The sequence below is a fragment of the Ornithorhynchus anatinus genome, chromosome 4 (genome assembly GCF_004115215.2).
Source record: "Ornithorhynchus anatinus isolate Pmale09 chromosome 4, mOrnAna1.pri.v4, whole genome shotgun sequence".
Classification (NCBI taxonomy): domain Eukaryota; kingdom Metazoa; phylum Chordata; class Mammalia; order Monotremata; family Ornithorhynchidae; genus Ornithorhynchus; species Ornithorhynchus anatinus.
In genome coordinates, this window is record NC_041731.1 from 13,416,777 (window position 1) to 13,528,299 (window position 111,523).

Consider the following 111,523-nt stretch of genomic DNA (forward strand, 5'->3'; position numbering starts at 1 on the left):
CTGTTCTAAGCACTGGGGTAGATACAGGGTAATCAGGTTGTCCTACATGAGGCTCACAGTTTTAATCCCCATTTACAGATGAGGTAACTGAGGCACAGAGAAGTTAAGTGACTTGCCCAGTCACACAGCTGCCAAGTGGCAGAGGCGGGATTTGAACCCATGACCTCTGACTCCCAAGCCCGTGCTCTTTCCTGAGCCACACTGCAGCCTGGCCTAGTGGATAGAGCACGTACCTGCAAGTCAGAAGGACTGGGTTCTAATCCAGGCTCTTCCATTTGTATGGTATGCTGTGTGACCTTAGGCAAGCCCCTTAGCTTCTCTGTTCCTAGGTGACCCCACCTGTAAAATAGCAATTAAGAATGTGATCCCCATGTGGGTCACAGAACCAGGGAAGGCCTCTTCGAGGCCTTATTCTGTTTCATTAGCCAAACATAATATCACTTTAGAGGAAAAAAAATAAGGGATGTCCTCTAGATCCAAGAGTGGGAGAGGGAACAGGTATTGAATCCCCATAAGGAACCTGAGGCACAGACAAGTGACTTGCCCACGAACACACAATTAGCAAATGGCAAGCAGAATTAAAATCCAGGACCTCTGACTCCTGGGCCTCGTTCCACTGGGCCAGGCTGCTTCTAGGTAGTTGCTGCATGATGCTCCTGCTCCCCTTCTAGACTAAAAGTGCATTTTGGGCAGAGTACATGTCTGCCAACTGTTATATTGTACTCTCTCAGGCGCTTAGCACAGTGCTCTGCCCACAATAAACACTCAATAAATACAATTGGTTGGCTGTTTAACTTCTATCTTCAAACTGCACAGAGCCAGAGAACAAGGCAGTAGTTTTCATGGACTTAGTACAATGTGTCGTACTGTAATAAGCAGGCTCTGTGAGATTTGGACTCACACATCAACGTATTTTGAGTGGGAAGAAATGACCCCACTCCACTCAAAACATTCAGAAGGAATAAGGGAGTTAAGGATTCTTGCCAGGATTTAAATTGGAACCCGGTGTAAGCCTTTTGGAAAACTACACAGCTATCAGTGAACATCTTGAGATAATTCTCAGGCATACTAATTGCAAGCAAGAATAATTTATTCTGAACATATTTACTTTCAGGGGGATTGGAATTCAAAAAGGAAAAAAACCCTAAAATTCAACCCACAAACCAGAAAGAAAAAAGCCACAAACCCTCCTTTCTCTGGCCTATCCCTTAACATCAGTAAAGAATTAACCAGTAGCTTACCATGTGGAAACAAAGGCCCGTTCCTAGGGTCAGCAGAGCAGCAGAGGTAAAACCCACTAGAGAACAGGAAACAAAAGAAAATTCCAAGTCTCCTGAAGCTCCTTTTAAAAGTTTAGCTCCACCCCCTAGAGGGTACTATAAACTCCACCCCCCAGCAGAAGTAGTAGAATTAGAATTTGAGGCAAACTCCTCACAGCCTAATGATCTGCTGGAAAATGTAGAAAATCAGTCCCTTCATCTAATGGAAAATGAAGTTTTCACGTTCCTCATCTGTCATTTCCCTGCCAGGCTCCAACAAGAGATGGGATATTTGGGGGAGCATAACACAACCTAACAGGCAGTCATTACTACCAGAATCCCTAGCTTAATGAGGCCAAATTATATCACCTGGCCCAGAGTACGACCCAAAAAAAGTATAACTGTGGCAGGTGGTGAAGGACAATCTAAGAATCAAGTAATCAATGGTATTTATTGAGTGCTTACTATGAGCAGAGCACTGTATTAAGTGCTTGGGAGAGTTAAATACAACGGAATTAGTGGTCTATAAATATGCCTGTAATAGATCCCCATGAAGAAAACCCAGACAGAAACTAGATTCCCCCACAAAAAGTAAGAACAGAATTAATTTCAGCAGTACAGGCATCAGCTGAAGGAGAGCAGGAGGGATGTTCCTATTTTAGCAATCAGTAAGCGGTCGGTCTGTACTACCAGCAGCCACAAAGGGGCCCATCCCCACGGACAGATGACCCTGTCTCGCAATAAAAGTCCATGGGCCTATCATCAATAATAATAACAATAATAATCATAATGATGGTACTAGTTAGCACTTACTATGTTCCAGGCACTATGCTAAGCACTAAGGTAGATACAAGAAAATGAAGTTGATACATTCAGGTATCGGGTTTGATACATTCAGCTATGAATGTATCAAAATCTTAACTTTTCTTTCTAATAGTCTCACTGTACCTTCCACCCAGCAAATTTATACCGAGAAGCAGCATGGCCTAGTGGAAAGATCACGGGGCTGGGAGTAAGAGGAACTGGGTTCTACTTCCGGCACTGTCGCTTGCGTACTGTGGGACCTTGGGGAAGTCACTTAACTTGTCTGTGCCTCGGTTATCTAATCTGTTAAATGGGATAAGACTCTGAACTCCACATTGGATGGGCCTGGATCCAACCGGATTATCTTATATCTACCCCCAGCTACATGCATCTAGGCCTGCTACATGCTAAGCACTTAAGAAATACCAAAAAAAAAAAAAAAAGCTGGCATCCCTACATAGGAGGAAAAAGTGATGAATTTCACATTCCCACCCATGTTTTCTTCCCCTGCAGCCTCCCGCTGATACTAAACACAATTAGAGAAGCAGCGTGGCTCAGTGGAAAGAGCACAGGCTTGGGAGTCAGAGGTCATGAGTTCAAATCCCAGATCTGCCACTTGTCAGCTGTGTGACTGTGGGCAAGTCACCTAACTTCTCTGTGCCTCAGTTACCTCATCTGTAAAATGGGGATTAAGACTGTGAGTCTCATGTGGGACAACCTGATTCCCCTGTGTCTACCCCAGCGCTTAGAACAGTGCTCTGCACATAGTAAGCGCTTAATAAATACCAACATTGTTATTACTCCAAATCTCGTGGCAGTTGAGAAGCAGCATGGCCTAGTGGCAAGAGTATGGACTTGGGAGTCAGAGGACGTGGGTTCTAATTCTGGCTCTGCCACTTGTTCTCTGTGTGACCTTGGGCAAGTCACTTAACTTCTCTGTGTTTCAGTTACCTCATCTGCAAAAAGAACTGTGAGAGCCATGTGGGGCAGGGACTGTGTCCAACCTGATTACCTTATATCTACCCCAGTGCTTAGTACAGTGCTTGGCACATAGTAGGCACTTAACAAATACCATAATTATTATTTAATATTATTAATTACCAGTGGTGGTGACAGAGACAGTCCCAGAAATAGTGGTTACTTCCTACCTCTGGAAGGGTGGGTGTGGCGGGATGACAATGATGGCAACCTTAGCCACTCTATGCCATGCTTGCCCTGCCCCAGAATTGGAGGGAATCCTGAGGGTTGCCAAGGTCATCCGCTGTACTTGCCACATTCCCAGCACAGTCATGCTGGCTTGGCGAGTAACTGAGGGCAAGAAGGAATTCCAGCTATTGAATTACAGTCTCCTATGACACGGAGCTTGTGTTCTTATAAAACCCCACTTTAAAGAAAGATGACACTGAGGTAGCTGTGGGCAGGAATGTGCCTGTTGTTATACTGTACTCTCCCAAACATGTAGTACAGTGCTTTGCACACAGTAAGTGCTCAATAAATACAATTGAATGAATGAATGAAAGAATTTCAGTACTCATCCCTTGACTGGCACTGCATGACTGCAATCGAACGATTCCCGCAACACTTACCTACATAGCCATAATTTATTTTAATGTGTCTCTCCCCATCTAGACCTTAAGATCCTTGTGGACTGGGAATGTATTTACCTACTCTGTGTATTGTACTCTGACAAGTGCTTAGGACAGTGCTCTGCATGCAGTAATAATAATAGTAAGAATAATAATTGTGGTATTTGTTAAGAATTTACTATGTGCCAAACACTGTTCCAAGAACTGGGGTAGATACCAGGTAATCAGGTCAGACATGGGCTCACCATCTTAATTTCCATTCTACAGATGAGATAACTGAGGCACAGAAAAGCTAAGTGACTTGCTGAAGTTCACACAGCAGATTAGAACCCATGTCCTCTGACTTCCAGACCCATGCTCTTTCCCCTAGTGCATCACCAAGCACTCAATAATAATAATAGTAAAGGTATTTGTTAAGCACTTACTATCACCAAGGGCTGTTCTAAGCGCTGATAAGTCAATCAATCACTAAGTCAATCAATAAATAGCATTGATTGACAGATTGATTGAATCAAAATGTATTGAGCATTTACTTGTACACTCCACTAAGCCTTTGGGTGCCCAAAGATCTCACAATCATCCCTCCCAACACCACGGCACACTGCAGCCAGACAGACCACAAGTGTCAGGAGGACACTGTAGACTGGCCAAAATGTAGAGTGAAAACATGTGGCAGGGAAGAGCTGACTGTATTTCATTTTTAGTTATGGATCTAGTCTTATGAGCCTTTGAAATGTCAGTCATGTCCAATAAATAATCCCTTTGAATTTAAACCACTTAACCATGTGGCATCTTGACTGAGTTTTTGGACTTGAAGTTTATGGGTGTGTTGCTGAAATCAAAGAACGCATCATACTGTTGGCACAAGAACCCTTTGGCTATCAAGTCCCAACTTGAACCTGGAACAAATTCTCAAAGCCCGTTCACTTAGCAGTTTCTAACTTCAGTAGGCCAAGTTTAATCATACTCTCCTGCTTTTCTTAGCAGTGACATTGTTCCTTCTGCAAAGAATTACCTTCTTAGTGTGTATTTCTCCTCACGTATTGTAGAAAATGAGCAGCTTAGCCTCAGAGGAAAATTATTTCAATCAATCCATAGTCTTTCTTGAGCTTTTACTGTTTGCAGACCACTGTACTAAATGCTGGGGAGAGTACCATTTACAGATTTGGTAGGTGTGTTCACCTCCCACAAGGCTTATAATCTAGAGGGGAGACAGACATTAAAATAAATTATGGATACATATATAAACATTGTGGGGCTGAAGTGAGGTGAATAAAGGGTACAAATACAAGTGCAAATGGAACAGAGAAGGGAAAGGGTGTAGGGGAAATGAGGGCTTAGTTGGGGAAGGCCTCTTAGAGGAGATGTGATTTTAATAAGGCTTGGAAGGGAGCGAGAGTGACGGTCTGTCGGATATGAAAGAGAAGGGATTTCCAGGCCAAAAGCAGGACAAGGGCAAGGAGTCAGTAGTGAGATAGTTGAAAATGAGGTACAGTAAGTGGGTTGGCATTAGAGGAGTGAAGTAAGCATGCTGTGTTGTTGAAAGAAATCAGGGAGATAAGGCAGGAGGAAGTATAGTAATTGAGTGTTTTAGAGCCAATGGTAAGGAATATCTGTTTTATGCAGAAGTGGCTGGACAACCACTGGAGATTCTATGCAGAAGTGGCTGGACAACCACTGGAGATTCTTCTGGAGTGGGGAAACGTGGATTGAACATGTTTGTAGAAAAATGATCTGGGCAGCCTAATGAAGTGTGGACTAGAGTGGGAGAAAAAGAAGGCCGGGAGGTCAGCAAGGAGGCTGATACAGTAGTCAAAGAGAAATAGGATAAATGTTTGGCTCAACATGGTAGCAGATTGGATCAAGAGGAGAGGATATATTTTAGCGATGTGGTTGAAGACAGAACTGACAGAATTTGGCATCAGATTAAATATGTGGGCTAAATGAGAGCGATGAGTCGAGTCAAATTCATTAATCTTTTCCCCTGTTTTTACTAACCGGTTTATACTCTGCTTGTTAAAACCATCTGATGACACTTATTTAACTTGAAACTGAACTGGGGAGCCTGCAAGTCTATTAAAAACAGAACAATAACCACCAGCAAGACTTCTGGGTAGTTCTTTTTTCTTTTTTTTTAATGGTATTTGTTAAGCACTTACTTTGTTCCAGGCGATGCACTAAGTGCTTTGTCAGATACAAGTTAATCAGTTTGGACACAGTCCCTGTCCCACATGGGGCTTACAGTGTTAATCTCCTTTTTGCAGCTGAGGGTACTGAGGTCCAGAGAAGTGAAATGACTTGTCCAAGGCCATACAGCAGATAAGTGACAGAGCTGGATTTAGAACCTAGGTCCTTAGGATTTCCAGGCCCATGCTCTATCCCCTAGACCACGCTGCTTCAGTGTGGATAGTTGGAACTGAAGTTGCTCACAGCTTCTTGTGATCTTGAGGCAACTCTGGTTTGAATCAAAAGTGCATTTCTGAGGACGGCCCAACCCCACCATATCAAAGGTGGTTAATGGGTGACTTTATTTCCTTCATCCTCTTCCCTTCCTGGACCATGGGAGACGTCTTCTGTATTAGTTTGCATTTATCCCATTACAGTGCCTGGTACACTGTAAGCACTTAACAAATACCATTTAGAAAAAAAGAAAGAAAGAAAGCTGGTCTACACCACAGCACAGAGGATGGAAAAGGTGCACACTACCAAAACATTGTCACTGGTGCAAAAACAGGAATAAACAATTACCTCCAGCCTTGGGTAAGAAGGAGTAACATACCCTTAGTTTGAAAGTTTATGTGCTGAAAAGAGACCTAGTGTCCATATTTTTCTCTCTCAATCAATCAGTGGTATTTATTGAGTTCTTAATGTGTGCAGAGTGCTATACTAAGTGCTTTGGAGAGAACAAGCGCTTGAAAAGCATCATGACCTAGTGGAAAAAGCACAGGCCAGGGAGTCAGAGGACATGAGTTCTGATACCAACTCCTCCACTTGTCTGCTGTGTGACCTTGGGCAAGTCACTTAACTTCCCTATGCCTCAGTTACCTCAACTGTAAAATGAGAATTAAGACTGTGACCCATGAGGAACTTGGATGGTGTTAGCTTGTATCTACCTCCGAATTTAAAACAGTGCTTGACATGTAGTAAATGCTTAACAAATACCTTTTAAATATATATATATATATATATATATATTAGAGTGGTAGATACTATCCCTGTCCACAAAGAGCTCTCCAGTTGAATCACAAATTTTATACACCCTTGGTCTCTGACAATAATATCTAAGGAGTGGAATTATATCTTGCTATCATACACAGGAAATGGGCAACATTCTTTGAAGCAATTTATATGTTTTATTATAATTTCCCAAGCGTGTCTAATGTGGGGCAATCTCTCCTGAAATTGTCCAATAAATTCTATGATCCAGTCGACAAAATTTTAGAATGCCTAGGGCGCTTACCTCTCCTGACTCATTTTACTTCAAACACAGAATATCATCGTATGTAGGAATGAAAGACAGAGGAAGCACAGACCCACCAAACACTGAGAGTTAAGGATCTCTGCTATAAACTTTTTTAGCTTCTTTTGCATTTTGTAATGTCTATTACATGGAAATTCTTGTCTCCAAAAGGAAAAGAACATCAAAGTTATACATTTTTCCAGATATACTTGGAATGATATCATTCAAATAGCACATACTTTTTTATGGGATTTGTTAAAGCACTCACTTACCTTCATGCCAGGCACTGTACTAAGCACTGGGGAAGATTCAACCTAATCAGATTGGACACAGTCCATGTCCCACATGGGGCTCATAGTCTTAATTCCCATTTTACAGATGAGGTAACTGAGGTAAGTGGCTTTCCCAAGGCCATGCAGCAGGCAAGTGGCAGAGCTGGGATCAGAAAGCAGGTCCTCTGACTCCCAGGCCCATACTCTATCCACTAGGCCATGCTGCTTCTTATGTTGCTGCTGATTTTTAAAAGACATCTGTAATAGCCACTGGGCAATTGTTGATGCCTTAAAAACCAAACTCATATATGCTAAATTAGTGAATATAAGGTTTAATTTTAGTGAGAGAATATAGGTTCACCCAAGAAGCTATGGTAGGCCAAGGGCACCATGGAAGAGATTGCAAGAGACAGCCAGATCCGGGAGGAGGGGGAACAGCCTATAGGTCACGGGTCTGGAACACTGTGGATACAAGATATCTGTAGTGGCAACTGATTACCATCATTCCCAAGACTTCTGGAAAAACTTCATCGGACTCAGGAACATCCTAGGAGTTGGAATTCCATTTGATCTGGCCCCCACAGACTTCCCCTGGAGAACAACCAACTCCCTGGTGATCTTGGAATACACCCAAGCTCTCCAGAACCTCTCAGACTAGAGTCAGGACAGACTTCCTGGGCCCACTCTCAGGCTGCTCTGCTTTGATGCCAAACCCTTGGGTTGGCCAAGGACTGGCTTGACCCCTGCGTACAAGGGTGTGGGACAAGCTGAGGAGAATATAGACAAACCCCTGGACTGACCAAGGACTCAATTCCAGGTTAGTTTCTCAGATAGATCAAATCAGAATAGGCCAAAGGAAGTGGCAGGTGCAGTTGCCACCCTAGATTAGATGCTCTGGGTGACTTTGAGGAAGACTGTGACTGGCTAAAATTGTTGCTGCACCAAGCATGTTCACTATATTCTCTTATTACTATAATTAAATTTGCTAACTGCTTACTATGTGTCAAGCACTGTTTTAAGTCTTGGTGTAGATACAGGTTAATCAGGTTGGACACAGTCCCTGACCCAGGTAGGGCTCGTAATCTAAATAGGAGGGAGAATAGGCATTGAATCCCCATGTCTTGATGAGGAATTGAGGTACAGAGAAATGAAGTGACTTGCCCAAGGTCACACAGCAGGCAACCGGCAGAGCTGGGATTAGAGCATTCTGATCACAGCTCCACCACTTGTGTGCTGTATGGCCTTGGGAAAGTCACTTACCTCAGTTACCGCATCTGTAAAATGGGAATTAAGACTGTGAGCCCCATGTGGCATATAGACTGCGTCCAATCTGATTAGCATGTACCTTCCACAGCGTTTAGTACACTGCCTGGCACATAGGTAAGTGTGAATACCATAAAAACCCAGGTCCTCTAATTCCCAAAAGCAAGCTCTTCCCACTAGACCAAGCTATTTCTCAGATAGCTATCAGAGGTCACACAGATACACTGTATACAGAACACACCCACGTTCGCAGAAAGCCACACTGTGGCTGAAAATGCTATGAAGCCACACAATGAAACAGAATTAGACTCAAAGAAAGATATAAAGACATGAAGAGAACGAGACTGAAAAATGAGAAAATGACATGAATTGTGTCAGTGACATAGGCACAGAGACAGAAGAACCTGGGTGCATAGTCACACAATTCATAAAGAGAAACAGAAATTACAAATCACAAATAATTAAAGACAGACGCATAGAGACAGGCGGAAATCAGCTAGACAGAAAAAGTGACAGACATGGGATAAGGGGAAGAGGTGAGAGATGAGACAACACAAGAGACAGAGAGATAGAGACAAAGAAAATGTATTGGCAAGAACTTGGGCCCAGTTCCTTTGAAGAAGCATTAATGATATCCATTACTTTGCAAGAATAATTTATTAGCCTCTCTGCCTGTTGATGATCCTGTTTCCTCATTCATCTACTACACTTCCCTCTATTATTGTCATTGTAATAATATCATGATTCTGGTAACAATTTAGACATGTCTCTCTCCCACAGTGGGCTCAAAAACTAAATGGGAAAGAAGAGACACATAAGAAATAGGAATAAATTGCTAACAAAAAGTTACAATGAATAAAAGCAAATTATAAAATTCAATAATCAGCAATTAACAACCTAAAATAAGTAGCTAATGGTGTTGGGGGTGGGATTTCAGGAGATTGCAATTCCTGGGTTAGGGTCTCATGATGTCACCGTGGGGTGGAGTTGGAGCTGGGGTAAGGATAGATCTCAGCAACTAGTCTACATTACTACCTGCATCATCCCCAGAGAAGAGGTGGTTATGCTGCAGGCAAGACCACTTTAATAGCTCATTATATACAATTGATTGATTGCCTGATTGATAAACATGGAGCAAAATGGGTAATTGGCACAGGTCCACTCACTACAAGGCATTAGAGACCCTCTTTATCAATCAATCAATCAATCATATTTATTGAGCATTTCCTGTGTGCAGAGAACTGAACTAAGCACTTGGCAACACAACAATACAACAGACACATTCCCTGCCCACAACGTTATCATTAGGGTGTCTCTCCCATCCCTCTTCCTGGTGCTATTTCAATCAATACCACTGATTAATCCATTGATTAGGGACTCCTGCTGCATGCAGCATAAGAGTTTCTGACCATCAACTGCATTTAGTGGTTCAACCAATCAATTATATTGAATTAATGCCGAGAAGGAACATGGCCTAGTGGAGAGACCCCCAGGCCTGGGAGTAAGATGGACTTGGGTTCTAATCCCAACTCTGCCACTTGTCTGCTGTGTGACCTTGGGCAATTCACTTCATTTCTCTGTGCCTCAATTATCTCAGAAGTGAAATGCGGATTAAGATTGTGAGTCTCATGTGGGACAGGGACTGCGTCCAACCTGATTAGCTCATATCTACTTCAGCGCTTAGTACAGGGCCTGGCAAATAATAAGTGTTTAGCAAATACCACAACAAAAGTGGAGAAGCCAGGGTTAGAACCCAGGTCCAGCCATGCTGCTTCCCTAAGAAACAGATCAGCTGAAAACTGGACTAGCCACTATAAAACCAGACAAAGAGTCCTCCCCTAACAAGTATCCTATTGGAATTATTGCTCTTTGGTTTCAAGTTAATTATAAATATATTAATTTTGCCATTATGGGGTTTAATTACATTCTATTCTCTATAAAACTTTGAAACTCATATGTTTTCATTCAGAAATCGAGATTCATTCTACACATATTACCCCAGGTAAAACAACAAAAACCAAAACCATAGAACATGCCCCAGAAAACCTTCTTTCCTTCTCTACCACTAATATGTGACTTATTTCATTCATCGGGGCTAGGTCCACAGGAGAATTTCTGCTGCATTACACACAGTTACAATCACTGACCTGGAACTCTTAGTATTGGAAAAGTTGTCACTTAGTTGAAAAGTACTACAGAAAGTCATAAATGACCTAGAAACTGAAAACAAACAACCCAAACCTGAAATAAATGAAATGTTTTTAATATCTGAAACACTTCAGTAGAGCTCACCAGTGATTTTTTTTTGCCAGATCACTCCAGAATTAATGACCTTCAACCCTTTTTTTTATCTAAAGAAAATCACCACAGACAAGGCCACTCTGCAGACTAAAGTTTAAACTTCTCTTCCAGGTCTTTGGAATCTTCCAAGATCCAATGCCATAATCCGCCCTGCTTTTGCCTAGATAGATGAACTGCTTTTGCTTAGATGACCAGGGAATGCACTGAATACAGAGTCCAGAATACACTAAATATGCAGCTACTCCCAATATGTGCACAGAGCAGGAAAGCAACACGTTACTCTGTGTCACTGCAGCCGCTCCGAAAGCAACACGTTACTCTGTGTCACTGCAGCCGCTCCGAGATGATTGTCAAGAGATACTGCAGCTTTAAATATCCTGCCCGGATGTTTTTATTTATACAGTACAATGTCATCTCTCTTGATTGATCCTTTTCAGCTCAGGTACTAGTATTCTCATCACTGCCACAAGGAATGGTATTTGTTAAGTGCTTACTATGTGCCAGGCACTGTACTAAGCGCTGGGATGGATACAAATAAATCGGTTGGATATAGCCTCGTCCCACATGGGGCTCACTGTCATGATCCCCATTTTACAGATGAGGAAACTGAGGCCCAGGGAAGTGAAGTGACTTGCTCAAGGGCACACAGCAGACAAGTAGCAGAGTCAGGATTAGAACCCCTGACTTTCTGACTCCCAGGCCCATGCTCTAACCATTATGGCATGCTGCTTCCCAATGTTACACTGTACTCTCCCAAGCGCTTAGTACAGTGCTTTGCCCAGGGTAAGCGCTCAGTAAATATGATTGAATGAATGAATGAATGCCATAACCCCAACTTTTCTCCCCTCTCTGCTCCATGCCTGCCTCCTCAATCCTCTCTCCAGCTCCAGTCCATCCTTTTCCCATTGCGGCTCAGGGGAAGCAGCATGGCTCAGTGGAAAGTGCCTGGGCTTCGGAGTCAGAGATCATGGGTTCGACTCCCGGCTCTGCCACTTGTCAGCTGTGTGACTGTGGGCAAGTCACTTAACTTCTCTGTGCCTCAGTTACCTCATCTGTAAAATGGGGATTAACTGTGAGCCTCACGTGGGACAGCCTGATTACCCTGTATCTCACCCAGCGCTTAGAACAGTGCTCTGCACATAGTAAGAGCTTAACAAATACCAACATTATTATAATTATCATCATCATTCTCCTCATCATCATTCCGACAAGCACAATTGTACACCAAATCAAAAAAGAGCTAGTTAAATCAGAGATGTTGATAGGCAGTGGCCAGCAAGGTGCAATGTATTTTAATTCATATTTTTCTTCACGATGATCACATTTTACTTCCCGATTATTCAGAGAAAAACTGCGAGTCAATCACCACAGCATAGCACACTGCAACACAGTAGGTAATGGATGTTCTAAGACAGAGAGGCTTCGTAAGGACTGTGAGGGGAGGAGACAAAAGCTCAAACAAAATTGGGTGCTACTAACAGGAAGCTTGACAGCACAATGAAGGACAAACAAGCAAAAACTCCTTACTATTGGCTTCAAAGCCCTCCATTCCCTTGCCCACTCCTCCCTCACCTCCCTTCTCTCCTTCTACAGCCCAGTCCGCACACTCCGTTCCTCTGGTGCTAACCTTTCTCGGTGTGCCTTGTTCTGGACGGTCCCACCATCGAACCCTGGCCCACATCCTACCTCTGGCCTGGAATGCCCTCCCTCCTCAAATCTGCCAAACTAGCACAGTTTCCCCCTCCAAAGCCCTACTGGAAGCTCACCTCCTCCAGAAGGCCTCCCCGGACTAAACTCCCTTTTCCTCTGCTCCCCTTCCCCTCCCCAAAGCCCCCACTCGCTCCCTCTGCTCAACCCCCTTCTCTGCCCCACAGCACTTCTGTGTCTATATGTACATATTTATAATTCTATTTATTTTATTAATGATGTGTATATATCTATAATTCTATTTATTCATATTGAAGCTGTTGATGCCTGTTTCCTTGTTTTGATATCTGTCTGCCCCCTTCTAGACTGTGAGACCATTGTGGGCAGGGATTGTCTCTATCTATTGCTGAATTGTACTTTCCAAGTGCTTAGTACGGTGTTCTGCACACAGTAAGCACTCAATAAATATGATTGAATGAATGAATGAACAAACTCTAGGTGTGAATAATGTGGATGTATTTCTGGGAGCCACATTGACCTTTTCAACAACACGTGCACCCAGGGAGGAATTTTACCATCAGCGGGGTCTTCTTCAAGCCCAGAGGACTTCTGAATAATAGAGATTGGGTATTACTTCAGCTTCGTAGTTCTACGGCTTGATTTGAAGCTTGATACTCTGTTGTCAACAAACTGCTTGTCAATCTCCCAAAGGACATACTGGCCCTTTTAATTCAGTTCATGTTTCCTTGCATCACTGGATAGTGCACACAAACACGATCTTTACATGGATAGTGTGGAATGAAATATCATTCATCCATAAATCCATTCAGTCAAACCTAAATGCATGGTAGGATATCAGTGTCAGTCAATACTTGCACCTCAAAAATAAAAAAGTTGCATAATAGAAACTTAGTTATAGTATTTATTAAGCACTAACTATGATGAGTGCTGTGCTGAGGACTGGTAAAGAAACAAACATAACAGATAAAATACAGTCCCTGTCCCACATGGGGCACATAACCAGGGGTGAGGAAGTAAACACAGATATAGACAAAGACAAAATGGATAGCACCCACAGAAAGCAACTGAATCAACAAAGCTAGAGACAATGTCAAGTAAAAAAATAAGGATTTTGGAGGGAGGGATTTCAGATTTCCCATTGCTTCAGGTAAACATCTCTTAGGTACAAACTATTTGCAGCCTCTCTTGTGGGCAGAGAACATGTCTACCAACTATCATCTACAATGATGATGATGGTGGTATTTGTTAAATGCTTACTATGTGCCAAGCACTGTCCCATGTATTTGGTACAGCCCTTTTCACCCAGTAAGCGCCCAATAAATATGATGGATTGATTGATTGATCCTGCAGGTTGTAAAGGAAAGCCAGAAGCAGCGTGGCTCAGTGGAAAGAGCACGGGCTTTGGAGTCAGGGCTCATGAGTTCGAATCCCAGCTCTGCCACTTGTCGGCTGTGTGACTGTGGGCAAGTCACTTAACTTCTCTGTGCCTCAGTTCCCTCATCTGTAAAATGGGGATTAAGACTGTGAGCCCCACGTGGGACAACCTGATTCCCCTATGTCTACCCCAGCGCTTAGAACAGTGCTCGGCACATAGTAAGCGCTTAACAAATACCAACATTATTATTATTATTAAATTCTCCCACTCATGGGCACAGCTGAGGAGAAACTAATCTGTGCTTCTTCCACAGAATTAAGGCCTTTAGGGACTCCGAGCCACACGTGGCAGTTTTTGCAGGGAATGGGACCTCATTGTGGAGAGGGAAGAGGTCTCCCAACTGCACTGCATTGTTCTAATAATTGTGGTATCTGTTGGTCGCTTCCTGTGTGCCAAGTACTGTTTAAGCCCTGGGGTAGATATGAGGTAATCAGATTGGACAGAGTCCCTGTCCCATGTAGGACTCACAGTCTTCATCCCCATTTTACAGATGAGGTAACCGAGGCCCAGAGAAGTGAAGTGGCTTGCCCAAGGTAGCACAGCAGGTATGGGGCAGAGTAGGGATTAGAACTCACCTCCTTTGACTCCCCGGCCTGTGCTCTTTCCTAGTAAAGCGCTCAGTTCAGAGTGAACACATAGCAAGCACACAGTAGGTTTATAATAATTACCATTTTTTTTAAATGGTATTTGTTAAGCACTTACTCTGTGCCAGACAGTGTATTAAGCACTGGGGTAAATATAAACTAATCAGGTTGGACAGGGTCTCTATCCCACAGGGAACTCACAGTCTTAATCTCCATTTTACAGATGGGGAAACTGAGGCATGGAGAAGTGAAGTGACTTTCCCAAGGTCACACAGCAGACAGGAGGTGGAGCCACTATCCACTAGGCCTTGCTACTTCTCTGCAGTGCCAGAGAAGGGGCTGGTGGGAGCCCAGACGATGTGGAGACGTGACAGCGTGAGGCAGAGGGCCTCAGGCCTCAATCAATTAGTAAATCGGTGGTATCTATTGAGTGCTTTCCATGTGCAGAGCACTGTCCTAAGGGCTTGGGAGAGTACAATAGAGTTGATAGTCACTATCCCTGCCCTCAGGGAACTTTCAGTGTTAAAGAGAGGCTCCAATGTTATAAGAGAGGCCCATCTGCATTACCTCTGGGTCTTCCTCTGCCTTGCTGGGGAGTACAAATAATACTTACGCTACTTTACCTAATCCCAGCTCTACCAGTTGCCTTTTTCATGAAAATTTGGGCTTCTCTATGCCTCAGCTTCCTCAATCATCACTGTTTGTTGTTGTATGGTACTTTCCGAGTGCTCAGTACAATACTCTGCACACAGTAACCGTTCAATAAATATGACTGAACGAATGAATGAAGGGGATTCAATATCTGTTCTCCCTCCTACTTAAACTGTAAACCTGGTGTGGGACAGGGACTGTACCCAATCTGATTAATTTATATCTACTCCAGTGCTCAGAACAGTGCTTGGCATGTAGTAAGTGCTTAACACATACCATTAAAAAAAAACCTTATAAATTAATTTGTATGTAAAACACTTCATCCTGTGAACAACTTTTTTCTTGTAACAGTTCCTGCATATTAGTTTCAATGTGAGAAAGTAGGTCACTAAAATGGTTTATGGAGTTTTAACCAAGACACAGAATATTACAGTGAATGGCATAGGAACAGTATTTCACAAACCACTTGAAACAATGTAAACCATAAAATAAATTTATTTTCACCTTGCAGAACTTCTCATCTGCACTATGTCAGTTCATCTAACACCACTAAGACTTCTGTAAAATTTTATAGCTCAAAATAAGTTTTATTTTATCCCCATTTTCTGACCAGTCCTATTAGTGTATCAGGAAATAGGATTGCCTTTACTCTGAAGGATTTTCCAATTGGCAAAGCAATGGTGTTCTCAGCCTCTTTTTAATTAGCTGATGTTTGCATGCTGTTGCCTGTTCTTCCTTTCTTAGTCTAAGACAGGTTTGAGTGTGTGTGTGCGTGTGTGTGTGTGTGTGTGTGTGTGTTTTCAAATGAGCATGATGAAGAGAAGAGGAAATGAAACAGAGGAAAAGCGAAGGCAGGATAGCTACCCAATTCCATTTTACAGAAAAGCTAATTTAGGAAAAATGTAAGGTCTGGCTTTTTAGAGAAGAAGTGTGGCTCAGTGGAAAGAGCATGGGCTTTGGAGTCAGAGGTCATGAGTTTGAATCCCGGCTCTGCCACTTGTCAGCTGTGTGACTGTGGGCAAGTCACTTACTTTCTCTGTGCCTCAGTTACCTCATCTGTAAAATGGGGATTCAGACTGTGAGCCCCATGTGGGACAACCTGATTCCCCTGTGTCTACCCCAGCACTTAGAACAGTGCTCTGCACATAGTAAGCGCTTAACAAAAACCAACATTATTATTATTATTATTATGTGTTAAAACAACCTTTTGCACAAAAATTCAAACTTAGTCATCAGTAATTTCATCTTTGTATGAAGGACAACTGTGTTTTATTTAGGAGTGTACATACATACATATAAAATAAACATTGAAAGACCAGTGTTTAGCTAGCCTGCTAAGCAAGCCTGCTAAGCTGCTATACTATTTTTTCTATACACTGAGTAGTGAAGGCATCCAAAAAATAAGGCTGATGAAATGTGTAAATCTCCCAACACATTGTCCAAACTGGATGAGAGCAAATCTATCTCTGAAATATAATTTTCATGCCAAAAGGGCTATTTTTCACTCATATCTGTAGAGGTAAATCTAATCTTTTGCACCAACCTTCAGTTAGGAGAGTTTATCTTTATAATGATAAAGATTTGGAGTCCATCGCCAGTACTGGGGGAAAAAAACATTCCCATTTTGAAATAACTCCTCATTTTCCCCCTCAGTCCACTCTAAACTGCAGAAGAGACGTGCTAGGTGAGATCACTGTGGACAGGGAATGTGCCTACCAACTCAGTTATATTGTGCTCAGCCAAAAGCTTAGTAGAGTGCCCTGCACACAGTAAGTACTCAGTAAATACCACTGATTAATGGAGTGACTGATCGCTGGGGAATCTGGACTAGAAGCAGCAGGGTATAGTGGATAGAGCATGTGACTGGGAGTCAGAAGGACCTGGGTTCCAAGCCTGGCTCCACCACTTGTCTGCTGTGTGACCTTAGGCAAGTCACTTCACTTCTCTTTGCCTAAGTTACCTCATCTATAAAATGGGGATTAAGAATGAGCCCCATGAAGGAAGTGGACCGTATCCAAACTGATTAGCTTGTATCTACCCCAGTGGTTAATACAGTGCCTGGCACATAGTAAGCACTTAACAAATACCATTTTTTTTAAAAAAGGGTCCCAGTCAGATGTATAAAGCAGGAGGGTTTTCCAACTGGGTTGCACGGCTAAGGGGAAAGGGTCACCTGACCAGGGGACAAACCTCAGCTGGATGTCAGAGACCAAAGGGCTACCCTAGCTGTATACTCTCTGTCTCCTCCCAGGCTAGGTCCTGTCTGCTTGGTTCTAAAGGACTTTGTATTTATTTATCATATTTATGAAGCACTTACTTTGTGCAAAACACTGTACTAAACCCTTGGGAGAGTAAAATATAACAATAAACAGACACATTCTCTGTCCACAATGAACTTACAGTCTAGGGGGACAAGCTGATTTGACACGGTGGAACCGAGTCAGCCTGGCACAGAAGGCAAACTCAAACAGGATCAGTCAGATTCACTCTACCACCCCTCCATTCTCCTGCCCCTGGAGAGAGGGAATTATGGCTGACTTATATGTTCCTTTTGTTGGGCTTCCATAAAATTGCATCTCCTGTCATTACTTGACAGATCGCTATAAAGTACCAGGAGCAAATTCATCTTTTTATGGAGCTGCAAACAAGATTGCTACCATTAGTATCATGAAGAAACATGTAGATTCTACAGAAGGAAGATCAAGGATATAACTCATAGCAGCTGAATAAATAATGGAATATATAACTGAATATACGTAGATAACTAAGTGCAGAGGCTGACAACTACTGTATCAGCCTCCTCGCTGACCTCCCTGCCTCCAGTCTTGACTTCACTCTGCTGTCCAGATCATTTTTCTAAAAAAACTGTTCAGTCCACATCTCCCCACTCCTCAAGAACCTCCAGTAATTGCCCATTCACCTCCTCATCAAACAGAAACTTCTTACCATTGGTTCTAAAACACTCAATTGATACAATTGATTGATTGATAAATACGATTGATGGGTGGTGAGACTGACGAGATTGAGGTACAGTGAGTAGTTTAACATTAGAGGCACAAAGAGTATGGGCTGGGTTGTAGTAGGAAATCAGCAGTCAGACAGGAGGGGGTGTCAGTCATATTTATTGAGTGTGTACTGTGTGCAGGGCACTGTACTAAGCACTTGGGAGAGTGTAATAGAACAGTAAACAGACATGCTCCCTGACTACAGTGAGCTGTTTGAATGCTTTAAAGCCGAGGGTAAGGAGTTTCTGTCGAGGCAAAAGTGGACAGGCTACCATTGGAGGTTTTTGAGGAGTGAGGAGATGTGAACTAAATATTTATTTTAGAAAAATTATTCAGGCAGCAGAGCGAAGTATCAACGGGAGTGAGGAGAGACAGGAGGCAAGGAGGTCAGAGAGGAAGCCGATACAGTAGTCAAGGAGAGATAGAATTGGTGTTTAGATCAGCATAGTAGCAGTTTGGTTGGAGAGGAAAAGGCAGATTTTAGTGATGTTGTGATGGAAAAACCAACTAGGTGGCAAATTGAATATGTCTCTCCCAGAGAGATTGAATGTGAACCAAGATGAGTGGTGGACTGGGACATTTTGCTTTATGAAGTCATGGCCATTTCTAAAAGTGTTACCCTATAAAATACATCATATAAATGCCCTCTTCACCTTCCCGAGCTTCGGAAAGCCCTACAGTATGCTCAGAAGCTGCAGAGGGTAAGAATAGAATAGAATAAAATATAATAAAAAATCCCTCCAGCCCTGCCCTATTCTTAGTTGGGATCCTTATAGAATCATTCACCAGGGTGAAGCTACCAGCATAGTTACAGTGCAATTTCGCAACCCACTTCTTTCTTGAGATGCTGGAAAAGAATGGAGAAGTTGTGGCCAGATTAAAGGAAGAACCATTGCATTTTCATGCCACTTGGCACTATGTTTTTGTTTGTTTTCCATCACCAGAAGGCAGCAGGGCTTTTCTGTGTTCTTCGCTGGGGGGTAGAGAGGGAAAATGCATGAAGTCCACAGAGCCATTTTTATTTGTCTTTATCACTAATTCTTTCTCTCCCTTCGCCCCTCTCCCCCCATGCCTCAGTATGAGATAGTGGGTTATAAAATATTTACTGGCAGAAATTTAGGGGGATCTGGAAAAGCACACTTCAGCATTCATGACTAAAATGTTCAACCATGTTTATGCCAATGAAAACTTGAAGCAATCCAAGACATACTTAGCAAATATTATATAAGCATAACCATGTAAGCATAGTAGCCAGATAGTGTAAAACATACTTTGGCATCAAGAGGGAAAAGGATTAAAGAGAAAGGGTCTTGTGGAGGTTAGGGCTGGAAATTAGGGAGAGGGAGAAGGAGAGGGTTAGGACGAGGGTGAGGATGAGAGAAAAGGAAGGTAAGAGAAAGAAGGTGATGGGGTGGGGGGCGCTGGGAGAATTATAGGAACAAGAAACACTAAATGGGGGAAGAAAGTGAGCATGAGAGGCAGAAATGAGGAGAGACTCCAGGAGGATGCCAAGGAAACAGAGAAAGGAATAGGAATGCAAGGACAGAGAGAAGGAAATATAGAGACAGATAGAGAGAAGGAACAGACAGACCAACAGAAGAGGAGAGGGACATGAGGAAAATGAGGAGAGAATTCCTAGAAAGGCATGGGTCTGAGAGTCAAGAGGATTTGGGTTCTAATCCCAGATTTGCCACTTGCTTCCTATGTGACTTTGGGCAAGTCCGTGGCTCAGTGGCAAGACCCCGGGCTTGGGAGTCAAAGGTCATGGGTTCAAATCCCCGCTCTGCCGCTTGCCAGCTGTGTGACTGTGGGCAAGTCACTTCACTTCTCTGGTTCTCAGTTCCCTCATTTGTAAAATGGGGATTAAGACTGTGAGCCCCACCTGGGACAACCTGATCACCTTGTATCCACCCAACACTTAGAACAGTGCTTTGCACATTGTAAGCACTTAACAAATACCACCATTATTATTATTATTATCTCTTTGCTTCAGTTTTTTTCATCCATAAAATGGGGATTCAATACCTGTTCTCCTTCCTCAGACTATGAACCCTATGTGGGACAGGGCCTCTGTTTGAATCAATTATACTGGATCTGCTCCAGGGTTTAGCACAGAGTAGGCACTTAGCAAATGCCATCATTATCTCAGGTTAACAGGGGAAGAGGGCTGGCCATCAATCCATCAGTTGCCTTGTCTTATGCTGTAGAGACATATCCGACCCATAGAAGCGGCGTGGCTCAGTGGAAAGAGCACGGGCTTTGGAGTCAGGGCTCATGAGTTTGAATCCCAGCTCTGCCACTTGTCGGCTGTGTGACTGTGGGCAAGTCACTTATCTTCTCTGTGCCTCAGTTCCCTCATCTGTAAAATGGGGATTAAGACTGTGAGCCCCACGTGGGACAACCTCATTCCCCTGTGTTTACCCCAGTGCTTAGAACAGTGCTCGGCACATAGTAAGCGCTTAACAAATACCAACATCTCTCCCAGAACGCCCCACTCTCCATCTGCAATCGTTCTGGTAGTGTATCCATAGAGTTTTCTTGGTAAAAATATGGAAGGGGTTTACCATCGCCTCCTTCCGCACAGTAAACTCGAGTCTCCGCCCTTGACTCTCTCCCATGTCGCTGCTGCCCAGCATGGGTGAGTTTTGACTTGTAGCAGATTGCCTTCTACTCGCTAGCCACTGCCCAAGCTAGGAATGGAATGGGTAATAATAATAATAATTATAGTATTTGTTCAGCTCTTACTATGAGCCAAGCACTAGTTCTAAGCACTGGGGTAGACACAAGGTAATCAGGTTGTCCCACGTGAGGCTCACAGTCTTAATCTTCATTTTACAGATGAGGTAACCGTGCTGATTTGATCAAAGTCACCCAGCTGACAAATGGCGGAGTCGGCATTAGAACCCATGACCTCTGACTCCCAAGCCCATGATCTTTCCACTAAACCACAGCTTGACTCTCCCTCCCATAGCTGAGACTGGTAGAGTACTAGAAACTCTCCAGGTGCATCTCTGAGAGGGGAATCAATTGGTTAATCAGTGGCATTTATAGAGTGCTTACTATGTGCAAAGCACTGTACTAAGGGCTTGAGGAGTTGGCAGACATGTTCCCTGCCCACAACATGCAAATAAAACATCAGATAATATTAAAATAAAAGCTGAAAAAAAGTGAAGAAAGACGGGAGGAAAAGGAACACAGAGGAAAATGAACTAATCCAGACAAATTCAGATAGTTCTTCTCATTATTGGAGATTTTTTTCTTCACAAATTTGCCTAAAATGTAAGAATATTAGTCTGAGAATATGACAATTTGAATTTGAAAACTGGGTCTGTATGAAAGAATTCAGAAATGGAAGTGATCATAAAAAGAGTACTAGGGGAAAAAGATTCTTGGGTATCACACCACGTAATGAATAAATGGGTATTTATTTGTTGCACCTTTTATTTACCCCTCCCTCAGCCTCCCAGCGCTTAGGTGCTTTACTGTATTTTATTTATTTATATTAATGACTATGTTCCCATTTGTACTCTAAGCTCATTGTGGGCAGGGAACTTGACTATCAACTCTGTTATTTCATACTCTACCAAGTGTTTAGTAGGGTGATTGAGCACTTTTCCAAAATTTATTTATTTGTATTAATATCTATCTTCCACTGTGGGCAAGGAACTTGTCTATCAGCTCTGTTATATCGTACTCTACCAAGTGCTTAGTACAGTGATTTGCGCACTTACGTGTTCAGAGCACTTTACTAAACGGTTGGAAGAGTACAATACAACACAGTTGGCAGAAATATCCCTTGCCCACAAGGAGCTTAAAAACATCAATAATGACTGACATTTTGACTGGTTTAGAAATTTGAGCTTAGGATCGACCATTTGCAATCCTTAAATTCAATTAAATTTTGCTACCAATCTGCAATGCTATTTAAGCCTCTCCTGCTAGAGCTTTCATGTCTCTCATTTGGGAATAATGTCACTTGGTGACCTCACAGAGGTAACAAATTAATTATTAAAGTATATTATGAGTGAAATTTTAATACAGCAAGACTTTCAAGTATGAATTTTTCTAATATAGGAAATATAATCACATTGCCAGGTATTACGATATATTAAATCTCCCATAGCATAACTTGAGGAATCACAAATTCACCAAGACTGGTTCACATATAGAATATCTCTCCAACTGCCCCCCTCCCCAATTGTTTGACCCATAAAACACAGTTCAACAAGTAAATTTAAACTCTCCTCAGTGAGCAATTAATTTGGGGGGAAATGAGGAAAAGAGGAAAATAAAACCCTTTTCAACTAGGGCTTTCAAACTCAAAGGAAAAAACCTCCTATACTTGTCAGAAGAGGGTTGGTCATCAGTCAATTAATCAGTGGCATTTATTGAGTGCTTACTATGTGCAGAGCACTGTACTAAGGGCTTGGGGAGACTACAATACCACAGAGTTGTTAGATATGTTCCCTGCCCACAGTGAGCTTACAATCTAGAGTGGGCCACAGAGCATCAGATAATATTAGAATAAAAGCTGAAAAAATAGTGAAGGATTTACATTAAGGAGGAATGTTGCTATTTAGTTAGCGGTTGAAGTCTAGATCCCTTCCAACTCCTGTGCTTCAGCACCATGCTCTCCATACAGACGGTGCTCAAAAACTACCTTGGATTAATAACCTTGGTATTTGTTAAACAGCTTACTGTGTCGCAAACACCATACTGAGCTCTGGGGTAGAATAGAAGATAATCAGGTCCTACATGGGGGTCATAGTCTATGTAAGAGGGAGTAGAGGTATTGAATTCCCATTTGGCAGATGGGGGAACTGAATTTTGTGACTTGCTTGTGACAGAGCTGGAATTATAACTCAGGTCCTCTGACTCTCAGGCCCAGGCTCTTTCCACTAGGCCATGCCGCTTCTGCTTTGATTGATTGTGTCAATTTTTCCAGTTTCAGGAAGACGCAGAGTTGGGAGAATCTCTTTTTTTCCTGGCTGGATCCTTAAGGGACAAGGGCCTGTGTATTTTCCCATTCATTCATTCATTCAATTGTATTTACTGAGAGTTTACTGTGTGCAGAGCACTGTACTAAGTGCTTGAGAGAGTACAAAATAACAGTAAACAGACACATTCCCTGACCAGAACAAGCTTATGGTCCGGAAGGGAAGACAAACATTAATATAAATAAATTACAGGTAAGGACATAAGTGTTATGGGGCTGGGGGGTGGGGGGAAAAAGGGGAAAGGGGAAATGAATAAAGGGAGCCAGTCAAGGTGACATAGAGGAAAAAGGAAAGGAAGGCTTAGTCAGGGAAGGCCTTCCCAGGTTACCCAGCTTCCAGGATCATCCCAGGATCATCAGCCTCAAGAGATGCTCATGAGAATTTAGGGGAAGAAGCCTGAGTGAAAGACACGTGATCAGAAAAATAGAATTAAGAAGCATATTTTGGAAGAGGGGACACCAGATTCTGGGTATAGCCAAATTCCAGTACTTTTTAAACTCTGTTCTTAATTGTTCAATAAAAAAATAAACATTTCTGAAGAATCTGAGACCCATAAGTATTTCCCTCCGACTTGATGATTCGGAAGTGATCTTATCTGATGATCTTCCAAGAAGACCGACTCCAAAGCTATATGCCTAAATCAACCCTCTCACTGGTATCCCTGCCTCCAGCCTCCTGTGTTCATGCTTCGCTATGATGCCTGCATCAGTTTTTTAAAACATCGATCAGCACGCATCTTGCCATTCCTGAACTACTTAATAATGTTGGTATTTGTTAAGCGCTTACTATGTGCAGAGCACTGTTCTACGCGCTGGGGGAGATACAGGGTAATCAGGTCATCCCACGTGAGGCTCACAGTTAATCCCCATTTTACAGATGAGGTAACTGAGGCACAGAGAAGTGAAGTGACTTGCCCACAGTCACACAGCTGACAAGTGGCAGAGCTGGGAGTCGAACTCATGACCTCTGACTCCGAAGCCCAGGCTCTTTCCACTGACCCACGCTGCTTCCAATAGTTCCCCTCACCACTCTACTTCCAATAGTTCCCCACTCTACTCTGTATAAAACTGAAACTCCTGACCATTGATTCCAAGATACTCTCCCTCTTGGTTATCAGCTCTCCTCCCCCACTCCACTCCAGCTCGTACTCCTTGTTTCTGCCAAGCTAGCAATCCTCCTGCCTCATTCTCAGCTTCCCTGCCTCTAAATCCTTTCCTGAAGCCCTTCTCCTCAGCAATGAACTCCTTCCCCCTTCGAATCTGCCAGACCACAGCTCTCCCCATCTTCAAAGTCCTCCTGAAAAGCCACCTCCCCCAGAAAGCTGTTCAATAGTATTTATTGAGCGCTTACTATGTGCAGAATCAAGGGGATGTACATCTCATTAACAAAATGAATAGGGTAATAAAAATATATACAAATGAGCAGAAGATCACAGTGTTGAGGGGAGGGGAAGGAGCAGAGGGAAAGGGGGGGAAGGGGGGGGCTTAGCTGAGGGAAGGTGGGGGGGCAGAGAGGGAGCAGAGGGAAAAAGGGAAGCTCAGTCTGGGAAGGCCTTTTGGAGGAGGTGAGCTCTCAATAGGGCTTTGAAGAGGGGAAGAGAGTTAGTTTGGCGGAGGTGAGGAGGGAGGGAGGCAAATCTTCTCTGGTTAGGTCCCACCTTTCTAGGTCATGTCCATCTAACAGCCCAATCAATCAATCATTGAGCACTTACTGTGAGCACAGCACTGTACTAAGTGCTTGGGAGAGTAGCTCAGCACATGTTTTAATCACCTACCCTCAGCACTTACACCTAATCCTGGCTTTCAGGCACTAAGGCTAATTTACAAATCTATTTGTCCTTCCAGGTTCCAATCTACCAGTACTGCATGGCAGAGTACAGCTTAGCCGAGGCAAAATTTGGAAAGCGGCGCTGTACCAACATCTTAACGGAAGCCATGCACCTGCAGACTACTGTTTCTACCTACAACAAATCCACTACTCCTGACTGGTGTGGATCATCTTTATACCCACAACACAGTCCTGTCGCGAGAAAAGCCTTCGCCAATTCTCCTATTGTGTTTATATGCAAACTGTGTAATGAAAACACTTTACAGTACTCGGAGGTATTTGTGAATGCCTGGTGTCTGTGAATCTCTCCCATTAGAATGTAAACTCCTTGAGGTCAGCAGTTGTTTTCTCCCAAGTACTTTATATGGTGTTCTGGATACAATAGCCACTTCATTTCACTGAGGTAGTCTTAGCTACTGAATGTTTCTTATCTTTTCAGTGGTGGGCTTCCCTTAATAAATTGTAAGCTTCTAGGGGGCAGGGAATGCTTTCTTTTCGGATACAAGCAGCATACTTTAATGGATAGAGAACAGGCCTGGGAGTCAGAAGGTCATGGGTTCCAACCCCAGTTTTGCCACTTGTCTGCCGTGTGGCCTTGGGCAAATCACTTCACCTCTCTGTGGCTCAGTTACCTCGTCTATAGCCTCATGTGGGACCGGGACTGTGCCCAACCCCACTTTTTTGTATCCCCCTCAGCCCTTAGTGCAGTGCCTGGCACATAGTGCGTGCTGAACGGATACCACAATTATTAACGTACTAGGTGTTATACCATGAATATGTCGGTTGTATTGTTTGTGCTATTCTCTCCCAAGTGCTTAACGCAGTGTTTTGCGCACACCAAGCACCCAATAAATGATCGATGAATAGATTATTAATGCGCTTCTGGTCACACTTGTCAGGTGGAAGATTCATCATGTAGGAGTGAAGAGGTTGGGGAGGTGGTGAGGAAGGTGAGCAGGGTGGCCGGATCTAAAGAGCCTGGGCCAGGGCCTCTGCTGTGTGACTTTGGGCAAGTCAGTTAACTTCTCTTGTCTCAATTTCCTCATTTGTAAAATGGGGATCCAACACCTGGTCTCCCTCCCTCGTAGACTGGGAGCCCCACCTTTTGATTATCCCTACCTACCTCTTAGAGAAGGAGCATGGTGTAGTGAATAGAGGATGGGCCCGGGAGTCAGAAGGTCATGGCTTCTAATCCCAGGTCTGTCCCTTGTCTGTGTGACCTTGGGCAAAACATTTCACTTTGCTGGGCCTGTTATGTTCCCTCATCTGTAACATGGGGATGGAGACCGTGAGCACCACAGGTGGGGCAGGGACCGTGCCCACCTCATTAACTTGTATCTACCCCAGTGGTTAGAACAGTGCTTGGCACGTAGTAAGCGCTTAACAACTATTCTAATTATTATTATTGTTATTACAATGCTTGGCATCTAGTAAGGGCTTAAGAAACACCACAATTTGGGTTAAGTACAATCGATATTCTTCTTCCTCAGGGCTATGACTGTACGGAGGAGGTTTTCCCGACTCTGGAGGTAGTGGGGCGCCCTCCTCCCCCACCAAAGGAGGCAGGTCCGTGTCTCCCCACCAGCTCTGTTCTATTGTACTCTCCCAAGGCGCTTAGTACAGCGCTCTGCACGCAGTAGGCGCTCACTAAACACGACCGATGGATTGATCGAGCGCTCGAATGCTGCCGTGGGGTGAATCCTCGCCCCCTGGAAGCCTTCGGGGCAGCTTCCTTCCAAGAGGCGGCGGGGGAGGAAGAGGATCTGGGGAGAAAGAGCGGGCGCAAGGCCACTTTGGGGAAATCTGTTTTCCACGGCAAGGGGCAGAACCGAATGGCTGCGGTCCATCATCATCACCATTGATGGTATTTATCGATGGACAGAGCACAGGGCCGGTCCAAGCCTTCCTCCGCCGCCTGGGCTTGAAGGCGGGGGGTCGGGGCGCCCATCGCCCGCTTTGCTCTGCACCCCCGGGGTGGGGAGGGAGGGAGAAGACCGGCAGACCGGGCGGGCGGGCGGGCAGAGAGGGGAGATCGGGGTGGAGGGAGAACAGAAGACCGGACGGGGAGGAGAGGGGAGACCAGCAGGCGGGACGGGGAGCCCGGGGAGGCCAGAGGGCCGGGACGGCAGGCGGGGAGACCAGCAAGCCGGGCGGGTGGAGAGAGGCGGGGAGAGCAAGCAGGCCGGGCGGAGGTTGCGCGGTGCAGGCGGCGGCGGGAGGCGGGGAAGAAGGAGAGGAAGAGGAGGAGGACCCGGAGGGCGGCCGCAGGAAGGAGTCGGGGCTTGCACGCAGCTCCAGTCGGGGCGGCCCTCGGAGGCGCGGGAGGCCGGCCGAGCGGGGCGGGGCGGGGCGGGGCGGGCCCGGCCTGGGCGTTTCCCCGGGGAGGCGCAGGCCGGGGGCCGGACCGGGGGTCGGGCCGGGGTCGGGCCGGGAGCGGGAGGAGCCGCCGACGCCGACGCGGGGAAGATGCGGGTGAGTGCGGGCGCGCAGGACCGGCCGGGACGGGACGGGGCGGGGGGGGCAGGACCGGCCGGGGCAGGGGCGCGCAGGACCGGCCGGGTCGGGGGGGGGCAAGGACCGGCCGGGTCGAGGGGGGCAAGGACCGGCCGGGCCGGGCCGGGCAGCGCAGGCCCGGGCGGGAGCCTCGGCGTGGCAGTGAGGCGGGCCGCGGCCGGGCCCGGGCAGCGGCGGAGGCCGCGGCCGGGGCCCAGTGTGTCCGGACGCGGGCACTGAGTCACCCCGGGCCTGCGGCGGCCGGGCCGAGCCGAGCCGAGCCGGGCCGGGCCGGCCGGCCTGCAACTACGCACTGGGAAAAAGCCCCGATTCATGCGGGCGGAGGAGGAGGACGAGGAGGAGGACGAGGAGGAGGAGGAGGGGGCCGCGCGGCCGACTGGAGGCCGCCTCCGCCCGCCCCTTCCCGGACAGGGGGGCCCCGCCGGAGCCGGGCAGCTCCTCGCCGCCTTCCGGGTCCCCATGGCGGGCGGAGCGCCGACTGCCGCGGCCCGGAGGGAGGGAGGGGAAAAGGGACCCCGATTCGGGCCGGCATCGGGGCCGAGGGGAGGCCCGGCCCGACGCCAACGGCCTTCCCGGGCCTCCGGCCCCGGCCCCCCCGATCCGGGCGGGCTCGGGGGGACTTCCCCCGGCCTCGTGGGGCTCCTTGCTTCCTCCCCGTTCCACCTTCCTTCCATTTTTGTCCCAGCAGGCCTCCCCGAGGCCCGGCCTTGGGCGGCCACCTGCCCCGGCCTGGCCGGTCCTGGCCCACCCTCCCCGCCGGGATGGTCCACGAGCGCAAAAGACTCCTTCCTTCCTTCCTTCCTTCCTTCCTTCCTTCCTTCCTTCCTTCCTTCCTTCCTTCCTTCCTTCCTTCCCTCCTTCCCTCCTTCCCTCCTTCCCTCCTTCCCTCCTTCCCTCCTTCCCTCCTTTCCTCCTTTCCTCCTTTCCTCCTTTCTTCCTTCCACCCATTCGGTCGCATTTCTTGAACGCCCCCCGGGTGCCCTCTGCGCTGGACTGAGCGCGTGGGAGAGGACAATACCGCCCCAAAGAGACACAACCCCTGCCCACACTCGGATCCCAATCCCGGGCCGGGGGAGGGCGGGGGGGAGGGGGGTTAGACGTGAAAGCAGGGATCGATAGCTGTAAATGGAATCGTTGATAATAATAATGTTGGTATCTGTTAAGCGCTTGCGATGTGCAGGGCACTGTTCTAAGCGCTGGGGTGGATATAGGGTCATCAGGTTGTCTCACAGTCTTAATCCCCACTTTAATAATAATGTTGGTATTTGTTAAGCGCTTACTATGTGCAGGGCACTGTTCTAAGCGCTGGGGTGGATATAGGGTCATCAGGTTGTCTCACAGTCATAGTCCCCACTTTAATAATAATGTTGGTATTTGTTAAGCGCTTGCGATGTGCAGGGCACTGTTCTAAGCGCCGGGGTGGATATAGGGTCATCAGGTTGTCTCAGTCTTAATCCCCACGTTAATAATAATGTTGGTATTTGTTAAGCGCTTACTATGTGCAGGGCACTGTTCTAAGCGCTGGGGTGGATATAGGGTCATCAGTTGTCTCACAGTCGTAATCCCCACTTTAATAATAATGTTGGTATTTGGGTGTTAAGCGCTTGCACTGTGCAGGGCACTGTTCTAAGCGCTGGGGGAGATACAGGGTAATGAGGTGGTCCCACGTGAGGCTCACAGTTAATCTCCATTTTACAGATTTACAGAGGAGGGAACTGAGGCCCAGAGAAGTGAAGTGACTTGCCCACAGTCACACAGCTGACAAGTGGCAGAGCCGGGATTCGAACCCATGAACTCTGACTGACTCCTAGGCCCGGGCTCTTTCCACTTTACAGATGAGGGAACTGAGGCACAGAGAAATGAAGTGACTCGCCCACAGTCACACAGCTGACAAGTGGCCGAGCCGGGATTCGAACCCATGACCTCGGACTCCCAAGCCCGGGCTCTTGCCACTGAGCCACGCTGCTTCTCTTAAGAGATAGGTACATCCCGGCTCTGCCGCTTGTCTGCCGTGTGACCCTGGCTAAGTCACTGTACTTCTCTGGGCCTCGGGTCCCTCATCTGGAAAATGGGGGTTGAGACGGTGAGCTCCGGGTGGGAGGGGACTGTGTCCAACCCGATTTGTTTTTATCCACCCCCACCGCTTCGTACAGTGCCTGGCACATAGGAAGCGCTTGACAGATTCCCCATTTGTTGTTTTAATAAGTGCTGTGGGGTGGGGAGAGGGGGGAAGAGCAAAGGGAGCGAGTCGGGGCGATGGGGAGGGGGAGCCGAGGGAAAGGGGGGTTTAGTCTGGGAAGGCCTCTTGGAGGAGGTGCGCCTTTGGTAGGGCTTTGAAGGGTTGGGGAGAGTTTCAAAATCCGGCCAATTGGTGGACTTTGAGTGCTTCCCAGGTGCGGAGCACTGCACTAACCCCTTGGGACAGTACAGTCCAACAGAATTAGACATTTCTCGTACCCCTAACGAGCTTACAGTCAGTGAGCCCTTACAGTATGCAGAACACTGTGCCAAGCACTCAGAAAAGTGCGGTGCAGCCAAAAAAGTTGACCGGTTCCCTCTCCATAGCAAGCTTACCATCCGTGATGTTTTCGGTTCTTTTTAATGGTATTTGTAAAGCACTTACTATGTGCCGGTCATGGTACTAAGCGCTGGGATGGACACAGGAAATTTGGGTTGGACACAGTCCCCGTCACACGTGGGGACCACAGTCTCGATCCCCGTTTTACAGATGAGGTAACCGAGGCCCAGAGGAAGTGAAGTGACTTGTCCAGGGTCACGCAGCGGACAAGTGGCAGAGCCAGGATCAGAACCCATGCATGTACTGTGTGCGGAACCCTGTGCCAAGCGCCTGGGAGAGTATAGTACAGCAGAATTTGTGGACCACCTTTCCCTGCCCACAGCGAGCCGACAGTCTAGAGCGGGGAGCTCGATACAAATCCGCAGAACGTCTAGGTGAATTCTCCAAATAAGCTCTCTGCTTAGTTACAGTGGTGTCTGTCTCCCCTCCTCTAGACTGTAAGCTCGTTGTGGGCAGGGAATGTGACTGTTTATTATTGTTTTGTACTTTGCTTAGCGCCGAGTACAGTGCTCTGCGCACAGTAAGCGCTTAATAAGTGCAATTGAATGAATGAATGCTTGTTGGGCCCCAAATGGGACTCTGCCCTTGATGTTTCTGGTTGTAGTTAAAGGAGGGTGGTGGCGTTTTTGTCAGGCGCTGGGGAAGCCCTACGAATATGGGCATATTGCAGTTGGTCATGAACTGTACAAAGGGTAATGATGTGCTGAATTGCAACTTGGGTAGTGGCGTATAACTAGGCCGATTTGCATGAGTTTGAATATCACTGCCGAGTAAACAGCTGTCGGACAACTTTTCTGCCTTATTGGATGGACTCCGGTTGGGGAATCGGAGTTCACGGCGACAGGGGCATAAAACCCAGATCCTAGAACGAACCCGATTAAGGGGTTGATGATGCTGAAATCCAAATGCGCGGTGACGGTGTGTATGCGCAGTGGTGGACCTTTTAGTCAACGCTTCCGCTTTATAGCCTCTAAAGTGCGGCTTTTATGAGTTGTAGGACACTTGAAGGTGATCCTAACCAGGTGGGGTAAGGTTTAAAAAGGAAGGTATTATGGAATTGCCATAACTCATAACTCGATTTGAAATGCTGGAGATTGAAGATTCTGTTCTCTGGAGAAGCCCAGAACCGGTAGATGAGTGGGGGCCGCTTGTTTCTTTGCGAGAAGCATGTTATGAGGATGGCCGCTGACTTTTATTGATTTGTTGTTTTTTTTAATAGAGCCAGAAATTTTTTTTTAAAGTCTTTGAAAAAATCCAGTCTTGGGGTTAGTTTTATTCATTCTTGAGCAAAGTGTGTGTCGCTTTCCTCTGACTTTCAGATGGATTGAAACCCTTCTGTTCGATGCCCGTTTTTGGCCTGCTGTCTGTGCGATTTGATGACGGAATCTAGAAAATTACCACATAGCTGAAACTAGGAAATTAACTTGGTAAAGCAATAAAAAATGCTAGGTTCCCTCCCTAGACGCATACTATGTTTCAAGGCAGACATCTCCCATCTCCAGCACTGCTTTTTAAAAGGCGGCTGTTGCTGTAGTTTTGTTCTGACAAAAATTTTCGCTCACCTGCAAATATGCCTGAGCCCTGCTCACCTTTACTAGTGATAATGCCCCTCCTGCCTCCCTCTCCTCTTCATTCATTTATTCATTCATTCAGTCGTATTTATTGAGCGCTTACTGAGTGCAGACCGCTGTACTAAGCACTTGGGAAAGTACAGTTCAGCAATAGAGATGGTCCCTTCCAACAGTGGGCTTACAGTCTAGAAGGGGGGGAGACAGACATCAAAACAAGTAAACAGGTGTCAATAGCATCGATATAAATACGTAGAATTAGAGGTGCATATACACAGCAAAACAAGTACATAGGCATTAATGTAAATAGAATTATAGGTAGGTATGTATATTCACAAGTGCTGCGGGGTGGAGCAGGGTAGAGCAAAAGGAGCAAGTCGGGGCAGTGGGGGAGAAGGGGAGCTGAGGAAAAGGGGAGCTTTGTCTGGGAAGGCGTCTTGGAGGAGGTGAGCCTTCAATAGGGCTTTGAAGGAGGGAAGTGTGCAAGTTTGGTGGATGTGAGGAGGGACGGAGTTCCAGGCCAGAGAAAGGACGTGGGCCGGGGTGGTCAAGGAGTCCCCCTTGTTACTCACGCCCACACACCCTTGAAACTCACTGTTATCACAAGGCTAAATGAGCACATGTCTTCCCCATTGGACAGCAGGCTCTCTAAACTGTGAGCTTGTTGTGGGCAGGAATGTGTCTGACATATATTCTACTCTCCCGAGCGCTTAATACCGTGCTTTGCACACAGGAAGTGCTCAATAAATACAATCGAATGAGAGAATGAATTAGACAACCATAGAATTCTCCTACAAACACCCATTTTCTAATACCGAAGCAAGACACACTAGCAAGGAGGCTCAGAATTCACCTTTCAGGTATGCTGCTGTTTACGATGGACATTGGTTAAATGACCTGACTGAACCAAAAGCTTATGAAGTGATGAGCTTCCTTTTCCTCAAAAATCACCCCATCGAGTAGATGAGCTACAGGTGTGATTTTTAGAAACAAAATTAAAGTCTGAGGCTGTAAAGCAGTAGGCATTCTAACTAGAAAATTGAAAAAAAACTATGACTGGCAACCCCCCCCCCTTTTTTTGTGTGTGTGTGATATATGTGTGTATATGTACACATATATGTAAAATATATAATGTTTCTAAAGTGAGTAAACTTATTGAATCATAAGGCATTTTTCATTCAATTATGTAACCAAAAGGGGCATGAGATAAGAAAACTGGACTTTTATCAGGGCTTAGTACAGTGCCTGGCACATAGCAAGCACTTAACACATGCCATAATAATTATTATTATGAAATCTGCACTGTATTCTACCTTTGCTTTTTTGAGTGTTTGAGGAGGCACAAACGTGGTTAATTTAAGACAACTAAAATAGTAATTAAGCTTTAAGGGAATTTAGGGAGAAACTTGTTCTTTTCTGTAATTTGAGGTTTTGACATTCTTAAAAATGTTTTCGGATGTTCTAGGAATAGACCTATCTCCTCTGGGGTTCAGACATAGAAACCTTGCCCTAACTGTGATCTTACTGTGATCTTACCTTAATAAAGGAATTCTACATTAAAAAAAAAAATCTTTACCTGCTGACTTGTCCCTGGGTAATTGCCAGCTGGACCAGCTCTGGGAGTCTGGACTGGCTTCTTCCTCTCTGGTGGTATTTGCTGGGGGTGGGGGGTGGGGGGTGTTGAGTGTTCTTTCATTCTAACGAGGTGGGGGACGCGAGGGCTCTCATTCTAACAAACAATTCATTTTGGCTCTCAGGGAACACAGTTGTTAGACCTGTGCTAGAAAGGGGGTCTTACTTCCAATTTATTTTCCAGGAGCTGTTTTCATCCTAGCCATGATTGCTTGCAGGACAAACCTGATACCCAGGACCAACTTAATACTGGCTGGTCCTGGGTAACATTAACCCCACCTGCCCTGGCTTCACATCCTTGGCCCAGTTGACTGATCGTGTTTCAGGCTTCTCTGTGTATCCCCTTCGTACTACTACTGCTGCTGCTGCTGCTACTTGTGGTTAGATTTGGCAGGGTTGGGGAGATGAGCGCCCATCACCCCCAGGAGATGTCAGTCGGACAGTCTCTGACCAAACAGGATATGCACGCAAGGAAGTATGTAATAAAAATGGTAGAATTAAGAACTTAGTATATGCCAAGCATCGTGCACAAATTCTGGGGCAGGCATAAAATGGAATCCGATCAGAAAGCGTTTCCTGTTCCACATAGGGTTTGCGGCCTTAAGAGGGTAGAAAAACAAGTATCTGATCCCCATTCTGCAGATGAGGAAGCTGAGACACAAAGAGGTTATATTCACCGTAGGCCACATACACAACAGCCAAGTGGCAGAGCAGGGGCTAGAACTCAGGTCAACTGACCTCCAAGGCAGCATTTGTTCCAAAAGGCCACAGTGCTTTAAGCATTTGCTGTGAACTTGCTAGTTAGTCACCCGAGACCAGTTCGAATGTCCTCCAGGCCTGAAGTGTAACAAACTATGAGTTACAATCCCTTTTTTTTATTGTTGGGTTGGAAACCAAGATGGAGCATTATAGTGTCAGGCAGTTTCCATTCTGAACCGGTTTTTTTTTTCTTTTAAATGCAGCTGCCATACTGTTCACCCAGAGAAGTTACTAGAAATCTCTTAATGAACCATTTTTCTTTGACTCTATAAATAGCACAGCCAACAAATGTCTCCAGAGTCGTAGTGATAGCATCAGATTGCGTACAGTGCACTAGGCACTTGAGAAGTACAGAATAATGAAATGACATGTCCCCTGCCCAGAAGGAGCTTGCTTACGCTTTTATGGGGGAGACAAACCTGAAAATATTGGCAACTAGAGTGATCAAAATAAATACGTTGAGTGCTATGGGAGGCGTGAATAAGGTTATAAGTTCTAGAGGTGGCCAAAGGGATGGTATCGCTCACGGGGTTGGGAAATTAATCTTGGAAAGCTTATAGGAAGAAGTGGGATTTGAATTTGGGAAGAGCCGTAGTCAATCAGTCGTACTAATCGAATGCTTACTGTGTGCAGGACGCTGTACTAAGCTCTTGGGAGAGCAGAGTATAACAAGTTGGTAGATATGCTCCCTGCCCATAACCAGGTACTGAATAGTGGTGGTAATAATGATAATTATGGTACTTATTATGCACTTACTATGTGCCAAGCACTGGAGTAGATAAAAGTTAAGCTGGACACAGTCCCTGTTTCACATGGGCCGCACACTCTTATCCCCATTTTACAGATGGTAATGATGGTATTTGTTCATTCAGTCATATGTATTGAGCCCTTACTGTTGAGCAAAGCACTGTACTAAGGGCTTGGGAGAGCACAGTATAACAACTGACACATTCCCTGTCCACAGCGGGCTCACTTCTAGCACTTACTATGTGTCAAGCACTGTTCTGAGCGCTGGGGTAAAATACAAGCTAATCAGGTTGGACACAGTCCCTGTCCCATCTGGGGCTCACAGTCTTAATCCTCATTTTACAGATGAGGTATTTGAGGCACAGAGAATTTAAAGTGACTTGCCCAACCAAGGTCACACAGCAGATACTTGGAGGAGCCGAGTTTAGAACCCAATTCTGTGTGATAGGATGAAGGAAGAAGTTCCCGTAATTCTGGCCTTCAGAGGTCTCACAGTCTTCAGAGTATTGTGCATAGAGTGGTGTGTAGACCTGTCTTTAAGGAAAGGATGAATTTGGGAGGAACTGGGGAGTCAGCACATAAAATGATAATCAGCGTCTGACCGAGAGAGCGTAATTTCATTGTTAGCCAGGAATGAACCTGTTTCCCCTCGAGGATAGAGTTTATCTTTACTGAAGATGCTGTTTTTAGTGCAGCAGCCAAATCCTGAGAATTTGACTGTTTCAGCAGAATACAGTGCGTTCTTCCAAAACAAGTGTTTCCACTCTCCTTTTTGGGGATAACAAGATAGCCGACTAGGGAACGTTCTCCTGACAACCCGTGACTGCTCAGATAAAGCACAGTGCAGTGCTGGATAAAGCAGCTAGATGTGTAAACACAGCGTCAGATATGGAGTGAGTACTGTTAATCAATCAGTACTCTTCGAGTGCTTACTCTGTGCAGAACATTGTACTAAGCACTTGGGAGAGTAAAATATATCGGTGTGACTTTTCTTCCAGCCTGGATTCTGCAGGACTGCAACACCTGCATTATTGGAGAAGTAACTGCGTTAGAGTGATGATTCCTTGTCATAGCACAATACCATTTTAAACCCTTTCTCTTGCCTTTTGGAAGACAAAACATCTCGGGCTCAGTACTTGAAAATGTAACTGGTGAGCTGGTGTCAGGAAGACCTCACCTAACCTCACCACAAAGCTATCTTTTCATAAAATACCCTCGAAGCATCAGACTCCTGCCTTGATCTGGTGAGTTTAGTCCCAAGCTTGTCACTTGTGAACTATTTGATTCCCATTGTACTCACATACTTTGCCCTTCCCTTGGGCCCTCCTGAGTCCTTAGCAAATCAGCTTTGCAACCACAGGGGCAGGGAAAAGACTCCCATAGGCATATGGAAGGGAGAATTGACTGGTGTAGCTTGCCCGAGAGGAAGACTTGGAGGTTCAGTTTATGGAGAGAATATCAGTGCTCTCCTGCATGCGATGTTTTTTTTGGTCCCAAATTGTTCTTACTTTACTGGACAGTTTGATGGTTTAAAGTCACTCGGCAGGCAGGTGGTGGAGCCAGGATTAGAACCCAGGTCTTCTGTCTCCCAGGCCTATGCTTTATCCATTAAGGCCATGCTGCCTGTTTCTTGGTGCTTTGTGTGGTGGAGATTCTACAGAAAGCCTGTCCTTATATATTGCCATGTTTCTTTTTTCTAAACTGAGATTGTTTTGGGATGGTTTGTAGCTGATCTGATCGTCAAGCAGAACTTCTCCTAAAGGTTGTGCCCCAGCAATGTCCCGACTATGCCCTGGGGGTTGGTCCAGGGCCCCATCGCATTGATATTTCTGATCATGTGTGGCTGGGCTCCCAAGGGTTCTGGTCTGTGGCCCAAGCCCAAACCTTGCTTCCATATGTGAGGCTACTTCTTGTCCCGGGCCATTCATCTGAGCAGCTCTATCTCGGTCACTCACCTTAGCACTCTGGAAACTTAGGGTATCACCCAATCTAGAGCTGCCCCTTGTGATGGCACTGCTGAAGGGGATACTGCATTCTTGTGTGTGATGAGTTTTGTCGAGAGAAACTCCGTGGCCGTGAAAGTCTCAGGGCAACGGCCCGGGATTCAGGAGACCTGCAGTATTAATTACAGCCAAGGCACTTTCCTGCTGGGTGAACTTGGGCTCGTCATTTAACTTCTCCTTGCCTCAGTGGTCTTATCTGTAGAAGATGGGGGTTTAATACTTGTTCTCCCTCCCCCTTACATTGTGCCTAATCAATTGATCACCTGTATTTATTGAGCACTTTTTGGGTGCAGAGTACTGTACCTTGGGAGAGTACAATATAATAATAGCAGACACAAAATAGTTATGATATTTAAGCGCTCACTATGTTCCAAGCATTGTTCTAAGTGCTGGGGTAGACTCCAGTTAATTAGGTTGGACTTAGTCCCTGTCCCACATAGTTCACACTCTTATCCCCGTTTTATAGATGAGGTAACTGAGGCCCAGAGAAGTGAAATGACTTGTCCAAGTTCCCACAGTAGACCATGTGACACAGCCAGGATTAGACCCCAGGTCCTTTTGACTCCCAGACCAGTGCTCCATCCACTAAGCCACACTGCTTCTGATAATATAACAGGCACATCCCCTGCCCACTAAGAGAGCTTAAAGCCTGATCTGATTGTATCTCCCCCAGTTATAGTACAGAGCATGGCACATAGTATGAGCTTAACATATACCACAGCTGTTGTTATTATTCTCTTTGCCGTTAATGGTGGACACTGTATTTAGGGCTTGTTAGGGCTGCTCAGACACCAAAGCTGTTAGATAGGACAAGTATCTCTCCCACAACCAGAGACAAGAATGGTGCCGCCTTTGTTCTTTAGCACTCTAGGGTACGGAGAAGGGGAAATAACAGCGTGGCTTAGTGGATAGAGCATGGGCCAAGGAGTCAGAAGGACCTGTTGCTGAATTGTACTTCCCAAGTGCTTAATACAGTGCTATGCAACAGTAAGTGTTCAATAAATATGATTGAATAAATGAGTGACCTGGATTCTAAGTCTGGACGCTGCCACTTATCTGCTCTGTGACCTTGGGCAAATGTCTTTAATTTCTTTTGCCTCAGTTACCTCATCTGTAAAATGAGGATTAAGACTGGGAGGCCTATGTGGACTTTGCCCAACCTGATTAGTTGTAGCTACCTCAGTGCTTAATACAGGGCCTGGCACATAGTAAGCGCTTAACAAATACCATTTTAAAAAGGGGGCATATTTTATCACCAAAAGGGCATGTACTTGATCCGAGCTATTCACCCTCTCTTGTCCACTATACCCAAGACTGAAACACACAAGATCTCTAGAGTGTAAACTCAATGTGGGCAGGGAATGTGCTGTTTATTGTTATATCGCAGTCTCCCAAGCACTTAGTAGAGTGCTCTGCACACAGTAAGCATTCAGTAAGTACGATTGACTGACTGGGATGGTTGACAAGGATAGCAGATGCAGCTTGTCACTGATAGGCGAATATAGAGGTAGGGGATAAAAATAATACTTGTATATGTGAAGCGCTTGCTATGTGCCAGACATTTTACTTAGCACTGGGGAGGATATAAGCAAATTGGGTTGGACACAGTCCCTGACCCACGTGGGGCTCACAGTCTCAATACCCGTTTTTACAGATGCACAGAGGCACAGAGAAGCAAAGTGACTTGCCCGAGTTCACCGAGCAGACAAGTGGCGCAGCCGGGATTAGCACCCCTGACCTTCCCCAGACGTGTGCGCTTTCCACTACACCATGCTTCTCTATTGAAAGTGCCCTTGAGTCATTTTCCCAGCGTGTGATGGATGGATTGTGCCGTGAACCCTCCACACCATCTCACTGAAGTCTCCTTGTGACTACAAGGCACTTAGTAAGATGGTCGGTGGGTCTGTAGCTGGGGAACAGAATATTCCTGAGGGCTCTCGACTGGTGGTCCGGAATAGTGGGCAGAGATATACAGCAAAATGGAAGTCACGGCTGATGTTCAGATCGTTAGAATGGTGACTGAAATCCCAGGAAATTGAAGGGGACTTTAAGGCAATGGAAATTGAGGGGAGGGGCAGAATAGGGACAGAACGAAAAAAAGAAAAATACTGAAAGGAAAGAGGGTTAGACGATATTCCCAACAGTCCACATTCTTAGCTGGGTCATAGGAGGCCCCGCCCGGCTTGTCTTGGAGACAAGCTTGCCTGGGTTGTGGATGGATACATTGCGAGAGGAGGTTTTTCCCAGTCTGGGGAAGATGAGGAAGTGCTACCCTCTAAGTAGTAGCAGTACTAGTAACAGTAAGGGTAGTCATTCATTCAGTCATATTTATTGAGCGCCTACTGTATGCAAAGCACGGTACTAAGCGCTTGGTCAAGGATAGTATAACAATAAACAGACACATCCCCTGCCTACAACTGACCTTAAAGTCTGGAGAGCTCATTTATGAAGTACTTATTGTGTTCAGAGCACTGTACTAAACCCCGGGAAGGAGTACACCCGTGAGAATTAGACTCAGTCCCTGTCCCTTGAGGTTTGTCAGATCCCAGGGTAACAATTCCCCTAAGGCTTGTTGATAGAGAAAGATTTGGGTTGTAGAATTCAAAAATAAGAATGAAGTTTCAGGAAATCACCTTGTTTTGTTCTCTAATATAGGATTTTTCCCATTTAGTTTTGTGAGCCGTGGTTGTCAGATGCAATGAGGCTTTCCAAATTACCTGAAAGATAGTCCTTTTCAGTGCTTTAAAAAATTTAAAGAAAGGTATAGTCTGTTGTTCTAAATTCATCCCTTAATCCATAGTAGTGTCTAAATTATACTACTCAAATAGCAAAGCAAATTTTAAAGCAAATCTTTTAGAAACATGAGAAAGCATAAGGGCCTATAATGAGGCTTATCAGTATGTCAGTTAATGAGTTACTTTGCTGTGGAATTTTACCAAGTGGGTTATTTTAAATCCAAGATTTACATTTGTCTCTACTATGTTAATATAGATTGCTCCAAAACCCTTCAAACCAGTGCTTTAGTTTTGTCAGAAGATGATAAAGGTGAACAAAAATGTTGGCTCAGTAAGAGGTTCATATCCAGAATATTATTTTTGAATTTGTCATATTTGAGCAGTATATTTAGACAATTAGAATTTTCAGTCTAGTGGTGAACAGGAGCAAGCTTTTATCGTTATTTATAAATAAAGTGGCAGACTGCATGACCTGAAGTGCCTTAATCAGCAGAGCTCTTGCAAAATTAATGAGATGTAAGAAGCTGTGACATTAGTTAGCCCCTGAGAAAGGAATTGGGAGCTAAACTTCATGGAGGTGATTAACATTTCATTACATTTCACTACTGATCTTTTTAGAAAATGAGTTGTTTGACGAGAATATATTGTCTAGCAATTCTTTAAACAGTGTTTTAATTGTAATTTAACAGGTTGGATTAGAATATTTAGCTATCTGAAGATTTATTTCAAGTAAATTGAGATGAACATTTGATGGGTGCAAGCAAGAAAAAAAAATATAATGGCATTTGTTAAGCAATTCCAGCGTGTCAAACACTGTTCTAAGTGCTGAGGTAGGTTCAGGTTACTCGGGCCTAATACAGTTGTTTCCCACATGGGGCGCACAGTCAAGTAGAAAGGAGAACAGGTGTTAATCCCCATGTTGTACATTCCAAGCGCTTAGTACAGTGCTCTGCACATAGTAAGTGCTCAATAAATACTATTGAATGAATGAACTTTAAGAAATGGAGGCACGGACACAGAGGAGTTGAGTGACTTACCTAATGGTGGAGTCAAGATTGTAACCCAGATCCTCAGGCTCCCAGGCCTGTGCTTTATCCATTAAGGCCATGCTACTTGTTTCCTTCTGCTTTGTAAAGTGGAAGTACTACAGGATGCTTGTCCTTGTGTATTGCCTTGTTATTTGGTAAACTGAGACTGTTTTGAGATAGTTGTAGTTGATCTGAGGCCCAGCATATGGCAGCCTGATCCAAAAGTTTACAGAGTCAAAATAAGAAAGGTGATTTTGGACTTGAGGGGAGAGTTGGATGATTTTTGAACAATTCATCCAAGTGAAGGGATACTTCTCCGCAGAAAGATTTAAGAGATTTGTTGATTTTACAACTGATAGTGTAGTTTTCTGCATCTGTTCATTCTCAGCCTTTCTCATTCGTGTTGGTCTCTTTTCCGTGACTCTGCTTCAAGGCCCTGATCTTTTACCTCTTCTCGTTACTTCCCTCGCTAGACCTTTGGATGCAAAAACTCCTGCAGGCCTTTTAAGAAATATTATTGATTGATTGACAAAAGCTCGAAGGGGAGAAGACTAGGTATTCCGAAGAGTCCAGGAGGGTTTGAGCTCTGGTTCCAGCACTAAAGACTGTTTTGGATCCCCAAAGCATAAACCTCTGAATTGTATGTTGGCACAAGGGGTTGCAAACTCTGTAGTTCTGAGGGCTTTCCAGAGATTCAGGGTAGCCCAGGGTGACTTCAGGGGTCTCATCCACCTATCCACCCCCCCCCCCAAGCCATAAGAACTCTGCTAGAAAATTCTCAAATTGGCCCAGTGCCTCTTGGGGTGTCGCTGACCTAGGCTTGGAGTACCCATGGAGGAGGAGGAGGAGTATTGATTCAGTGCCTCCTGGGGAAAAATACAAGATGTGAATCAGTGGAGCTTAGTCCCAGCCTGCCAGAAACCCAGTTTGGGTAAAGTAGTTTGGTGAAACAATGGTATTTTTTGTCCTGGTACCTTTGAATTTTCTAGCAAGTTCTGGTAAAATAGCCAAAGACCTCTCCATTCATCCAAGACAGGTAGCATAGAGACGGTTGGTTGGAATGGTCCCTCTAGACTGGAAGCTCACTGTGGGCAGGGAATGTGATCTACTAACTCTTATGCTGTACTCTTCCAATAGCTTAGTACTATGCTCTGCCCACAGAACGTAGTGCAGTATGTACTATTGGGTTGGTCTGATGAGCTTTTAAGATGATGCTGGTTTGTTAAGCACTTCCTAAAGGCCAGGCACTGTACTAAGTGCTGGGTTTGATACAAACAAATCAGATTGGACACAGTCCTTGTCCCACATGGGACTCACAGTCTTAATCACCATTTGACAGATGAGGTAAGTGAGGCACAGAGAAGTGAAGTGATTCTCCCAAGATCACACAGCAGACAAGTCCTCTAGACTGTGAGCTCATTGTGGGCCAGGAATGTGGCTGTTTATTATTAGATTGTACTCTCCCAAGTGCTTAGTTCAGTGCTTTGAACCCAGTAAGCGCTCAATAAATATGATTGAATGAATGAAAGTTGTGGAGGCAGCCGGGATTTGAAGCTAGGTCCTTCTGACTTCCAGACCTCTGCTCCGCCCACTAGGCCATGCTGCTTCTTTAAGATGACCACTCAGCAAAGGACATTTTCACACATCTGCAGAGAAAATATGATATCAAATGCAAATGTAAGCTTAAAAGCAGTATAGAATTGAGCCAAAGTTATTTTTATCTACTCCAGTCTGAGTTTAGGTTCTTTCAGTATAAGTATGCAATCTTTTTTTTTTTGCGGGGGTGGGAGGGTCATGCTATTATTAAGCCCTTAGTCTGTGTCCAACACTGTTTTGAGCACCGGAGGAGATACAAAGCAATAAGATTAGACCCAGACCCTGCCCCTTTGTTGGGTTTGCCATCTAAGGAGGGAGTACTGGTATTTTAATCCCCATTTTACAGACCATGGAACTGAAGCCAAGAGAAGTTAAGTAACTTGTACAAGGTCACACCGCAGACAAGAACCCCAGTTTCCTGACTCCTCAGTCACACTGCTTCTCAGTTTGCTAAAGTTCATTGAAACTTATCTAGAAGATCATGTGTTAAAAATGATTGCAGACTTCTATATAGCAATCTGCGCAGAAGGCTACAAGAACCTGCTGTAGTCCAATGTCCATACCCCATCCTTTGGGCCGTGCATTAGCTATCCAGGTTGACTGATGTCTATCCTTTTTATCTGGAGAAGGGCATGCCCCCCATGGCAGTTCCTCAATCTCTCTGGATTCTTATCGTGAGGAACTTCTTCCTCGATCCCTCCTGCTGCAACTGAAGTGCCTGTATGTGTGTTTACCGAACAATAGGAAGTATTTGCATCTGCACAAAAGATCTGTAAACAGCAGAGGGGAATTAGGTTGCAATGAGGACATAGGATCACTCAGATTTTCTTAGTAAGTAAAATAGCTCCCTTGTTCTAGTTTTTGAAATTTTTTTGGCATTTTGATATGCTGTTGATAATTGTTTCCTAAAACCTGAGGTTGATTTAGCATTTGCCTTTTACCCTTCTGGGGTGGATATTGCATGAGGAAAAGTGCTATGAAAGTTTATTACGTGAATAGCAACCGTCAGATCACGTGTGTAATTAAAATGTATCACAAGAAAATAGTAATTGGAATACCATTTATTAAGCGTTTGAAGTATACAAGAAACTCCAAGGATTGGGAACAGATACAAGTATACTTTTCAGATGTAAAATTAATAATAATTGCGGTATTTGTTAAGCACTTACTATGTGCCAGGCACTATACGAAGTGATGGGGTGGATGCAGGCAAATCGAGTTGGACACAGTCCCTGTCCCATGTGGGTCTCGCAGTCTCAATCCCCATTTTCCAGATGAGGTCACTGAGGCACAGAGAAGTGAAGTGACTTGCCCGAATTCACACAGCTGACAAGTGGCAGAGCCGGGATTAGAATCCATGACCTTCTGACTCCCAGGCCCGGGCTCTGTCCACGATGCCATGCTGTCTGCAGGGTTATTCATAATCCGGGAGGTGACACGGGACAGATATACTCAGGGAAAGAACAACAGGGTAAATTCAGCAAAAGCACCAAGGTTTTAAAGCAAAGGATTATTAGTACGATGCCTCTGGAAGAGAATAGTCCACAGCTCCTCACTATTTCAGCAAGAACCATCCTTATTCCAACTGCTACATTCATCCTTGGGCTCAAAGGTTGTTGTGGCTTTCCTCAGACATCTGCCTGTCCTCCCCTGCTGGGATTATGGGGTTCTGAGCTGTGAGGTCTATTTTGGGGGTGTGGTGATGGATCCTGAGGGGTGCAGTTCTCCCCCCACCCTCTTCCCTCCCCAAAAGTCTGACTTCTGGAGATGGCTTGGGTGGGTCTCCAAGTCATGGTGGGCAGCTATGCTGGGTTTTGTAAATAAATCCCATTCCTTGGTCAGAAAGCCCTAGTTCCAACTGAAGATGGGAATCAATTGGAAGTCATTTCCTCATGATAGTGTCTTTTCTGAAGTACATACTTAGAAAAAAAAATCCTACCCTTGAAAATGTACTTTAGAATGCTGAGGTGAATTTTTACTTTAGACTGCAGAATGCTTAAAGAAATTTTCAAGGGTAAGGGCTCTATTGGTTTAAAAAACTTTTCCTTAGTTGTTTCTGTATTCCTTATTCATAGTCCTGACAGGATCATTCTTTGGTGTCCTATCTGGCTCCAGAGTGTGCGCACTCATAGGTGCTCTGCTTCTCCTCCATCCGTCCTGTTCTTTTCTCTTCCACTCCGGGTTGAATTCTCTAATCCTTGGACAGGAAGAGGAGAAGCAGCATGCCAATCAATCAGCAGTATTTATTGAGTGCCTACTGTGTGCAGAATACTGTACTAAATGCTCGGGAGAATCCACCAGAGTAGGTAGACGCAAATGGTGCACCCCACCTTTTTTTGACTTTATAGTTCAGCCCAGTTTTTACACTGAGCCCAGAGTAGGGGGAAGGGGGAAGGCAAATATAACAGCAGCAGTGGCATTTTTTATAATATTGGTTAAGTGCTTACTATATATGAAGCACTGTTCTAAATGCTGGGGTAGGTGCAAGCTAATCATATCGGGTACACTGTTCCTGTCTCAACTGGGGCTGACAGTCTCAGTAAGAGGGAGAATTGGTATTGAATCCCCATTTAACAGTTGAGGAAACTGAGGCAGCAAGAGGTTAAAGTGACTTGCCCCAGCTCACACAGCAGGAGAATGATGGAACTGGGTTTAGAACCAACATTCTCTGACTCAGGCACCATTCTCTTTCCACTAGGCCATATTGCTATTTCAACCACTGAGCACACCCTGTATAAGTTCCCCATTTCTGAAGTCGGCTACTAGAACAAATGGCTGGCAAAGCAGCCTGGGAGACTGTTTTGAACCCACCCTACAAGAAAATGTTCTGCAAAATAATTGGAGCGTGTACCTCTTTGGGAGCACGGGTAGCGCATTATTATACATGCAGAACTGCCTGCATGTTTTTTTTATTGTGCTGCATACTATGCAGTAATATTTTTTTTTTCCCTGAGTATTGATGGTATATAAAACTTTACTGCCAGGACTTTCAGGAATTGTATGTTTTATAGCCAAAAACATTGCTACACTTGAGGGTTTGTCTAGAGCTGAAATTTTCTAACAATGTTGTCCTGGAAAAACATGCTTCATAGCAGGGGCAGATGTATGTCTGTGGGTACTGTGGCTTTGAGAGGATCAAGCTTCAGCTGAGGGGTCCATCTCCAGAGCCCAGGGAACCTGTGGGGACCCAGACTTTGTGGGATGAGAAAGTTCTACAGTGGATCTCAAGTGCTTTGGCCTCTGTGCAGCACTGGGAGTGTATTGCAGATCTCAACCCACCCTAAGCCCCAACTCCTGCAACATTTAGGCCTTGCTCTACCAGCTGGGGAACATCACCAGATGGCTGAGGAGGCAGAGAAGGGCTCGCCCTCTCCCTCACGCAGCCTGGACTGGGTCCCCTCTGGTCTGGACCAGTTGGCCCTGCCACCCGGCCCACTGGGCACTGGACCCAGGGAAGCAGCATGGCCTAGTGGAAAGAGCCTGGGCCTGGGAGTCGGGGGGCCTGGATTCTAAACCCGGCTCTGTCAGTTGCTTGCTGTGTGACCTTGGGCAAGTATTTCACTTCTCTGTGCCTCAGTTTCATTCACTGTAAAACGGGGATTAAATCCCTGTTCTCCCTCTTGCATAAACTGTGAGCCCCCTGTGGGACTGTAGGTCAGACTGTCTGACCTAATTAACTTGTACCTTCCCCAGAGCTTAGAACAGTGTTTGAGCCATGATAAGCGCTTAACAAATCCTGTATACCTCCTTCCACTTGGACCCAGCCATGGAGTCTGGAACATTTGAGGGATTAAATTTGCCTTTTCCTCTCCCTCCTCGCTCCTGGTGGAGAGTGCCAGAGTAGGAGTTCTGCACAGGGTGTCCCAAAGGAGCCCTTGCTTTTGAGTAGGATGAGCAACTGTCCTTTTTAAACCATACCTTATCCTAAAATAGGCCTGGGGGTGTAGAATGTTCTTTTTGCTAGCTCAACCTGATCGGGAAGCCCACAGTAGGAATGTAAGACCTCTGTAGTAATAATAATTATAATGATATTTGTTGAGCACTTACTGTGGACCAAGCACTGTACTTCGTGCCGGGGTAGATAACAAGATAATTAGGTTGGACACAGTCCCTGTCCCATATTGGGCTCACAGTCTAAGTAGGGGACATCATTTTAAGGGTGAGGAAGCTGAGGTACAGAGAAGTTGTCTTGCCCAAGATCACACAATAGACAGGCGGTAGAGGGGTGTTAGAATGCAGGTCTTCTGACTCCTAGATCCATGCTCTTTCCTCTAGCCCACTGCTTCCTATTGCTATGTTTTTTTCTGAGCAGATTTTGATGACCTTAGTTTTAAGAATTGTGTACATCTTGGACAAAGTAGTGGGCTCTGAATTCATGATTGCAGATACTTTTCACCAGTTTTCCAAAAAATGTAGACGGTTTTAGAAAATGCCAATCAGATTATTCTGGTGACTGGATTTCCAGACTGAATGCTTTCTGCCACTCAGGAATTAATAAGCTTTACAGAAGTTCAAGGCTTGTTTTACATTTCATTCTTCCAAGGACCCGTAAAAAGAAAATAAATTGCATTCATTTTTGTCCTTTGAAAGGTATTTTTTGGTTTACTCATAATCCAGGGGATCACAGGCTTTGACTTGCTGATTCTAACACTGAAAAGGGAGTTTTAGCTTAGCCAATGTTACATCTCATCAAGTGCTCTTTCTCCACCAGTGTGAATATTTTATGAGTGACCTTTGTGTCAAAGAAAACAAAACAAAAACCCCATTCACAATTAAAATACAAGTTTGAAATATTACATTCTTTGAATAATAAAGTCAATTTTTCATTACTTTAGCTGTTTCAGATTTTACCAGTAGTATTAAAGTAGATTTACTGAAGAGGATTATAACTATGGCCCTTTTTTTGTGGAAATGTAATCAACTGTAGTTCTGATTATTAGACTACTTTTGGTATTATCAACTAAGTTATTGATCTAAAAATGTGTATTTCCCAGTCTATTGGATAAATGTCAGCAAGAAGATTCAGGAAACAGTTACATAGTTTTAAAATATGATTATTTTTGCATTATATTCACCTTCTGTAAGATTTAGTCTTTCCATTTCAAGTTTTTTTTAAAAATTTTATTCAGTGATTTGGTGGGAGGGATTTTATTCATGAGTTAATAGTGGTCCCCAAAAAACAGAAAAAAATAATTGCAACTCATGGGTTTGGCATGTTAATCAGCAGTGGTCTACTTTTTCAATAGTATTTATTGAGCGCTTACTATGTGCAGAGCACTGTACTAAGCGCTTGGGATGAACAAGTCGGCAACAGATAGAGACAGTCCCTGCCGTTTGACGGGCTTACAGTCTAATCGGGGGAGACGGACAGACAAGAACAATGGCACTAAACAGCGTCAAGGGGAAGAACATCTCGTAAAAACAATGGCAACTAAATAGAATCAAGGCGATGTACAATTCATTAACAAAATAAATAGGGTAACGAAAATATATACAGTTGAGCGGACGGGTACAGTGCTGTGGGGATGGGAAGGGAGAGGTGGAGGAGCAGAGGGAAAAGGGGAAAATGAGGCTTTAGCTGCGGAGAGGTAAAGGGGGGATGGCATAGGGAGTAGAGAGGGAAGAGGAGCTCAGTCTGGGAAGGCCTCTTGGAGGAGGTGATTTTTAAGTAAGGTTTTGAAGAGGGAAAGAGAATCAGTTTGGCGGAGGTGAGGAGGGAGGGCGTTCCAGGACCGCGGGAGGACGTGACCCAGGGGTCGACGGCGGGATAGGCGAGACCGAGGGACGGCGAGGAGGTGGGCGGCAGAGGAGCGGAGCGTGCGGGGTGGGCGGTAGAAAGAGAGAAGGGAGGAGAGGTAGGAAGGGGCAAGGTGACGGAGAGCCTTGAAGCCTAGAGTGAGGAGTTTTTGTTTGGAGCGGAGGTCGATAGGCAACCACTGGAGTTGTTTAAGAAGGGGAGTGACATGCCCAGATCGTTTCTGCAGGAAGATGAGCCGGGCAGCGGAGTGAAGAATAGACCGGAGCGGGGCGAGAGAGGAGGAAGGGAGGTCAGAGAGAAGGCTGACACAGTAGTCTAGCCGGGATATAACGAGAGCCCGTAATAGTAAGGTAGCCGTCTGGGTGGAGAGGAAAGGGCGGATCTTGGCGATATTGTAGAGGTGAAACCGGCAGGTCTTGGTAACGGATAGGATGTGTGGGGTGAACGAGAGGGACAAGTCAAGGATGACACCGAGATTGCGGGCCTTTTGCTTTGTAAATATGCCAAATAACATCTTGTGATCAGCAACACCATCTTCTGCCTGCCAAACAAAATGAGTGGACTTTTGAACTGGAACAGCGGGACTTCATTGACTACACCTTAATATGGCAGAGGGATCTAATAATGAGGTACAGAGAAGTTGTGATTTGCCCAAGATCACACAGTAATCAAGCGATAGAGTGGAATTAGAACTCAGGTCTTCTGACTCCTAGCAACTCTTTACAGCCTCTGTGGACTTCCAGTGAGTGCTCCCCAAGAATGCTGCAGTAGATTGTTGCCACCGACCTTTGCCTTTTGATCTTAGCCCCCCTGATAGGCATGGGTTACTTGGGATTCAGCTGAACTGTACTTGTCCCCCCATAGTGCTAACAGCTAAGGTTAAGAGGTATGCCAAACTGTGCCAAATTGTTACGTTCACAGAATCTTGCTCTTTAGCTTATCTCAGGTAAGAGTATTTATAATAATTGTGATATTTGTTAGGGGCTTACTGTGTGTTCTGAGCAAAGGGCTGGGGAAGATACAGTACAATCAGGCCAGACACACAGTCCCCTGCCCTTCATGGGGCTCACATTCGAGGGGAAAGGAAGAACAGAATAGGTGTTCAACCCCCCTTTTATAGATGAGGAAACTGAGGTCCCGAGAAGTTAACTCATCCCAGGTCACATAACTGGCAAATGGCAGAGCTGGTATTAGAACCGAGATCCTCTGACTTAGTCTTCTACTCTTTCCACTAGGCCCCGTTGTTTCCCCATTTTCAAAGCCCTACTAAAATCACATCTCCTGCAAAGAAGCCTTCTCTGGCTCATCTCTCATCCCCTGCCGCATTCTCTCTCCCTTCTTCATCTCTGCATTTGTGTTCATAGCCCCTAAGCACTTCTATATTCACCCCACTCCCACAGCACTTATAGCCACATCCTTATACACCACTGCTTCCCTTGCCTGTAATTTATTTTGCTGTCTGTCTCTTCCACTCCTTGTGGGAAGGGATCGGGTTTACCAAATCTATTGTATTGTACTCTCCCAAATGCATAGTAAGGTGGTCTGCCCGCAGTAAACTCATAAATACAGTTTGATTGATTGGCGGCATACAGAGATAGCTTGGCAGATATTCAAAATGGATTCTTAGGTCACAAGTTTATAACAGCTACAGTAACTTATCTGCTGGAATCCTTAAACAGATCCGGAAATAAGCATAGACTCTCCCTAGCGTGGCACTTTTCCATAACAGCAGGCCAGGGTTCCCTTCCCCTTTGTAATACTTTATTACTGCTGTACTTCTTTTCTTAATGAACTACCCCGAGGCCACATCGTCCTCAACTCCCTCCTTGGCTAAGTTCTTTTCACTCCAAAAAAGCATTGGTTGTCCCTTGTTGGTCATCTGGCTCCCAGTATTCCTGGTGAAAAAAACCACTCAATTCCTATCTCCAGGGTTTTCATTGCTTTTCTAGTTCCCGCCTCTTTGCCCAATTTTTCCTGTGGAATTGGCAGTGCTCCAGGTGATGTCATCACTTAGCGCTTGATATGTTACATAAGTAGTTTCCCCCTTGGGAAGGTTTTTGAAGAGTCAGCAATTCACTTGCTTTAGCGGTTTCTAGAAACGTCTGCTCATATTCTTGAGAAGCCTGGCCTAGTCAGTCCTTCACAGACTTTAGGGACATTCAGATCGCAATAGGCAAATGTTGCAAATGTCGAACTGAGTCACAGAGAAGTTAAGTGACTTGACTAAGGTCACACAGCAGGCAAGGGATTGATCTGGGATTAGAACCCAGGTCCTCTGACTCCTAGGGCCATACTCTTTCCACTAGCCCATGGTGCTTGACCCCCAAACCCTGACATTTGCTAATCTGCTGGATTAGGGGGTAGCATTTTCTGCTTGTCCATTCTCCAGCCCTGCCCTTTAATCTACTGCCACCTTGTCCTCAGACTCAAGGCAATGAAGTGATGGCACAGTGCTATGAAATTTGCATTTAAGCCTCCAGGGCTTTGGGAAAGCCCAAAGGAACAAAACCGAAGGGGCCCTACTTTGTTCAAGAGATTGCCCTGGAAACTTCTGAGGCCAGCCCACAGGGAAACTTTTCAGGTGCTACAATGTGTTCAACCTGATTTGCTTGAATCTACCCCAGCACTTAGTGTGGTACCTGGCACTAGTAAGCACTAACATACCATAAAAAAATGTTCCTCAGAAACTGAGAAGCAGTGTGGCATAGTGGATAGAGAACAGGCCTGGGAGTAAGAAGATCTGCGTTCTAATGCTGCTGTGCCACATGGCTGCTGTGTGACCTTGGGGAAATCACTTCACTTTTCTCTCTGTCAGTTATCTACTTCACCTGTAAAATGGGGATTGAAACTGACTGCGAGACTATCCCATGTGGGACAGAGACATAGTGCTTAACAATTACCATGAAAAACAAAACTAGTTTTCTGCCATTTTAGTTAGATATAGAGCACTTTCAGTTTGGCAGTGTTATAGCCACTGCTCCTTAACTGGCACTAGGTTGAGCTGGCAGGAGGTACATGTGAAGATGTAATCAGTTGTACACGAACAGATATCTTTTCTCCAGGACCCCAACTGATGTTTTCACCTCTTATGTGCTAAATTGTGAAAAACGACCATTGGAAATCCCTTTATTATTAGCTGCCTAATGAGGTAGATTTTGGTTTAGACTTTAAGAAATATGAATTCTGCAATTTTGCAAATGTATATTAGTTTTGCTTTAGCAGCCTTGGCCTCAGACTTTTCTTACCTATTAAGAATTCTTTTTTAATGAGCCATGAAAATAACCACTGGTTTTAGGGTTCTCTAGTTGAAAGTTCACCGAGTAGGTTTTCTGGCCACAGCCCCTTTCCCCTCCCTTATTTTCCTTTGGTGTTCATTCTCGGGCTCTGCCCCAAGGCGGATGGGGAAAGGTATTATTTCCCTTGCATCCTCCCACTTTTTGCATTCCACAGGTGGCATGCTGTGCTGATTCTGTAGAAAGCAAAGAACCAATTCCTATTTCCCCATATCAGTTACCACCCAGAGGGCACTGCTGTATTCTTTCATTTACACCTACAACCATCCTTACCTTCTCTCAGGTGGGTTTGAATTAGTCATTTTTTATTTTGCTACAAAACTTGAGTGTTTTTGGAGAAATGTGCAATTTTTTTGGTCTTCCCATATTTAGACACATATTATATTCCCATTGTACAGATAAGTCAACAAAACTTTGCAGAGATGAAGTGAATTGCCAGAGGTCACTCAGTGAATAAGTGACAGAACCAAGGTAGAGAACACCAAGTCTAGTGCTTTCTCTGGAGTATAATGTCACTGATTTAATAATAATAACAAATGTGGTATTTAAGTGCTTACTATGTGCCAGGCACTGTACTAAGTGCTGGGGTGGTTACAAGCAAATCGGGTTGGACACAGTCCCTATCCCACATAGGGCCCGCTGTCTCAATCCCCATTTTAAAGATAAGGTAACTCAGGCACAAAGAAGTGAAGCGACTTGCCTAAGGTCACAGCAGACAAATGGCAGACTTGAACTGAATCAAAATTTCCTGTTTGTTTCAGGGTATTTTGACAAGCTGTATAGAGGAAAGTCCATGCTTTTTATTGCAAAATTATTCGTAGAGTAGTTTGAGACTGTCGTTTTCGAAAGTGCCAAATAAAAACTTGTCAAGAATCCGAAATGCATTTATTCAAGTACAAAAATAGAAGCTTCAGTGATTAATTTATGGCACAAGTATAAATTTCAGCTCTTCATTAAAATATGTAAAGCAAAATAGCAGTCATTAAGGCACGGGTAGTAACTTTAGAAAGATATCCTTCCAAGGAACTTGTCTTTAGGCTTGTAGGTTTGGAAGGGCAACCTGAAGGTGTGCAAACGGAGCGACTCCTGGGCCCGGTGGCAAATTCAATGTGGGTTTGGTTCTTGCACTGTGAAAGCATTCTGTTGGTCACCAGATGAGCTTCAGTCAAAATGCTAAAGAGAAGCAGTGGGGCCTCGTGGTAAGAGCACACACCCGAGAGTAAGAAGGCCCTGGGTTCTAATCCCTGCTCTGCCACTTGTCTGCTCTGTTGTCTTGGGCAAGTTGTTTCTCTGTGCCTCAGTTACCTCATCTGTAAAATGGGGATTAAGACTGTGAGCCCTATGTGGGACACCGGACTGTGTTCAACCCGATACTCTTGTATTTACCTTGGCGTTTAGTGCAGTCCTTGACACATAGTAAGCACTGAACACATACCATTGATAAAGGAAAGCATTTTATCAACAAGGCTTCAGGTCCCTAATTACAGGACAGCAGTCTCACTAAAACAAATAGCAAAAACACAGGTAACTGACAGAACTGGATGTGTAGTGTTAGATTTATTATTAGATTGTAAAATAGTTGCTATGCTATATAGTTATCAATTTGAACTTTCCTCCTCCACAATCTGATAGCTGAAGTTTCTAGATTTGACTTGTTGACCATGGAGATGATGGGGATGATAATGATGGAAACGACAAAATAAAATAAGAAACAGCATTGCATAGCGAATAAAGCTTGGACCTGGGAGTCAGAAGGATCTGGATTCTAATTCAGGCTCTGCCACTTGCCTGCTGGGTGAACTTAGGCAAATCATTTCACTTTTCTGTGTCTCATTTGCCTCATCTGTAAAATGGTGAGCCCAGTGTGGGACAGGGACTGTATCCAACCCAATTACCCTGTATCTACCCCAGCTCTTAGTACAGTGCTTGGCACATAGTAATCACTTACTACTCTTTTTATAATTACTATTATCAGGACCAAAATGTGCAAATGAGTCTCAAAGACTCTCAGACTGTCATCTTCAAACTGCTGTGGGAATCCTCGAGCCATTTTAGTTCTTTGATTCTAGAATTTTAATTTGCTGCAAGGGAGTTGCTTTTATCTGTCCCCTTAGGTTATAAGTGAAAGATATCAGTGTACTTTTTATTTTAATTCTTCACATTTTTGTTCTTTCAGATTAGTGCTTGATTCTAAAATGCTTCTGACCAATTTATAGTCATCAAAATTAAGTTCAGCAACTGCATTCCCCTCTTTTATATATCTCTGTCAACTCCTCAGAAAGATTCAGGTAAACGTGGCTCAGTGGAAAGCGCCCGGGCTTGGGAGTCAGAGGTCATGGGTTCAAATGCCGACTCTGCCACTTGGCAGCTGTGTGACTGGGCAAGTCACTTCACTTCTCTGTGCCTCAGTTCCCTCCTCTGCCAAATGGGGATGAAGACTGTGAGCCTCACGGGGGACAACCCTATGACCCTGTATCTCCCCCAGCGCTTAGAACAGTGCTCTGCACATAGTAAGCACTTAACAAATACCAACATTATTATTATTATTACCTCTGCTTTAGTTGTGCTTTAGTGTGTTTTAAGTGTGTATGCACCAGGTAAATTCTGATTTTTTCACTTTCTTCCAAGTATAAAGATCAAAACTGTTTCACAGTACACGGATATGTCCTGTATCAGCCCTTGCCTCATCATCTTTAAGAGTAAAAATGAAGTATAAATATTTGAGAAAGCTCTGATATTTATTAATAAGGGAAAAATGCATTAAAACTAATCATTACATCAGAAATCCTGATGAAGCAGTAAAGGTTTGTAGCATGTTTTATAGGCATTAACAACTGCCCTAGAGATATTTTGGCTTATAAATTCTTAAGTACTTGGCTATGAGTTTGTAACTGCTATGGAAAGATTTTTTTAAATTAGCTATTTGCAAGAGTTGAGGTTCATTAGTAGTGGGTAGGAACCCCGCTAAAGAGTTTGTGCTAGTTTAGTGCCCTGAATTAGTAAGAATATTAGAATCATCTTTTGAACATTCCATTCACAGTATTAAAGTCCCTGGAATCACTCTTAGTTCCTAAAATAAGTCTGTTGTTCTTCTGTCTGAGAGGCTCATATGAACTTGTTGCAAGAAATAAATGACTTATTAGGAAACTATAATGACTTCTTATGATTTTTCTTGAGCTGGAGAGCAGAAGGAAAATACAGAATTCTGTAAAATTTAGAAAACTGACTTAGAAGAAATCTCTGGCATCTAAGAAATGTTTGGAAAATTGATTGAAGAAATTGGCTGATAAGCTCCTTGTGGGCATGGAATATTGGATTGTACTTTCCCAAGAGATTAGTACAGTGCTCTGCACACAGAAAATGTTTAATAAATATCACTGATTTTAGAGCAGCCCCCCAAATTTACTAGATCAAACAAAATTTTACCAGCTTAACTTACCCCAGTGAGGATACAAATAAGAAAATAAATATAAATAGCTCTCGTGACTGCACTGGTTTTAAAGGGAGTGCCTAGTACAATGCCCAGGAGTGTGTAAGACTACCTGTCTAAAAGGTCAATAATAATAACTATGGTATTTGTTAAGCACCTTACATGCCCAGGCACTGTACTGAGCAGAGGGGTAAGATACAAGATAGGTCAGGCCCAGTCAGTTTTACTTACTCCAGATAGCATTGCTTGTGAATCTTTCTATGTCGACCTCCTCCATCAGGATGTAAGCTTCTCGTGTACAGAAAGTTGTTTAGTATAGGGTTTAAGTCAGCATTTTACTTCTACCCAACCACATACAATTAAAAGAATCAGAGTAGGTTAAACTGGGTAAATAAGCAATTCCTTAGGAAGCCTAAGAATGCCATAAAAGTAGTGAAAGAAAAAGTTTCTTTTTCATTGCTGTCCAATTAGGCTTCTGTAACTGAAACCTTAGATACTTTTATCCTAACCCACTGAAATGCAATTTGCGATTCTGAGGAGGGAGGCACCTCACTGGCACAAGGACTTTGGCAAAAATAGATCCTGAATATAGCAGTCCTATTTAAGTGTATTGGTATTTGCAAGTGCCCCACTGTGGCATTTTAGACGCTTTCTAGAATACACGTCCCCTATCTCTCTTCCCTCCATCCTTCAGAAGAAATGCATGGTCAGAATCGATCTATCAATGTTAATTAAATCTGTTTTGTTCTCCCACCTCAGGATTGCTCACAAACCGACTTCCCACGTGAAGGACCTTCTTTTTGAATGCTTTGACGGAATTTGGAATGTTACTGCCTGTGTTTATCTGATGGAGGATTAAGAAGATTTCAAGCAAAAATTTTCGGCACTGGAAGACACCACAGGATATACAAAATGTCCTCAAACAGGAGTCAGAATCCCCATGGACTCAAGCAGATTGGCCTGGACCAGATCTGGGATGATCTCAGAGCAGGAATCCAACAGGTTTACACCAGACAAAGTATGGCGAAGTCCAGATATATGGAACTCTACACGTATCCTCCCATTTGATTTCACATCAGTTGTACTATGTTTTTAATTTGGGGAAGAGCCGGAAGTAGCTAGACATTTTAATTTCAAAGATCTGGGGTTTCTTTCTGCTCCCAGTTGGCTCTCTGATGTTATGGTGGGCAATTTGCTTATAGCTCGATGAACTGGCATTTTTAGTCCATCCAAACAATGCGCTTTTAAACTTGTGGGTCATATAAACATATGCCTCAAAGTAACGAATACTAAGGAGTAATTTGTTCCCGTATTGACGAGACATGAAGACTGTGTGTTTATAGTCTTGCATAGCCCTAAAATTATCTTTTGAGACTTTTGAGTTTTGGGGAGAAAATTATGTGAAAAAAGGATCCCCATTCCTTTTTATAACCAGTACCAAACTTCACTTCAAAGAGGATAAATATTGATGGAGGGAAAATTGTATCATTGGCTATAATAATTTTTGGTGTAAAGATGTTTTAAAACAGACCTATTATCCTTTCAAATTTGTTCAGGCTCAAAGATAGGATGGACTAGGGATTTTTAATTTAAAATTGTATATTACTGAGTTAACTGAGTCAAGCAATTTTTAAAGAAATAGTTTATAAATAGATGTGAGGCCAAAGATTATACAGTCAGAAAACATTCAGCTCTCAAAGGAGCAGATCTCTGTAGGGATCACAGTTGCATAAACCCACAGAGAGGAGCACTGGATTTTCTCTGTCCTCTTTTCTCACAAAAACAACGCACTTTTTGTAGAAAACGGTGATTAATTTGAGAATTCCTCAACAGTAATGTAAAATATGTTTGGCAGATCTCTCTTTTAATGCATGTCAAGCATTAAGGCCTTTAGGGACCCGCTTAATAGAGCAATTGGATTGATGGTCCAGAAGATCTTGACCTTATGGAATTAGCAACTCATCTTTCTATTTTTGTAAAAGAATGTTTTAGTTTAGAAGTTGCTCTAATTGTGTGCAACATTATTTCAAAATCTCCCAAACTCCACTTCTTGTTAAGCAAAGGCTTTTTTGCTATCTGTTTGGAGAGGTCCCTTGTGAGTTTAGCTTTGAAGAATGGATTGACTTTTTGTGAGTGTTTTAATGTCTAAACCTAGACTCCTTAATAGTTACATCAAATATTAATCCTTTCACATTTGCTTTTACTCTCAGAATTCAGGTTTTTGAATGACAATAGAAGAACAGTTGTATCAACTGCAGCTTTCTGAATTGTCTCCAGAGATGCCAGATGATCATTCTGGTAGCCACCCCAATTACTCCTGCACTCATCCATGTCAGGGCTTAGAACTCCCTCTTTGGAGAGCTAACAGCCTGATCAGAAAGTCCACCATGTTCTACCATGTTCCCAGAGAAGCGGAAAAGTCTCCATTTTAGTTTCCCTCCAGACACCTTGCTGTGAAGACCTGAGAGACCCTCCTAGCGGCTAGAAGCCTGAGGCAGCAGAGGAGAGAATGCTACTCCCCCTTGGCCCACCCATTGCCTCTACTAAGAGGTTTCCCATTTCATTCAGTTGTATTTATTGAGTGCTTACTGTGTGCAGAGCACTGTACTAAGTGCATGGGGGAGTACAGTACAACAGTAAACAGACACATTCCCAGCTCACAATGAGCTTTCAGTCCCATTTCCTCAGATCCTGTCAGGTTCTAGCATTCCTGCACTTGAATTTTGAGTAGGTGGGGAGGGAAGTTCCCATCCACATAATGGAGTTTCCTAACGGTAGTCCTGCCTTGATCTGAAGAGCCCACCACCCCAAAAAATCATTCAATCTTATTTATTGAGCGCTAACTATGTGCAGAGCGCTGTACTAATTGCTTGGGAGAGTACAGTGCAACAGAATGAACAGACACGTTCCCTGCCCACCACGAGCTTATAGTCTAGAGGGGGAGACAGACATGAATATGAATAAATTTATAATTGAAAGATAGGTACATACGGGCTTTGGGGTTGGGGATAAGGCAAATATCAAATGTCCAAAGGTCGCAGACCCAGGTTAAGATGGCTCAGAGTCCTGAAATTTCAATAATGATTGTTGTATTTTTTAAGCCTTATTTTGTGCCCAGCATCGTGCTAAGTTCTCGGATAGCTACGATCAGATCAGAAATAGTCCATTTTTCCACTTGAGGCTTGTAGTCTCAGAGGGAGTGAGAACAGGTATTTATTTAATCCCCATTTTACAGATGAGTAGGAAACAGGGACAGCGAAGTTAAGTGACTTGCCGAAGTCAAGTAGGTCTGGCAGGCAGCAGCACCTGAGTTAGAACCCAGATCTCCTGACTCCCCATCCTGGGTTCCAGCCACAAGGCCATATAGTTTTTCCAGAACTTCTCCGTACTTCAGTAGTTCTGAGGCAGAAAATGAACAAAGGGAGGAAAATAAAGCTGCTAGTTCCTTAGAAAGGCTAAAAGACCTTTGGATTTTGGCCACAGCTGTGAGGCTGCCACTTCATTCAGAGCCTCTCGGGCCTTGTCCCATTTCTTGTTCTTCTCTTCACACCAGCACTCTGAGGTTAGAGAAGGGTTTCCGGTCTCTCACTGCCAGGACTCCCTCCCCAACCACGGCCCCTCCATTCCCGCTTTCCTGTGGAGGAAACGGCATAACAGATAAAGCTTAGTTCTAGAAAGCTGGGTCAGGCCTCTCTCCAGATGAGGAGCATGCGACCACTCCGTCACACGCTCCCCCTTTGCTGGCAGGCACCTGAGAAAGTTGCCCGAAGCACACTTGTGAAGAGAGGCTAGAGGAGAGCTGAAAGATTTATTGCAAAACTACAGGAGCAGCTTGGCTTCTCTCCCCTCAGAAACACAGGCACGTGGCTAGTGGTTGGGTAATAGCAGCCTCCTTGGCTCTCAGGTCAAGTATTCACACTGGGCTGCATTTCCAATACCACCCCCTTGCCTTTAAAACAAACAAACAAAAAAAAAACCAAAACCCCTCACAGTTTGTGTTTTCTTTTCCAAGGAGCTTATATGTCTGCCATCTCTGTTATATTGCTATATCATCCTCTCCCAAGCGCTTAGTGTAGTGCTCTTCACACAGGAAACGCTCAATAAATCCGATTGATTCTGAGCCAAATTATGCATCTTTTCAGGTTCAGCTGCACCCTAGCTTGGGGCCTCCTCAAAAGCAACTGGCTCCATTGTGCACATGTGCCCATCCTGAAGCTGTTCCTTCCCTACCTTTCTGGGGACCCCAGAAAAGCTAGTTGACATTGCCAGGGTTTAACATTCAGAGCAGGGTCCCTGCTGCCTTAGCCGAGTATGAATCAGGGGCTTCCTAGCAATAATAATAATAATAATTTTGTTACTTGTTAAGCACTTACTACATGCCACCAGGGTGCTGGGATAAATACAAAGTAATCAGGTTGGACACAGTCCCTATACTACATGAGGCTCAGTCTTTATCCCTATTTTATAGATGAGATAACCAAGGCACAGAGAAGTTAAGTGATTTGTCCAAGGTCACAAGTGATGGATCCGGGATTAGAGCCCATGTCCTGACTCCCAGGCCCGTGCTCATGCCACCAGGCTATGCTGCTAGTGAGGGAGGGGATACCAATCCCCAATACCATGACCTTCCCCCTTCATGGATTTCATGGGTGGGCAGGTAGAGACTGTGCAGCCGCTAGCCCCAGCCCCCCAGATCAAGTCAGTGACATCACTGCTACCCAAGGTCGTTCCAGAAAGTAACTGTGGGTCTCTCTACCGTATGAACTATGACCTCTTATATGTACTTTGCCTAGAAGATCTAACAGACAGGAGTCTAGAGGATCTTCTAGAGGAGGAGCCTGGGTCCTCTTCTTGTGGGAGAGGGCATGTGGACCTTAGCACTTGTTCCTTAAGTAAATATAATAATAATAATGTTGGTATTTGTTAAGCGCTTACTATGTGCCGAGCACTGTTCTAAGCGCTGGGGTAGACATAGGGGAATCAGGTTGTCCCACGTGGGGCTCACAGTCTTAATCCCCATTTTACAGATGAGGGAACTGAGGCCCAGAGAAGTGAAGTGACTTGCCCACAGTCACACAGCTGACAAGGGGCAGAGCCGGGATTCGAACCCATGACCTCTGACTCCAAAGCCCAGGCTCTTTCCACTGAGCCACGCCGCGTGCACCTTCAGGATCCCAGCAATCTGCAACCCGTCATCCAACATGGTGAAGCAATTCCAACCTTTGTGTTGGGACACTTCAGTTTATTGGCACTCGAGATAGAAAGGAGCATTCCAGGAGCACCCATGCAGTCTCTAAACCCCTTCACCCCAGCCACAATCCCTCCAGGGGCCTCCACTCCTTAAACAATACTATTGAGAATTCAGCCAAAGCCTAGAGTTTGCTTACCTGCTGGTCAGAAGTAACAGTAACTTTGACAGGGGTCAAAAGGCCAGCTGGAGGAGAATAACATTCATGTTCCAATGAATGGGGTAGTCCCTATTGATGATTTACACTCACTAGTACTCCCAGGTGTTAGATCACTGTAGGAGAGTGTGCCTGGCTTACCCTGAATAGGGATTTGAAACATGGATTTGGCTTCTGTGTGCATTGTAATTTGACTAGCCGCCTGAGTCTGGTCTGCTTCTCGTGAGTGAAGTTCTCCAGGATGCAAAGGGCGGAACAGTCAATGGATCAGGGTACTGAGATCGGCATCAAATAAAATAATAGCACTAATAATTGTGGTATTGGTTAAATGCCAGGGTAGATCAGGTATATGCAGATTTGGAGTAAAGTCCCTAATCCACATGGGGCTCACAGTTCTAAGTAAGAAGGAGAACAGTTATTGAACCCATATTTTTCAGAGGAGGAAACTGAGGTATGGCAGTTAAGTGATTTGTCCAAGGTTGTGCAGCGGCCAAGTGGTGGAGCGGGATTAGAACCTAGATCTTCTGACTCCGAGACCTCTACTCTTTTCCACTGGTCCACACATTGCTTCTAGGCCATGGTCCTTCATTTGTCTCAGGCAGGTGGGGCTCATATTTGGGAACTGTACTATACGTGATACCTATGAATGAATATGTATGTTCAGTGTCCTAGAGCAGAGTTTGGTGAACTTGAATTTCTCTAGAGAGGAGAAAATTACATGCTTTCTCTAGTAACTGAGTGGTCCTTAGACAACTTGGGAATCCAAATATCACTTGTAAGGAGTTTAACGGCCAGCAAGGTCTTCCATTCCCAGCAAGTAAGCAAGAGAGGCAAACTCTATTGTTCTCTATCCAGGTTTTTTAATGGAATTTATTAAACCTTACCAAATGCCAGGCACTGTACTAAGTTCTGGGTTAGATACAAGATAATCAGGTTGGATACAGTCCCTGTCCCACATGGGGCTCATAGTCTTAATCCTTATTATATAGATTCAGTAACTGAGGCCAGAGAAGTTAACTGACTTGCCCAAGGTCACTCAGACAAGCAGTGGAGCTGGCATTAGAACCTAGGTCCTCTGACTCCCAGGTCTGTGCTCTTTATACTATGCAATGCTGCTTCCATCCCCAGTTGTAGAGATTCCCAGCATAGGACTCTGGAGCAAGTGTTCTCTTACTGGTCCAGATAGAACATTGTGGATGGACTGTGTTGGGTCCAGTGTGGACATGACTCCAGATTGTTGAGCGATGTGACCGTTGAGCCATCAGCACCGCTGTTATGTTAGCAATGTACTCTATCTGCCAGGTTTCGGAGGCAGTGTGTGTGTGGAGGATCCTTTCTAAGAGGCCATCTGGAATTTTTCTTTTACTGGGCACCGATTCAGTTCTTCAAGGTCCCAAATAGGCAGGCAGCCACCCACCTTCTTGGGGATTAGGAAGAAGCAAAAATAGAATCTTTGTCCCAGCTCTGAAGCTCGTTCTGCCCCCGTTTCTTGGAAGACCTGAGTGCCTTCAGAGTGTCTTTTAGGTAGCCAGGTAGATGTACTGAGTACCTTGGAAGCAGGAAGAAAAGAGAATCCCCTGTATAATGTGGAAGCTGGAGTGTATCCTTGGGGAGAAAGCCTGTGTTACTTTATTCTTGAAGATCATAAGAGTTATCTTGGTATCCTTCCATTTCTTCCCCAAACAGTTACTCCTAGATTACTCCAAAACATTCATTTGGTAATATTCGGATTTACACAATGTTTAAAAAGTCTTTTTCAGTAGCTCCATATTTATAGCATGGATGGTATTTCTGAATTCATGTGAGGGAAATAACTCCAAAATGGTTGCTATGTTTATCCAATCCCATTGCAAGTTTATAAGGAATGTTCTGTAAGATAATTTTGAAGGGATATACCAAAAAATGAAAAATATTTATTAGGCAAGTAGGAATGTACTCCCTATGGGGATTCAATACGTCTTCTCCCGCCTACTTAGACTTGAGCTTCATGTGGGACCTGATTATCTTATATCTATCCCAGTGCTTGGCACATAGTAAGTGCTTAATAAATACCACAATTGTTATTATCCACTGAAATTGCAGCCTTGCAGCTCCCTGTGTGTGCATATATGTAGATTATATATGATGCTGGTAAGAGTTTAATTATTCCTGAGTCATGCCAGCTTCTCCCCTAATTTAAGATTATTCATTCATTCTGTCATATTTACTGAGCATTTACTGTGTGCAGAACACTATACTAAGCACTTGGAAAGTACAGTTTGGCAACAGATAGAGACAATCCCTACCCAACAACAGGCTCACAGTCTAGAAGAGGGAGGCAGACAACAAAACAAAACAAGTAGAAAGGCACCAGTAGCATTTCAGCCTCTAAACTCCCTTATTTCTAACCTCTCCTATTGAAGGAGAAGACAAATATATAGTATACATTTCAAATCAGTGCAAAAGTAAGTTATTAATTTGAAATACAACTTCCCATAATGGGACTACTACTTTTTTGTAATGGGAAAACAGATTTTTTTTTCTTCTTTCTTTACCTAGAAACCAAACCAAGAATAAATCCCAGGTTGGAGTGGCTCAGAGTCCTGAAATTTCAATAATAATAACAGGAATGATTGTGCTTAGTACTCAGGTAGATAGGATCAGCTCAGATCAGGCACAGTCCATTTTTCCACATGGGCCTTGCGGTCTCAGAGGGAGGGAAAACAGCCATTTATTTAATCCCCCTTTTACAGATGATGAGGAAACAGGCACAGAGAAGTTAAGTGACTTGCTCAAGGTTATAGTAGATCAGGCAGGTGGCAGCACCTGGATTAGAACCTAGATTCCTGGGCTCTAACCACAAAGCCATGCATTTTCTCCAAAACTTGTCCAAACTTCAGTACTGAGGCAGAGAATGAACAAAGGGAGGGAAATAAAGCTGCTAACTCCTTTGAAAGTCTTCTGAAAGCTACAAGTCGTTTGTATTTTGGCCACAGCAAATAAAGTTGGACACAGTCTCTGTCCCAAATCAGGCTCACAGTCTTACATATTGTATTTAATTGTATTTATTGTCTCCACTCAGATTCCACTCTAATGTATACTTTGGAGCCTGGCACTAATCCTGTGGTTTGGTAAAAGACACTTCTGATTTTATCCAGTCACTGTGTAGCAAGCGCATAGTAAGCACTCAGTGCCAATATTCATATTATTATTATCATCCAATATATGCCTATAAATCTCGGGGGTAGATCTGAAGTGGGGAAGGAAGCAATTGTTAACTGAGTTTGTAGTTTATGTTCATTTTCAGTTAGTGAATATTAGCAGAATTTCTTGATGTGAAAAATTGTAAGCCTGAAGACAGTGATTGTGTCTACTACTGCTACTACTAATAATAGTAAATGCTAATTAAGTGCTTACTCTGTACTAAACACTGTACTAAGTGCTGGGGTAGATTTAGGATAATCAGATTGGACAAAGTCCCTGTCTCTCATGGTCCTCACAGTGTAAGGAGGAAGGTAGTAATTTTATTGTGCTGCCCTGCACAGTCAGTCAGTGGTATTTATGGAACACTTACTGTGTGCAAGGCACTGTGGTAAACACTTGGTAGAGTATAATAATAATGGTAGTATTTATTAAGCACTTACCATGTGCCAGGCACTGTACTAAACACTGGGATGGATTCAAGCAAATCAGGTTGGACACAGTGCCCGTGCCATGTGGGGCTCAGGGTTCACAGTCTCAATTCCCATTTTACAGATGAGGTAACTGAGGTACAGAGAAGTGAAGCGATTTGCCCAAGATCACACAGGCAAGTGGCAAAGCCAGTCTTAGAACCCTTGGCCTTCTGACTCCCAGACCCGTGCTCTGTCAAGAAAAACAATTGATTGTCATGTTCTTTTAAAATGATATAAGCCTTGGGTTTATTGAGAAGAGCTAAACGTATTTTGTTGTTTATCGTAATTTCAAATGGGGGTACATTGAGACCCTGCTATAAGGTGGCTCGTTATAGCATGGATATTGCTTAAATGTAAGTCTGTTTTTAAAAGTACTGTTCCCTTCACCTCTCTATGATGTATGATCTTGAGACTGACTTCCAAAATTATTGTTGAGGGGGACTTCTATCCATTTCTGGTTATCGACTCCTGTTTCAAATTTTAATTAGTTGAGGCTGGTAACCAGAACTGGGGTTGGGGGGGCGATGAGTATCTGATTGTATCATTATTATTACATTTGTTAAGCACTTACTATGTGTCAAGCTCTGTTCTAAGCACTGGGGTAGATACAAGTTAATCAGGTCAGTCAATCAATCAGTTGTACTTACTGAGCACTTACTGTGTTCAGGGCACTGTACTAAGTGCTTGAGAAAGTACAACACAACACATTCCCTGCCCAGACCTAGTTTACAATCTGGAGAGGGAGAGCAGTCTAGAAGAGCAGGACTGCCCTTGTTGCATGGTCTAAGTGGGAGGAAGAACAGGTATTGAATCTTCCACTTTACAAATGAGGAAACTGAGGTAAAGAGAAGTTAAGTGACTGGCCCACTGTCACACAGGGTTATCGAATATTTGAACATTTAGAGATATTTTTTAAGGAGCGTTGTTAAAGACATCTGATAGGAGAGTTGATTTTTTTTTTGGTATCTCTAGCTTCCCATTCTAGTAGTAAGGGATGAACTTTCAAGCCCTGTTTATACAAGTGTTTCCATATTTTGAGTGCCCCATGATATACCTGGCTTATATTTTTCAAAAAAGTGGTGTTTTGTGGGGTACAGTTTCCTGTAGACTTTCATGTTACGAGTTAAGATTCATTTCAGAGTTAATCCTCTCCTTGCCTTCTCCCTGCCCTTCTTCGTTCCCAAAAACTTTGTTGATCCCCGCTCCGCCCATGCATCCTAAACTCCTCCATTTCCCCCAACCCCATTAGTACGTTCTGCTCCACAGTCCCTTTGTACCATAATTTTTTGTGTTTTTCCAGCTTTAATTTTAACCTCAGCTGCATTCATCATTACTACAACTGCCCACCTGTTCACTTCTCCTTAACAATAATTATGATACTTGTTACTTGACACTTATTAGGTGCCAAGCACTGTTCTAAGAACTAGCGTAGATACAAATTAATCAGGTTGGACCCAGTCCCTATCCCACATGGGATTAAATGCCTAATCCCCTTTTTACAGATGAGGGAACTGGGGCCCAGAGAAGTTAAATGACTTGTCCAAGGTAACGCAGCAGACATGGTGAAACTGGGGTTAGAACCCAGGAACTTCTGACTCCCAGGCCCGTGCTCTTTCCATCAAGCCATACTGCTTCACTGCTTGTAGCTACACCTTCCTATCCCTGTCAAAGCCAAGGTGTTTGTTGCAAGGGTTGAATAAATTGGAGTAGTTGGGAAGTTAGTGGATATTTCTCAGTCAGAATACAGAACAGTGTTGGAAAAAACCATTGCGTGAGTGTGCACAGTGTCTGTACAGACAGGCATACTATAACATGACGTTATTCAAGAGCATAACCCCTGCCACTATAAGAAAAACATTGCTTTCTTTGCTTGAGCTATACTTTGTGCCCAAGCCTGAGAGGTAGAGGACCTGAATTCTTCATCACAGCTCTGTCGCTTGCCTGCTTAGTGACTTTGGACAAGTCACTTCTCTTCTATGGGCTTTCAGTTTTCTCATTTATAAAATGGGGATTATACACTTGTTCTCCCTCCTACTTAGACCCTGAGCCCCATGTGGGATGGACTGTGTCTGCCGTGATTATCTTGTACCTACCTTTGGCACAGAGTAAGCACTTAACAAAAGCTGTAATTTATTATTATGGAACAGTGTGTTTCTTGATGATTCAGTTCCTCTACACTGTAAGCTTGTTGTGGGCAGGGAATAGGTCTGTTATATTGTACTCTCCCAAGCGCTTAATACAGTGCTCCTGCACACAGTAAGCACTCAATAAATACGATGGACTGACCAACTGACTCAGTTGGTGGATAGCACTGTAAAAACAAGTTTTTCTGTGCTGCCATGCATATACCTCAGCGAGAGGCCTAAAAATTAGGGTTATTGCATAAAAATGCAATGTTAAGGATTAGGTGTATAAGCAATCCTATATATAGTAGTAGTGCAGCTCACTGCTGATATTTAGCTCTGGCTGCCTGGAGAAAGTCATGTGAAACGGAATAACAGACAGTTGTATTAAAGTTACACAGAGGAACAGACAGAGCCAAGACATAGCTTGTTTGAACCAGGAGTTTACAAGAATGTACTTTCCCAAGCGCTTAGTACAGTGCTCTGCGCACAGTAAGCCCTCAATAAATATGATTGAATGAATGAATGAATAAATGAATGAAAAATGCCCAATAAATAAATGTAAAATTTAATCTGTGAATTTAATCTATCCTCACTTGAAATATTTCAATTTAGGGGCTACACATACTTTTTGGTAGTCTCATATACTTTTATGGCTCTGGAGGGATAGTTTTAATAGAACAACACTCAGCTGCCTGGTTTTAAATTTTGCTGTAACATTCACCTAAGCATTTGTTTTGGAATTAATTTTTTTGTGTATTTTCCAAATTAAAAATATTTTATTGCTTGGCCTTGTTTCATCTTTCAAAAATAAGGCCCAGGATTTGAAACCATAATTAGAAAAACTTTCAAGGGATCTTTGCAATGGATCTGCATACCTACTGCATTCTATTTCCATATCTATTCCTATTTAAAGAGTTCCTGGTTCTGTCGCTCTATATATATCATTTTTGAAAGGCTGCATGTTGGGGTACGATGAAATCGTGAAAATTCCTTCTGAGAGTTTTTTTGTTCTTTGGGTTTTTTTGTTTTGTTTTTAAAAAACAAGATAGAGGAGAGATTTATGCAGCCAAGCCTTTTTATTGTTTTCTCACAGGGGATGTGATCACATTAGCTTTCTCTAAAGCTTTCTCTGAGACATACCCAAAATGGGTCGTATGTCCCAGGGCCATGCTCAGAGTAGATTTTGCATGAAAGGTTAGGGGATAGGACTGTTTCTCTAGTCTCCTGCATCTAGCTGTTAGTCTCCCTGTCTGTGGACTGGTGAAATGCCCCTTGGATATGATTATCATTTGGCAAAAATAATTGATCTTGAAGGTCTCATTCACTCTGTGGCCCTGACTGAATCTTTGAAACCTGGGGAAGGCTATTTCTTATAAATTTTTGCCTCCAATTTGCATTCAAGGGGCAATGGTATGATTATCATTTAGTTCTTGTTGGTACAAAAATCTCTGTTGAATGTAGATTGTAAATTATTGTACACCATTATATGACATTTTTTTGAAGAGTTAAAACAGGAATCTTACAGCATGTCATCATAACCCTTTGCAACCATTCTTTGCCTCTGAAGTATGTTACTGTATTAGTACTGGTTTTGCTGCCTGTAAAGAAAGTGTTCTTTTTATAGAACTCTCCCAGCCCGCAAACACAAGGGGAGTTCTCGGTTGCAAGTTTACAGATCAATTACACTTCTTGGTGTTTGGAATCAGTCAATCTTCCTGTTTTTGGTGGCCTCTCAACAGGTGGTGATACAGATGGTAAATATCTCTGGGCATAGGAAAGCAGTTCATTATTAGCATGGAGGTCATTTTATGTTTTTCAAGAGTTGAAGTGAGAGCATTTTAATCCATGGTATATTAAATTCCAAATAAAGGCAAAGTCCTAGTTACACTGGGAGAATACTTTTCTTTTATGTTTCCAGAGCAGAGCTTCCTACTTTCTCTAGCGGACATTGACTCTTCCCTCAATAAAGTAAAAGGTATTAAGGACAGTAGAGAGTGAAGTCTGAGTGTTCAGAAGTCATCCACAAGGTTCTCTATTATAACATGACTAAGTGGTCCCGGATCGCCTCAGCCCATCGCCTAGCCAGAATGCTCCCCAGGACCAATGTCCGGTTGCCCAGCAATGTCTGCAAGGTGTAGAATCCCCCCGGTTTTTTCCCTTTCCTAGACTTGTGAGAATTGGGGGGCCCCGAAAATTAAACTCCTTTCTTTGACATCTCTGACTGCTGCCACCACCCATTGGTTCATTCAATCTTATTTATTGTTCACTTGTATTTTTTAAGTGTTTACTGTGTGCAGAGCACTGTTCCTTGATGATTAGCCGCGAACAGCAAGGGAATCACTGGGGGGGTCCGGCCAGTCGCCAGATGTCCCTCAGCTTCCTGGCCACATGTGGTTCCACTCCTCATCTTCATCCTCCCCCTCCTCCTCCTACCACCGGGAGCCACCCAGGCCCCTCCTAAGCACAGACATGGAGGTTAGAGCTCTAGCTGCCTTTAATTAAAAAAAAAATTGGAATAATTGTAATGAATACATTAGACCATAAAGATAAAAAGAACCCCAATCCAAGTGTCTTTTCCCCTTTTTCCAACCTGCTTTTCCTCAAGGGTCGACTTTCATCACCTCCTGCCTCCCCACCCTGCCCCAAGAAGACCCTGACTGCCTTCCTGCATGGGTCTTGTCCCAACTTCCTCTGGCCCATCCCTCTCCAGCCTCTCTTGGGGAATCTCAGGTTTCGAATTCACACCCCCACCCCAGACCCCTCCCTTGGGATTTTCAGACACTTGAGGGGGACTGCCACCAATTCACATAATTACCGTGATCCACTTCCTTTGGACCCCAGTAAGAACCTCTTCTGCTCCTTGTCCCAACTGTTCCTTAAAATGGCCATGGGGCGGCTTCCTCTACAGCTGGCTGCGTTCCAAGATGAGTCACCAGGAAATTCCTACTATGTAAGCAGATTAGCTCTTTCAGAGATTGTCACAGGAGTGATTTTTTTTTAACCTGTTCTAGTAATTTCTGAGGTTTCCCTCCTTCATCTCTATCCTTGGGTCTAACTTGAGTGACACATGGAGAAAGCCTTCTAAGTCCCACAGCACTTATGTACATATCTGTAATTTATTTATATTGATGTCCGTCATCCCCTCTAGAATGTAATCTTGTTATGGGCAGGGAACATGTCTTTCAACTCTTGAATTGTACTCTGCCAAGTGCTTAATACAGTGCTCTGGCACACAGTAAGCACTCAATAAATACCCCTGATTGATTGATAGAGCTTACCTTGTTAAAGAACTTTTCTTGTGCCTATATTCTAGTTATCATCTTGCACTCGTCTGTACAGTAGCTTATAATCTACTTGTCATCTTTTTCTAGCTCCTTTTTTACAGTTCTCCTTATGAATGGATTTGCTTCTGTTTCCATTTATAATCTGGCACATATGAATTTTTAAGCCTATTCATCAATGTAGAGCATATATAATAAGCAATACTTCCTAATGTTTCCAAATTTAGATTTGTGAGGGTTAAACTCAGTTCTATGTCAGTAGTTAGCAATATCATAAAAGTATATTCCCAATAATGGGAATATCAAGGCTTTGTTTTTTTTAAATTCAGAAATGCTTCAATTTGTAGTACACCCAGTTTGCCTATAAAATGAGGACTGCGTTCTTTCACAACCCCCGATTGTGTTACAGAAAACTTGGGTTATTCAAGCTGTCTTCAAATTTATGATACAGTTGTGTCCTAAGTTGAAGCAATGTTGATTGGAACCAGATTTCCCAATGAAACAATATTATAAATAGCAGATTGATTCCTGAACCAAGTTTAGAATATCATGTTGTACTAAAATTTTCCCAGAATTATGTTCTCAATCAATAATAGGTGAGTCATAAAACTCTACTAGTGTATTTATGAATCAGAGAGATTCCACGATAGACTAGTTAATTTTTATTTCTTTAGAAGTAAAATGGACATGAAATCAGATAGGGCCACCACCTCTAAACCCGCCCCCTCCTCCATTCTGCCCCCTCCTTTTTGTTTTCTCCCCATTTTCCATTGCAGCTCGGCTCTACCATCTGCACTCCCGGAGTACCCTACCAAAAAGTGTGCGTGAAGCAGTCTGATCTAGTAGATAGAGCACAGGCCTGGGAGTCAGAAGAACCTCAGTTCTAATTCCAGCTCTGCCTTGTCTGCTGTGTGACCTTGGGCAAGTCACTTAAATTCTCTGTGTCTGTTACCTCATCTATAAAATGGGGATTAATTCTTTGAGCCTCATGTGGGACACGACTGTGTCCAACCTGATTAGCCTATGTCTGCCCCAGTACTTAGTACAATGCCTGACCCCTAGTAAGCTTAACAAATGCCATTAAAAAAATGTGGCTAAAGTTGTAAACCGAAACCAATGGGTTGTAAAGCTGAAACGGGTATAAATTTAGAAATGTCGTTGTACTATTTGTTGAAACTCAACGTAGCTCAAGATGAGAACGCGCCTGTACTCACCTTGGCCGATTCTGCTGTCTCCACAGAGCTCTTGTTGTTGGGCAAATGTTCCATAATTCCCTAATCAGCCAATCACTGATATCGCTTGAGTGCATACTGTGTGCAGAGCACTGTGCTAGGTGTTTGAGAGAGAACAGGACAGTAGAGTTGAAAGACATGTTTCCTGCCCATGAGGAGCTTATAGTCTGAAGGGGGATGTTCTTGCTAAAATGTGAGGGGAAGACCCCTGTTTTGGCAAAGCTAAGTGTTTTCAAACAGTTCTGTGGGAATAGAAGTGGTTTTGTTGTCTAGGAAATTTTTCCCGGGTAAATGAGTATGAAGTATTTCTTTCAAATAAACAGGACTTTCTTCTTTCTTTCTTCAATTTAATTTTCCTACCTAGTTTTCTGAAATTTGTTTTAGCCATTTACCTTTTGATTCCATGTTTTTAAAGAGATTCTTCACTAATCAGTTTGTGACTGAATCAGAGTTTTTATTGGCAGAATACAAGGCTGCCCATTTAAAGAGGGTCCATCCCATTTCAAGGCAGTCTTAATTGAAAGAAGAAACAGTGTGACCTGTTAGATGGATCACAGGCTTGGGAGCTAGAAGGATCTGGGTTCTAATCCACGACTCCACCACTTGTCTGCTCTGTGATTTTGGGCAAGTAACTTAACTTCCCTGTGCTTCACTTACCTCATTAAGATTGTGAGCCCCATTAGGGCCATGGACTGTGTCCAATTTGATTAGTTTGTATCTTAATACAGTGCCTGGCACATAGTAAATGCTTAATAAATAACCATTTTTTAAAAGAATACGTATATCCTAATTGGAATAGTCAGTTCATAGCATTGAAGTGAGATGTCAACTTCCTCCTAATAAACAGGAACTTTAGTTTGTGTTTTTACTTGCCATTAGTTATTCCTGGATCTTATTAATAAAGTCAGGGGGATGGAGTAAGTAATAATTAATTTTTAATAATTTTCTCCTTAGTGTTAACTCTTAAATGTTAAAAAGTACTTTCATCCAGCAGTATTGATATTGACTGCCTTTTGTGGTAGAGAAAACTGTAGTAGGCACTTGGGAAATTGATAAAAGAAAAAAATCAGTGTTCATACTCTCCAGAAACTTCAAGTTTAATGGGGAGAGAGACAGAAATAAATTGTATACCTGCAATAGGAAAGGAAGGAAAATATACTTACTGGTATCAACAAGAGTACAGAAAATAAATCAGTAAATTGTGTTGTACATAAATGAAATATGTAAGTCGATATGCCCTCAACTAGGTATCCAGGGGACTGTGGGAGGCCTGGAAAATCATTTGGAATGCTTCCTGAAGGAGGAGGGTTTCCAAGAGGGCTTTGGAAATGGGTGGGGGAGAGGAGATTTAGAATCCAGTCTGGCAGATGTGAAGAGGGAAAGAGTTTCCAGCAGGGAAAAGGTGAGGGCAGTGGTTAGAGGTAGGAGAGTCAAGAATGAAGAAGAGCAAGGACGTTACATTGAGGAAAGTCAGGAGGGTGAGCTGTGAAGTAGCAGAGAAAGAGTGGATTCAAAAGAAATAAAGCAGATAGAGCACCTTGAATCCAACATTCAAAAGCTTCCCTTTGATCTTAAATGGGGAGCCATTGGAGGTTTTTGATGAGTGGAGCAGTGCATTGTGAATTCCAGTTTAGGAATATGAGCTGGGCAGTAGAGTTTAGTGTAGACCTAAGAAGAGAGAGGCCACAAGCAAGAAGACCACAAGGAGACTGGCATTAACACAGTGGAGAGATGATGGGAGTTTAAATGATGGTGATAGCGTTGTTGTGATGAAGAAAGAACAGATCCAGGAAAAACTGTGGAAGAAAAACTGAGAGGATTGATTTTTATTTTAACTGTTTCTCATAGCTAAAACACACGCTCTGTTCCTTAACCTTTTCACTAGTCATGTTTATAACTACTGTACTAGTGTACACCAGTCTAATCAAGCCCGAGGAGCTGGAGTCCCTCCTTCTAAGTCTAAAAAAGGTCAGACGCCCGGTGGAGCTCAGTTTGTTGGATTGGAACTCTACAAACGACTTAAAGAATTCTTGAAGAACTACTTGACAAACCTTCTTAAGGTAAGGTGATTTCTATTGGCATTGAAAACTCTTCAAAAGATAGAGCTTGTTGAAACTCGTAACTGCCATTTTATAATTTAACGTTCATTTTGGGATTTCTAGTCTTTGATAAATCATCATCTAAGACAAGCATCCACAGCTGGGGAAATTTTGGTACATTACAATCTATTGCATGTTATAATTATCTGTTTTGGGGTTTTTTTTTTTTAGCAACTATTGAGAACGAGGCATTTAGGAACACACAATAAATGCAAAAGATGCAGTCCCTTCCAACCAGGAGTTTACACTCAAATGGGGAAGACAAGTAGATACAAATTGCTACAATTTTTTCACAAGACAAAATTCTCTGGTTGTCTTTAGGTGGCATTCATTCTTCATTTACTCACCCACCCTCAATATTATTTCTCCTAAATTAACTATGTTGATCGTAAAGGTTTCTGAAAATAAATTCATGCTTATTTTGAGTATAACATAAGAATATGCCAAGATTATCTGCACTCACAATGTCTCTGTAAACACCCTTTTACTCTCAGTGTGATTTGCCTTGCCCCAAACTTCTTGCCTGGCAGAGAATGAGTCTCTTCCCTGTCACCTTCTCCTTGGTCTTTATTCCCTATAGCAGAGGTGGGAGTTTTGCTTTATATCCAGTCACTATAGAGTGGACGAGAACCGATTCCTTGACAGCAGAAATCACTTTCTGTTAATGTGGTTTGTGCTCAGCTTGCCGCATTTGCGGGTTCTACAAGTAAGAACCTATCCCGTCTTCCAATTCTTCCAGCTCTTAGAGCCACCAGCATGGCTGTCTTCCCCGCCCCACCCTTCCCACACTTTATCACACCCCAGACTCTCCCCACCCAACCTTTCCCACGCTTTCTCACACCCCAGACTCTCTCCGCCTCACCAGGCAGGCCCAGCCCTCGTACCAAGTTATGGAAACATGTTGTTTTCAATTTAAAGTTCACGGGAGGAGACCATACCACCCCTGAAAATATCTTCCGACCCGATCATCTGGCTTGGCCAGGGCTGGGAGAGTGACCTGCAAGTCAGAAAAGCTTGGGAGAATGGTGGCAGCCAGTCACTAAATTAAATACAAAGGTGTTTTTTTTTTACATATATGTAAGAAAAATGTCAGGCTTGGAATGGAGGCTGGGCAGCCCTGTTTGAGTCTCTGGTGGCAGCAGGGTTTAGATGGGGAGGTACATATTCAGGATTTGGGAAAGAGGCCAAGAAAGCCATTCCTGGAGCCCTAAGAGTGGAAAGGATAGGACCCCTGGGAGAGATACTTGTCTTGGCCAGAAAACACATCATGCCATTGTCACACATGGCATATAGAGCTTGCATACGAAGATGTCTGTTGGTACTCCACCCTGCGATGTGGAGCTGAGAATCAGTCAGTCAGTATGTTTTCCAGTCATTAGTATTTATTTATTGCCCACTGTGTGCAAAACCCTGTTCTAAGCCATTGGGAGAGGGCTCAACAGTAGAAGACACACTCCCTACTTAATATTTTTTTACATCTAGATTACTATATTGTTGTTTACCCATAATTAGGAAGAAATTATAATCCCAAATTATGTTTTCCTTACTGGTCCATTCATGGTGACTGAGGGGTAACCCATGTTTCAGTATTTTATAAAATTATTTTGTTTTATAAATTCAATTTTATAAAATGTGGATTAAATTTCTCCCTTCATTGGTAAATAATTTAGCAGTCTGTAGCACTCACCCAGCACTGTCTTTCTAAAGCACCTCTATTCTTATTTTGAGTTGGTAATACAGAAATTAATTGTTTGCCTAGTAGATGAGACAGTATAGCTTTATATATAAAAGGACTCTTGACTATAATCTTAATTGGATTTTAAATGAGAATCATAATAAGAATCAATTCTTTCCCGCTCATTCATTTAAACTCAGGCTAAAGAGGACGGAAATTCATTCACATGGGGTACGGTGGTATAGTGGAAGGTTCACTGGAAGGTTCATTTCTCATAGAAAGGCTATTGTTTAGCTTAGGCGTATGGGAACAAGCATTTTGACCAGCATAATACCCAAAAGAGAGTGGTAATTAGAAGAATGAATTCCGGGTTCATTTCCCTTAAAGATCTGAGGTATTTCTATCCTGAAAACAATAATCAAAATGTGTTTAAGGAAAACTCACACCATAGTAAGTGTGCCAAGATCAGCTCCACACATTTGCAACACAAGTTTTTCTTCCGGCATAGGAAACACATCCTACCTTGGTGTCATGCGTTTTCTGAAGCATGTTTCTTAATTCCCTAACAGGCTTCTCTGTAAAACTTGCAGTAATGGTATGCATTTTGGAAGAACTGGCTATAAAGTCTTATGTAGGAATTGCAGTATGTGTGCAAATTACATGTGTCTTTTTGGTCAATGTAAATTAACATTAGGTCATTTCCAAAGAATTCCCTTAATTATCAGCTACCATTATAGAATTTAGATGTGCTCTCCATAGCAAGTAGTATTTGGTCAAGATGTTTGTAGTAGATTTGGCAACATTACAAAGTTGTTAGATCTAGAGAAATTGCCCCTAAAGTAAGCTGTAGTTTCAAAATGCAATTTATTGCCTGACATGAATATTTTTGTGTCCTGTAGCAATGAAAATCATTTGTAATAGAATACCTTTTCCCTAGCTAAAATGATATTTAATGAATTTGCATCAGTAAGCAGTTAATTGATTTTTTTAAGATAAGGACCTCTTTTATCATTCTGCTAGGGAACATAGTTATCAATTCAGTTATACTGTACTCTTCCAAGCCTTTAGTTCTGTGCCCTGCACACAGTAAGCACTCAGTAAATTTGATTGAGCCTTTCTAAAGCCAATTGCAAAATCATAATAATAATGTTGGTATTTGTAAAGCACTTACTATGTGCAGAGCACTGTTCTAAATGCTGGGGTAGATACAGGGTAATCAGGTTGTCCCACGTGAGGCTCACAGTCTAAATACCCATTTTACAGATGAGGTCACTGAGGCACAGAGAAGTTAAGTGATTTGCCCACTATCACACAGCTGACAAGTGGCAGAGTCGGGATTTGAACCCATGACCTCTGAGTCCCAAGCCTGTACTCTTTCCACTGAGCCACGCTGCCTAAAATCATACATTTTACCCTAAATTTGTGTTCTTCATATTTACAACCTCTCAGATATCATTGTTTAAATGGACCTCTTTTGTTTCAGGATGGAGAAGACCTGATGGATGAAAGTGTACTGAAATTCTATACTCAACAGTGGGAAGATTACCGATTCTCAAGCAAAGTATTGAATGGGATCTGTGCCTACCTCAATCGACATTGGGTTCGCCGTGAGTGTGATGAAGGACGCAAAGGAATATATGAAATCTATTCAGTAAGGATCGATGACCTTTTTTTAAAATATACTTCATTCACCTGTAAGATACATCTTTCGTACAGAGTAAGGTGGGAATCCATCTAAGCAGTGGGGAGTATCTCCCCATCCTTGAGCCCCTGCAGCAGGGATAGAGAACACCTAGGCACTGTCTACTAGAATCCCTAATTTTTGGTAAACGTGTCCCAGAGATTTTTCGAGCACTGCATAGGTGGAGACAGTGTTACATGAAGTCGAATCATTGTGGGCAGGGACTGTGTCTGCCAACTCTGTCATATTATACTCTCTCAAGCACTTAGGACACTGCTTTGCACACAGTAAGTGCTCAGTAAATACAATTAATTGATTAAAGTCTTAGTGAAACGGCTTTTACATTTAAAAACCAAACTACTCTTTACAGTTGATTGTTATACTTCCATTGAGGTATGCACCAAACCTAAAAGAAAGGGTACTTTAATTCTGTGTAATATGTTAATGAGATCATCAGAAGAGGCCAAAACTATCCTCAGGTTGGGGAAATTTGACCTATTGGATCCATTTCCTTTAAGTTTAACTGTACTCTATTTTTAGAGCCCTACCTAATTTCATGGTGGGAGGAATCCAGAAATGTAATTCGGGTTTTGGTCTTCTTATGGATCATGGTAGTAAATGGAATCTTTATGGGGATAAGTTGAATTACTTAACCTCTGTGCCTCAGTTTTCTTATCTGTAAAATGGGGATCCAATACCCCTTCTCCCTCCTACTTACACTATAAGCCCCTTTTGGGACAGGGACTGTGACTGGCCTGGTTAACTTGTATCTTCCCCAGTTCTTAGAACAGTGTCTGACACATAGTAAGCACTGATAACACATTCCATTGTTATTTTTATTAGTATATGCCAAAATGTCTAACCAAGTGCTGACTGGATTTTGCTCTCTAATGTTGGATGTTATTTTGATATCTTGGTGACAGGTCTTTCTGTGAAATTCAATTTTATTATACAGTATGATTTGGGGCTTTGGGATCATAGGTTATCCTGTTTTTTAAAATAATTCATAAAGTTATCTGCCATATGGGGGATAATTTTCTCATTTCTACTTCAATCTTATAGGAAACATAAGTAGCCCTGGAAATGATAATAAAATTAATGTCGGACAGATGAGTACCAAATGGCTTCATGTAATCCATAACCAATGATGGCAGGAAAAATTGACACATCCAAATGCTTACTTTGTTTTCCTTTTTTTTTTTTTTTTAACTAGCTTGCTTTGGTGACCTGGAGGGATTGCCTGTTTAGACCATTAAATAAGCAGGTACTTATTTAGTTTAAGTTTTGAAGAGTTGTTTTAATCACCAGCAATAACACGTGAAGAATTACTAGTAACAAAAAAGAGCAATTTTCAGTCTTTTCTAACTTTCTATTTTTCCCTTTCCTGTTTCTTCCAAATCATGTGTACCCTTTTGATATCAAAATTGTATATTACTTAATTTTAATAATTTCCTAAGGAATTTTCTATGTAATTTCAAGTAGCAATTTTCTTCGTCCTTTTTCACAGGTAACCAATGCCGTTTTGAAACTGATTGAAAAAGAAAGAAATGGTGAAACGATCAACACAAGGCTGATTAGTGGAGTTGTACAGTCATATGGTAAAAAAAAATTTTCTTGATTTGTTTGTTGGTACTTAGGACTTCATGTGTAGAAGAAATACTGCTAGCAGATCTGTCTGTTACACTCAGTTACTGTTCAGACAGTATGCTTATATTTATGCTTACAGAGCACTTGAAAATTGGATACTGCGCATTCTAGTCATTTTTCTGTGTATACAAGCAGTTTTTAAATGTTGTAACTTAACTGTACAGTAGTGAAATCCTAGAATTGAGTGGGAAGATCTAGGCCTCTAGTGACTCCTAGATATAGATTAGATCTCCCTAAGAAGAGTTATATGTTAAAGCACAAGCCTGAGAATCATTGTTGAAAGTATCGTTGATGAAATGCTCTTGTTTGGAATTACTGAAATGTGCACGATAGCTCACCTGTGAAGTTTGATAGCCACAGGTGTGTTTTTTTCTTCTTGTTTTAACTGCTGAGCATAGAGAAATCCTGGGTAATGTTTCATCCCTGCTCCAAAACTTAGAGGTAAATGCATTTTGGGGTGCTAGAAGATCCTGTATCCTCTCTTTCTCTACCATTTGACATCCTCCTTTGGGAGTCAGGTGAAGTTGTGACAGTGCAGAGAGGATCACCAGTAGCCACTTCAAATTATGGTGACCCAGAAAGGTGGTCCTAGGCATGCTTATACCCACTTCTAGTGATAATAAAGGAAGTGGCTCCCAGCAGAAAATGTCCTAGGAAGCAATATAATTAATGAAAGAAATAAGAGCAGCTCAGTGGCATTTTGCATTTTTCCTCTCGGCCATGAAGGTGAATTGGTCAATTAGTTCTGAACTTTTGAATTTCTCTCTTTTTCATTGAGTAAAACACTGCTATTTATCCCTTTATTCATCCTCCCTCCCAACCCCACAGCACTTGGGTACATATCTGTGACTTATTTATATTATGTTTGTCTCCCTCTCTAGACTGTGAGCTCGTTGTGGGCAGGGAATGTGTCTGTTGATTGTTATAGAGTACTCTCTGAAAGTGTTTAGTATAGTGCTCTGTACACAGTAAGCTGTGAATAAATACAGTTGAATGAATGGTATGATTTTTGAAGTAGAACATCGTTATAATGTTTTACTTTATTGAAAGGATTTTCTATTTGGCTAACTTTACAGTAAAATGTAAAGGATGGACGACTTTATGAAGCAACACGTGAATCATATTAAATTAATCGGTATTTGTTTTCAGTGGAACTAGGGCTGAATGAAGATGATGCATTTGCTAAGGGGCCTACACTAACAGTATATAAAGAGTCCTTTGAATCCCAGTTTTTGGCTGACACCGAAAGATTTTACACAAGGGAAAGCACAGAATTCTTGCAACAAAACCCTGTTACAGAGTACATGAAAAAGGTAAGCTCCCAAGTAGACTGTAAGTGCCTTGTGAGCAGGGATTACCTCTACCAACTCTCTTGTATTGTACTTTCCCAAGTGTTTAAATGCAGTGCTCTGCACACAGAAAATGCTCAATAAATACCATTGATTGGTTGGTTGTGTAATTTAAACAAAACTTGTATCCAGACTTAGTGGATAATAAATGGGTTGTTTGTTAGAGGGAGTGAGAGGTAGCCATTTTGTTAAAAAGCACATCTGTGGCAACTCTGTATTATGTATGGTTGCAGATGTGTTAAGTACTTATACAGGTATATACGTGTATATATGCACATATATATCTGTATAAGTGCTCAACATGGCTTGATACACTGGAGAAAATGGACTATTATCCACCAGAGGACAACCCCAACCCCACAGCATTTATGTATAGATCTTTAAATTACATATTATCAGTTACTCATTTATTCATATTAATGTCTGTCTCCCCTGCTAGACTGTAAACTCGTAATGAACAGGGAGCATGTCTGCTAATTCTGTTGTATCGTGCTCTCTCAAGTATGTAGTACAGTGCTCTGCACATAATAAGTGCTCAGTAAATATGGTGGTTAGATTGGAGGAGGGTACTCTGCATCACTGAGTTGGAATTATCTGCTGTTGTTTCTCAGAATTCTCAGTGGTGACCCACTGCTTCAAGTTGTACTTCTGAATATCCTTATAGTATGTCTGCCCAAGTAGAGGGTAAGCTCCTTATGAGCAGGGAATGTGTCCCTTTTTTTTTTTTTGTGCTTCCTCAGTGCCCAGTACAGTATACTACACTGAGCGGAAGTTCAGTAAGTACTACAACCTGTATCTTTATAGGTGCCCAGGTTCAGCTCACTAAACAGCAGTTTAGAAGTTCAGCTTGTCCGCTCTCTTATCTGCTGGGCATGTCCACCCGTATGTGGTCAGGTTTCGACTTATATGTGACCTGAAAGTGTTAGAGAAGCCAGGAAGCATCCCCACCGGGAACCCGGAAATATGATAAGGGCCCCAAGGAGCCAACCCCACAGGACTTGAGGCAAAGAGCGTGGCTAGAGCACAGGCCTGGAAGTCAGAAGGACCAGGATTCTAATCCTGGCTCTGCCACTTGTGTGCACTGTGACCTTGGGCAAGGCACACTTCTGTGTGCCTCAATTACCTCATCTGTAAAATAGGGATTAAGACCCTGAGCCCTGTGTGGAACTCGAACCATGTCCAACTTAGTACAGTGCTAGGCACATAGTAAGCGCTTAACAAATACCATGTTAAAAAAAAAAGGTGGAGGGGGAGCCAATCTGGCAGATTCTGAAAAGGTTCAGATGGGTTGTGAGACTCTTCTCTTCCTCACTTCCGACACCCATTTTTCTCCTCGTATCCTGTGTTGAAACTGTGCTAGAGAATTTTAAAATTAATAATGATGGTATTTGTTAAGCACTATGTGCCAAACACTCTTCTAAGCACTGATTAGAATTGCTGCCATAATCACTATCTTTAAACAAAAAGGTGAAAATCTTACCGGCAACTATTGCGACTGACGTCTCACTGATTTCCATTCCTGGAAAAACTGGGCCAGAGTTTTGGACAGGCTGCTGAGCAGCATAAAGAAATTACTGCCTTTCAGAACCACAAGATGGCCTTGAGGCACGCTGCTTAAAGTACACAGGGTCATTTCAGCACAGCCATTCTAGGAGAAGTGCAGAGAGCAACACAAAATCTCAGTACCGTGTTCATTGATCTTACAAGAACACTTGACATCATCAGTTGGCTTAGCACATTTGCCTGCCTGGAGAATCTATTGGTCAGTTCCATGCTGGGTACACGATGTACTAAGAAAGTAACAGAGATTATGTATACTAGCATCTGCTAAAGCAATTAAAATCTAAACTAGCCATTACAAGATTATGACTTCTGTCTTCTCTTTAGCATCAAGGACATGGGAGCTTGGTGCCTGATGTGCCCGTCTGCCTTAGCTGGATCTTCCCCCAGAAATTGGGTCTCAGGACAGAAACATTGGCTATGGGCTGAAAGAGGCTCACTGAGAGTGGAGATTGTGTCTCCCAACTCTGTTGTATTTTCCTCCCCCAAGTGCTTAGTACAGTGCGCTGCACACAGTAAGCACTTAATAAGTAGCATCGATTGATGGATTGAATTTGGTTGGCTCAGGCCCTTTGGGGAAAGGCCTAATTTAGTCACCACAGGAGCCAGTATGTCTTGGGAAGTCTCAGCACAGGCTTGGGAGTCAGAAGGTCATGGGTTCTAATCCCTGCTCCGCCACTTGTCTGCTTGTGACACTGGGCAAGACCCTTCACTCCTCTGTCCCTCAGTTATCTCGTCTGTAAAATGGGGATTGAGACCGTGAGCAGCATTTGGGACAGGCACTATGTCCAACTGGATAAGCTTGTATCTACTGCTTAACAGATACCCCAATTATTAAGTATTTTCATACCCAGTTGTTTATTCAGTGGTAAGTGAATCCAGAAGCCCTGGATGGACCTACTGTGGACAGAAAGAAAGGCCGATGAGTGAGTTCTTTGCCTTTCCAGCAACTGTAAAGTCCAGGATTTCAAAGCATCGTGACGTTATTAAACCATCATTTCCAACTCATTCCAGTGTGGACTGAAGTGAGGATTCTCTTTTTTGTTGGGCTCTTTTTTGTAGTCATCCTAATAAAAAAAAAAAACCCTTAATAAAATAATGTCATGGCCCAGGTTCAGGTACAACTGAAGGAGCAAAGGACAACTTACTTTGTGGTTGCTAACAAAAGCATTACATGCTGAAGACTAAATCTGTAGCCATCATGGAATTAGTACAGGTTTTTGCATAGAATGTAAGCACGTTGTAGGCAGGGAATATGTCTATTGTTGTGTTGCACTCTCCCAAATGCTTAGTACAGTGCTCAACACACAGTAAATAATAAATACAATTGAAGGAATGAATGAATTTTATATTGGGCTATTAATTGTATTTCCGTGGCAACTTTAAAGATATTCATGTAACTATTTTGTTCTTTAGGCAGAGGCTCGCCTTTTGGAGGAACAGCGGCGAGTTCAGGTGTACCTTCATGAAAGCACGCAGGATGAGTTAGCACGAAAATGTGAACAAGTTCTTATTGAGAAACACCTGGAGATCTTTCACACTGAATTTCAGAATTTATTGGATGCTGACAAAAATGAAGGTGAGCTGCATTAAATTCCACTCATGTCATTCCTTGGAGGCCATCTCAGATCACCCCATTTCTGTTGGATCAGACTCTATACGCTCTGAAAGAAAAAGCCCATTGTCCTGAGAATTCTAAGGAATGCTTTCATAGTGACTATCGTTCATCTTTAAATATAAGCAAACGTCCTTGGGCTTTCAGGGACACAACATGAAGTGTAGAGGCAGCAATCAGATGGTCTACTTTATTATACCCTCCTAAGAGTTTACTACAGTGTCCTGCACCAGTTGGCACTCGATGAATACTATTGATTGATTATAATAATGCTGATTTGTTAAGCACTTACTATGTGCCGAACACTATACTAAGTGATTAGTCGGCGATATTGGGACCACCTGCTTACTCACTGGCAGTTTTGTTCTCTTTCCCCACCAGAAGCAGGAGGTAGGCTGAAGAGGAAGTTTCCAGGAAGAGTTGCATGAGGGCTAGGGAGAGACCCGTCCCTGAGGAGCTGCAAAGAAGCTCACCATAGCTTTTCCAGCCAGTTTGTCAAGATCCCTAGGGGGATGGCTAGCAGACCCAAGTTTTCAGAGAAGAGAAAGGAGCACCTGGGAGACTCCTGGGAGCTGCAGGAAAGAGGGGTTTAAGGAGCAAAAACCTACTCACAGTGCTCTGCCTTGAAATTAAAGGAGGTTTTAATGTTCACCACCCATAGAGCTGGGACAATGGAGAGGCATCTAGGAGACTGCTGCTCTCTTGCCTCACTCTCGGCTACTCTTTGGCAGCTCCAGACTTATCTCCATCCGTGGTCATTCAGGCTTCTCCGGGCCAGGTTCCATCGGCCCCTCCAGCCTCTTCTCCCCCCAGCTTTCTCCCTCTAGTTTCCTCCTTGCTATTTCCCGTCGCGTGATGAGACCCTTTGCTTAATGGCTATCTTTGGCTGATCCAAGTTATATTATGATGCACTCTTGTGATTTTTCTGCTTTTGTGAACATTTTATATTTGGTATTCTAATTAGCACTGAGAGGCAGGCTCCTTTTGAAGCAGCATGAGGCAGGGAAGCAGCATGACGTAGTGCGTAGAGCACGGGCCTGGGAGTCAGAAGGTCATGGATTCTATCTATCTCAGCCACTTGTCTTCTGTGTGACCTTAGGCAAGTCACTTCATTTCTCTATGCCCCAGTTACCTCATCTGTAAAATGGGGAATAAGACTGTGAGCCTTATGCGGGACAGAGACTTTATCCACCCTGATTTGCTTTTATCTACCCCAGTACTTAGTACGGTACCTGGCACATAGTAAGCACTTAACAAATACCATTATTATTATTTTGAAGCATAGGTAAGTTGTAATTAGCAAGATACATCAGATGTTGCAGAGGAGAACCAGAACAAACTTCCGTGTGACAAATATGGCAGTAGAGATACCAATTTTCAGCTAACCATTTTCCAGAATGTGTTTCAGAGATAAATATCTTTAGCATGTTCCTATGGTAAAGAGTTTTCTTTTGTTGTTGCTTTTTCACAAGTATCAGAAATCCACAAGTAAAATCATGCCCGGATCAGATCAGTCATCCACCCAGCCTCATATTCTGCCTCTAATATTGTCAGCAGGAAGCTGGTGGAACCCTACAATGTGTTATATGGGCAGGGAACATGGCTGCTAATTCTGTTGTATTATACTGCTCCAAGCGCTTAGTACAATGCTCTGCACATATTAAGTGCTGAGTAAATACCATTGATTAACTGATAGGATTCATTGGTTAGGGTTGTACCACCTAAATCAGGGGTGGTCAGCTATTATTCCAGAGGTACACCCTCATCCCCACTGCAGTTATGTAAATATCCGTAATTTATTTTTAATATCTCCTACCTTAGACTGTGAGCTCCTTCTGGGCAGGAAATGTTTCTTCCACCTCTTTTATTGTACTCCCCCAAGCACTTAGTTCCATGCTCTGCACATAGTAAGCGCTCAGTAAATATCACAGATTAATGAGGGTTGCCCACAGCCTCTTCTACTCCCAACTGTCAAGCGACACATGAGGTTTAACAGGAAGAAGTGCAGACACTTCTGGCTCCAGTAGCTCTTAGGTTTAAGTCTGAATGATCATTTTTGCTGAGCATAGTAGAGGAACAAACTTCATTGATTTTTTGTGGAATTCTCTCACTTTGTTTCTGGTAACTGAATATTACAGATATTGAGCAGGAATGGTATAATGTAAAACAGTAAGCAGCTTTTTCATTTAAATAACCGTGAAAAGGAAGTCTAAAGAAGCATGGGTATGGTTGATCAGTAACTCTCTTCATTAAGTAAATCAGTACTGCATAACACGATTTGCCGGTTGACATCCATTCAAATTAAGGGGCATAGGATTCATTCTTTACTGAGTGCAGATGAAAGACTTAGGTTCCTGTTGGCAGTGTCTTTTGGGCACCTCTTAATAATCTTTCAAAAGGCTGCTTAATTTGAGGTGTCTGCTGTGTTTATAAATAAGCAGAAGTAGCTTTTAAAGTTTTAAATTAAAGATAGGGCCTGAAGTCATGAATATGGGTTGTGTTTTCACTTCTTCAATTAAACTAATTTAGAAGGAAGTTCTCCTTTTCCATCAGTAACAAAAATACACCACTAAGATGAATAAAATGAGCAATAACCTGCTAAAATCGTTTTATTTTCTTTTAGATTTGGGGAGGATGTATAATCTTGTATCTCGAATCCAGGATGGCCTCGGAGAACTGAAAAAGCTGTTGGAAACCCATATTCATAATCAAGGTCTAGCTGCAATTGAAAAATGTGGAGAAGCTGCTTTAAATGTAAGTGATTTTAAGAAGATGGATTGTGTGGGACTGTAATTGACTACTTTGGTGAATCAGTGATTTTATATATTATATTTTTTCATTTATGAATTTCCAGCAGTGATTTTTACTGTGATTTTCCTTGGGACTCATTCACATACTCGGAGTGACCCCAGTGTATTTGTGTAATAGTCATCGCGGGTCCATAGAGGCTGTTCAGATTTAATTATTTTGGGCATGGGTTTAGCCTTAGATTTGTCTTCAACATTTTCCTCTTTCCCACACCTTCATACTCCTCCAGTAAAGCTGAAAGTAGAGAAATGCAAATACTAGGAAAAGGGTGAAGGAGTGAGTTCTTCCTGCCCTCCCTGATATTTCCACTGCCTAAGTGGCTGAGTGTCTGATATAGGTACTTCTTGCCCAGCCACCAAATCCTTGAGTCCCGAAATAAAATTAACTTCTAGGGTTGGGGTGGAAATGTGCAACTTCTCATTAGAAGAAAAATTTCTTGGCTGCCAGTAAGAATGACAGTGAGAGTGGAAAGATATACCACATTTCTTATGATAATAATAACACTAATAATAGTGGTATTTTGTTAAACTCTTACTATGTGCCAGGTACTCTACTAAGTCCTGGCGTAGATAAAATGAGTTAATTGGGCTGGACACAGTCCCTGTCCCACCCAGCGCTCACAAGCTCCATTTTCCAGAGGAGGAAATGATGCCCAGAGAAGTAAAATGACTTACCCAAGGTCACACAGCAGACACATGGCAGAGCTAGGAGTAGAACCCCGGTCCTTCTGACTCCCAGGCCCATGCTTTATCCACTAGCCCATGCTCCTTCCCATATGATAGAGCAATATAACTTCTTAGAATTGAACTTTATGTGGCTGCCCTACAGTTTTGGTTAGAGCACATTCAGTTCTGCCAGAAATTCCCATTTTCACTCTCTGAATGCAGTATGACATGGTATTGGAAGAATTAGTTGGGAACACACACATCCGCTTTCAGACACAGGGTGAGTACTATAAAGTCCACAGCGAAGCAGTGTGGTCTTGTGGTCAGAGCTTAGGCCAGCGTATCAGAAGGATCTGGGTTCTAATGCTGTTCTACCATCTGTTTGCTGTGGGACCTAGGGCAAGTCACTTCACTTCCCTGGGCCACAGTTACCTCATCGGTGAAATGGGGATTAAGACTGTGAGCCCCATGTGGGACTAGGACTGTGTCCAATCTGATTATTTTGTATTTACCCCAGCGCTTATTGCCTGGCACATAGTAAATGCTTAACAAATACCATAAAAAAAATAATGTGAGTTTTCCTTAACCTAGAGTTATGCAAGAATGGATCCCTGGGTTTATGGGAGAACATCAAATTGTTGAGAGTGGCAAAGCCCCAGTCTTAATCATTTGCTTCCGACTTAATTGGAATGAAGCTATTGAGAATCTACAATAAGAAGAACCTGTATATCTTCCTCTAGCCTAAACCAGTGGCTAGCAAAGATTTATCTTTCCCTATTTAGGTCTTTTCAATCTCTAAAGCCAAGCAAAGCAGTCCTCTCAATGAGGGGATGATGTCATTTAGGGTTATTTCAGTAAGATGTGACCCTCTGAAATAACGGACTCATGAATCATCCTTCCTCCAGCAGAGAAAACTAATAAACAATGCTAAAATGCTAAAACCTTAGTCCGGGGTGCATATGAGAGGTATCTAAAAGCTTTAGCATTGCTTTTATCAAATTGAATAGTATTGGTAGAGGGATAAATTAACACATGATGGTAATTCATTTGCTTGTAATGTAGAGGATTTTGGTGACTATATATTCTATTTTTGCTGGAACAGAAATATTGCCTATATTATATTTTATAAAAAGGGGGAGAGACTTTTCTTCTTTGAGGTGAAATCCTAGTGTATTCAGAAAGTTTCAATGATAATGAATACTTTTCATCTACAGACTTAGATCATGATCTTTGTTCTCCAGGTTTGCTTCTGGTCTCTAGCTTCCCTAAGCCCTCTGGTGTCCTTTCATCATGTCCATAGCAGGTGTAGAGATTGGTTTTATCTTTTGAAAAGGATGTCGTTTGAGTAGGAATTTTAAACAGAAATCTCCCATCGATAGGGCCAGTTTCTTTCTGAAGCTTCTGATAGGGCATCCATTCAAACTGATTCTAGGCTACACTATTCTGAACTTTTGAAGTTTGAAAACTATCCAAGTCCTGTTTAGATTTATACTGCACTTCATCTTCCGTAGAGTACTGAAGAGTGATTGATTTTTTTTTTCAAACTATTTCTGCCATTCGTTGTTTATAAATTTCTTGTGTAGAATATTTAGAGAACTTGGACTTAAGGATTTTGAGTATTTTATATGTTGGCCATTACATGGGAGCCAAGGATAGTGAGGAAATCTAATGGTGGGAGAATGAGATCACCCAAGGTCTCCCACGATTCATTCTAGAGGTTAGGAGGGTTCTTTCTGTCTAGAAAGGTGGAACTGGGGACACTTTAGAACATATTTGATCCCATGAGTGTAGTAAAAGCAAACAACTTTCTTGAGTTCAGGTCCAGCCCGTGAAAACTATGCATGGCAAGAACACGAGGTCTGGATGCTTGTTGTTTGTGCAGAGACATTTTAGGAATTTCTAAAAAAAAAAAAAACCTTTTCAAGATTAGTATTTGAACAGTGGAATTTTAATGAATTGAAAGCCACATTTAGTGTGGGGAATACTTAATGCTGTTTCTTTTTGACGTGAAATAAATTTTAAGAATTGCCACCTTTTTCATTTAAAAAAGCATCCTTATGTGAGCGAAAAAGAAATTGATCCACATTTTGTTTAACCATTGCTAATGAATTTCTAAGTGAGAAAGATTGTGTGTTTTTCCCATAGAGTATGACCCTTCTAAGTTGATACCTATTTCTTCAAAATGTTACACAATTTGGAGCAGCTAATATTGAACAAAAATGTTGGATAATCTGAATATGGCTAATTTGAAGCCCTTTTTGTCCCTCCCCTTTTGTTTCGAAGAACTAATGTTTTCTTAGAACAATAATCAGATTGCTTGTTCTCGATTTAATATAGGCACTGTGTTTTGAGCAAGACAGATATTTGGAAGAGGAAGAGATTTATAATAGATGGAAATTATTTCCTCTGTGTTTCATTTAATGAGCCTCCCAAATTTTGTTTTAACTTACTTGCTAGTGGTTTGTAAAAGGATAATGGAACTCTTTGAAGAACTGTTTAAGGGCCCTAAAACAATTGAACTGCTTTGGTATGAAGTAACTAACTTTTGTTTCTGTTTTTTCCCCCCCGAAGGACCCAAAAATGTATGTACAGACAGTGTTGGATGTTCATAAGAAATATAATGCACTAGTGATGTCAGCTTTCAACAACGATGCTGGCTTTGTAGCTGCACTTGATAAAGTAAGTACGTTAATGTTGGACCTCTCCTTATGTGTCTACTTAGAAGGTTTTTCAAACTTTTCATATATTCTTCACAGGCTTGTGGACGCTTTATAAATAACAACGCAGTGACAAAAATGGCCCAGTCGTCCAGTAAATCCCCCGAGCTGCTGGCCCGGTATTGTGATTCCTTGCTCAAGAAAAGGTACCAAGTGGATTATATATTTAATCTTTATTTCAAAGTTTTAAATGCTCCAAGTTTGATTAAAGTCTAATTTACCATTTGTGTCATCAAAAAATAACCGATTTCAGGGGTGGTTTTTATTCAAATTTTCACATACAAAAAATGGGGTGAAATTACTTTGCATGATGCCTAATTAAGTGACATACACGTAGTTTGCCTATGTCTTCCAGTGCTGCTTCACACTGTATCCAATTAGACACTCACTGTTGGGAGAACAGTCCCCAACTCTCCACCACCAGCAGTCTCTGTGAAGATGGGTGGATGAATGGAGTGTACCTTATACTATGTTCCAGACTTTTCTTGTACCTGGTGGTTTCTCTAATCAACTCTCATCATCACCGTCATCATTGCAGTATTTGTGAAGCACCTACCATGTGCCAAGAACTGCACTAAGCGCTGGGGTAGACACAGGTTCACTAGGTTGGACACAGTCTGTGTCCCACATGGGGATCACAATCTAAGTCTTTTGCTTTCTTTTCAACACTCCTTAATTTAATTTGTGTTCTGGTTTGCAAATATTCTAAACCTCATATTCCAGCATGGTAACCTCTTGTTTTTGTGGAGGGAGACAGTTTAGTCAATGAGAAAGACTATGTCTCTGAACAATCCCAAATCAAAAGCTCACAGAAAGAGGTGCTAAATCTACTATATTTTGGAAAGAGCATCTTCTGGGCAGAGACAGTCAAATTGTGGAATTGGGCAATCTCTTATAGACTGTGAGCCCGTTGTTAGGTAGGGATTGTCTCTATCTGTTGCCAAATTGTACTTTTCAAATGCTTAGTACAGTGCTCTGCATGCCATAAGCACTCAATAAATACAATTGAGTGGAATTGAACCTCGGGACTTCCTAAGCCTGCCATCAGACATGAATGCCTTTTAGCCATCACCCTCCCACCAAGTGAGAAGAACCATTATGCTTTTGTTATTAGTACTTATGTCCCTACTAGGATGGATAGTGATATGGAACTTGACACCCATGGTGGCCCACTTTGCCTCACAGGCTGCCGAAGCCAGGCCTTTTAAATTCCATTTTCAAATCTCTTTGCCCTGTTGGACAGTGTTCAGACTAAATAGCTCTTTGTAGCTCTCCCGCTCTGCACTGAAAGCTCGCTGTGGGCAGGGAATGTATCTACCAACTCTGATGTATTGCATTTGCCCAACCACTTAGTACAGGGCTCTGCAGAGAGTAAAGTGCTCAATAAATACCACTGATTGATTTATAGCAAATCATTGAGTTTTTTGTTGATGAAATTGCTACCTCTGGGTCACTTGCTGTTCACTTATATGTTGCTGGTAGGTTCCTTACTGATACCACTTCTGTGGGATCAAAATGCTTCTTGAAAGCCCCTTCATTCTCCAGGAGTCTGACATTACGCTGTCTTGGGTGTCACTTTGTAATGTGCAAGTTTGGACTGTATTGTGCTTGTGTGTTATGCGTTGTGTATCAGATCAGCACTGGGCTTCATGCCTAGAAGTAGTAATATGATCATCCTTCACTCTTTGCTATAATGCAGTGCTACATATTGTCATTGTTTATATTTGGGGGCATCTAAATTGCTTTTCCCTTAGTTAGTCAGTATAAAATAGTGTTGCTATTTATAAGCTGATGTTTGGCAAACTCCCTAAGCAGGGTAGACCTTAGACACCTAGCTCTCTGACCCCAAATGTTCCAATTATTTTTCTCCACATTTCAGAATTGCTGCCTACAAGTAAGGATCAGTTCATCAGATATTAGTACGATTGATATTTCTACCCTGCATCTATCTCAATTTTTCAGTGTGCGCTTATCACAGGGCAGACTCTTGAAGACAGCAAATGGCAACCTTGATTGTATTTAATAAATTATCCCTCGTGAGCATGTAATATGATATTGTTTGGATATTTGAAAGGTTTCTACCCTCTCGATAACTGAATGAACTGTTGCTGGGATCTCTGAAAGATGTAGTTGGGGTACTTTTCAATTTTTTTCCTGCTGTTTTAATCTTTGAAATCTTGTAAGCATTACCCTATAGGTATTTAATTTATAAATCAAACTGTTCTCTTTGGATTTCAGCTCAAAGAACCCAGAGGAAGCAGAGCTAGAAGATACGCTCAATCAAGTGGTAAGGTGCTATAGTAATCTCTGTGCTTTCTCAGGCCAATGCTCCTCTCCCACTTCTCCACTCATTGCTTTCCTAATTGCAATATTTATTTTTTTTGGAGGGAAGGGCAAAGCAGAACAATAATTAATAATTATGATATCTGTTAAGCTCTTACTATGTGTGAAATTGTTTTTGACTGCAAGCACAAGCACAGTGGTTCAGGGGTCAGTGGTTGCAGGGCTGGTTTTAAATATCCTGGAGCAATTCTCCAATTTTCCCATGCTTTGTGGAAAAAATAGTGACTCATACTCCCTAGCTGAAGGGACAGTGTGGGAGAGGACCTGGGTAATAATGCCAATTTCCTACAGCAGAATGAAGAAGCAAATTGATTTGCTGTTATACAGATGCGTGTGCACATCTATATGTATCACAGACACGTGCCAATAAGTACCATTCCTGGCATTATCATAGGATAGAGAAAGGACTGTAAGTTATTTAATATTATCATTGGGAAGTATTTGTTCTTCCCCCAAATCTGCACAACTCAACTCTTCTTAGTATTGAGCCTCAGTCAGCATAACTGTATCTTCCTGAAACATTGATTACAGCTTTCACTCTAAAATACTGAAGTAAAAATGCTTTTTGTTTGCATTTTAAAAACCTGAATTATGAGGTCTTCAGAAATAGAACACTCTCCAAGATCACCAGTAACTTCCTTCTCACCAAATCTAATAGCTTTCTGTTGTATCCTAATCCCTCTTGACTTCTCAGTGGGGTTTGACATTGTGGACCCTTCCATTATCCTGGAAATCCTATCTAATCTTGGTATTTCTGTTGGCTTTCCTCTGGCTTCTCTGGTTTCTCTTTTGCAGGCTCTTTCCCTGATTTCCCTAGTCAAATCTACAGAATCTTATCTGCCTCCAGGGCTTCAGCTGCTTCCTCTGTGTCATCAGCCCCAATCTCTGGTGCTTTTCAATCTTCTTTGTGCAGTTGCCTGTAAGACAGCTCCACAGAGCTTCTTACTAACACTTTAGCAGTAGTAATAGGGTTTATTAGGCACTTACTGGGTGCAGAGAGCACTGAATTGAGCACCAGGAAAGGATACACAGTTGCGAATTAGACTGACTCTGACCCTCAAGGAACCCACAATCTAATACCTTAAACTCAGTATAATTTAAATTGAACTCATCTGCCCTCCCATATCCTCTTCTCCACCTAACTTTATCATCACAGTTGACCCCACCACTACCATTATTCTCGTCTCCTAGATGTGTTTCAAATCTCACATTCAGTCTGTTGCTAAAGCCTGTCAGTTTACATTTATAACGTTTCCCAGATCCACTCCTTCCTGTCATGCAAACAGTCATTGACCCTGACCCAAGTGCTCCTCCTAGCCTGGCCAGATTACGGAATATCAGCCCCCTCACTGATCTCTCCTTTCTTCTGGCTTCACCCCTGTCCAGTCTACACTTGATTCTGTTACCCAGATCTAACGTAATTCCTCATGTCGCTTCTCTCCTCAAATGCCTTGAGTGGTTTCCTTTTCATCTGCATATCAAACAGAAACTTCTGAGCACCAGTTTTGAGGCACTCCATTAGCTGTCTTCCCTTTACCCATCCACTCCGCTTTAATAATAACAACAATAATAATTGTAGTATTGAAGTGCTTACCACATGCCAGGCACTGTACTTGGCAGTGAGGTGAATACAAGCAAATCATTTTGGATACAGTGTCACTGTCCCACATGGGGCTTAATCCCAATGTGTGTATGTGTGTTTGTATGTTATATATCTCATGTTTTCTAATATTTGTTTTTGGCAGATGGTTGTCTTCAAGTACATTGAAGATAAAGACGTATTTCAAAAGTTCTATGCCAAAATGTTGGCAAAGAGACTTGTACACCAAAACAGCGCGAGTGATGATGCAGAGGCGAGCATGATCTCCAAACTGAAGGTTAGCTCTTCCCTCTTCCTACTGAATGCTTTATTTGCACTTGGCAAAAAAAACCCAACCCTCATGGAAGTTTTTAATGCCTGACAAGCAATCAATGGTTAATAATTAAGATCTTATAAAATCTCAAATTCAAGTTGCTTTCCTGTTCTTTATGGTGTAGTGAGGTGGATTGTTTACAGAGGATTTTACAAGTGAGGAAAGTGAGGCAAAGAAAAGTGAAGTGATTTGCCTACTGTTGCCCAGTTAATGATGAAGCCCAAAGCTTCACCCCAGGTCTTCTGACTACAGTCACACTCGTGTTTCCACTAGACTGTTATTTTGCTAGCAGAGCTCATTTTATAAATTGTTTTCAAAACAGTGTATTTGTTCTGGATATTTTTTAAAAAAGAGTTTCATCTTTATTGAAAACCCTTGGACCGTGCCAAATTGCAACGTATGGTCAGCAGATCTTTTTCCGAAGGGATCGCAGTCACTTTCTAGATGATACTTAATCCTGAACGGGGATTCCTCATTTGTACTTTGCAAAACTAGAAGGGGCTTCAGGAAACAGGGATTCACATCCCACATTGTTAAATATTCCCTGCCCAAATTTAGAGTGATTTCCTTATGCTCAGACTTTGGCTTAGAGAGGAACATTCTAGTAGAAACTTCTGCACGTTGCACTGTGGTATGGGCAGGAAATGTCTGTTTATTGTTGTATTGTACTCTCCCAAACACTTAGTAGAGTGCTCAGTAAATTCGATTGAATGAATGTATGAATGAATGAGAGCCTTAAGTGGCCTAATGTAGCTTCCTACCTCCTCTACACTTTATCACACTGTACAGTTTCCTCAGCCAACAGCTCATGCCCCTGGGCCTCCCAGGGCTCCTTGAACCCTTTTATGGGACTCAGGACCTCTGGGGAGACAAGTTTAAACTTGGAGGGCCTGCCTCATCCACTCTGTCACTCACTGGTCCCTCAGAACTCAGGGCCAGCCAGCATTAACAACAACAATAATAATAATAATGTTGGTATTTGTTAAGTGCTTACTATGTGCCGAGCACTGTTCTAAGCACTGGGGTAGACACAGGGGAATCAGGTTGTCCCACATGGGGCATACAGTCTTAATCCCCATTTTACAGATGAGGACTGAGGCACCGAGAAGTTAAGTGACTTGCCCAAAGTCACACAGCTGACGAGTGGCCGAGCCGGGATTTGAACCCTTGACCTCTGATTCCAAAGCCCGTGCTCTTTCCACTGAGCCACGCTGCTTCTCTAGGTGTGAACACCCCAGGCCAGGGCTGCTAGACCCTCCTGCAGTCAATCAGGTTTGTCACTTAGCCTTCAGCCAAAGGATTGCCTTGGGTACCAGCTGATCATAGCAGTGTCACTTGATTTTACTACAAAAAGCACTTGTTAATGTTCTTAATTGGGTCCACAAAAAGAGTGCTAAGTGAAAGAGCCCTAAATGAAATATAGCTTCCCTTACGTATACCATATTAGCATGTTCCCAAGGCCCAAAAACTTAATGCAAAGAGTATAAATATCTATTTTCTAAAAACCAACATAATTAACTCAATCCTGTTTACTGAGTGCTTACTGTGTACTGAGCATTGTACTAAGTGCTTGGAAGATTGCAGAATAACAGGGTTGGTAGGTGTGTTCCCTGCCCACAATGAGACTACAGTATATGTTCTTAAACTCTAAATAAAGGCCATTCATTGGTTGTGCTTTTGAATTTTAGTCAGTTGCCCCAATGAGTGTTCAAATAAGATCATTATAATCAGGGACTGCTGTATTTGACAGTCCAGTTTAGAATGGAGTTTTAGACTTTGTTGTTGTTGTTGTTGTTGCTTAAACATATTCCTTTAGATAAAAATTTTGACCCAAGTATTTGAGTGTACAATAAAATGTTGCCACCTTCACCAGTAATTTTCTCAGCGAAATATAATTTGGTTTTACAAAAGTGATTTCCAAAAAGACTTTTTTGTACTTTAGAAATCTTTTATGTTTGTTCTATGTGTGCAGAATTACATTATTCATAAGCTGTTCTCTGTTAATTTCAGCAAGCCTGTGGTTTTGAATACACTTCCAAGCTACAGCGAATGTTTCAAGACATTGGTGTAAGCAAAGATTTAAATGAACAGTTCAAAAAACACCTGACCAATTCTGAACCATTAGATTGTAAGTATTGTGTCATTCTGTAAGCCTCTTTTAAAGACCCAGGAAAGTTCAGTCATCTTTGTTCTAGGTAATTAGGCAGTTGTCACAATTTAGGGCAGTGAGTATTTTATTGTCAGACTGATTAAAATAACTTTTCAGAGAAATAATTTCTTAATATGTGAACAGTAAGTGTAGTATTTCAGCTGTATTATTTCAGCTCACATATTGAATAACAACGGCCATATGTTCAAAAGACTCATCTCCCTCAGAGGACAGAAAGCAAAAGAAAAGAAAATTGCCTCATACCAAAAATGATCAGGAACCAAGTTGGGGCTCTCTTTTCCCTACTGAGTAAAATTCAGGGTGAAAAGCAGTCTGTCTTTTTTAATGGTATTTGTTAAGCGCTTACTATGTGCCAGGCATTGTACTAAGTGCTAGGATGGGAACAAACACATCAGGTTGGACAGAGTCCCTGTCCTACATGAGGCTCACAGTCTTAATCCCCATTTTACAGATGAGCCACAGAGAAGTGACCTGACTTGCCCAAGATCACACAGCAGATGAGTGGCACAGCTGAGATTAGAACCCAGGGCCTTCTGACTCCCAGGCCTGAGCTCTATCCATTAGGCCTTGCTGCGTCCTAGCACTTTCTAGCACCAGAGTAGTGGCAGTGAGAGCCGAGGAATATGGCGAGGGGGGACTGGGGTCGGGGGAAGTCTGCCTTCTAGGGCTCCATACTGACCCAGCCAATCTCACCAGAGATAGGAGATGAAGAGTGGGGATTGGGAGGGTTGTCAGGGAAGGACATTTGAGCCAACCTCGAGGCAGGAGCTCAAGCACTCAACTTTGGATCTCTGAGGGGATTTTTCCTTTTCTTGTTTTAAGAAAAGTCAGGGAAAAGGCATCTATTCTCCCATGTTCAGTAGGCTTTCAATTTGACAATTTTTCCATCCCAAGTATGTGTTAACTGCAAATGATGAAACTGTCCTTGTAACTCATGAGTAATGGCTGCTACATCTGCTAGATCTTAGCTGTAAGCGTTAGGTTAAAGTGATGCATAATAAAACCATTTTTCAACTTTTCCATTGTTCAAAGTTGTCCCAGAGTTCTGTTAGGCAAAACTTTTTATGGCTGGTCCCATTTGGATGTGCCTTGGAGGTGAGTGGACTTTTACAGGCCCAAAAGGGATGCAGGTTAAACCATAAATGATCGTAGTATAGTTTGACAAAATTCAAAAATGAAGTTGGAGCGTGAGTAGTAGTAGTGAAGTGTCAGGGGTTGGAAATTTGGAATGTTCTTTTATAGAGAAAAATATATTTCTGCCCCCTTTGTTTTTACATTTCCTTTTCTGACCACTTGAGTATTTAGATTAAACAATAGTGGTGAACCAGAAAGAGGATGTTGATTTCCTAACTTGCCATTAATGTAGCATCGTATTATTATGTAGCCCAAACCTAAACTCGCGATATAGAATTTTAATTTCTGAAACCAGCTATCTTATGTAATTTCCTTAACTCTATGAATTCTTTTTTAGTGGATTTTAGTATACAAGTCCTGAGTTCTGGATCTTGGCCCTTTCAACAGTCGTGTACATTTGCCCTGCCTTCAGAGGTAAAGGTTCTTTTACATCTTTAAATACCACTGAGTGATTGATTGATCTTGTTTTTTAGTTAAACATGATAACTACCACATTGTTGATCCTCAGTGGATTTTTCATCCCATCATTCCAGTGCTTAAAGCTCCTCCCTGGTAATTAACTAGGCCCTTTGGGAGGGGCCTGAAATCTTTCAGACGACCAGAGGATTGTTTGTGCCACTGTTACATAGATTGTGTATACATCATGGCAATGGACTAAATTGGTCTTCCGGGTTTGGGAAGGAGATAGTATTCCACCCAAAGGAAGTAATTTTGACTATCCAAAAGAATCTGGCTTATTTTAGGTTTCCTCCCTCCCCGCCCAGTGGTACTTGTTAAGCGCTTACTATGTGCTATGTGCTTACTGTACTAAGTGTTGGGATAGGTTCAGGATAATCAGGTTGGACACAGTCCCCGTCCCACATGGGGCTCACAGTCAAAATCGGAGGGATGAGAATGTAGGCCCCCTTTTTCAGATGAGGTAACGAGCACAGAGAAGATAAGCGAGTTGCCCAAGGTCACCCAGCAGACAAGTGGAGGAGCCTGGATTTGAACACAGGTCCTCTGCCACCCAGGCCTGTGCTCTTTCCACCAGGTGGTGCTGCTTCATTTTAATCAAATGAAAATATTGCTATTTCAAGCCATCTGGTAACTGACAATCTCCACAAGTTGCTCTTAAAAGTTGTTGGAAGCCTCCTCTTCTCTCCCCTACCACCCCCTTCCAGTCTCAGATTCATCACTGGGAATCTCCCCTACTAGAGAGTAGCCATACAAGAGTGATCAAAATGCCGTTTCTAAAATGTGATGTTTACTTGTCTTTTTTGTGGTTTGTTATTACACAGCTGGAACGTAGTTATCAGCGATTTACAGCTTTTTATGCTAGTCGCCACAGTGGAAGAAAATTGACTTGGTTATATCAACTCTCCAAAGGGGAATTGGTAACCAACTGTTTCAAAAACAGATACACCTTGCAGGTAAGAATGAAAAAAAATTGGAAGATTTTTATAATTTTATGTTGGGACAAGAATGCTAATGAGATGGAATGTGCCCCTCAGCCTCCCCCCCCCCCCCCCCCCAGCTAAACCAGCTTATTCTTTATAATTATTTACATAAATCCTTGTGTAAAAATGCCATAGTCCTCTTTAACATTAAAGAAAGCATTCCTGGGGGCTCTCACACAAATAAAAACTTTGTTTCAAGCATCAAGGAAGTTTGAACTGGGTTTCATGAAGATTTGTTTTTTGAAAGCCTGCTAATTAATTTGTAGCTTTGAACTGATGTTTTGTGTTCAAAGCATTAATGCTGAGAATCCTATTTGTGAAGTGCTGGTTGGGAGTATCAGGTGAAAAAGACTGATAAGTGAGGAGAAAGCTCATGAGAAGGAAGGAGAGCTGGTGAAATGTCTGACAAATAGAAATTATTACTATTATAATTATATTGGACATTGGGGTAGATATAGGATAAGCATTTGGGAGAGTACTAGACAACAGAGTTATCAACAGCCACCCGAGGGTATCAAAATCTCACCCCTACTTTAAGACATCCTTCGAAAAAGGCAGAAGGCATCCTGATTAATGTTCTTTGGACCAGTAGCCACAGTGACCTTGTCTAATTAGGGGCCAGGCACAAGCCTACTTGCCTGAAGCAGATGCCTCCTTTCCATTCGAAGAGGGCTAACAGTGTTAACACAGTAGTGGTCAGGCTGACTTGCTCTCTGTGCCGGTGGCCGAGAAAGAAAATACCTTGGTGATTCAACATTGTGTAGGAGAGCATTATGACCTGGCACTCGTTGTTGCCAGGGGCTCAGACTTTCCAGGACAAAAACAAGGGATTGTTAGCCATCAACATGATGACAGCAAGGATATAAATGTGTATATGAACCTGGTTCTTGTACCAACTCACTAGAAAAACATATTAGCTGTTTATGTAGTCCTCACCTGGGGAAAGGGAGTGGAAGAGCCCACACATGGAAAAGTAAAGAGTTGAAAGTTGATGGGAATTAGGGTTAGGTAAAATGGGGAGTGAGACTGGAAGAACAGTGCTTTGCACATAGTAAGCGCTTAACAAATGCCATTAAAAAAAAAAGTCCCAAGCGGGACAGGGACTGTGTCCAACCTGATTTGCTTGTATCCACCCCAGTGCTTAGTACAGTGCCTGATGCACAGTAAGTGCTAAACAAATATCACAATTATTGTTATTATTTTTAACTTAGCACAGTCTTTAACACATAGTAAGCACTTAGTAAATACTGTCACCATGATGGTCAGGCAGTGGGAGCAGGTACAGGAGACCCCTAGGAAAATTTCCAAGAGCCACATGGAAGGCGAGGCACCTATTTGGCTGGACAACCTTTAAGCTCTTTGTGGGAAGGGAATGTGTCTGTTTATTGTTTTATTGTACTCTCCCAAGTGCTTAGTACAGTGCTGTGCATACAGTACTCAGTAAATACAATTGAATGAACAAGACATACTGAACAATGAGCCTCATTTTCAAGTTGTGATAAAAGCACCTGAAGCTTCATGACTGGTTAAAGTCATAGGTTACGGGAAAATATTTTCAAAAATACCCTATGAAAAGATGGAAATAGAGATAATGAGGGAGAATTGTATGTCAGTGAAAAAGCTACAACAACCAGTGAAGAATTGCATTTGGCCTGCCATTTTAAATAGATTTAAATCTCTTGGCTTTGTTTCTAACCCTCTTACCCTTCTTTCCTATAAGCCAGCCCTCCTGTACTCATAGGATACATGCAGGAATTCTTTGAACTCACAATTAAATAGTTTTCATCTTTTCATTTGTCCTCCATTTGCTTTCTTTTTGGTGCCATCATCAAGGCGTCTACATTCCAGATGGCAATTCTACTGCAATACAACACAGAAGATGCCTACACTGTTCAGCAGCTGACGGACAGCACTCAAATCAAAATGGTATTGTCATTCTTCATGCATCGGGGTCACCACTCTGTTGGGGAAGCAGTCGGGGATCATGTCAGGTTTAGGGAGAGCTGGGAAGGGGTGTGATGGAAAGCCGTAGAATTCTCGAAATCAGCGTCTGACTTGGTGGGGGTGATAATTTATGGCTCTAGAATGCAATTATCCTCTTATAACTTTTTAGATTTTCCCAAAAGTTCTAGAAAGCTCTCAATAGTTTAGGTGGACTCACCCTTTGAGTGGTTTGGCTTTCGCCAAAGTGGCTCACTTTTCCCATAGTTTGAAGGGCTTGAGGATTTATGGGGCAGTAGCACTATTAACAAGAATGTAGCAGTGTAATCCCTGCTCACCCTTTCCCCTTTTGATCACTCAAAAGTCTAATGTGTCTTTCTAATGACGTTTGGTTTTCTATGGGGTCCAAAGGTAAAATGCAGTCAGCTAACACATCTTCCCTTGTAATTGTAGGATATTTTAGCACAAGTTCTACAGATTTTGTTGAAGTCCAAGCTATTGGTAAGTTTTTTTTATATATTTGTAGTTTCTCAGATGAAACAATTTTGTGGAATTTGTAGTAATTGCGGTTTTCTTACAGGTTTTGGAAGATGAAAATGCAAACGTTGATGAGATGGAATTGAAACCGGATACCTTAATAAAATTATATCTTGGCTATAAAAAGTAAGGAAAATTAGATATCAGTAGGTATGACACAGTGCTGTTAATTGTCTCAAACTGCACCGTAGTTGCAGAATTTAAGGTCGAATTGTTCAGAATTCCATATACTCAGTGTCCAAACATCAGCCTATCAATTCAGCTACTTGATCCACCAAGCCTGCACACAAAAGAAATCGATTTTCCTGGGCCTAATGGGCTAGATACACTGCCTGCTGTATGCCCAGTGTTTCCTTAGCGAGGCAGCTATCCTGCTCTCCTCTTCTCAGGGCAGAGTGGGACAAACCAGGTTCGAGGCCAGGAAGAAGGGGCAAGGAATAGGAAGAGTAGCCACCTCGGGACAGTCATGGCACAGTCCTGGCCTGACTCACTTTGAGTCTTGTGGCAGCGGTTATGGCTACTCTTTTACCCACCCTCAACCCTGTAACTTTTATAACAATGATGATGATAAACCGTGGTCTATTTGAGCACTTACTAGGTGCCAAGCACTATACAAAGCACTGGGGTAGATACAAGACAATCAGGGTGAACACAGTCCCTGTCCCACATGGGGAACACAGGCTAGAAAGAAGGGAGAACAGGTATTGAATCTCCATTTGACAGATGAGGAAACTGAAGCACAGAGAAGTTAAGTGACTTGTCCTAGGACACACAGAGGGACAGGTAAATTCGGCTGTGTAGATCTGGAACAAATCTGGTTCCAATCTGGAACAAAATGTCAGCACTAGAAGGTACCGAGTTAGACCTAGTTCCGAGGACATAAAGGAGAATAAATTAAAATCTCAAGGGCAGGAAGAGCCACCATTTTATTTGGAGGTCTGTCTGCATGGAGGAGGCTGTGGTGAGCTGTGGCTGGTCCAGTGATTTGTTGACTAGATCTTTCAAATATTTGAAGCAATAAGTGAGATGGTTTTTTATTTTCAGAATCACGAGATGATTGAGTTGGATGTTCAAATGCAGACCGTTTGTTGCTTCCTCACATTTTGCAATCTGTGACCTTTCCTTGTTCAGTAGGCTAAGTCTTCTTGAAATACTAAAAGCTTCTCTATTTAAAAATTGAAATCAGGGGATTCATTATCTTTCTCAAGTTTTGATCCCTGAATTGAGGCTAATGGTATTCTGCTTGATTTTCTTTCCTTGATAGCAAAAAATTGAGGGTGAACATTAACGTGCCAATGAAGACGGAACAGAAGCAGGAGCAAGAAACCACCCACAAGAATATAGAGGAAGACCGGAAACTATTGATTCAGGTGACTTCTAGTAACCAGATTGAGTCCCTTGTGGGTGGCTCATCTTTGGACACTAAGTTTCTCCAGGCTAATGTCTAGCTAATATATGGGTCAGTGGGGTCAGATGAGGACCTTATGGGGGGCCAGGGTTACCAGATGGATAAGGGTGCCCTCTTCCTTCTCCTGCCACGTGGGGAGAGCAGAGGCCTAGTGGAAAGAGCATGGGCCTGGGAGCCGGAGGACGTGGGTTTGAATTTCGGCTCTACCGCCTACCTGCTGCGTGATCTTGGGCAAGTCACTAAACTTATATGCCTCTGCTGCCTCATCTGCAGAGTGGGGAATTATTACCTGTCCTCCGTCCTACTTAAATCGTGAGCCCCAATGCCTATTGCAATGCTTGGCTTTAGTAAGGGCTTAGCAAATTTATAATTATTATTACTACTACTATAATAATGACAATTATTATTATTGTTATGTGCCCCAACACTGCTTCAGGATCAGTTTGTTAAAAAGCATGAGGAACACATATTCACGCACCTCTCTACCACTCCTGGTTTTTATACCAGAGAAAGGATAGGGTGTGTGTGTCATTCCTCCCCACCCCACTGAAAACTATATTTTAATATTTGCCAAGGAGTCAGGGGTGTCCAGGAGATGAGGGGGCGACCCACAGATACAACTGCGGAAGATCAAATTCATCAGGAGCGAGGCCTTGGAGTTCAGATTACTTAGGGAAATTACTTTAGGGGAAATTCAGAAGCAAGATTCATTCATTCAATCAGTCGTCTATATTGAGCGTTTCCTGTGTGCAGAGCACTGTACTAAGCGCTTGGAAAGTACAATTCGGCAACAGAGACAATCCCTACCCAACAATGGGCTCACATCCGGGATTAGCCCTCTTGCCTGCTTCCTGATAGAGATCCTTCTTTCTTCTCTTCCTCCTCTCTACCCCTTCTTTCCCGCCTTCCCTGTCCACAAAGGGTTGGTTTTCCCGGGAGTGTGATAAAATTTATATCATCGTGGCCACTAGATGGCTATTGCACATGCCAGTTGATATATTGCCCTTCTTTCTGATGTGTCCATTATCAAGGGGATTTAACATAGTTCGCATATGTACACGTATATGTGTGTGTGTGTGTATATATGCATATATAGATGTATACGGATATACCTTCTCTTGAAATACATTCCAGAGTTGGAGTTTCATGTATTCGTATTTCAGACGATTGTTTAAGTGAACATTTGGAGAGTTGGTAGCGGAGCTCTCGCTGCATTAAATCTGGGGAGGCATGGCAGTCACTCTGTGATGGTGAAGAGAGGATAGGAGCCAGCAATTAGTGCCTGGGTGACGGTGGTTGGGGCAGTTTTGTTTTGACAAGAGGGGGCCGGGTGAAACTGAAGTGACCCGAAAGTGGAACACGTCATCGGGCTTGAGGAACAAATCTGGGTTTGGCAGCCAGCCTACATGTGGAGTCTCCTAGCGCAAAAGATGCAGGCTCCGCCTTGGAGGAGCAGTTGAGTTGGGGATCCGCAGCAGCCCACGGTGAGGCCGATGTCTGTCGCTCACCATCCAGGCGAGCCCCTGCGTGCCCCAGCCCACGAGAGCTCTCCTTTGAAGAAGGGGAAGCCCAGTCGCCTCACAAGGCCGACTATTCTCCTTGGCAGATGACTAATTGGTGATGACAACGATCATTTTTTTCCCCCTTTGGCTGTTCAGGCTGCTATCGTGCGGATCATGAAAATGCGGAAGGTTTTAAAACACCAGCAATTGCTTGGAGAAGTGCTAACCCAACTGTCCTCGAGATTCAAACCACGGGTCCCAGTAATTAAGGTATAAAGAGGAGCGGTAGACGCGATCCCGGTTTAATTTAAGAGAAACCAAACCAAGTGAAAAGGTCTCGGTGAGGGTTTCCGCTGTTGTGGGGGAGCTGTGTCCCGATAGACCTCGGGGAGCTCTTTGATTTGTGGAGTTGAAGTTTGTACTAAGCAGAAATGGCCTCTTCCTCTTTTCCAAATAGCTTTGGGAGTTTCCCATGCTGTAGTTGTCTCAGTGGTCATTGTGGGGATATACGACAGATTTAGGCTTTTCAGACTTGTCTGCTGTGTGACCTTGGGTGAGTCACTTCCTTCTCTGTATCTTAGTTCCCTCATTTGTAAACTGGGGGTGAAGACAGTGGACCGTGGACTGTCCAAACTGATTATCTGGTATTTACCCTAACACTTAATAGAGTGTCTGGCACATAGTAATTGCTTAACAAATACCATTAAAAAGACCCCCAACCTGGGAATGGAAAAGGGGCATCTCCCAGGATGCCTCTCCAGAAAATCAGGTCCAGAGCATGATGAGCCCAGGTTTTCCAAGGTCTGCCCCAGGGTGGAATAAACAGAATCCCATAGCCTCCCCTAAGACACCCTACCGGGGGCTTCTCAAATCCTCTCCTGGAGCACATGGGCAGCCGACTTTGTCTCCAAGTCCTGGGATGCTTCTGCCTGTCATTCCCCAGAATGGCCTGGGCCCAGCAGGGCTGTAACATTCCCCCTCTGACAGACACCTCGGAAGAAATTGCCAGGCTCCCTGAGGAGCCCCCCCCCCCCCAAGGAGAGAGCCCTGTTGAAGAGGAAGTCTTGAGGGAAAGCTACCTGGGATAGAGGATGGAGTGGGTAGGTGCTGTGAGGTTCAAAGGGTTGGGGAGGGGTCTGAGATGTTAGTCCTTGGACCGAGGGAGTCCACAGTGGGACAGCGATGGAAAGATGGAGGAGAGACGTCGTCTGATTCCAAGGAGAAAACAGTAAGGCTGGCTGGGGGTTTACCATTCACATTTTGCGGGGAGGTGCTTTCTTCACTATGTACCCCTTCATTGAGGATGCAATACCAAACCCCTCTCCTTCTCCCCTTCTCAATGGGCAGAAATGCATCGACATCCTGATCGAGAAGGAGTACCTGGAGCGTGTCGACGGGGAAAAGGACACCTACAGCTACTTGGCTTAACCGTTCGGGGCAGTCATCTGACAGTGTGGCGCCCAGCAAACAGTGATGCGACGGCAAGAATGAAATGGACAGAACTTCACAGCAGCCAAGCCGCTGCCACCCGGACTCCCTTTTTAACCTGAGACGTGGACTCCCATCAGCCGGTCTCAAACTTCATCGGAACTGCTCAGGATTGATACATTTCAAGTATGTAAATATGGACACCCACGCCATTTAACCTAATTTAAGAACAGAGAGGAATCAAACCTTCCACACCGAGGGTTGCATGCTACTCAATACTTAAATCAATACATCGGCTAGAAGATAACCCGCTGCCGCCCCGAGACGGTCCTATAAATGTGTCGGCAGCACGTGGAGAAGAGAGTCTGGAAAGGCCCCCGTGTAATCTGCTATGAACAACCATTTGTATAGTGTGTTTCATTTTTTAATGCGTGAAAATAAAAAAAAAACAATTAAAAAAGATTTCTGTATAAGTTGCATTGGGTTTTATTGTTTCAGCTTCACCCCTCTCTCTCTTTTTTTCCTCTCTTTCTCTCCGTTAATCAGGGGTTTACAGAAAGTGGAAAGTGCAGTAGTTTGTTCCCACTTGTCTTCTTCTCTTCTGTTGCCTTCCAGCCATGTAAAAAAAGCCAAGTTTTCTGATTGAAAAGGGAAATGTTTAAATTCAGCTTGTCGTGGGCAGGGAATGTGTCTACCAACTCTGCCGTACTTTCCCAAGCACTCAGTATAGTGCACACCGTTAAGTGCATAATAAATGCCACTGATGGATCGATTAATATGTTGGTTAAAGTGATACCGGGTGTGTAATGAGGGTTCGCTGTGCTTTGCAACTTTTGAACATAGAGACGGCTGCAGGTTAGAAGAAGGATGACTTCGTGGGATGGTAGTTCTGGTCGGCCAGGCCGGGATAATCTGACCCAAAGTCAATTCCATCAGAACAATTACCTGGGGACATTTTGAATGCTAGTCTGCTCAAAGTCTGATGGTTGCAGCATCAATTTTTAGAGGCAGACAGGCTCTATAAGTAAGTATGAGAGTACTTAATTCAAATAATGGTGCTCGGCACATACCAAGCGCTCAATAAATACTATCGATGATAATATTTCCCACTGTATCCCAAACTTCCTCAAGACCCGAAAGAATGCCGGGTGATGTTTTCAGAGCGTTAAGAAACTGCAGAAACGTGACCTAATGCAAAAATGCCTTCCATTGAAAGGCTCTGGGTTTAGAAATGTCGGTTTAGGTTCTCACTACCCGCGTGTCGGTAGGCACGTGATCCGACCTCACTGTAATGGCCGACTAGAAAGTCTGTCCCAAAATGCAAGACGGCCGGGACGCTTCAATTGAAATGGATAGAGAAGAGTTTTGCTAATAATTGGACGGTGTACTTTTATTAACGTATTAACGCCCGCAGCAGAAGCAGCATTACTGCAAAGGTGGGGAAGAGCACGCCTCATCTCTGCTCCTGGTGGCCCCTCTCAGTGCACTCTAGGATTGTTCTTGTTAAAGGTGGGACCGGCAGCTCCCCACCTCCCGTTTCCCTCCCTTGAAGACTTCAGCGACTCTCCTCAGGTAAACTGACCGATGGGGCTCGGGACGGGTGTCGGTGGCCCTGAGGGTGGGACTCCTGGATTCAGCTGGCTGGGGGCCTCTTGCCCTTCCTTGCTTGGAGAGGAGTCAGCTCAGCCGTCCCACAAGGGTCCTTGGCCGGTCTGCCTGCCTTGAGCTGCCCTGGTCAGGCCTCCAGAGGGACTAGGCTAAGGTAAGTCAGTCAGTCATGTTTACTGAGTGCTTACTGGGTACAGAGCACTGTGCTAAGTGTGTGGGAGAGTACCGTACAACAATAAACAGACTCATTCTTTGCCTGCAACGAGTTTACAGTCTAGGGAAAGGTAAGGGGGAGATGGTTCAAAGGTTTATTGTAAGCCTTTGGAACCGCTCGCACCCCTCAGTGTACAGTTGCCCTTGGGTCGACTCGAGTACCGGTGGCCGTAGGGTTCCCGCTGTGTGTAAATACGTACCACCGCCCAGCACTACTTCCCTGGCTCATGCCCTCTTGCCTCTCCCCCACCCCTTGGAAAACAGTGGACAAATGTATTTTGATTTTCATCTTTTCGTCTCCCCCAAGGTAGCCTACTCCTCCTAGGTCAACTTGGAGGCTCGTTTGGAGGGGATTGACTGCGCCCCGACGCAACAGACAGCGTTCAGGTGAGTATGCCCGTTATTATTAATAATAATTGTGGTATTTAAGTCTTTACTCTGTTCCAAGCACTATTCTAAGCACTGGGGTAGATACAAGCAAATTGGTTTGGACTCAGTCCGTCCCACCTGGGGCTCACAGTCTCAATCCTCATTTTACAGATGAGGTAACTGAGGCACAGAGAAGTGAGGTGACTTGCCCAGGGTCACACGGCAGACAAAGGTGGAGCTGGGATTAGAACCCATGACCTTCTGAGTCCCAGGACTGTGGCCCATCCACTCCGCCATAAGGCTTCTCCACCCTACCCAAGAATTTGGTTGGGGCTCCTGGGTTTACATGCCAAGCTTCTGAATTCACTGCTCTCCCTGTTCTCCAGGGCCACCTTAGAATTGGAGAAGCCGTGTGGCCTAGCGGAAAGAATAAGGGACTGGGGCGTCAGAAGACCAGAGTTCTAATCGCAGCTCCACCGCTTGCCTGTGAGATAATAATGATGGTATTTGTTAAGTGCTTACTATGTGCGAAGCACTGTTCTAAGCTTTGGGGAATACAAGGTGATCAGGTTGTCCCACATGGGGCTCACAGTCTTAACCCCCATTTTATAGATGAGATAACTGAGGCACCGAGAAGGGAAGTGACTTGCCCAAAGTCACAGCTGATTAGTGGCAGAGCTGGGATTAGTGAGGGTAAAATACCTCCTTTCCTTCCCCCTTACTTAGACTCTGAGCCCCATGTGGGCAGGGACTGTGTCTGCTATGGTTGTATTGACTCTTCCTCAGCAAAGTTAAATGACTTCCCCAAGGCACAGAGTAGACAAATGGCGGCAGGATTAGAACCCAGGTCCTTCTGACTCCCAGGCCCGTGCTCTATCCATTTGGCCACACTGCTTCGCACGCTGGGCCTACGGCGGGTTGGACCCGAGAGAGGTTGAATAGAGGAAAGGGGAAGCAGCTGGGGAAAGGAGGAGAGGGGAAGATGCTACAGGGAGAGCACTGACTTCCCTCCTTTGTTGCTCCGAAAGCCCCTTGAAGACAGGGATTGTGTCCACTAACTATTGTACTCTCTCAAGCACTTAGTACAGTGCCCTACCCAGAGCGAGTGCTCAATAAATACTGATTTACTGATAATCTGCTCCAAACTAAACGCTGCCAGGGCCACTGCCATCTGAGCTACCCAACTGGGAACAGGCCAGTTGTAGCAACAGCTCCAGCGCCAAAGCTAGAACCTAGCAGGCTCTGCCTCAGTTCTCTGGGTGGTGAACAGCACTCCCGAGAGGGATTAATCAGTGGTATTTATTGAGCGCTTAATGTGGGCGGAGCACTGTAGTAAGAGCTTGATGTTTGGGTGGCTGGAGGGCAGGGGGCAGGATTAAGTGATTTCCATAGGTTCCTTATGTCCCAGTGAAAGCTTTGGCTTTCTGACGCATGTGCGTGTTGGACTGCAGTCCTAAGCCCATCTCGTCTGCTGCTTTTCTACAGTCCTGGATTCTTGTCCCAGTGCACCTGCTGATCAGATTGTTGGCAAATGCTGTCTGCCATCCTCTGTCCACTCTGGTCCCTCTCGTGGGTGGGATCCTTTGTCTGGGCAATTTGAGCTAGGTTTGTCACTACTGTTCTATGCCTCAATTTTCCTCACAGCAATTAAATTTGTTTTCTCTCCCCCCTTGGTTTGTGAGCCCCACGTGGGACAGAGACTGTGTCCAAACTGATTATCTTGTATATACCCCAGTGCTTAGCACACAGTAAGGGCTTTAGTAACAGAGGATCCACCCTCCCCCCAACCCTCCCAGCAACACTTTAAGATGGGTCAACACCAGGAATCTGGCCTTGTGACGGTGGAAAGCACTGGGGCAGGGCTGGAGTCGGGCCTATTTTTATTTTATTTATTTTTTAAATGGCCCTTAAGTGCTTACTATGTGCCTGGCTACAGACTACTGAAGAAGAGTGCCCTTGGCCCTCCTGAGCCTCAGACTGGCAGAAATCATTGGCTTTTGCTCTGTGGGTGATGGCCTCGGTCCCAATTTAAGTGCTTACTCTATGCCAAGCACTGTACTGAGTGCAGAGGGAGGTATAAGATAATCAGGCTGGACAACAGTACCTGTTCCACCTGGGGCTCACCAGACTTGAATTCCCATTTTACAGACGAAGAAACTCTGAGGCAAAGAGAAGTCACTTGCCCAGGCCCCATGACAGGTGAGTGGTGGAACTGGGATAAGAACCCAGATGTTTTGAAAGGCCTGGGCTCTTTCCACCAGGTCACCCCGCTTCTAAATAGAAGCGGGTGTAAGGGCCCTGAGGACCGCCAAGATCTCACCCTTCGGGACTGTGTGATGCAGCCGTGTCGGCAAGTCGAGCCCATAAGAGGCCCATAAGAGCCGGTTCGTTTTCTTTGGGAAATTTTAGCATTGCTTAGTGGGGGTTGGAGTGGGTTACTCAGGACTCCATTGGCATTTTTGAAAATTCCCTTTTTTCACCGGAAGGAACAGTATATATTCTGTCCCCGCCCCCATTCCCGCTCCAAGGCAAATGTAAGTAGAACTTAAAGAAAGCAGTTGGACTGAACTTAATTTGCAACACTGGCAAACAAAACAGGCCTCATCCTGAGGCCTCAATCAGTTTGTTACATCATTCATTGTAGGCAGAGCACTGTACTAAGCACTTGGGAAAGTATAATACAATAGAGGTGATAAACACGATCCTCAGAAATGGCAGCGGTACAGTCACTGTCCGAGAAGCAGCGTGGCCACAGGCCTGCGAGTCGTAGGACCTGGGTTCTAATCCTGGCTCTGCTACTGGGCAAGTCGCTTCACTTCTTTGGCCTCAGTTTCCTCATCTGTAAAATGGGGTTGAAGACGGTGAGCCCCATGTGGGACAGGGACTCTGTCCAACCTGATTAAGTTGCATCTAGTCCAGTGCTTACAACTGTGCTTGGCACAGAGTAAGCGCTTAACAGATACCACAATCATTACGATTTCTGTGCTGCTGTCAAAGATGATGTTCTTTGCTCCCTAGGCAGTTGCCTTCTGACCTGGCCCAGGAGAGTCTTGGGAGAAAGCTCCACTAAAGGCAGCTCAACCTGACAGTCAGCCGGAGTTGCCACCACCTCTCCACCTGGGGTGAGTAAGAAGCACTTATTTTTCCCAGTCCTTTGTTTCCTCTCCAAAGAGGCTGGATGTTTTTTAGAAATGATTTTCACTTCTTTTAATGCGTCTTTCCCGTGGTTTGCGGTAAAATTAGCTTGATGTTGTCTACTAAATAAGCAGAGGGTTGCAAGGAGGCAAGCCCCAGTGGTTTATGCAGGGGTTGAACTGTTACAGATACAAAAATGGGAAAGTGGGCAAAGAACCTCCCTCATGTAGGCTGTCCCCAGATTTTGAATTTTTTCCCCCACTTTAACTCATTTTGACCCAGCCTAGCTGGTGGAAGGGAACAGAGTGGGGAGATTTAAAGGAAAAGAAAAATGAGCAGTTGATGGAAGAGGAGTTCCAGTACTTAGAACAGTGCTTGGCATAGAGTAAGAGCTTAAATACCACAACTGTTATTGTCGGCCATTTCAAAAATTATTTGGCACCTTCAAAACGCATCAGTGATGCCGTAACGTGGAGCATCATATTTAAGTTTTATCTGAATACAAGCTGTTCCTGATAACTAAGTGCTTTTGAAACAGCTATATTCAGCAAACACCATCTAATTGTTTTTCAGAGGTGAGCTGGAGCTACCCATTACATCTGAAACGTCAATCCCTTGTTCCCCAAACATAGCTCGCTGCCAACCACAAACCCACAACCATTTCCAGCAAAAAAGAAAGTAATTGATGACCTAGAGAGAGTCCCGCTCTCCCCTCCCATTTCCCCATCCACAGGGTGGGGGTGGAAGGGGTTAGCATGAGACACTCTGGCAATATCATTTCCTTTAGGTGCCAGGCCTAGGAAAAGCACATATTACCTTGCATTAAGCTTAACCCTTTGTGGTTACTGTGGGCATCATAGTAATGATGACTTCAAAATACGGGAGCGGCCAGTGTCATCTACCACAGTAACCACCCCGATCTCCTGCCGGTGCCTAACTGGAATGCACAGCTTTCTGATTCCAGGAAGGAGAAGCTGTGAGAGGAGAGTAGAGAAGCGTAAACCGATTTGAAAACTCAAGTAACTCACTTGGAGTAACTCATTCAGCTCTTCGGTTCACCTCCTCATTCCACTGGCCACTTGTTGGACCACCGGCAGTGAGCTCAGATAGAAGAAGCTACCTCTGACTCCGTGCTGTGCGTCAGCCCAGCAAACATGGGAAGAAATTGATTTTGACTGTTCAACAAATAATAATAATGATGTTGGTATTTAAGTGCTTCCTATGTGCAGAGCACTGTTCTAAGCGCTGGGGTGGATACAGGGTAGTAATCAGGTTGTCCCACGTGAGGCTCACGGTCTTAATCCCCATTTTACAGATGAGGTAACTGAGGCCCAGAGAAGTGAAGTGACTTGCCCACAGTCACACAGTTGACAAGTGGCAGAGCTGGGATTCGAACCCATGACCTCGGACTCCCAAGTCCAGGCTCCTTCCACTGAGCCACGCTGCTTCTCTTATAGCCTTCTCTGCAAACTCCCTGTTCCACGTGATCCCACGTGTGCTCTCCGAAAAGCTGACGGGATCTGAAATGATTGACTTGGAGCAGAGATGGCCTGGGTGTGAAGGAGAATGGAGAGAAGCAGCGAGCTCAGAAACTGAGAGCCCCACTTCCAACTTTCAAGTCCGTTCTCCTCTGCTAATGCCCTAACACCTTCCGTCAGTTTGAGGTGATCGATGATGTTGGGGTTGGGAAACAAATACCCAGGGTGACAAGAGGGGAGGACAAAACATTAGTTTTAAAGTACTTAAAATTTATAAAGCCAAATTTTATGGGAGGCCAGGTAAGCCTTAAGTTTTATTTAAATAACTTTACTCTCAAATGGACTCGTTTCTATTCTTTTTTGAAAACCTGCTCTAGAGAGTCACCCAGTCCCGGCTCAGTGAGTTCTCCCCTGGCCCCATTGAACTAAATAACAGAGCCCTACATTGGAGAAACCAGGAATTGACAACCAATAGAGCGTGGATGGTGAAAATTAAGGCCGTACGTGCCGGTAATTGAAACCAACAGGTGGGTTTTTTGTTGCCCATGGAACTGTGGAATAAGGGGGTGGTGGTAGTTCCCCATTGCGATATTCTTTTCTTCACTGTTTATGACCTCGGCTATCAGAGACTCAGGGGGT

At 43.4% G+C, this 111,523-nt stretch overlaps 1 protein-coding gene and 1 long non-coding RNA gene across 4 annotated transcripts in view; one reads left to right on the forward strand and one right to left on the reverse strand.

Moving 5' to 3' along the window:
* The window catches only part of LOC114811174, an 8,992-nt gene extending 7,461 nt beyond the window's left edge, over positions 1-1,531 (reverse strand). The window contains exon 1 of the long non-coding RNA XR_003758853.1: positions 1,242-1,531. This is a non-coding gene — a long non-coding RNA (uncharacterized LOC114811174). The remainder of the gene's footprint in view (positions 1-1,241) is intronic.
* Positions 1,532-27,501: 25,970 nt separating this feature from the next.
* On the forward strand, positions 27,502-104,554 carry CUL1 (cullin 1). Of its 3 annotated transcripts, none has more exons than XM_029062617.2 (22): positions 27,502-27,584; positions 55,513-55,805; positions 72,336-72,510; positions 75,708-75,875; positions 77,119-77,169; positions 77,413-77,503; positions 78,702-78,865; positions 81,878-82,040; positions 84,700-84,830; positions 88,121-88,228; positions 88,306-88,412; positions 90,505-90,553; positions 92,355-92,486; positions 94,533-94,650; positions 96,164-96,240; positions 97,107-97,238; positions 99,099-99,191; positions 99,660-99,707; positions 99,787-99,869; positions 101,008-101,113; positions 102,810-102,923; positions 104,001-104,554. In XM_029062617.2, exons 2-22 carry the CDS (start codon positions 55,666-55,668, stop codon positions 104,079-104,081), a joined length of 2,331 nt encoding a protein of 776 aa, XP_028918450.1. In that variant the 5' UTR covers positions 27,502-27,584; positions 55,513-55,665; the 3' UTR covers positions 104,082-104,554. The 3 variants fall into 3 exon arrangements, with proteins under 3 accessions (XP_028918450.1, XP_028918451.1, XP_028918453.1); XM_029062618.2 differs by lacking the exon at positions 27,502-27,584 and adding an exon at positions 36,066-36,154; XM_029062620.2 differs by lacking the exon at positions 27,502-27,584 and adding an exon at positions 53,591-53,611.
* Positions 104,555-111,523: the final 6,969 nt, after the last annotated feature.

What these genes read in the sequence shown, in the direction of transcription:
- CUL1 (XM_029062617.2), top strand. Translation starts at nt 55,666, where the DNA reads ATGTCCTCAAACAGGAGTCAGAATCCCCATGGACTCAAGCAGATTGGC. An exon ending in AAGATACGCTCAATCAAGTG is followed by an intron (nt 90,554 to 92,354) that starts GTAAGGTGCTAT and finishes TGTTTTTGGCAG; the next exon opens with ATGGTTGTCTTCAAGTACAT. An exon ending in ACCGGAAACTATTGATTCAG is followed by an intron (nt 101,114 to 102,809) that starts GTGACTTCTAGT and finishes TTGGCTGTTCAG; the next exon opens with GCTGCTATCGTGCGGATCAT.